The sequence below is a fragment of the Ursus arctos genome, unplaced genomic scaffold, assembly GCF_023065955.2.
Source record: "Ursus arctos isolate Adak ecotype North America unplaced genomic scaffold, UrsArc2.0 scaffold_7, whole genome shotgun sequence".
NCBI classification, from domain to species: Eukaryota; Metazoa; Chordata; class Mammalia; order Carnivora; family Ursidae; genus Ursus; species Ursus arctos.
In genome coordinates, this window is record NW_026623089.1 from 60,755,604 (window position 1) to 60,899,782 (window position 144,179).

The 144,179-nt window shown below is 36.5% G+C and overlaps 1 protein-coding gene across 1 annotated transcript; it reads left to right on the forward strand.

Moving 5' to 3' along the window:
• The first annotated feature begins 38,843 nt into the window (after window positions 1-38,843).
• On the forward strand, window positions 38,844-113,818 carry RTKN2 (rhotekin 2). The gene is made up of 12 exons (XM_026504654.4): window positions 38,844-39,122; window positions 45,253-45,449; window positions 58,287-58,345; window positions 63,412-63,465; window positions 65,015-65,132; window positions 67,808-68,002; window positions 80,124-80,218; window positions 90,170-90,276; window positions 91,206-91,337; window positions 102,568-102,733; window positions 106,739-106,846; window positions 108,097-113,818. Exons 1-12 carry the CDS (start codon window positions 39,063-39,065, stop codon window positions 108,627-108,629), a joined length of 1,824 nt encoding a protein of 607 aa, XP_026360439.3. The 5' UTR covers window positions 38,844-39,062; the 3' UTR covers window positions 108,630-113,818.
• Window positions 113,819-144,179: the final 30,361 nt, after the last annotated feature.

The window sequence follows — 144,179 nt, forward strand, 5'->3', positions numbered from 1 at the left end:
GGTCTGAGCCTGAGTTAGGGTTCAATTGCTAGGACCCGTATTCCAGGCCTGTGTTTCCAAAGAAATTTTGTGTGATGATGGGAGTGTTTATCTGTGGCTGTTGGACACTTGAAATGTGGCTAGTGCATCTGTGGAGCTGAATTTTAAATTTTATGTGATTTTAATGAATTACATTCAGATTTAAATAGCCCCATGTGGGTAGCGACTACCATACTGGGCAGTGTAGCTGCTACATCACACGTCAGACTTCACCGTGGTGAACAGATAAAAATCAGCAACTCGTCCCCAAATTGTGCCCTTTCATCTGCTTGCTTCTCTGAATTCAGACAGGAACCTTATTACTTAGACCTTGATCTGCTCACGTCCCAGACAACTGCTTAGAATGACCATATATAATCTGTCAACATTTCCATTTGGAGAACCAATAATCAGAAGAAGGTTCCCCCTTTGTTAGGGTTTCTGGGTAAGCAGAGGTGAGGCTGGGAATAACAACTTTTACAAATCTGTCTTTGCCTTTTAGTCTATGTCTATAAATAATCTTGAGGTGAAAGCACGTATTATTAATGACATTTCTAAGAACTTTAATTAAGGTGTCAAAATTCAAACCCAAACTTCTATAGATGAGTGCTGTGTTTCCCAAACTTCTTTCTATATAGAAATATTTTGTGTGTGTGACTTCTATTAACCTCTTGCGGCAGCAAGAGGACACATTTTGGGAATGCTTTTTTAGAAAACTGCAGAAGTTTTATTAAACTGGGCTAAATGTCATTATGAAATATTGAACACTTCAACCATGAATACTACATGATAACTTTCCAAAATCAATTCCATTTCCTTAATTAGAAAATTAATCATTTGAGATTATTAAACAAATATGAGGCAAGATTAAAATGATGATTTTCATTTCCTTATGGGTTAATTTTTAAATATTTAACAAAAATCGGATAATAATCCTTTCAGAAAAGGCAAGATTTTAGCTGAGACTTAATTTAATTATATGGTAACTAGGCTCGAAAATTTTAAAACACTGTTTTTAACATTCCTACCTCCTGAAGGCAATATTGACATTCACATGAACAAAATCATCCTTCTTTTATACCCACCACCTGGCAATCAGCCATGATTTTCCAAGGAGCCAAGGACAAACAATTATTTCAAGGACATTTTTTTGCTAGAGAGAAATTCTTGCTTTCTTAAAGAGAGAATAGATTTTGTTCTGCTTCACTGTCTGATTTAAGACCACTGAAACCGAAAACTGTTATTTCTACTTCTGTGAGTCCTCAAAGACTCTCCTACCCTCCAGAGTTCGTTCCAACTGGATCGTCAAATTAAGGTACTCCTCCCCAAATTCCGATTCATGTGAACTTTATTGTTGGTAGCAATCTTCAAAGATTATCTTCCTCAATGGTTCTCATGTTGGCTGTATATTAGAATGGGGTAGGGGTGGGGCTTTTAAAAATACAGATGTCTGGGCCCCACTTCAGACTCATCTCAGCGGGGGGCGAGGGGAGGAGCAAGTATAGATATCCGTAAAGCCACTTGGGAGATTTAATAACGATTACACTATTGAGCTAATTCCTGCTCACTTAAAAGACGTGGGGACCAGCCAGCTAAGTGGGATGTCACCATTTCGCTTCTTACTTATGAGGCCATTAGGACCGAAGCCGCCTGAACAAGTGATGGCTTTCCAGCTTGTGCATGAGTCACTAGGGTTATAAAGTGGTGTCTCCAGGGCCAGCTCAGGGGGTGAAAAGGGACAGTGAGGGAAGGGGAGACTCTGATTTTCTACCAGAACACCGCTCCTAGCTGTTTGCATATTGAGGTCCTTCCTATTTTGTTTGAAGAGAGGGTTCCACTGCTAAAGTCTGCCAAGTCTGAAAAATCGCCCCTCAAAAAATGTGAACATCGTGTCCATTTCTGAGATGTTTATCAAAATATCTTAAACGCCAGACACCAGTTCAACTATTAATGAAATGTAAAAACACTTAAAAGAACAGAGGACTGTTTATTCTTAACTAACATTTTCCCCCAAGTGTTTGATGAGCTCTAAGGGGCTATCTAAGCTCAAATATTTGCACCCATGAAAAATCTGTATACCGGGTAATAGTGTCAGGACACAAGTGCACATTTTTAAAATGTATTTCATTTTTCTGCAACTAACTTAGTTTCTATTTTTATGTCCTATTACCCCTGATATCTAATGCACCCTGCCTCTGCCCATGGTTGTGTCTAAGCCAAGGGATGTAGGGGTACCTTTCTACACACGCATAAAGGGGACATGTGGATCCGATTTTGATCGATTTCTTGACCTCCCTTCAACGCTCATCACTGTTTCATCCTTTTCCCCTGGCTACGTATATTCTCTAGTGTCTAGCAATAGGTATTCATAATATAAATTACAGAAATGCCATATGATAGACAACTATGCAGTCATTTATAATAATATTAAATTGATATTAAAGGACATGAATACAACGTTTTGATTCCAGACATTGGAAATGTTAACGTGCCCTCGTGACACACTGGGGTGTAAGAGAAACAGCCCCACCAGTTCCTCTCGCCGCAGGGGGCGGGGGCTGAGGCTTGTTTGACCACGTGGTCCTCCCTCCACGGTCGCTAATTGGCTCAGGAGTGAGTAACAGATCGAAGAGTAACCAAACAGTAGACTTACCAACAACCGATTCATTATCTGTATGGGCTTGATGGAAAAATGAGCAGAGCAAAATTTGAAATTTGTATGAAAAATCCAGAAATCATGAGACGAGTAAGGTCACAGCTCAGTTAAAAGGTCACAAGGTAAAATTGACACTGGAGGAGCCCCTGTGAGAAGTAGGAAGCTGAAAGTATGGGGCCACAGAAGTTAAGAACAAGTCGAGAGAGCAGTCGAAGGCAGAGCGAAAAGACAGATGGAGGGCAGCCAGTGGAGGGTTGGCAGCTGCCCCGGGGGGCAGACCCACACTCCAGCCAGGTGCACAAGGGGCTTGTCCTAACCCGACCCGGCTCTTAGATTTCCAAGCCAATTTCCTTGCCATTCTTTGTAAATCCTGTCGGTAAGCCCTTTGCAGGGTCTGGCCTCAAGTGGCTCCCTATCTTGCAACTGTTACGAGAGTATATAGACTTGAGCCCAATTTTATATTTTTAACGTGTGCTTGCATGTATGCACGCCTATGAAGTAGAGTTTGTGACTACTAACAATACTCAAGATTATGTGGCTTCTTTATTTCTTCGTTAACTGATCTGATCACCTAAAAGTTACTAATCACTGGGTGCCTGGCACCATTAAACTTGGCAATGTTCCAGTATGTTGTGGCATAATCCAGTTTACATATTCATTTAAAGTTCAACCCTTTAGGTTTTTGTTAAAGATTATATCTCATGTAGATAAAAATAACACATTTATAAAGTCATTTATTGTACTACTGTTTGTAATAGCAAAATGTTATCTATGTCTATCAATAAGGAAAGAGTTGAATAAATCATGAAGCATCCTGACAACGAAATACTCTCCCCAAAAACCGTGATTACCTTATATACTATACAGATATGGAAATCCCAATAATGTATTTTAAATGAGAAAAAAATAGTGATGCCACCTTTGGTTTAAGAAAATGAAAAAAAAGATTAAGATTATATATTCACATTTGCTAGTAATAGCATAAACTCTGGAAAGATAAATCAGAAGCCAACTAAAATAATGTCCTTTTTGGGAAGTGCTCTTGGGGGAGTAGGAGTGGAATGGAAGGGGGCAGGACTTTTTTCTGTAAATTTCTGTACATTGTTTCAGTTTATGGATCATGTGAATATATTGTTATAAAAATGAAGCATATTTTAAGAAGCACTTAGCATTCCAACCTATGAAAATGATTTAAATAGTATCTTTTGTGTGACTCTGAGTGAAAAGACTGGTCTCTCGGACTTACCCTAATTCTCTGGTTAGGGATAGATGGAGTCATCCCATGGTGGTGGAGTGAGGGGAACTGGGATCCCTGCTGGGGATCTCTCTTTTCTTCAGGGTCATACTATCCCTGCTGGCATCTGCAGCTGAAGTTGACAACTGTCTGTATTTCTCAGTGGGTCGGGCTGAGTGGTGCTACCAGGCTGACTTGGTCTCATCTTAGTGCTTGCTGCTGTTCAAGGCCTTCTGGGTCTCTCCCATATTTTTTTTATCTGGCTCTACGCTGAGTCTGATCCCACAGCTTCTGCTATAAGACCATCCTGCTCAGGCCTGCTGATTTCTACCGAGCAATCTTCATATTGGACCCTTACCCTCTACCTCATTTCCCCCCTGGACTTTCAAGAAACCCTGTGACCAATGGGTGACACAGAGGAATTAGAAGAGTTCTGGAAAGCTATACATCTGTTCTCCCTATATCTACCATGGAGAGAACTTCACAGTTCACATTGATGTGGCCAGTTCCTGGGTTGGTACGTGGAAAACTTGCAAAGCTATCTCCCCCAGAGACCCAAATTTGAATCTGAGCAAACACTCCCGCCCTTAGCATTTTTTCCACCTTCTTAAGCACTTGGCTTTGGCCCGGAGAGGGAAATTTTGTTTTATAATTTTTATTTTTTTAAAAAGCAAATGTTTTTTGTTTTTAGGATTTTATTTATTTATTTGATAGAAAGAGAGAGAGAGAATACAAGCAGGGGGAGCAACAGAGGCAGAGGGAGATGAGCCCTGGGGTCATGACCTGAGCAGAAGGCAGATGCTTAACCTACTGAGCCACCCAGGCGCCCTGAGCAAATGTCTTTTAAATGTTAATTTTGTTATGACTGGAGAGAACATGGGAGTTTGATATATTATCCTTTGTACTCTCCTGATTTTGTTTCTTCTTGGTCTTTTTTTTTTAATTTGAAGAAAAAAATTCATTTTTTTCCTAGATTTGATGATGTTTTGGGTCCATTTTTAAAGCTTTTTTGGAGGACAAACTTGGATTTGATTCAGCATCATCATTGGTTTGTGAACTGCACAGGTGAGATGAGGAGGGATTTATAAAATTAGAAATGGAAGATAACCCCCAACACACACACACACACACACACACACACACACACACACCCATCAGTCATTTATTGTTGTTGTTGGTTTTTTCTTCCACTATCCAGATAATTGTTTCAAATCCCTAGTCTATTTGGCTAGTTCAAATCCAGCGTAGGAGACAGATAAGGCAAAATAGTTTACATGGTTCTTCCATAACTATCTTTTCTCAAGTGTCAAAATTTGGATTTTGAAGTCCATCCATTTGATCAAGAGAATGCTGACTTTCTTCCTTAGTAATGGATTTTATTTAAGGTAAAAATGTACTCAGAAAAATACTACCTCTTTGGAAATCTTGGCAAGTCTGCCTTCAGATTTCTTTTATGTAGAAAATAACTCTTGTGTTTTCAAACCGCTGTAGTTGGGTTTCTTCTAATACCAACCTGACTTAATTCCTACCTGAAACAATCATGAGTGGGAATTTGTGCATTCATTTATTCATTTAATTAACAAATTATTACTGGGCTTCCAGATTCCAGGTGCTGCACTAAATACTAAGTATTCTGGGACCAGATATTGGAATAATGAAAATTTTAGAATAATAATAACAGTTAACAATATTATGCTGAGCCCCTTTTCCGCTCGCACCTCTGAATCCACTCTTCATGCATCTTGCTTTGTGCCCCCGGGGACTGACCCATGTGGATGTTATCAGTGAACTCCCCAACTCTTTGGCTCTAGTTGGATTATTTTTCCCCTAGCTCCCTCCCTGTGGGATTTTCATAAACTGATTCATCTCTCTACTGAAAGTCACAAATCCTGTCAGGCAGCGTTCTCCAACTATTCTGTCTTCAGGCTCTGACAACTGTCTCCTTTTCTTATTAGTTCAGACCTCCCCTGGTCATATTGCCCAGTTGTACCAAGCTTGGGATTTCACTACATTCTTCCCAGACCTTTACAAAGAGTTCCTTTCTAAAACTCTTCTCAAATTAACTCAACTGGAATGTGCCACCTGTTTCTTTTTGGGAACCTAATGACACCGCTCTCATTTATCAAGAACTTCTTTTGTGCTATACACTGCTAGGTATGCCATTTCGTTGATTCTTGTCCACACTTTACCAAGTTAGGCTGATGAATAGAAGTTAATTATAACCAAGTTGTTAACTAGATTCTTTCATTTTCCTAACCAGGAATCTTCCAGAGAGAGGCTTGCTCTTATACAAAACAGTATAATCAGCATTTAGCAGGGGTGTACCCCTCCATCATGGTCCCTATCCCAGCTTTTCTTTCTGTGTGTCTTACTCACAGTACCATGTGCTTCCTCTTGGGGTTCCAGGCTCCCTTCTGTAGTGTCTCTCTCTGGCCTGCCATACCAGCAGTGCTCCTTGCCCCAGCCACAGTTACCTTTCCTGTGGAAGGAAGGGCAAGGTATCAAGATAATCATACCATAGCGCTTGCTGCTAAGTATTAATTATTAACCCTCTGGGGGGTAGCAAGAACTCTAGTTGACCCGTTACCTTAATTCAAACAAAGGGCTTAACCGGTACTGGTAGTTTTAGATACTGCTGTGATGATTTAAAGACACATTTTGGTGATTATGTTCTTATTGACTGCAGATCCAGTGGTACAAAGTGGTCTTATGCAAGGCACTCGAAAAACTCTCATATTTGGTGTTATGAAAAAATTCTGTGGCAGTTCTCCACCAAAGTAATTTTATTCCTGAAATCATTTTCTCTTATGTGTCTTTACAAATTCTGAGTTATATATTCCACACGAGGAGAGGAATTCTCCAGGCAACATGCGGAATTAACAGAGGTAAAAAAGAAAATCAATTCTGCTGGTGGAACAATGCTCCCTGTTACCTTTCATTTGAGTAGAAAAAGCCGAGCCAAGTCCATTTATCATTATCAAGGACAATAAGTAATTTCGCTATCTAAACACTTTCACATTCCCTTCCCACATTATAATAACAATTTTTAAAAAGACCTGTGTCCAAAAGTGCATTCAGCATGTATCCCCAGACAACACACATTCTATAGTTTCAACTTATTTGTTTCTAGTATTACTGGGAAGCAGGGGGAAAGAATCCAAGTGGTTTGAATTGTATAACAAAACCTACATGCCGGGAACTTTTTGAGTCACAATTCCAAAAGCGGTCCTCCAAATATGCATGTCCTGTTTCCATTATCCAAACAATTTTGGAGTGGCTTAGTGTATCCTAACTACCGAAGGCTTGTTTATACAGAATGATAGTGATGGCAAAGAATTCTGCCAAATACATTCTGTAGCACAGGTATGAGGCTTGCCTGAAGCATAGACCTCAAGAAACCCGGTCGTCTGGTTTAGCTTGGTACATTTAATCCCAATATAAACTTTTCAAGAAAAAGTGGGATGCCTTGCAATATTCTATTCCTATGATGTTGGAGAGAAGTATATAAATTTTCCTTGACTATTGCAATAATAAGACAGATACTGAAGACTAGAGTAACTCTGGCAGTTTTAAAACATGGCTGCAAATTCTTTGACACTCCTCCCATTAAGAGATAGGGGCTCAGCCCTTCTCTTCGAATTTGAAAAGCTAGTGAAAATTTTGACAAAGAGAGTACGGCAGAAGGAATGCTGTGTGATTTAGAAGTCTGGGTCATAAAAGGTCATGCAGGTAAGCCTGTTTGCTGGAACATTCTTCTTAGAGTCTTGAGCCACCATGTAAGATCCTGACTGTCTTGCATCTGCCATGCTGGGAAGGCCTGGAGTAGGCATCCCAGTTGACAGTCCCAGCTGAGTCCAGGCTCCCAGCCATCTGTCCCTACTAAGGACACATGAATGAAGATGACTTGGACCCTCCAGACCAGTCCAGATTTTCCAGTTGAATACCATTAAGCAAACAGAAAATCCTCTAGGCAACCACTGCCTGAAATACAAACCACAAAATTGTGAGATGTTATTTTAACCACCAAAATTTGGAGAAGTTTGTTTCATAGCAACAGATAGCCAGAACCATTACCTCCTAAGTTATCTAGTCGCTGATGGGCATGCCACTGTTCAGCAACATAGTTCTATCTGATAGACAAGAATCTGAAACACGAAGTCACACAGTAATGCAGGGCTGGAGCTTGATTTCAGTGATTACTGAGAACTGTGTGTTCTTTCTTCACTGTGCCATCTTTTCACATTGTTCATAAAATTTTCAAACTAGAATATTAAAAACAACTAAGTCCATTGGCTCTCAAATTGTGTTCTCTGGAGCCTTAGGCTTCCAAAAAAAAAAAAAGGTGACTCAAGGATAGAATCGCCAAGCAAGAGAGGTTCTGGCTCTGTTTCAAACCATATTTATTCTGCTTTTAGTAGCTGCATTAAACATATTAATATTCCACTTAAGAGATCTTTTAAAAATGTTTCATTACTAAAACAAAACTGTCAAACACGGAAGTTTTCAAAGGAGTGATCTCATCTGAAATTCTCATTTTATAATTAAAAAGCCAAGTCTTGTGACTACACTTATCGTGGTGAGCACTGAGTAATGTATGAAATTGTTGAATCAATATGTCGTACACCTGAAACTAATATAACATTATATGTTAATTATACTTGAATTAAAAGAAGGCCACATCCTGAGAAACAACGCATCTTGTTCAGTATTATATCTAGTTATGGGCCAGTCAAATTCTGATTCCCATCACAGTGATTTTACCATGATTATATAATTAGCCTGTGTCATGAATATTAGCAAGACCAAAGACCAAGATGAGTTAACTTATCCAATCAGTATTTACTGAACACTTGTCAGGTACCAGTTCCCATACCAGGTGGAGATATGGTGTTGACCATGAGATGCGTGGTCATTGTTCCCACTGTTGTTACCACTTGACATGAAACACTTATCAACCAGTAATCCATGAGCTTCCTTCCTGAAAATGGCTTCCTGAAGATGGTGTCTGTCGCCATCTTATTCACAACAAGTACTATCCAAAGGGAAATGTTTAAAGTCATATCGTTTAGTCTCTTGCTGAGGACAAATGTCGTGTTGTAAGAGAAAGAAAAGGAAGGGTGCAGGAACTATAATAATCCATAAACAGTAATGATTAGGTCCCCGTTAAGCAGAGAGGGCCATGGGCATAAGAGTACAAGGCAATCTGGAATTTTTAAGTTGTTATAAAATTACCAAAATGAACTTTCGAGAAGTTTTACCCACTTTGAGTTGTTTATTCAGTTTTGTTTGAGAACATCTCCTTAATTGTTCCAAGAATTTTTTTAAGTACTCCATGATTCAGGTAACATTTATATAACATGCTTTGTAAAGATTAAACTAAACTCAAGTAGGAATGTGAGACAGTTTTGAAAAAGAAATAGGCCACTTGAGAGGGTATAGGGACGTGGGTAATTTCTGAGCATCTACAGGCATAGAGATAACATATCAAAATATCTCATCAATTGAGTCATAAAAATTCCATCTCTTCAGCAAACCAGTTATAGAACTTATGAACCAAGTAACTCTTTATGACCAAGTTAACACCATGGACTCTTCACTTTTAAAGGTGCAAAGACATATTTTAAACTTTTTATTTTAATTTAAATTTAAATAGGCAAAGGCTCTGCTTGAATTCTTGACATAGTCTAGCTGTAAGAACAATCTTTCCAACACATTCTGTTCTTTAAAAGACTCCAGTTTTGGCAAAATCATCTTCGGTTCATCAACAAATCCTTTGCTTTGCATAGTCCACAATTTAAACTGAAGGTATTTTACTTTTTTAATAGAAAAAGCTCATTTATCTGGCATTGTCATCGTGGGATATCATGCAACTGCGAACTAAAATTCCAGAAAGTGATCATATTTAGTTTGTATAAATTATTGGTTTTCACATCTATGAAATAGAAACAAAACTCTCTTACACAAATTTATTTTTTTAATTGCTCTTTTATTTATTTTTGTTGAGGTATAATTGACATATAACATTACATTAGTTTCAGGTGTGCAACATAATGATTCGAAATTTGTATACATTATGAAATGATCACCACAAGAGCTTTAGTTAACATCTGTCTGTCACCATACCTTGTTACAAAAATTTTGTCTTTTTTTTTCTTATGACAAGGACTTTGAAGATCTACTCTCTTGGCAGCTTTCATATATGCAATACAGTATTATTAACTATAGTCACTATATAGTACATTACATCGCCACAAACTCATTTATTTTATAGCTAGAAGTTTGTGTCTCTTGACCACCTTCACCCATTTTGCCCCTCCCCTCCCTCACCCTGGTAACCACCAATCTGTTCTCTGTATCTATGAGCTTGTTTTTTTTTATTTGTTTGTTTTGTTTTTTAGATTCCACATATAAGTGAGATAATACCGTAACTGTTTTTCTTTGTCTGTCTTATTTTACTTAGCACAATGCCCTCAAGTTCTATCGTTGTTAAAAATGGCAACATTTCATTCTTTTTTTATGGCTGAAGAGTATTGTGTTATATATATGTAAAATAGTATTCCTATATATATAAATACCACAACTTCTTTTTCCACTTATCCATTTATGGACACTTAGGTTGTTTTCATATCTTAGCTATTGTAGATAATGCCTCAATGAACACAGGTGTCCATATATCTTTTTGAGTTACTACTTTCTTTTTCTTTGAATAAATATCCAAAAGTGAAATTGCTGGATATGGTAGTTCTATTTTTAATTTTTTAAGGAACTTCCATAGTGTTTTGCATAGTGGCTACACCAATTTACAAACCCAACCAACAGCACACAAGGGTTCACTTTCCTCCATATCCTTGTCAACACTTGCTATCTCTTCTCTTTTTTAATAACAGTCATTGTAACACGTGTAAAGTGATAACTTACTGTGGTTTCGATTTGCATTTCCCTGATTAGGGATGTTGAGCATCTCTTCATCTGTCTGTCTGTTGGCCATCTATATGCTCTCCTTGGAAAAATGTCTATTCAGATACTCTGCCCATTTTTAAATTGAATTGTTTGGGGTTTTTTGTTATTGAGTTGTGTAAGTTCTTTATGTGTTTTGAATATTAACCTTTTATTAGATATATGATTTGCAAATATTTTCTTCTGTTCAGTAGATTGTCTTTTTATTTTGTTGGTGGTTTCCTTTTCTGTGAAGAAGACTTTTAGTTTGATATAGTCCCACTTGTTTAATTTTGCTTTTTGAGTCAGATCCAAAAAATCATCAGCAAGGCTAATGTCAAGGACCTTACGTCTATGTTTTCTTCTAGGAGTTTTATGGCTTCAGGTCTTACGTCCAAGCCTTTAATCCAGTTTGAGTTAATTTTTGTGTACGGTAAAATAATAGTCTAGTTAGATTCTTTGCATGTGCTGTTCAGCTTTCCCAGCACCATTTATTGAAGAAGCTGTCCTTTCCCCATTGCACGTTCTTGACTTCTTGTAAATAAATTGACCATATATGCATGGGTTTCTCACACAAATTTATGCTGATGATTATTTAATTTTTGGTGATTCAAATGGCTCAACAAAGATGGAGTCTCAGCCTCACATTGTAAACACTTATTCTCATTGTTTAGGGCAGTGTAAATGATGACAAATACCGGGTTGGGTCTCTAGTAATGCAGGAGCAAAACTTTGAAAATGCTTTTAAAATCAATCTTCTATGTGAGAGTTTTACTTCCATTTGTTTAAAAAGCATCCTTAAAAATAAAAAAATAAACTTCATGCACATACACAAACACACACACATAGTTACATATATGTATCTATCTCCCTAAGTCAGAGATTTTTGTGACGACAACCTTTTTTCTTGAAGCTTTATATACCCTGCTGTTAGTACAGAGCCCATCCCAAAGACAGCACTCAATAAATGTTTGTTGGCAGAGCAGATAATAAATAGTACTTCATAGCATCTCACCTACGTTGATTAATTTCGTCTTGTTTTTCACAGCAACCTTATGACAAAAGAAGGTCAACTAAAAAAATGAGGCTTAGAATATTTATGACTTTTACAGCCATGGTATTATTCTGTGGTGGAACCAGAACTGGACTTTTTTGACAGAATCCTATCTCCTTTCCATCCCTGGACCTGGTTCCCCTCGTAGAAGGAGAAAATAAAAGCTTTCAGGGTTTTTTTTATTGTTATCGTTGTTATTCCAGCAGAGTAAATCTGTGTTCTATTTATTCTCTAGCACTTTCTCATTTGTTTCACAATATTTACACAATCTGTAATCCCCTATATATGTGTGCATTTGCTTGTTTATTGTCTGTCTCTCCTACTAAACTCTAAGTTCTATAAGAGTAGGGAGCCGGTGGCTTTCATGACTCAGACCCCAGCCCAGTGCCTTTGGCTTAGTAGGCATTCAAAAAACACGTGTTGACTGTTGAAAGCTACAGAAATTGTTTCCATTCCGTCTTCAATCCCCAACTACAGTAAATAGTGATAGGAAGCCTGTGGACCGTGGGTGGCAGGGAACACGAGGAAATGAGGTGGCACAGGCAACACCAGCACCAGGCGCCTCAGATCCTATCTTTGTGATCTGACCACACTCTCAGAGCTGGGTAACTGACATTTATCCTCAAATATTAGCTTTCCGTCTCATTCAGATGTTGCTTCCAACAGAACCTGACATTTTTGTGTGCAATTGATTTCCTACATAGGAAAACAGAACTTGAGAATCCTTATAACTTGGCAAGTATTTTCTTTCGTTGTTGTAAGCTTTTTTTTTATTTTTGAAAATAAAACATGCACCTGATACAATACTCAAACAAATAATGTATTAAAAATAACTCTTCCACAAATCTGCTCCCATTTCCAGAGAAAATCTCTTGTTTAGTTCCTTGTAAATCCTTTCCCAAAGGTTTGATTGATTTACTCCTCTATGTGGATACATGCATGGATGTATGTGTGTGATCTTATAATTTATTATCCTCATCCAGACACTTTTGAGGGTGAAAGAAGGTGCAATTAATAGTTATGTAGGGACAGCAAGCGTAAGCCAAGATTGTCCTTAGCAAACCTTGACACGCGGTCACCCAACCTTGAAGTGTTACCCAAACTCTTGTAGTGTGCATCAAGATCATGACCTTTAAGGGCCTGGTTTGCTGAACTGTCCAGCTGTTCTGTCCTTTTGCTTTAGAGCTTAGTTTGTGATGAAGATTTTACTAGTCCGTAGGGAAAAAAGAATTAAAATTCAATCATGAGATTATAACTCAGCTAAACCGACTGAATTCAAAAATTTATATCATATTCTGAGATTATGCTCTTCCAACTCTTTTTGGTACTTAAATGTCATTTCGAGTGTGTAATGGTTGTCATTTTCTTTCTCTCTCTCTCTCTTTTTTTTTTTTAAAGATTTTATTTATTTATGTGATAGAGAGACAGCCAGCGAGAGAGGGAACACAGCAGGGGGAGTGGGAGAGGAAGAAGCAGGCTCATAGCGGAGGAGCCCGATGTGGGACTCGATCCCGGTACGTCGGGATCACGCCCTGAGCCGAAGGCAGACGCTTTAACGACTGTGCTACCCAGGCGCCCCATCTTTTTTTTTTTTTTTTTTTTTGGTCAGTTCCAGTTTGGATTTCAATTATAAGGAACAATAACCCATTAAAATAGGCCTAACAAAAGTTTGGAAGTAGGTAGTCATGAGCCGCTGTGAAGGTTCAGTGGTGTCAAAAAGACTCAGGCTCCTTCTGTATCTCTGCTCCACCATCCTATACATGAAACCTCCTCAATTCATGGTAGTAAGACCGTCACTGCGATTCTAGGCATCACATTCAAGTTCCAGGCAGAAAAAGTAAGGGGAAGGGCCTTCTATTCATAGTGCTTAGTTTATTAAAAATTTGGCAGTAGAAGCCCTCCCTAGTAGATGTCCTTTTATATTTCATTAGACAGAAGTGGGCCATGTCACAACCTTCAGACCACTCACTGCCCAGGGGACATCAGGACAGCTCGAGAGCTCTTTAAAAAAACAAATCCCAGATCATGTGATGCCTCTGCTCAATCCTCCAATGGATTCCCCATCGTGCTCAGGGTAAAAGCCAAGGTCTACCTGATTCTATACCGTCTGACCTTCACCGCTGTAATCCCTGTCTGATCTTTCCCTTACTCATTTTCTCCCTCACTCATTCTGGTCCAAATGCCCTGGCCTCTGCTGTTCTTTGAACACACTCAGTATGCCTCCTCTTAAAGGCCCCCATGCTTGCGGTATCCTCTGCCTCCAGATGTCAGTATGACTCACTGCCCTTTCACTGAGGCTGTCTCCAACCACCCTATGTAAAGTAACCACCATCCTCCACCTCAGCCTATCACTTCCTACCTCATCTTGCTCAGTTTTTCTCCCTAGCTCACCACCCGGCACACTGTCTTTGCTTATGTAGATAGTAACTGTTTGTCTCCTCCCACTAGAATATAAGCTTCTTGAAGGCAGGGGTTTTGTCTGTTTTGTTCACTGCTCTATCCCTAACGCTTAGGGTGGTGCTGGCTCATAGTAGGTGTTTGATAACACATTGAATCAATGGAAGAATGACCACAGTGGTCTTGAGTCTCATGATTCACCCCTAGGCCTGAAGTAAAGGCCTACCTTTCCCAAGACCAAGAGATCTCCCCTCTCTAACTGAACAGGCCTGACCTGGCAAGGAGGAAAAGTCTGACACGTAGGTAAGAGGCAGCATCATCTACAAGGCTCTTACTCAGGAAACTGAAATATTGAAAACCAAATTTGGTTCCACCCAATTTAAAAACAAACAAACACCAAAACTATAGTATCTAGAAACCTCCCTGGGCCCTGAGACGACTGCCTCCCTACCTCCCCTTTGCCCTGCCCCATCTACGGTGCTGATGACCTTGATCCTCTGACCTGCTGAGTTGGATGTCGCTTCTGGGACCCTTCTTAGCTGTTTGCCTTCAATCCTGACAGTCTCCACTTCCCGGCGCTGCCCTGTGTGTAGCTCCTTCTCTGCCCTCTAATCCCTCCAGCTGTTGAAAATGGGACCCAAACAAATAAACCACTCTTCTTTTTTCTCTTAACCATAAATTCCTAAGAAGCAAACCAACAATAAACCCTAATAACTAAATCAGTCAAAATTGAAGAAAATCTATCAGATACCTCGAAACAAAATGTATTAGAAGGCACATGCAATAAAACATTACGTAGTGAAATAATTTCAAAATTATTTAAGTTGCATTTCTGAAAGATAAATTCTCACCCTGTTACTAATTTGAATCAAGATTTTAGTCTTTGGTCATCGATCGCCATTGGAAATGTAATTAGATTCAGAATAACATGTTCCAAATTGTTGTTTTAACTCTTACAAATTGTTTTCTGCCTCTAAAGTTTACCCCTCCACCTCCACTCCTCCCCCCATCGGGGCTGTCACAAACTTGTGTGAGGAGTTCACCTCTATTATTAGTCTTGTTTTTTAGCAAAATGATGATCAAATGTCAGGAAATTGGTAGCATTCTGCCTAATTCTGTGTTGCACAATTCGGAGAATGGATGTATCTACCATGTGGAGAACAGCCAGTGGGGTTGTGGGTGGGAGACAGGGAAAGGAGGACAGATTTCCCCCCATTCCTGGCGTGCAGAGAACATCTGTTCCTTTATATTAAATGGAAAATCAGGCTCACCACAGCACGATAAACCAATTTCTGGGTATAATTGGGTATTTAATATTCAAAAGAAATAGAATGCTCTGTAAAAACAATTTTCTCTTGGCAAGTGGGACTTTCCTTTTGAAATTTTGTGTAAGATTAAATAATCTTTTATCACCATTTTGACATTGGATTTCAAAACAACCTTAAAGTGTTTTATACTCGTTTGGTCTTAAGATGATAAACAGATTGATGGCCCCATTGAGGAGACATGATGTGTATATTTTCATAGAATAAGTTGATGTCACCACCATTGAATGAAATGTCTCCAACCCTTGCTCTAGTCCCTGTATGTCTGTGTGGACATGTGTGGTGAACATACATTCCATTTGGTTAAATATCCGTATATTTAAACAATGGTGAAAAAACTGATTGGAGCAGTACTATCTGGGGTTTATGGAATGACATTTTTCTTTTTTCTTTTTAAGTAGGCTCCATTGGGTGTGGAGCCCAATGCGGGGCTTGAACTCATGACCCTGAGATCAACACCTGAGCTGAGATCAAGAGTTGGACACTTAACGGACCAAGAAACTCAGGCGCCCCATGGAGTGACAAATCTCAACAGAACTTCCCTTAATGGTGTGGAATTCAAAGGAGGGGAGGTTTTTTTGTTCAGAGTGGTAAGTTAAGGGGAGTTTTTTATCCCAAAATATATTAAATTATAGTATTTTTTCCCCCTCTGTGCTGGGTATTCCACTGCACTGACTGCAGCAAGCTGAATATCCAGTTAGCTCAGTACAACCTAAGAATACTCAGTCTTCCAAAATAATTACTTGGGTTCATCTACAAAAGGTTGAAACTCTCCAATAAAAGCAAATACAAAGACATACTTTAAATAAACTGTGTGTGCTCTCCCATAGTTTCCTTTGTCAGACTCCCAGAGAAAGCCCATTATTCCTCCAAATGAGTTTTCTGATCACTTAAACAAATAGAGCGTTCTGTTCCTCTCATTACTTGTCATAATGAATATTCTCAAATTAATGTACCACACAGTTAATATGTATGACATTGTTGTTTTCTTACAGATTTGCTGTCAAACTTTGAAATAAATAGGTCCATAGTTAGAGAATAGATCTATATGGTTTCAAATATTTTCAAAGCTCATTTCTATTCCTTCCATTCTAATTTCTGAAAGAATAACAGAAGCATAATAAGTGTTTCCTTTCTTGAATATAACTTCCTGAATCTAGTGAGAAATATAGGACACTAAAAATGCTAAACCTCAAAACCGAAATCTTCCAATATCTATCAACAAATAATAGCTTCTCTCTCATGTTCAGAAGTTGGCTTTAACAGACATTAGAATTTTCCATTGCTATTGATGTGGTTTAGAGAAGTGAGAAGAAGATGGAAAAGACATGAGAATCTTCTTCATTTCTATAGGGCAAGATGCTTTCTAGGATGAAATTCAAGATGTGTATAAATATAGGTCCATTCTGAGTTAATATGACCATTAGGACACATTTTAGAATTATGTAAGTTTATAGGAGGAGGATTTGAATAAATCTGTATTTATTAAGCAAAAGATATTAGAGATAAAATGATGCTTTTTTTTTTTTTTCTAAGGAGTATAGGTGTCAGGTTCAGGATGATCAGTAATCTGATGCAGGTTATCCCCTCATCATGGGACCTGTCCCAGGAGAAATTTTCTCTCCTCAACTTTAACCTCCCAGGTAAGTTCTGTTCCCTTACTTTCTCTTTTTAATTTTCTGAACTTTACTGTACTATTCAGTGGGGGCTTAGAAATTCAGATTTTCACAGTAATTACAGTAAATGAATGTGAATGGGTCCTTGAAGCCTCAAAGTAAGGCCAAGAGAACTTTAGCTTTAAAAAGAAATAAGTATTGTCAAAACAAAACTACTCAGGAAAGCACCAAATGAACTTTTAATTTTAAAAAACAGCTTTTTTTTTTTTTTTTTTGGTGAACTCACAGAGTAAAAACAGTTAAATGTATCCCTAGAAAATGGGTTGTTAACTATAAGGCAGTTAATTTTAGGGGAACATTTTCCAAACATGATGACTCTGTTATCTGTTATTCAATATTAAACTGAAGTGTTTTGGGGAATAATTAGAAAACTGGGCCAATTGTCAATTTCATAATGGGTCAAAATTAAAAACTTTGTTTTTAGGCCTTTTTCACATCCATTGGAGATATTTGTAACAAGATAGAAAAATCAGATTCTACATCTGTAAAGAATCTTGGAAAAGTCCTACCGGGTCCACTCCTTCCTGTATCCCAACCCACTTCCTGTTTATTTACGATGAGAAAACAGAGAGGCCAGAAAGCTTGTGGCAGGCCGCCAGTGGAGCTGAAGTAGCTTAGGTTTAAGCACATGCACCAAGAGTTCACCCGCTTCTGATTCTGGCTCAGGAAGTTCTCACCACCTAACTTTCTAGAATGCAGTCATCATCTTACCAACTCTTGGAAAGTTTTATAGAAACTTTCACCCTACCCCATCCTCTGCCATTCCTTTGCAAAACCATGATACACAATGCACATGGCATCTGTCTGCTGTGTCATAATGGCTGATTTCCCTCTATCTCCTTCATTAGACTGGGAGGGCAGGTATTATGTGTCTGACTTTCTGTATCCTCAGCACCTACATAATACCCAGAATATATTAGGAGCTTAATGATCTATGTATTTAAAAGTTTCAATCAATAGAATTATAGTCTCCTTATTTCTTATTTCTTTTTTTTAATAGTCTCCTTATTTCTAAGACTACATTTTTCTCTATGCGTTCTATACTTAGGCAATGCAAACATTTATTATTTTTTTTAAGATTTTATTTTTTAAGTACTCTTTATACCCAACATGGGGCTTGAATTTATAACCCTGAGGTCAAAGTCACATGCTCCACTGACTGAGCTGGCCAGGTGTCCCATGTAAACATTTATTTTTATTATTACACCGAACATTTGGATTTTTTGTTGCATATTTATTTTGTTTGTCTACATAGCATCCATTTCCATTTTCAGTTCGAAATACTGAGAAATAGCTCTACTCTATGTGTGGTTGGGTAGGGTGGAACCCACCTTCAGCTCCAGGGGTCTCAGGAGACCTGATCGCTATATTTCATATCTTTGGCTGGAGAAACTGTTCCATGGAAGAGTACAGAACTCAAGCCAGATGAATCTCACTAAATCCTAGGACACTTTGGGAACTCTTTTGGAGGAAATTCTCCTTAGGCTAAAACTGGTATCAGTAAATTTGATGTTAGTTTATACCTGCCTGGGGCCACTACTTGGAGCCTGATAGTAGTGAAGCCAACAATGAGGGAAAAAGAATTGTGAGAAAAACAGATAAACGTTTGATAATATCCCTGGAGCTTCTGAACCTAACCATGCATGAAATGAGTATATTAATTACAATGCCCTTGGGTACACATAACAAAACATTGCAGTAGAAGTGATCATTGCATTTCATCTAACAAAGAGTTCAGGGGTAGATTGTTCCAGATTTGCCCCACATCTCTTATGTAACCACTGCAGCATCACATCCTCACACAATCATGACTAAAGAAAGGAAGGAAAATTCTTTTCCAAGGGTTCCAAGTTGACTTCTCCTTGTGTCTCATTGGCCAGGATTAGGTCACATGCCCACACCCTAGCTGCAAGGGAAGCTGGGAATCTGGGTAGGTGCAGATGTGTTGCTTTCCACCTGCACAGTGAGAGATAGGCTTTTCTGGCAAGGGAAAGAACGGTATAGGGTGGGGAGGTGGCAAGTGGGGGTGTGTGTGTGGGGACCACTAGTAGGGTTTACCACACTGATTTTCCATGGATTTTTCAAATACCTGAGGAAAAACAGTTCATTTATTTAAGCTATTTTGAAGCAGCTTCTGTCCTTTGCAACCAATTGTGTATCATAAAATATTTCATTTTAAAAATTTATCTTTTTATTATAAATTTTAAGATATTTAAGAGAAATTGCTTATAAATTAGTGTACTATTACCAAAGAAATAGAAAATTATAAAGGTTATTCAGTTTTAGAAGATGGGTTTGCTGTCCATATTTTCAAAGAGGTGACCCAAACATAAATTCCTGGGTATTAAGTAGACCACTCATGCACTTACTGAAAAGATAACTGAGCTGTTATCTCACAAATAGGGCACTGGAACAATTTCAACATAAAATCAGTTAATATTTCATAGGGTTCTTCATCTTTATCTTGTTTTCAATCTTTGAGGTAAAAATATTTTCAGAATTTAAGATTACTGTGCTCTTTTATCCACCACACATTCTGTAAATGCATGTCATTCCATTGCTCACTGCTTAAAATTTTTTTTTTACAGAAAAAGACCAAAGAGCATAAAGACATAAAAGCTGAACTCAGATGACTGGCAGAATTGGGACTCAGAAATTTTCTTCTCTTCACACACACAAAAAAACTAGGCTACTTTCAGTGAAAATTTTATTTCTTTAGTGCGTTTTTTGGTGACTAACTTTTAAAGACTTGAATCATTTGCAAATTAGATATTCTTTCCAATTTTTTCTAAATGATGTTGCTTAATTTTTTTTTCAAAAGCCAGGACAGATGGCTTGTTTATTTTCAAATTTAATTATAGCTGTACATATGAGAAACAAAATTGTTACTGTTTTTTGTATTAATTTTCTCAAAAATTTTCAGACAATTTAGTAAATACTAAATTTCCTCAGCTTTCATAATGGTTCAGAAAATAGATATCAGAAGGGCAGGTGGACTAATTAGGAATGAGTATTGCAAAAAAAATGAGCTTTGTATGTCAACCATAATTGTAGTGAGATATCAAATTCTTCTGAGTGTAACTACAGATTAGTGAATAAAACTATAATTTGATCAGGGAACCAAGATAAAGGCTAATCCTAATGGTAGTTCAGAAGTCACTCTAAAGTCATTCCAATATTCTTTTAATCTATGGTATATTTCAAATTATATGTTAGAAATAATAACTATTTAATGCAAACAATTAGTATCTAAGATATGAAGATGATAAAAATGGACAAATTGGGAAAAGTTGGGGATGAAATAAAAGTTGAATGTGACCATGCCTCTGGAGTTTCTCAACCTTGGTGCTATTGACAATTTAGCTAGATAATTCTTTGTTGGGGAAAGGGATTATCCCAGGTACTATAGAATGTTTAGCGTGTCCCTGGCCTCTTCCCACTAGATGCCAGTAACACTCCCCTTTATTGTGACAACCAAAACTGTTTCCAGTCATTGACAAATGTCCTTTGGGGTCATAATTGCCTGGATTGAGAGCTACCACTCTAGATCTTGCTCCAATTTAAAAGAAATTCAAAGGACAGAGGAACAGGACATGCAATCAACAAAACCTACACTGTGGGAATTTATACATATCAAATGACCTGTTTTTTTCCCTAAAACCAAATCATAAGAAAGAGCAAAAAAGGGATTAAGAGAGACTTAAGAAGCATATCAACCAATTTCAAAGTATGGATCGTATTTTGACCCTGATTCATACAAACGAAGTATAAAAATGTTATGCGATGATAAGAGAACTATGAACACACTGGCTGGTTATTTTATGACAGTAAGGAATTACTTAAATTATGGGACTATGGTCATGTTCCTAAAAAGAGATCTTGTCTTTTAGAGAGCCTACTGAAATACTTGCAGAAGAAGTAATATGCTGTTTGGTATTGCTTCCAATTAATCAGGGCTGGAGCTGGGAGGAAGGGGCAACTTTGATAAAGCAAGACTGATTATGATTTGATAGTGCTGAACCCAGGTGACGGATTTATGAGAACTCATTAAATTATTCTTCTTACTTAGAATAATGTTTAATATATGCCATCATGAAGAATTTAAACATATTTAAACATCTTTTTTAACAGTTTTAGCTTCATATACCATCTTTACACCAGCAGCTTTTAATTTTTTTTACTGCACTCAGTAAAAAACTTTATTAGTTACTAAGTTAATTGCCAAGAGAAAAACACAATGCATTTGCTTTAATCTAAATTTGGCAGCTCTATTGATTAATTTAAGTATTGCTAAGTCACTATCTTACATTAAATAGAGGAAAATCTGACACAATGCCCAGTACATTAGTTTTCAGGTAGTATCCCTCACCAATCCTGGGGTTGCACAGAAGTACTTTCAGAAATACCTGATTCAAATTTCATGGTTTAGACACTTCCAATTATTTTTTAAAACTGCCATTTAAAAGACTCAATATGGAGATCTACCTATCTGTTACCATGTGTGCATGTTAATTTGATTTTCCTAAAACTAAGAGTGAAGTTACTTCTGCCATCATTGTTTTATTGAGTAAAGAGCACCCTAAGAGAGTAAGGTGACTGGTTGAAAAGTAGTATAATTTCCATTACTAGTTTGTGTGAATCCAAATTTTTTTCAGTGTTTTCTAACCTGTTCCCAAAGTATGTAAGTCTGAAGTACTTTATGACTGCAACTTGCAATCATAATATCCAATATTAATATTTTGTTTATTGTTATTTTTTTTAAAGATTTTATTTATTTATATTGAGAGTGGGGGGAAGGGAGGGGAGGGGCAGAGGGAGAGAGAGTAGCAGACTGCTCACTGAGATAACATGAGCCAAAGGCAGAGACACTTACCCAAGACTGAGCCTCCCAGGTGCCTCTGTTTATTGTTATTTTGAATCAATGTAATACTATAGAAATGTTTGTAAATGTAATAAAATAATTTTATGCTAATCAAGTCCTGAGTTGTATACACATTTGAAAAAAGGTAGTGCTACAGCAAGAAGTTTGAATATCAATGTCCATGTGGGAAAAAAAGCCTGGGCATCACCTTTGAACAAACAGACCAGGTACATTGGAGGCAGGACCACATCTTGAGAAATGAGGCCTTCTACATTAGAAATTTAATTCCACCTAAAAGACCTATCAGGTCAAGAATTCTATCTGGTTTAGTCACAACCATATGACCAGACTATTACTAAGGTGCGGCTCATGGAAGCTTTAGTTCCCACCTGAATCTCTATTAACTAAGTTCAAGACATTCTAAATTCAAAATTTTAAAAATACCAGTCAGGAAACCTGGAGGGAAGGGAAGTCCTCAGGAAGACTGAAGAGATTCTAAGGAAGGCCCTCCTCCCTGACAAGTGAGCTGAGAGTGGGGAAACGACGAGGCATGGTGAGGTACCTAGGGTCCAGCAACAGGGGAAGCCATTGGTGTCCCTATGCCTAGAAGAGTAAAGAGAGGGAGTGCTACTACTGAAACCCAAAGGCAGTTGGATCCTTGAAGTAGGGGTACAGCCAGGAAGGCACACAGCCACTACTCAAAGCAAGAGAGAGTGAGGAAGAAACACAGACCCCTGTCTTCCCCTATCCTTCAACTACGGCCAGTGCCTCCCTCTGGCTGAACCAACCGGAAGCAGCAGCAAAGGAGCCTGGGAGATGCGGGTCCCAGGGGCCTCCACAGCACAGCCCAGGAAACAGATGGATGACGGGCGCGGATGAGCAGAGAATAATCAGCAACCTTCTTCCTCTCCACCTCAGAAATATGGCAAAGTGAATACTTAAAATCCTCAGGCTGACGATGTCACGGATTAAATAACAAAAGAATGAAATCAAGTAAATCCTTCAATCAAGGGTGACGCTTGGGTAACTAGTGGGAATTACAAGCAATCCTTGTTTCGGTTTCTATTTAAAGATTCCGTTTATTTGAACAGGGTCTCCATATATCTAATAAGTTTATAATTTTCATTTTGTGGCGATCAGTCAATTCAGCTTTGTTCTGTCCTTGGGGTGGCAGTCTTGGGTAGTGTGACTTGTATAGGGTGTCCTCAGCAACTTCTACTTCCAGTGACATCTGCGGAGATGGCTACTAACTTGCCTGCTTCTTAATTACAGGTCCCCACCAGTTGCCGAGAGTGTCCCTTCACTGCAAGTTCCCTTCTCTGGGGTCCAGTTCTCTCTGCAACGTCAGGCCATTCTCAATGCATGCAGGAATCTGCATGCTTCTCCCGAGCTGCTACGCTGGCTCTGGGAGGGCTGTCAAGGACCTTCCCCCTGGGCTCGGAAGGCGGTGTGGAAATCCTTCTCTGCTCCTACAAAGAGGTAAGGGAAACTGCGGAGCCCTTTCCCAGCACATCTACATACCTAGTCAAGTATCCCTTCTCTGGGGCCTCACTGCTTCTCCAATCTCTATCCAGGAGTAAGGCCCACATCCTCTTGTTCTTGGATCTCCAGCCTGTTTGGGGTTTCCCTTTTCCAGGGACACACAGTCTCTAAGCTCTCTTAGCTTCTCCTCCTACTTTTCACCTCCCCTAACCAGTTGAATTGTATCAAGTTTGAGAGTGGTGTCTGTGGTAGAAACCAGTTTTGGCATTTTTTCTTTATAGCAAAAACCCTTCTGGCTCTAATCCTATCAGAAACAGGCTCTCCTGTTGTAATTCTATTCTATTCTATTCTATTCTATTCTATTCTATTCTATTCTATTCTATTCTACCACTAGTGGAAAGGTAGTGTAGAAGGCTCTAGAGTCAAACAGATCTGGTTTAGGTCCCAGCCAGTGTGACCACTTATTAGTTGTGTGAATGAAGCAAGTTCCTTAATTTGCGAGTCTTCCCCCCTTCCTGTCCTATATTCACCTGCCTCAGATCAGCGAGGATTAAATAAGATAGAATATGTAAAGCGCTAAGTATCATCGCTGTGAAACAAAAATACCAAGTAAATATTAGCTGCTCCTGCTGTTATTACTATATGTAAAGTCTCTACTTCATACTTTATATCCTGGGGCTACTGAAAAGATTCAGTTAGTATCTAAGCAGAGACTTCAATTCCATTTGTAAATGGGGAGAATGTTTAGAAGGCATAGAAAACAGAAAAATGGGGTGCTTTCCTAAGCACATCATTTAGTGAATGTACTAAGGTCCATAGAAATAATTTAAGAGTAGGTATGTAAGCTATGAAATCAAAGCCATTAGGAAAATATATACCACTTTTCCGTAATGCAGGTAAGAAAGGAATTGACCCCAATTAAGTTAAATAATAAACTTAACATTCAGAATAATTGGTTAGTAGAATTTTCATGAATTGTGTTTTCAGAATAATGATTCTGCTTATCTTTATTCTGCAGTTATTTCACATTTTTTCCATTTTAATATTCATCTGTAACTTAGCAATTGCTAAATGAAGTGGTAAATTCTGTAAATGCATAAAGGGAATGACATTTCTCAAATATAGTAACCATAGAAGAGCTTAGCCCTTTGTCAGAAACCCAGCATCTCTTCAACATGCCTACGATTCAAAGATTTAATTCTTACTCAACATTTCAGATCCTAATTCCTCACTATAGCTTGCAGGTAATATGTTTCTTGCTAATATTATATCTTCTGCTAAAAGATAAATCAAAGATTTTGATTCTTAATATCTTGGGTTCTAGCTTAAATTAATAAGAGATTTGTGTAGCAAACATAGAGTCACAAAAATCCAAACCAGGGTACAAAATAATTAAAAAATGAAAGATGTTAATGTACCCTTTTGTACTTTTAGCTAAACATCTTGAAAATAATTTTCCCCTAATCAATAGTGTAATAATGAGAGGAATGTTTATACTATGAAGTCAAATATAATTAATGGTAGAATAAATCTAGTTTTACAAAATGTATTAGAAGTAGAACTAATAAAATTACTGCAGTATTATCACATTAGTATAGAATAATTAAAGAGAAAATAAGCACATCAAATTTAAAGGATAAAAACATGATTTATAATATCCATAAGGATTAACAACTTACAAGAGAATCACTTATTTCTTTAAACAGTTTTGGTTTATTAAAAAATAGAAGTGTGAAATGACTAAGACTTATTGCTAACTGACCTATTTTAGAAAAAAGCAAGTTGATTATTAGGAAAGCAATTGAGAGCCAAGAGAAATAATCTATCCTAATTGATCATTAATTAATTTTGACTGGTTATTCTTGCTAGACATTTGTATGAAATTATTAATATTGAAAGTAATTCAATAATTTAGCCAAGTATTTGACGTAAGTTATTTTAATGATACATGAAAGATATCTTGTTAACATTCTGGAATGAAGAACTTTATTCATACCATCATAAATATGATGATCATAATAACAGATTCACATTTGTAGTCTCATTTTTTAAATTAATTACTATGGCATCAGACTGACATTTTACCTAGTGTTGTATAACCTTTTGATATTAATCTTGTTAATTTGAGGTTTGAAGTGTAGCCACAGAAATAAATAATGATGAGCCTGAGAAATTATTTAATGTTACAAAGTATATGAGAGCATTGAAGCTGAGGGTGGAGGTGGCAAGGCTTTTTGTTGTATTTTTCAACTGAAAAATTAGAGGCTTAATATTCAACAGAAGAAATCCTATGTTTGGTTATACCTCGAACTTTTCTCCAATAAAAACTGCAAACAAATTCCACAGCATTGAGGATGGGTCTTGGCTTTAGACAGAGAAATGTGACTATTGTTTAGGAGCTCTATCTTAGAAGCTAATTTTGCTTTATATAGGAAGAGAAAAATTGCTGCTACTACAGGGAAGAAATAAAATGACTTTCTCAGTGGACGAATGACTATATGTATTCTGCGGCGGAGACAGCTGTAGCACGAGCAATCAAGGAAGCATTTTATTTAAAAGGCATCGCAACTGTCACGACCACTGAGCTCCTGGTTGATTAGTGTCTTGTCTTATCTAAACTATGATGATTGGATCTGGGAGGCAGGAAAACAAGAAGCACGGCAGGATCTTCAGGGCTGGGCATCTTTTCTTTCTCATAATCTTTTTTCTCCATTGAACTGTCTACACGTCCAACAGCATTTGTAAATTTAGTCTCACAGCTGGAAAGACAAACCGGAGGAAGAACCTTTCAAAACTGTCCTAGCAAGATGAACATATGGAGATGGCCCTCGGGGAGATCATGCACTGCTACCTGGGGAAACCCTGGTCAAGACTGTAAGCAGTCGTTTTAAAATGATGGAAAAAATATTGTGGTAGCTCATTGTTAACAACCAATTCAGGTCCTTCAGTAAATGTTGTCATGGGAAAGGCCACATCAGAAAACCACTTTGTGAATTTTTTTTTTTATCATATATTGGAATTTTACCTCATGGCGTATACTGTATATCAGCGTTTATATAAATACATAATAAATAACCGCTGGTAATGTATCATATTACTAAAGATCTTTCAGAAGAGATTGCCAATATGCCCCAGTAGTATATTAAAGGTACTTAATAAGTAGTAAATTCTTTAGTTATTTTTATAATGCTTTATAATGATTACATTGTTTCTACCCTCTTCTACAAAACCGTAGAATAGAACTGGATAGATACTCTCTAAGGCTTCCTTTAATTTCTAAAATCTTATGATTGAATCTTCTTGGCTCTGAAAGTCCTGTAATACATTTTGCCAATAGCCATAAAAATTCTGACCTGATTAAGCCATAAAGAGTTGACATCAACCCAGATCCTTTTTGCTAACATTGTTACACAATAGATTTTATTCTGTACCTTAGAAAAACATAGCATAGCATCTGCCTTGAATACGTGGTGATAATTACTAAATCACTCTCATATTCAAAATACATACAGTAAAATCTATTATTTAACAAATCTAACCTGTCATTCATTAAAATGAATTTTCTGGGACAATCAAAATTTTTCCAGGAGGAAATACTTTGTTTGAGTAATAAAAGGTGGTTAAATGCTTAATCAATAATTTGATTCCTCTAATAATGAATTAAGATATAGAAAAAATCAATAAGATACACAAAGGACTTTTCAGTATTTTTTTATTCAATTCTACAGACGTTTTCAACTTATAAAATTCATTTTTGTTAACACTGCATTATGTTAAAAAGTAATTTATGATAATCCAGATTTCCATAGCCATTCTTTTTATTTTATTAATTTTATGAATTTGAAACACAGCTAATAGAGGCAAATTCCGTTTCAGGAAATAAGTAATGTCCCAAAGTGGAAACTAATTACACCTTAGAGAATAAAATACATATAATTTTGTATGTAATTTCTATCATTAGCCTGAACATAAGAAACTATCAAGCAAAGAAGCAAAGTAGAATTCAATTAAATAAAAACTATGCAGAGAAACAATATATTAGGGGCACCTGGGTGTCTCAGTCAGTTAAACATCTGCCTTTGGCTCAGGTCATGATTCTGGGGTCCTGGGATTAAGCCTTGAGTTGGTCTCCCTGTTCAGTGGGGAGCCTGCTTCTCCTTCTCCTTCTGCCCCTCCCCACTGCTCCTGTGCTCTCTCTTTCTCTGCTCTTTCTCTCTTACATAAATAAATAAATAAATAAATAAATAAATAAATAAATAAATAAATAAAATCTTAAAAAAAAAGTGAAACAAGATTTTGGGCATTGGGAAGAAAATTTTTTCAGCCGGAAGATCACCTGTTTTTTTCTATTTATATGAGTATCTTTTTCTGGACACAACATTTTAAAGGAATATTTTGATTTGACACTTTTCAAGTACGAATCTAGTGTATGATTAGTACATAGAATTCTTCAAAGTATTTAGTGTTACACATTAAGGAAGACACATTAAACCCGCAGGTAAAAATCTCAGATTTTACTTATACTGTGCTAGGGAGAAAGAGTGACATTGCTATAAAAACATCCACCAAACAAAGAAATGAAACTCCAAATGATGAAGATATTGTTAGGACATAAAAAAATAAAGATGTATATCTGATAACTATATTCTCAAGCCTACACAAATGTCCTTTTGAGAAGTCAGAGCCACATTTTTGAGTCACAAGTGACAAAAAGTTTTTTATTGATATTATATACTATCTTACACTCTATTTATTTCAAGTAAAGAATTTAGTGCATGCTTTATAAATGAATGATTTCTGTAAGTAATAAAGAAGTGGTTTGAAGAAATGAAATTATATTCATGGCAGAGTTAACAAATGGAAAAAATTAGAGCAGTGGCCATCAAAAAGTGAGCGTTCATTTAGCATTAGCTCTTATTTAACTCTTAATTTGAGCATAACTAATCAGTAAAGCTTACACAGCTCAAAATGAATGCTAAATTTTTTAGATTTCCCATTGAAAACTAGAAAGGACAGAGATAAGTAACCCATCCCAGGTGTCTTATATATGAGAAGGAACTCAGATTTTCGTATATAATTATTCATCACACATCATCATCATTATTGTGATAGCACCAGTCAACACAGCACTTTACAGAATTAACACGGAGCCCGCCCTACCTGCCTGGCCATTCATAAGACAGCAAATGGCGAGCCAAAAACAACAATTCTGCAAGACCCAGAGTTCCTTGTCATGGATACCTTAGGTGTTCAGTTTATGGTCTTTGTGAACCAGTGCAGAGCTGCTAAACAGGCTCACACATTCTGGAAAATGGTCACAGGATGTTTTCCTGTCTTTAGTTTTCAGAAAATAATAGGAAGGGCATTTTTATAAGACTTCATGATTTATTCTTTCTAGTGTGGTGCTCTCAATGGAAGATAAATGTCAATTGGCAAGAACTCAGAATTTTGTGGTGAAGAAATGGCTGAAGAAGTTTGAAAACAAGGCAGTTTAATAAGCTTGGCTCTGGAATTCATGATAAGCAAGCCAACTCAATTCCTACCTTGATATCACATTAACAAAAAATATAGTTTTCAAGGCCAAAATAAACTTTTTTTCTTCCAAAATTTTCTTCTGTTTTATTTTTCTTAGGTATAACCCCTTAAATTACAATGAACTTTCAAAAACATTAAAGACTCTTTAAAGACGTTTATGTTTACAAAAGAAAGTGTGCGTAGTTATTTAGATATTTTAGACAGACATGTCACTACTTCGTGCTGAAATCATCAAGTCATTCATTACACCATTATCTGATTTAAGTCTCGAGTTTTCATAACTTCCTTAATGTTTTCTTCTTAGGATTGACATTATATAGATGGAAATAAACCAATTCAACGTTGTTAATGATACTACTGGAATATATTTGCAGCTCCTTTACATTTTTCAGACACCTTCACAAAAGCTGGATACCAAAACCAAGCCAGTGCAGCAGACTGGGGAAGAATTATTAGTCCTACTTGACAGGTGAAGGAACTTGGGTTTAGAGGCACCAAGTGACTTGGCACATGGATACTAGGTGGCAGGGCTAAGACCATACTTTAAATCCTGTCCCTCAGCTTTGTACTTGCATCAGTCAGTACGGCCCACGTGAGGCGGTAGCAACAATCCCCAGATGCAGAGGTTCACAACAGCAAAGAATGATTTCTAGCTCTTAATACATGTTCATCACAAGACATCTGGGGCTCTCTTTAGTTCTCTCCCTCTGCAACCCAGGATATTGTACCATCCACTATCTGGAAAGTTGCCTGTCACTGGCACAGAGGGAGAGAAAATTGTAGCAAATCACACACTTGCTCTTAAAGTTGCTGCTCAGACACTTCTGTTCATGGTTCATCAGCCAAAGCTTCCTTACAGCCTTGTCTAGGTGCAAATGGGCAACCTATGAGGGAGTGAACCAAACCAGACATATTTTGTGAATGTCACTGATTACAATAGTCCTTCAAGGCACCGAATATTCGATGTATTCTCCTTCCCATAGGCAATATATACTCTCCCCTCCCTGAAGGAGAAAACCCAAAAATTGCCATTTAGTGAGGACCATAAGCACAAAGAGCAGATCTATGGATGAGACTATAGTGTAGTCCCTACATCAGGGAGAAATGTCTGGGTGTGGCCCCTCTTGAACCAAAACACCTATGAACTAAAAAGGCAAGTCATCTGCTTGCCAAACATCCAGTATACACTGGTGAAACATGTTCAGGGTAACTTCAATAATGATTTCTATGAAGAAAAGAGAAGAATGGGAGACACAGCATTTTTGTTTATAGCAGGTGTGAAATCCCAGGGGGCAGATATTTAAGGATCCTCTAACGCAAAGGGAGAGAAAAGGTTTTTTTTTGTTTGTTTTGTTTTTGTTTTTCTTTTCCAGACCTACAAGGAGCTCTCCAATGCATTTATTCTCCATGACTCTCTGATCCATCCTCTGAAAAATTCCATCTTTGTCCAAAGATGAACAATGGAGATCTTACTGGGACACTGAAAAATTTTTTCAGGTGGCAGGAGAAAAACAAAGATAACATGGCAAGTTTCCCTTAAAACCAAAAGTGTGCAGTGTAAGACTGCTCTTTATTCTGCAGTGCAGAATATTATATACTTGTCACATTTTTGGTGTTAAAAGTACCCTTTCCTGTGGGTTATATCAGCAGTACGGTGGACTTCATGAACAGTGGTTCCTCTCATTATTGAACAAGTTTGCATGAATGATAAATTTTGCAACAAGTATAACTTTTGTAGCATAGCTGAAATCTCAGGAAAGAAGAAATAACTTTTAAGGGACTAAAACTCGAATAACAACCCCACAAAAACCCAAACAAACAAAACAACCGTGAGTGGAAACCTGAGCTGTAAGCTATGCCTGCCCTCATGCTATGCACGTACACAAATGGTCTTGCTCTGCCAGTGCCACATAGAAGGATCTGCACCTGAGATCCTGATATTAAACCTAGGAATCTGGGGGTGCCTGGGTGGCACAGCGGTTAAGCGTCTGCCTTCGGCTCAGGGCGTGATCCCGGCGTTATGGGATCAAGCCCCACATCAGGCTCCTCCGCTATGAGCCTGCTTCTTCCTCTCCCACTCCCCCTGCTTGTGTTCCCTCTCTCGCTGGCTATCTCTATCTCTGTCAAATAAATAAATAAAATCTTAAAAAAAAATAAACCTAGGAATCTGGGCTAACTGGTCTCACGTGTCTAGAGCCACATGGCTCCCAGCAGAAGCATGTGCAAATCCTCCCTGGAAGAAAGTTGAGATTAGCTACATATGAACACTCAATTAAAAGCTACAACACACAAGGAAACAAGTCACCATGAGCAAATGTCAGTGGAAACATGAAATTAATATCCTCAAAAACTACAAATATTAGAATGGCTAGATAGAGAATTTAAGTATGAAAAAGATTGAAAGAAATTAAAAATAGAATCACCTGAACGCACGGGCAACAAACGATTACCCCAAATGACAAGGAAGATACAAAAAAGTAACTAAAGTGGAACTCCTACAAATGAAAAATGTAATCATAGAAATAAAGAAACTCAGTGGTTGGATTTAAGAGAAAATTAGACATAGATAAAGAGACAGCAAGATGGAAAAACACTCAGAATTCAGCCACAAAGATTCAAGAAAATGGAGAATATAAGGTAAAGGTTAGGAGATAAAGACAGAGTAAGAATTCACCTAGGTCTAATTGTAGTCCTTAAATGACAGAACAGAGAGAACAGAGGAGAGGCAATTTTTAAAGGGTTAATGCCTAAAAATGAAGGGCATAAATCCAAAGTAACAAGATATATAATGCAGGGAGGTAAAGAAATGATTAAACATTAGAAACATTTCCTTTCAAATCAGGAAGAAGACATGCGTGCCCACTTTCCCAGCTTCTGTTTAACACTGTATTAGCTGCCTGTCCTCGCCACAGCAGTAGGTCAAGGAAGAAGAATGATAAGAATTAGAAAAGAAAGAAACAAAACTGTTATAATTCACACTTAGTTGTCTACATAGAATACTGCGCCCTGCCCTCTGCAAACCTACCATTTATTAGAGGTAATAAGAGAATTTAAGTTATCAAGGATAAATTGGTATTTGGATGTAATACCAACAAATGGAAATCAGGGGTATTTTTATACACTAGCCACAGACAGGAGACATATTTTTAAAGCCATTATTTATGGCAGCAAGAAGAGATATAAGGAATCCAAAAACACATGGAACAAAAGATATGTAAAGCCTCTATGGAAAAAAGTACAAACCTTTTATTGAAAGACATTAAGGAAGATCTAAATTTGCATCACATGTGATGCACATGGACAGGAACGTACCCTAAATATGTAAATTTCTTCTAAAGTCAATACAATTCCAATAAAAATTCCAACAGGCTTCTTTGTTATTGCTACAGAGCTTGAGAAGAGGATTCAGATTTTTACGTGAGAGAGCAAAGGCCCTGTAATAGCCAAGATGGAGAAAGGGGAAAACAATGGTGAATATCTATAGAGAGAACATCTCCAGAACGTGAGCAAGAGGAGAAGAACATGTCCTTAGCCTAACTGACAGTATTAATGCATCTGAAGAAAAAAAAAAAATTCCTGGAGAAGGAGCTGAGTCTGTCTGGGAAACCAGAAGTGGCCGCAGGGACAGTGAGGGGTGGTGGGAAGTGGAGGAGCAGAATCAGAGAAAAATTGGGGGAAGTGAGTCTGCAAGCATTCCTCTCTGTCAGTCAGACACATCCAGGTCTTGCAGTGTGATATTATTAGATATCTAAATCAGCACTTTTCCAAAATATTTGTGCAAAACTCCTAAAAGAATTTTTAAAAACTTTTTATCCTTTAATTTATTTTTAAGGTGGCATCTGTTATGTCTTACCATATATTTAAATAGTTACAAAGGACATAATTGCTGGTGTATTGAAAATAATTACAATTATACAATTTAAATCATTATATTTACTAAGTGTATCTAATGGAAATCCCAAATGTTAAAGATTTAATACTCAGCCACCATCATCCCTTTAGAAAAGACCTGAACCACTTTATCTCTAAATTGGAAATTTTACGTTGTTCCTTTTTCTACTTGAACTTCTATTTTTATTCCACTTTCTTCACAGACTTTTCTGCTTACATAAAATATTTTTATGCTTGAGGTCTTCACCGCTCATCCTATCATGTTTCTCTTCAGCAAGCATATAAATGTAAATTGGAATTTTATACATTTTTGCATTTCATGTGACTATAAGATTTAATGGTCAATAGTTTTCTTTTGGATTGCATTATTAAAATTGTTAGCGGTATACAATTGATAACAAAATAAGCATATGACGATTACAACAGATCAGTATTAAACACTGAAAGTAAAACTTTCCTAGAAATGAATCTCCGAAGGAGATAGATGAGCCCTTTTTTCCTCCAATTAGTTTATGTATCCATGAGCAGATATTAATGCTAGGATGAAACAGTTCTCAACATCAAGTCTACGTCTGCTATGTAAGCAATGAGCCCCTGGTTCATTGATTGTAGCAGCATCAACACCAATGAATTTAATTGTCCCTTTGGCCCCCAGATGGTTTTTATACCGAGGAGCAATGCTGTAGTGGGAATGGCTAACAGTGATGCCTTTCTTTGTCCAGTGGGAAAACGTGACTGTGAAAGGGGGATCAATGGGAGGCCTAGACAACAGGCTCTTTAGCTAGATCAATTTTAGGATGGAGAATGTCAACTGAAGATCTTAACAATGATTCCTTTTAACACTGCCCAAACCTATGACACTTTGGTAAGTTGTGGGATGCCACTGTTTGAGGACCACTGATTCAAGACATGTAACGAATTCCTCTGGCTGATTCGCTTGCTCAGTAAGGAGCCCTCTGATTCTAATGTCATTTGAATGTCCTTAGGCCTATGTGTAATATACAGGTCACATTAACAGGAACTACTCAAATTGCACTTCACTTTGTCCCCACCTGCTGACAAACCTCTCATCCTTTGCAAAATCTACCTACCTCAGCTGCCATCCAAGCTTCCAAGCAATGGCTCTTAAGTGTTCATAGATAAACCCACACGGCCAGTTTTCATCTCTCACTGGGCGTAGGCACCAATGTATTACAGCTGTACTTTCACACTTTCACATACTAAAATGCACTGGAAACGAATCAAATGTAAGTCAAATTTTGGAAGCCAAAAAATGTATTGTTATTTTGCCAAGAAAGGATCTTTTAAAAGACCATCCATTATCACCACTGTTTAACTTGTACAAGAATATCTCAAATGTCTTAGAATGATTTCTATTATGATATGTGGGAAGCACACAAAAGAACATATGCAATATATATGTATGTTACTAGATAAACAGTAAAATAAATACCTGGGAACCCATTACCCAGCTTCAGAACTAAAACATTACTAGTAGCTTTGTACTAATGCTCTGTCTCCCTCCCATCCCCCGGCCTTTTTCCCAGAGAGAGTCACTATTCTGAGTTTTGTTCTTAGCACTCTCTTCCTTTTAAAATGTAAGCTTTTTATTGCATGTATGTGTTCCTAAACAAAATATTGTTTAGATTCTCTTATTCAGCTTTGTAAAATTTACATTTTCTAAGTACTTCTCTGCAACTTGATTCCTTCATTCAATAGTTTCAAGATTCAGCCATGATGTTACATATATCTATGATTTACTCATTTTTACCAACATATGTCATTGGGTACACCACCACAATTTTTTTATCCATTGTCTTGAAATGAACATTTGGATTGTTTTGTATTTTTGCTATTACAAACATGCTGCTGGTATACATTTGTAAGAAGTTCCCTAAGGGTGTATGTACCTAAGAGTGGAATGGCTTGGTATATACATTTTTTTTTTTAAAGATTTTATTTATTTATTCGACAGAGATAGAGACAGCCAGCGAGAGAGGGAACACAAGCAGGGGGAGTGGGAGAGGAAGAAGCAGGCTCATAGCGGAGGAGCCTGATGTGGGGCTCGATCCCAGAACTCCAGGATCACGCCCTGAGCCGAAGGCAGACGCTTAACCACTGTGCCACCCAGGCGCCCCTGGTATATACATTTTTTAACTTTACAAGATAGTTCTGAATTTTTTCCAAAGTAATTGCACGAATTTACATTTCCTCTATCAGTGTATAATATCCTTTTGACCTGTAAAGTTCCCAGTCCTTAGTATTATCAAACTTCTTAATATTTACCAATCTAGTAGCTATAAAATATTATCTCATTGGGGTCTTAATCTGTAAATTGCAAATTTGCAAATCTACAGATTAAAACTGATAATAAAGTTGAGCAACTTTTCACATTTTATTTGCTACTTGGGTTTAATCTCCTACAAGATGCCTACCATAACATTTGACCATTTTCCTGTTGGATTTTTATTGATTTGTAGTTCTTTATAATATAATCATGGTATTAATTATTTTTCAGTGGTAGGTGGTATTCACATAAGCTATTCTCATTCAGTTCTCAGTGCTCTGTGGGTCCTGTACCTCGGCCCATAGGTGCTGATGCTTCCTTCCTACAGTAGCAGTGTCTCATGTTCGTGTGGATAACCAGTTAACAAAGCACTCTCGCAAATCTTATCTCTGTTGAGTCTCCCAGTGACTTTTAAAAAACTAGCCGGGTATTATTATACTTGTTTTATAGATAAGGACACTGAGTGGCTTGCCTAAGGTCATAGAGCTAATAAGTCTTCAGATTCTGTATTCCATATCCTCCTTATGATTATATGATGCTTCTGCTGTTTGTAGATTATGGCCTATTCATTTAAGCAAATGCTGAACCTCTGCTTAGCATCTTTGCTTCAGTTTCTTCTTCTTTTTTTCTTTATTTTACTTTTTTTGGTATATAATTCAAAATACAGCTCTAGTCTATGAAGTTCGTTTTAAATGTATTACCTACAAGATAACAGATGAATAGAGGAAGCACTGAGAGAATTTTTTAATAGGAGTTTTCTAAGAAAGTCTAGGAGGATATTAAAAACCACAACAGTTATCCGTTCCAGGGAAGATCACATTTTTAAACATAATGGGTCTATTATGTAAGAGAGCTGATTTCCAGTTCAGTATTTTCCTTTCTTCTGGCCTTTTAGAGATTTAAAAATAGGGATGCAGGGATTAAGAGAAGAAAAATGTGCTTTAACATTTATTAGTATTATCTAAATTGGCTATTCTATGTCAAATACTGATTTTATATTTATTAATTATTAAATATGATCAATTTTTATATTAGAGATAACAAATAATTAGTCTTACATGTTGAACTTATCATGGGAAGTAATATCGGTAGAACAGTAATCCCATCATTCACCTTTCATCTGAAGTTTTTATACTTGGGCAATTGGGTGGGCATCCATTGACTGTGGGAGCCCAAGGAGGGTGGGATGTTAACTCTCAAATGAGAGATGCCCAAATACTATTTTTCAAACAGTTGAGCTGGTAAAAGATCATACTTCTTATTTTCTGGGAATTGTTAAATTCATTCATTCATTCATCCATTCATTCATTCATTCTCAAGCTAACCAAAGTACTCATGTGAAATCTTTAACCTTTTGGTAGTTTCCTTCTCTTTTTAGGTACATCATATACATCAGAGAAACCTATGTTTGATGAAACTACCAGAAGGACCCGGGGATAAATAAGGAAACAGCATTCCTGCTCGGAGGTATTTTAATCTCCATTTAATAGTTATATCTTAAGCCCTTCCTGGACACGTCCCTTGATGAATAATAAAGAGATAGGACTACATCATATCTTCTCCAAAGAGAAAGGTCTTTAATAGCAACTGTCAATTCCACAGATAATTACTAAATATGGCTTTTCCTAGATCTCATTCTTCAAGTATTATAAATAAATGCATCTCCATTAGTATTTACTCATCAAATATTCCTACACCCATGCCCAATTTAAAATTGGTTGGCTTGCCTCTGTTTTCATAAAGTGATGGCTTCTATAAGTATTTTGGTTTGAATCTGAGAGCTGTGTGTGTTATATGAGAAATAATGTATGTCTGATGATGAGCTCCCTTTGTGTATTTCCTTTATGAGTCAGGCACTCTACTAGGCTCATGCAGCTCACTTTGGGTAGGGGCTAATTATACCACAAAGTGGTAAGCATAAGAGAGGGGTGTGCATTGGGGGAAGGGTACCTAATGACTTTGGAATTCAGATCTGTGTTTGGAGAGAACGAGGTAAACTCATTGTGTTGGTAATTTTGAGCTGTACACATTTTATAGTTGTGTGTAAGGATATGGGTCATTACTAATGACCCATACATTCCTAATGTAAGGGAAGGGTCATTCCTAGCTGGGAAGCTTCTAGTATCATCTATTCCACAGGGCCTCAAAGAGGCAAAGTACCTATTTGAGAGGACGGGCACTCTTCGTATTTTCAGAAGTAAATCTTCAAACCAACTGCTTAAAAAAGAGCCTTGTGGATAATGTGACCATACAATTTAATATTCACTTTGTCTGGACAAATGAAAGATTGGTGGGACATTGGGACAACAAACCCAAACAGGGAATGTCTCAGGCAAATAAAAAATATTTTCGTCCGATTTATGGAAGGAAAAGTGCCCAAGGCCTTCTATGAGGTGATGGTGGGAGAGTTCATTTGGTTGATTTTGCACTGAGGAGAAAAAATATCAGAAATCAAAGAGGAGTCCTGTTGCCTTTTCAAGGGTAAGTCCGGATAGGCCAGGACAATGGATTATAAGGATCTTAAAAGGGCCAGAAATCTTTAGCACTTCAATTTTTATTTTTAAAGATTCCATACTTTCCCATTATGATTAATAATAAAACTCTTTAAAGAGTCTTTGTATTGGGGGTACCTGGGTGGCCCAGTCCGTAAAGCCTCTGCCTCCAGCTCAGGCCATGATCCCAGAGTCCCCAGATAGAGCCCCATGTAGGGCTCCCTGCTCAGTGGGGAGTCTGCTTCCCTCTCACCCTCTGCTCGGGCTCTCTCTCTGGCTCTCCCTCTCTAATAAATAAATAAATAAATAAATAAATAAATAAATAAATAAAATCTTTTAGAAAAAAGAGTTTTTGTATTGGTCTTTAGGGACAGCAAAAAATGGGGCTCTGGGAAAATAATATGTCATTCGGCTATCACCTTGGGTATCACCCCCCACCTTGGATGATGGTGGGGGAAGGAGCAATGGAAGAAGTATTTTCCAAGAAGAGAATAAAACTGCTTTCAAGAAAGAAGTCTTTGCGAGAACAGACTACTTGGGTGTGTGTGGGGGGGGGGTATCTGGAACTATAAAGAAACACTGGGGACAGAAGAGACGTTGTGAAATACCATGGTACCTCTGCAGCCGGGTTAATAGGACCGTGGTCCCCGAGCGACCCTGTGCTGTGTGAGACCGCTGGGAGCAGTGTCCCTCGGGTCTCTGGGAATGAGACCATAGGCTCCTAGTGACACCGTGTGTCCCTGAGTCGTCCGTGAGAACGCAAGGGCTGCAGCCAGCCTCATGGCTGTGGAGGGAGAACCTGCACTGGGATGCAGGCAAAACGCTCTCAGCGCCAAGGGCGTGCCTCGAACACCACTGGCAGAAACCCTGCGCCGGGCCAGGTGCGCTCCGTGGCCAACGCTCTCCCCACCGCCCTGCCCACTCCCGTCCCAGGCCCGCCCACACCCCAGTCACTGCCTTAAGTCGGCCCTCCGCTCCACTTCTCCGCGGGCACTGAGAGCTAGGGTCTCCGCCCGCTTCCCGCTCCCGAGGCCCGGGCGCGGGGCGCTCCCACTGCGCGTGCGCCCTCCGGCTGGAAGCCCCCCGCGCCCCTCCCCCTGCGGCCGGACTTGGTACTGCCGGGACGGCGGTTGGCGTCCTCCGCGGCTCCAGCGAGCGGCGGGCTTTTCAAATCTTACCTTTGAAGGAGTGGCGGAGGCTCTGGCTGTGGCGCTGGAGATGGAGGGGCACACCGTGAGGGGTCCCGAGCTCCGCCTGGCGGGCCTTCCCGCCCAGCAGGTGAGTGAGGAAGGGCCCCGCTTCAAGTCCTCAAGCCACCGTTGTGCCTGGTCGTCGAGAAACCCCCACCCCGCGTCTCCTATTCAGTGGAGGCCGGAAACAAAGGGAAGGACTAGGAGGCCGCACTTTTGAGGCTCCAGGGGAGCTTAGAAATCTCCTCATCCCCCACGGCCCCCGATTTCTTATGGAGGAGACAAACGCGAATGGGGAAGCGATGCCAGAGTTCCGCCGTGCGCTTCCGGGCGCACCTGCCCGCTGCTTCCCGCCACCCTCCAGGGTTTGGACGCCCCCAGTGTAGGCGCTGCAGGGGGAATGGAAGCTGCGGGATTTCCAAGAAGCCCATCCGAGGCCAAGGGAGGACAGTTCGCTTAATACTCGATTTGACGGCAACACAAGTACTGGAGCGCTGTCTACGCAGGACAGAAACTTGAGGAGGCAGGGTGCAGGAGCAAACTTCAGCCTTGGACCTTTAGAAGAAGTTGGTTTGATAGTGGATTCTTTTTGAATTGGATAAGAAAGAAGTTTGATAGCTTACTATTTCGCCATGTAAAATGTGTGTTAGAAACCTTTTTACTTAATAGAGACCAACATTTTTTCTTGGGAAATCAGTTATTAAAATGTTATATTTTCCTCTTAACCGTAATTTGAGTCTTAAAAGAAAACGGATGTCTTTAAGCTGGATCTTCACTATTTTAATATCCACCTTCTTTTACCTACTTCTGAGATAGATTAAACCATCTGAAAATACCAGTTTCGTAGGTCAAAATTGGTAGTCTATTAGCAATTTTACATGGTCCAACCGATAATCTTTGTTTAGAAACCTGGCAGAGCTTTTCCTTAGAAACTTATTGTTAGAAACCTTAGTAGATACAACGTTGTTAGTAAATCTTCAATAATACTGAGAAAAATAAAGCAAGACATTAAGAATCATTATGCAAAGTCCAACTCTTTTATTAGTAATGCTGTTTTATGCCAGCATTTCAAAAATTTCAAACATTTTAATGTAAAATACTTCTTTTTGTCCTATCCCTTATGCACTTTAGGCGTCCCGATTGCTAACAAAATCTTGATTTCTAGTGAATTGGCAATCTGTTGAGGTTTTTGTATTACATAGGTGTTTGTATAGTGTTCGAGTATATTTGTTAAGCTGTGTGCAGCAGTAATATTTAGGAATTATACAGAAGAGAGAGGAGGATAAGGTCATGAAAGAAGTTTAGCTACATGGAATGAAAATAAATATTTAAATATACACAAGGGCTGGGTTATTTTCATGTGAGAAGGTACAGTATTTAATGATTTCTTAGACAGCAAGAAAAGCAAATACTTGAGTTGTGGAATTCCTTCTGTTTGGATCTTGGATAAAAATTGCAAAATAGTAATAGGTTTCAACCTAATATTGAAGGTAAGAGAATTTTGTACTTGACTAAGTGAATTTTTATTTTCTGTTTTTCCTTTGATACTAATGAAACTGCCATCTAATAGGGATAGGACCAAAAATTCTGGGGTGGTCATAGCACTAGGGAAACACTTTTACTCAAACCTTGGAGTCATCTGTGAGCACACACAACGTAGAGTATTGGCTTTGGAGTCAGATTAAGCTCAAATCCAACTCTGCTTGTTGTATAGTCTTGAATAAATTATCTGTCTTTTCTAAGTCCTTAGTTTCCACAGTTGTAAAATGGGCAAGATGCTTATCCCAGAAAGTTGCTGGGAGTTGAGAACCTCTTTAAAATATTTAGCATAGTGCCTAACACTCAGAATGTGCTTGAGAGAAAACTGTTTCTCTTACCATCTTTTGTCCCATTCATCTGAGATGTTGGGGAAGCCACTTACCTTTTCTTACAAATATTTAAGTTTTTGAAATCTTAATAAAGATGAAATTCAAGAAGTAATGCTATTGATGCCAGTGGGCCGGTTTGGAGGACCCAGAGGGGGTCCCACAGGACCAGCCAAGAGGGTCCTTAGCTTCCTGCACATGCAAATCTCACGTGAGCCCGCAGGAGGTGAAAGAGTTTATTGAAGATAGAGAGAGAGCAGATACAGATGAATGCCCAGGAGACTCAGAAAGAAAAGGAACACGAGTCTTGTCTTAGTTTGGGGTCTGAGGGTTTTTATTAAGGATGATGGTCTGGTGTATGTGTCCTCTCAGGCGTCCAGGAACCGGTTAGAACAAAGATGAGGACCCAGGTGTTATTGCTTGGAGCGTGGGTTGGGGGGTGCCTTGGTGTCTAGGTGTTTAGCACTGGTGGTCTGGAATACACATATGGTAGATCCCTCCAGTCATTCTCATCTGGTTCTTCCTTAGAGGTTATCTGTTCGAAAGAAATTATGAACTCCTTGTCCCTTACAAGGAAGACATACTCTATTTGCATTACAAGGCATGTGTAAAGTGGGGTGTGGGTGCAAGCCCTAGCAAGAATAGAAGCAGGAAAAGGAGCAAAAAGCAGATTTTTATGGAGTTCTTCAGTTTCCCTGTCTCATTATCTCATTTCAGTAAAGTAAATGTATACAGAAACACGAATTGAAGAACTCTTTCTCTAATGACATTCCCCAAAATGACCACTGTTAATGATTTCCAGACTTTTTCTGTACATAAACAATTCTTAAAATAACATGCAATTTCTTTTAGAAGAAGGATGTATGCTGTATATACTCTTTTGCAATCTTTTTCATCACGGGCTCTTAGCTAACATGGTTTAACTATATCCATTAAGTGAGTGATAGTTTCTATCTGGATTACTACAGTTGTCTTACTAGCAGCCCAGCTTCGTTTTTTTTTTAAGTCTGTGCTTAGTTTCAAAACTAAGGCCATTTTCTTTGCACTTCCTTTGTCCCATTCTAGCTCTTCACACCTAGTATCTTTATGTTTTCTACATAATCTAGATTTTCACTTTTAAGTCCTTTTCCTATTTCATTTTTAGCCTTGCCTTGTCCATTTATTTATATCAGCCTGACTTTAGATACCTACATGATCAGGACAGTGCCATAAGCTTCATTTGACTTGATTACAAGGTAGCTCTCATTTAGAAAACCGAAGAAAAAATGGCAAGAGGAAGGTTTCCCCCCCATTCTTTGCTCTTTCTGGAGACTTGTTTTCAGACACTTCTAAGAGGGATGTATATAAGCTTTTGTCTTGGGTCCTACTCAGTCTTGACTCTGCCATTACGGTTGAGGCAGCAGCAGTAGGGATTTTAGCTCCCTCCTATTCCACTTTGAGGTGAGTTAGCATCATCCTTGAGTGCTCAGTCTGTGCCCTCGTTACAGGGTCATTGTTCTCACTGTGGATAGCACATCAGCTCTGACTCCAGGAGAACTTTGCACCCCTTACTAACTAAAACTAAGTTCTTTGACTCCATAAAGACTTTTCTGGCTGTAGTAATATCACTTGACCGGAGAGATTTTCTCTGTGAGTGAAGTATAGATGTGTACTAAAGTTGCATGGAGAACACAAAAGTAGCATTCATTCGAAAGCATATATACACTTAACAATTCATCCTACTCATGTCAGCCCTTCCAGATCCACATCCGCTCACTGTAGAACAGGGGAGGTAAGCTAGTTTACTATGAATGTAAATTTGGCTCGGTTAGGGATCAGCGGACTCTTTCTATAAAAGAACAGATAGGTAAATATTTTCAGGTTTGTGGGCCTCATGGTCTTAGTTGAAATTACTCAACTCTGCCACGTAGTTTGAAAGTAGCCTTAGATAATACAAATGGGCATGACTGTGCCCCAGTACAAGTTTATTTACAAAAAGGCAAGCATTGACTAGGCTATATTTTGCTGATCCCTGCTCTAAAGGATAGAACTCTAATGTTAATATGTTGGATATATCTCATTTCCTTAATGAATATTTAACCTTACAAATAAGGTAATTTAAAAAAGAAGCCCTAACTTTGCATTTCATTTCTGCACTATTTCCCAAGCCTCTATAATTTTATAGTCTTTATTAATAAGTGATGAAGAGCAGACCATCTTCATTTATAAGATGGGAACCTTAGAATCCCAAACCGATTCTTTAATGTGTTTGTGGCCACCTACTGGTTCCTTAAGGTTGTTGCAACTTTCCCTATTGCTACGGAATTTCAAGTCCTACAGCGGTGGATCTCTACCCTGGTGTACGTGAATCACCAGAGGAACTTTAAAAAAACAGCAACAACAAAAACTCAGACTCCACCTCCAGAGAGTCTAATTGTTTTGGGGTGAGTCTTAACTTAGGTACTTTTATAAGGCCCTTCCTCTCCCAGAGATGATTCTAATATGCAGCTAGCTTTAAGAACTGCTGCACTGGTTCAACAGGCTGCTTCACAGTAATATTTAAAAAGCAAAATTGAATTTAATGGAAGCAGATGGTATTTGTTTATATTTGAGTTGTGCGGTAAAGCTATTCATCCTGGCTTGACATTGTTCCCTGTGTGCACTCTCCAAAGCTAACCGGCCTGCCAGAGCTTATTTCTATAGACATATGGGTCACATAGATAATTATTATAATTAATTATTAATTACATTAAAGAAGAATTTACTTTGGGACTGACAAAGTCATAAAAAGATGAAATGGAATTGTTGAAATTGAGCTATGTGTAAAGAAGGAAAACCAGTAAATGACTACATTTATATAGTATATCAGTTTTGAGTTCTACTACTAAAGAAGGTTTTTATGTGGTAATTACATGATGTAAGTACAGAAAGTAATTAAACAGATCTGTTTTTCTGCATGTGAACAGTGCATTTGATTGATTTGGATAGTCAAGTTAAATCATCTATTGCAACTTCTCTTTTAGGGTAATTTTCATAGACTTGCTCTCCTAACTTTTAGGTTTTCCTTAGAAAAGATTGTCTTTTTAATATCTGGAACTTCTGTAATTAGATTCCATTTACATTTTTTTGTACAGATTTTGATCCAGTTAAAAGGTAAATTATAAGGATGGTCACCTTACTTTTTAGAAATAGATATACTGGAGCATTATTATGTTTGTAATATAGTAAAGAGTATGCAATGATTTATAATTTTTTAAAAAGCCACTGTGAATTAAATCAGAATAGTACGTTGCAGTTTATAGAATTTTAATGTTACATGTGTAACTTGTATATAGAACCAGGCCATTACAAAATCATTGTGTGGAATAAAAGACTTTCAGAACTAAAGTGATTTAGTAGTTTCATGATGACTCTTAAAACTAAAGTAAACATATCTAAAAATGTATTGTAAATCTCTGTTCCATCCAATAGCTAAAGCTTCTGACATTTTCTGGGCACAGTGCTTTCACTCTTGCTTCTGAGATTTTATTTACATTGGCTTATCATGGTCGCTAAATCTTAGTCCCTTTTCCAGCATCTTCTCCTTTAGAAATTTTTTCCTTGGTTAATTCAGTGTAATTAACCACATTTTGCCATTCCACAAAACAACTTATATAATATGTGCATGTGCTATATTGCTTACATTAGTTACTATGTTATTGTATTAGATTCCTGAGGTTGTCCTACAACAAATTACCAAAACTGGGTGGCATTATATATATATATATGGCAGGCCCATATTCCTGCTAAGGGCTGTGGGAAGAATTCTTCCCTTGCCTTTTCCAGCTTCCGGTGGTTGCTTGGTGGTCCTTGGCTTGTAGACTCATTACTCCTATCTCTACTTTAGTCTTTGCATGTAGTTTTCTCTGTGTGTGTCTCTTTCTTCATTTGGCTTTCCTATAAGGACACCAGTCATTGGGTTTGGGCCCATACTACTCCAGTATGACCTCATCTTAACTAATTACATCTGCAAAACCCTATATCTGAATAAGGTCACATTCTGCAGTTCTGGGAGGACAGGAATATTTGGGGGACATTATTCAACCTTGTGAAATTATGCTAAGGATATGTAATGTTTCTCACCCTTGTTTCTGTTCTTTTTCTCCACTAGGTTGTAAAGACTTCCTAAAATAAGAAATTAAGGTTTTGCAAAGAGCATTTTCACACAGCTATATCTTTTGTGCTATTATACATTAAAACTTTGTTACTTTACCAATATGTTATAACATTAAAATGATGTCTAGTACATTTTCCATCTATTGGGGTAAAAAGAAATGTTATAATTTTGAATTTTTGCTATCTTTTAAGAATTCTTTTCTCTCTTTTTTTTTTTAGGATTGCAGCATTCAAGAAAAAATAGATTTAGAAATTCGAATGCGAGAAGGAATATGGAAAATCCTTTCTCTGAGCACTCAGAAAGACCAGATCTTGCACGCAGTTAAGAATCTCATGGTATGCAATGCTCGAATAATGGCTTACACATCGGAGCTACAGAAATTAGAAGAACAGGTTGCAAATCAAACTGGAAGATGGTTAGTAACATAGTTTTCCTATGGCTTTTAATGTACTCAAATATTTGAATAAGAAAGCAATATAATTTTAATGTCAAATATCAAATCACCAAACTTTAAAAAAAAAATACACCAAAGTAGTCTCTGATATTATAAACATTTTGGCAGTAGAATTCAGAGTAAACATAATATTATAGTAGCAGTTTTCACTAGGAAGTTTTGTTGTGTTCCAGATTATAAAATGAAGTGGTTAAGAAGCAAGAACTGAGGGAATATTTTAAAAAGGACCAAGACTGGGGCCCCTGGGTGGTTTAGTCAGTTAAGCCTCTGACTCTTGATTTTTAGTTCAGGTCAGGATCTCAAGTTTGTGAGAATGAGCATCGCCTAGGGCTCCACACTCAGTGGGAGCCTGCTTGAAATTCTCTCCCTCTCCATCTGCCCCTTTCCCCCCATGCTCTCTCTCTCTCTCAAATGATAAATAAATAAATCTTAAAAAAAAAAAAAACGACCGAGACTGATAGTTGAGTATATAGAATTGTGAATTAAAAAAAAAAACAAATTGCTTTAAAAAATGCTAATAAAGAGGTACTAGTTGAGAGTAATGGAAACTTAGGTGTAGACATTGAAATGCACACTCCTTTCATATGGTGAACATAAGTCCTAGAGAGACAAGCAACCTACTCAAGGACATGTCACTGGCTAGCGACAGAAGCTAATGAGGGGTTGCTTACGATTTGCTAAGTATCTTCTGGTCCTTGTTCTCTCTGTTACTCTGTGCCGCCATTTTATATCAGGTCTAGGATTTGTATATGAAATTTACATCCTATCCCATTTACAATGCCAAGTGTTCTTGAACCTAAAAATTGACTCAACTTTATTGGTTTCTTTTCTCATATAAATGGTCCTACATCAGCCATTGTTGATCAGTGCTAAAGCTCTAGCCCTAGTGAAGAATTTCTTGTTATACCTTAGTGGCCATTGTATTGTTCACAGTGCACTTCTATTAAATTCTTGAAACATAAAAACACAGGTTACAGAAGGAGATTTTTGTAAAAATAAAATGTTGATGAGATTGTGATATAATAAAGACTTGTGTACAAAGTAACTATCTTTATTTGCTGTTCTGCTTTCGGATAGCTACTTAATCTTTTTGTGCCTCAGTTCCTTCATTACGGTTGGCAAGATAATATTTACATTTTGAAAATTAAGATTACATTAAAAACCTAATCTAATACTTTTTACATAATTATTATTCAGCAACTATCAAATAATTTTCATTATTATTTATCCCTGACATTATAAAATGAAATTATTCTTGTGTCATAATTTAGGAAAATATTTTTTTAGATGGGCACACCTTGGTTTAAGTCAGTGCCTCTCAAACTGGGTCACATATATCACTGAGAGTACCTGATTATGTGTCAGGAGGTATACAAAGCCATAGGGTAAATATGGCATATCTTCTTTATAACCATGAGATTTTAAGATAAAACATGAGAAATTTGAAACTGTGGTATAATTTGGGTTATTCTACTCACAGAGATATATGTTCTCCCCCCCAGCCTTTTAAGGACATTTTGTCAGAAGGGGGTTGTTTCAGTGGAAGAGTTGGAGAAGCACTGGTTTAAGTACAGGGTGGGACTAAACACTTGCTATTACATCATCTCTCACAGTTACATGAAATACTCCTCTGGGAATCATATCTGTCCTCCACATTTATGTTCTTTACGTATTTTTAGTGAATTGTGAATTAATCATTTTCTTAATTTGGTAGTATGACTTTTCTAAAATTACTGATTTAGAAAAATGTTAAATAAACTTAATCCTCATTGGATTGATAGAAAAAAAGATAGGAAAAAATATTTGGGACTCTCAACTGGAAATGTGTGTGATTTTCAGTTTCTTTTTCTTTCTTTTTTTTTTTTTTTAAAGATTTTATTTATTTATTTGACAGAGAGAGAGAGACAGCCAGCGAGAGAGGGCACACAAGCAGGGGGAGTGGGAGAGGAAGAAGCAGGCTCCCAGCGAAGGAGCCCGATGGCGGGGCTTAATCCCAGGACTCTGGGATCATGCCCGGAGCCGAAGGCAGATGCTTAACAACTGAGACACCCAGGCTCCCCTGATTTTCAGTTTCTTTAGGGATTATCTTCATTAGATGAAAATAGCTTTGCTGCTATACATACATTTATATTTGTTTATAATTCCTATACAAAATTTTCTCCCTTAATTATAAAATTATTTCTTTAAAGAAATCTGAATATTCTCTATGAATTCTTTTGTTTACAATTCCATTTTATCATGTGTAGATATAACCTGATGTCACTGGTCAAATATAACTAGAAATTATAATACTTCTTATTACATAAAAATGATCTAAATATTAAGGAGAGTCTTATGATAGTTTTTCAGTTTCTGGAAGAAAGTTATGTAAATTATGCCATTTGATTAGTCAGTCAAATATTTACTGAATACTACCTGTAGAACAATTATTAAGTACTGTGTTGGTATATACAAACTCAACAGAATTTGTCAAAATATGAGAATATTTGTATGTTGAGCAGTCAAATATTTTACCTTTAGAGACTCAGTGTTCTATTCCTTAGCTTGGTTTTGATAGTCTTTAAGGTAGAAAAATGCTTTGTTTTTACACTGCTACCAGAGTTAAAATGGCATTTTAATGAGTCTACTGCCTACCTCTAGTCTATCTTCTCTAGAATTTTAATATAAAATATCAAGAAATGAATATATCTAGGCTTTGTCAAAGAAGAACCAAGTCAGTATGAAATGGTAGGCTTGAGGAAGATCTGATGAAAGAATTGTATCCGAATCTTCTAGATTGTGAAGGATGGATAGAGTTTGGTTGGGCGAGTAGGAGGAAAGCAGCATTCCAAGGAAGAAAAATGGCAAAATAAAAGGTCTGGGTGAAAGATGACCATGAATTATTTAAGAGCAGTGATGAGATGTGTATGAGTTGAGGCTCAAGATGAAGCCAAAGTTGAAAAGCAAGGGGGAAGCAAGATTCAGGAACGTTTAGAAGGCTGGTTAACAGTTGTTAACTGACAGATTTCCAGGTGCCGGATATTATCTTAAGGTGTGCACAGATATCATGTTACAAACTGAGAGAGGTATAAACCTCTATTAAAGACTTGGCAACTGGGACTTTGCAGTATTAGATAACTGTTTCAAAGGACATACAGTGACTATGTGGCTAGGACGTGAACCCAGATGACCCAAAAGCCTAAGGATTGCTCACCCCTACAGGAAGTTAATGGGTGTTAACAGACAGCCTTCTAGGTGTCAAATAATTGTGCTAAGGTGTTCACAAATGTCACATTATAATCTGAGAGTTTAAACCTCTTCTGAAACTTTCCAGCATTCTTTTTGTCACCTTCATGCCTATTCTTAAGTTCTAACTTTTGTTGGCTTCTATGCTTTCAAGTATTGTCAAGTAGTATTCCTTACTTTGTTCAGTTTTTTTAGCCAACTTTTTATTAGGAAATTTCATATGTAAAAAAAAGAGTAAGAATAGTATGATAAAAATTGTAAGAATAATATATTCTCTACCTTGATGGACCAGTTAGTAGTTACCATAGAGGTTCATCTATTCTCCCTTCTGTCTTTGTATTATATGTAGACACATACACATGCACACACATTTTTTTTTGTATTGATCCATTTGAAAATAATTTGCAGACAACATGGCATGTACATCTCAATGGTTCTAAAAACAAACATTCTGCTACATAGCCAAAATATGATTATCATATGTAAAATATTAACAGTAATTCCGTAGTAATCATCTAATATTCAGTCTGAATTCATTTTCAGCTAGTTCTTAAAAGAAAATCCTTTAGAGTTGTTTTCCCAAACCAGAACTCAGTCAACGTTCATGTAGTACATTTGGTTATGACTCTTTATTTTCTTTTAATCATTTAACTTTTTTATAAAGACTTCTTGCCATTAATGCTTTGTAGAGTCTACACTTTAAAAAGATATCTTTTAAAAATATCCTGCATTTTCTATTTATTTAATTATCTCTTTATAGTATCATTGACCCTTTTCTCCTAATTTCTGTTTTTGCTGTATCTGGAATTTCGGTCTAAAGGCTTATTCATAAGACTCAGGTTAAATATTTTTTTGGCAAGAATCTTTTGAGGGGAGGTTGGGTAAGATCTGTGCTGCCAATGTGAGTGTGGTGGTACGATAGCTGGTGTTACCACTCTGTGTGCTACAGTTCTATCCCTTGGTTTGGATGGTAGTTGCCTGATTTTTCCTTTGTAATATAATGGTTTTTCCTTTGCAATTCATAAGTAATCTTTGGGACATTATATTGGGACTAGGAGAATATCCTGTTATCTAACTAGCTTTCACTTAGGGGTTATATCCATTTATAATCCTTGCCTACCTTATTATAATGGGGTTTTTAGTGATTATCTAACCCTATTATTTTTTCTACACTTTGTAGCTAATCTTCTGTAAGGAATGGCATTGCTCTCCTTTCTGTCTCCATAGATTCATGGATTGTTATTTATTCAGTGTGTTATCATTTATAGTCCTTTATCTTTTGATAGATAGATAGTCTCAAATTTGTTTGATGGAAGTTCCTTCAGACTCACATCTTTATTCTTTTGACTTGCCTCTATTAGTCCTTACGAACTTCTTTACTTTCTAGCACAAAAAGATTACCCAGGCTTATCTTGTATCTTCTGTGCCTCACACCTAGAATCACCCATTTGTCTAATGTGTCTGGTTCCCTTTGATGGTGAATGGTATTTTGAAATCAAGATCTGGGCACTGGGTGTGCCTATTGTTACTGGGGATCACTACTTTTAGACCTTTTTAGAAGACATAGCTATGGGAGTGACTTTTTAAAAAATTACGAGTTTATATTGATATTTGTAGGTTTTTGTTTTCTTGAATTATTTTATATTTATCTTTTTTCTTATTCTGAAAATCTTAATTCCTAATAACAGTAATCTATCCCCTTATTTGTTTAATAATATGGTAATGTAAAGTAGTTTCATAATTTTAGTATCAAAATTATTACTGACAGTAAACCCAGCTAGGCAAGTTCAGGATTTCTTTGCAGTTCTTTTCCAACATACAGAAGTTACGAAATTTTCCAACATACAAAAAAGGTTGAAAGAATTGTACAATGAAGACTCATATACCCACCACCTAGATTCTACAAATAATATTTTAACTACATTTGCTTTATTCTAAATTCATCCTTCTGTTCATCCACTAATTCATCTTTTTTGTGATGTAATTCAAAGAAAGTTCTTGTGCGTGTGTGTCTATGTACATGCAAACATGTATACATTCCTGTGGATAGACAGGAGACCATGATTAAAAGTTATTGAAAATGATCTTTTTCTTTCTGAACGGTTATGTTATCAGTTTCATAAACAGAGTCATCAATTTTTTCAATTTGAATTTGCATTTTTTTTTAACCCTTGGAATAAATTCTACTTCTTGGATACGTCCTGTTTCTTTTTCTCCAACTCTCAATTAGTAGTAACTACCTCAGCCTCCCACTCTAAGGGGCAAGGATTGTTAACTGATTTTTTTTCCACCATAGGTTTTGCCTGTTCTAGAACTTAATATAAATGGAGTTGTCTAGTATGTACTCCGTTTTCTCCTTCAGCATAATACTTTCAGGAGTCATTATGTAACCAGTGATTTGTTCCTCTTTATTGATAAGTAGTATTCCATTGTATGAATATACTATGGTGCCACTCCCTTATAGTGTTGACTCTTCTCTAATTTCATTTTACTTTTGGTTGCTTGCCAGTCCTTTCATGTAGTTGTTTAAGTAGTTTTTCCGGTTTTTATATTGTTTTCTGTGGGAAATGGAAGAGGAAGAGGTAGAGTTTTTCTAATATGAGGTACTAGGACATTACCAAAAGAGGAATTCGTTTTGTATATTGATCAAACAGATTTTTATTTTTTCTACTTTAAGGAATATTTTGTAATTTTCTTTCTGGCTTAATATAGCCAATTTTCATAACTTTCATGGGCTTTTAAAGTTATGTTTCTTTTTACCATGATGCAAAGTTTAATATACATGTTCAAAAGATCTATGTTGTTGATTGTTCTTGAAGTTTTCTATAGGGCTACCTCGGTGGCTCAGTTGGTTAAGTGTCTGCCTTTGGCCCAGGTGATGATCCCAAGGGTCCTGGGATGGAGTCCTGGATCAGGCTCCCTGCTCTCAGGGAGCCTGCTTCTCTCTCTCCCACTGCCTCTCCCCAGCTGTGTGCATTCTCTCTCTCACTCTCTTTTTTCAAATAAATAAATATAATCTTAAAAAAGAATAAAGTCTTCTATAACCTTGCTTATTTTTTGACCACTTGAACTGTCTTGGACTGAAAGATAGGTTGAGATTTTTTAATTAAGGTTTTTCTGTCTTATCCCTTGTATAGCTGGTACTTTCTGTTTTATGAAACATTTGGTATCTTTGCACTTGTTACATACATATGGTCAACTTTAGTATTGTTTAGTGTTCTTTTGTTGCTGTTGTCTCAGTGCTTTTTTAGACTTGAATTCTGCTGTTGGCTGTTAACAACAAGATCATAAACCCACGCATTCTTAGTGTTTGCATTTGTTTGGTTTATCTTTGCCCATCTCTTTATTTTAGCTTTTATGAATCACTTTGTTGGAGGTGTGTTTCTTGTGTTCATCTCAGAGCTGGGTTTTACATTATGAGCACATCTGAAAATCCTTTCTATTTACATTTATATTACTGATATATTTGATTTTAGCTTTGTCATGTTCTTTTAAGAATATAACATATAATATATATGTTATATATGTTATATATATATTACATATATAATATAACATATAATATAACATAACATAAGTTATGTTAACTTATGTGTATTGTAATTGTTGTTTGTCTTTTAGTATTTGGTCTTATCTTCTCTGCTCTTTTTTTTTTTTTTCTTATTTAAGAAGTGTTTTATTGGTTATAGTAGTTACTGGAACTTTATATTTAAAAAAAACTTTATACTGGTAACTTTAGAATGACTTTAGCTTTTTTTCCCCCCTGACTTAGGCTTTTACTATTTTGTTTTTCTACTTTAAATGATATCATTTTGTTTTCACTTATCATCTGTGGGGAGATCAACGAACGTATTTTCCCATTTTTCTTCTCTATTTTTCTATTTTATTTTGTTTTATTATTATTTTCTAGGCTGTATTCTCTTTCCGCTGAGTAGATGATATTCACATGCTAATCTTGTACTTGTGTCTCACCTTTGTTTTAGTCTTCGCCCTATTGAATATGTATAATGTTCACTACTTGTCCTTTTGTTTTACTTTCCAAAATCATCTCTTGTTTGGAGAAAGGTTATGACCTAGTAGATTTCTCAGTGTGAGTATAGCTTTCTTCATATTCTCTTATGTTTAAAGTGCTTTTCTTTAGTGTATGAACTTAAAAAACACAGCTTGGCTGTGTACAAAATCCTTGGCCAATGCTTTCTTTCTTGGAGTTTCTTAAAAACCTCACTCCCCTGTTATCAAAAAATCTAATGTCTCATTTTCTTTCCTTTGTAAATGACTTGGTCTTTCTGTCTAGAGGCTGAAAATACTTTTCACTATCTTAAAGTCTGATAATTTTATTGGAGTATGTTTAAGGCTGAGCATTTTGGCTTGATTAGTACTCTTTCAATGTGTAGATTCATTTCTTTCATTTTCAGACAGTTTTCCTGGAGTTACAGCCTCTAGAATAAAGCATTAAGTGTCTCATTATTTTGTTTTTCTTTTTTAAAGGACTCCAATTACACATAAGTTGGATCTTCTTTGGCTGTCTTCTATGTCTATCTCTTTCTCTTTGATGTTTTAAAAAAATCTTCATCTCATTTTTGTCTTTTGGCTCTTTTCAGTCTCATCTACTATGTCCCTTAATGATTATCAGTTTTATGTCTTCATCCTTGGGGCACTTTGTATTTTGCTCTTCATTTCAGAAATGATTTTATTTTCCTTTTCCCAATTTCTTTCTTCTTCTTACCTCTCTCTCTCTCACTCTCTCTCTCTTTTTTTTTTGGCATATTTACCTATTGTTTGTCCTTTACTAGTCTGAGATCTAAAAATTTCAGATTCCTCACATCTTTCTTATTTATAATAGCTTATTTAACTGCACTTAATTCATTTTGGAATATCGTGTTTTTGTTACTTTATGTTTTTTGGAGAGTGGGTGATGGAGTATTTTTATCAGCTGAAGCATTTTGACTCCTCCTACTTTCATTTTATAGTAGCTTTCTATGGATGTTTGGGTCCTTTTTTTTGGTCCCTAGTTAAATATGCAGGATGTAGAGTTTTCCTGAGCCAAGTGATGATGGGTGGGTAGAGAGGCTTACTTGTTTTTTGTTTGTTTATCCAAGAGTGTTTTCAATTATTGGAACAATGAAAAGCAGTTTCTTTAATAAATGATGCCTTTGGGATGTTGGTTAGTTGGAGTCCTCATTTTTTTTTTTTTTAAGATTTCCTGAATTTTTGATACTGTTTTGTTTTTAAGGCTTTTAACTTCAATTGCCCTCCCTCCTCCCCCTCCTCTTCCCCCTCCTCCTCCTCCTCCTACTACTACTACTTCTTCTTCTCCTTCTTCTTCTTCTTCTTCTTCTTCTTCTTCTTCTTCTTCTAGTTCTTCTTCTAGTTCTTCTTCTAGTTCTTCTTCTCCTTCTCCTTCTTCTTCCACAGCCAAACGTTTAAAGCATACCTCTTTCATTGTGTGTCTTTCTTCTCCATAAGATTAATAACTTCTGAACCAGAATTCTTTTGGAATCCCTTTCAACTCTCTAGGAACCAGTGCTATGGTATCCATCAGGTCTTATATCCATTGTCTTTTCTTCTAGGAGAGATCACAAATTGCTATTGTGTTTTGCAGTGGGTACTTGACCTCCAGGAGCTGGCTTTGATGGATTCAGTTGTCAATTTCCCCACTTATATGTAAATTGAAGTTTGTTGTAGTCTTCGTTTTCTAGTTATGCTGTAAAGTATGGGCTATAAGTATTTTTATTTGGTTTCCTTGTTGATCTGAAAGCTTTTGTAAGATACTTGAAGAAATTCAGATTTTGCTACTATTATCTTACAAAAACTGGAAAGTCATACTCTGACCACTTTAACAAATGTTTTAGTGCCTCTTCCACATAAGCTCCAAGTTAAATACTGAGGCCAAAAATATAAATACAAAGTAATCCTTGTACTTCTTTAACATTTCTAAGAATGACATAGAATACATTTAAAATACTATTTCATTCAGTACCTATGAGGTATGTAGATATTTCTCCTATTTTACAGATGATGATGCTGAGGCTAAGAGGTTAACAGCAACTCTTTAGCATAAGTAGTTATTGATAGTAAGAATCAGACCTAAGATTCAGACTGAATCTACTAAATACTCCCTGCTCCATCAAAATGGCCACATATATTTCACTTCATTCAGTATTCACTAAACATTTATTGAGTGTCTTAGAAGGTACTGAGCTGTATACCAGGTGCTGGTGATTCAGCAGTGAACAAAATAGATGACAAAAGTCCCTGTGCTTACAGAGTTTACATTCTAGCAATAATTTTCTCTCCTATCCCAACCTGTGAATGTATCTCTTGTCTTCACTTCTGAAATGCTTTATTTGGTTTTGTAAAAATACTATTAGTCAAAGTCATTTGTAGCACCTAATTATGTATATCATTCAACATAATTGTGATTTTAATAATGCCACATTAACCAGTTTCTTATAATCCAGTTGCTTAATATTTTGCTTAAATACTAATAAACTAAAAAAAGGAAAAGTATAGAGGGCGAGTGAAAATTGTGTACTCCTGGTATTTCTACAATAAAACATGGTGTATTAAAGAGATTGCTGATTTTATTTTTTAACTGTATATTATTTGGTGTCTGTTGAGTTTGTTATGTCAAGGTTTGAAGTAGAGATCTCATCTTCCCAATTTAAGATACTTAGGAAATTATTAATTTTATACCACATAATTTAAGATGTTTTAAATTCCACATTAAGCACTTCTTAATGTCTTAGTTTTCACGTATTTGCATAAGAGGTGAAGGATTTTATAACCTGCTTCCAAATAATAGAATCCCAATTAGAATTCTCTTAGTACTTCATTAAGAAAATATACAGTACTTTTGTAATTGTTCAATTTCTCATTATACCTTGTTAATTTTGGCAAATAAATGCTATTTTAAATTCCCATATTGAATAATATAAAATAGGATAATCTGTACTTAGTCAATTTTAATACAGATTTTTGAGCAACAAAGTGGTTGATTGGCACCCTCTGTTGGTCATTTTATTTACCTACAGGCAGAAATTAAGTAATAAAGCAAAATTAAAAGTTTGTCTTTAATATTTTTATCTCTGTCTTTTAAATTAGCATTTACAAGTCTCACCAAAATAAGACTCTAAACTGGGTTCATAAGAATAAGGTACACTATTATTTAGCTGTGCCTCTGTTTGGATAATTTTGTGGTTATTTGCTTTTTCCTCAGGCTGGCTCTCTAATTGTAGCATTTAGAATTGGCATTAACATTGCAGATTTTCAAACAAGTATTTATTTAACTGTAGCAAACTATTAGCTACAGTAGCACATTATTAAACAGAGAATGTTTAACAATTTTATTGTCAATTTGGATTAATTAGAAAAACATCACATTTTAGCACCCTAAATAACAGTTTGAAGAGTTATTTGAATTGAAAATAATTCAGGCTTCAGCAAAATGAGGCTGAATTAGTTCAGTGTGTCTCTCATTTTTTAAACAGACTTAATTATTCTGTAAGATTATATGATTAAATGGATTTATATTATAGTTTGATAATATTTGTGTATAATAACTTCATTGGCCGGCCCTGGAAGTGCCTATGCAAGTAAATTATAATTACAGGGAAGAAAGCTGTACTCTGCCATGTGGTTGAATCGTTTGGGGGAATTTTTTTTTTTTTTGTACTAAATTTTCAGCAAGTTTGCTTTTGGTTGTTCTTATATTTCAGAATTTCACTTACCTGCCAAAGCCTCTCGTTTAATCCAATTTAGTAATACCTAATGGATCTCAAATTTAGCATAATCTATGACCTATTCCATAATACTCGAGTTACTCACCATATTAGAGTTTTCTTGTATTTCTTCACTGAAATAAGTGTTTTAGGAATTTATATTATGCATTGATCATATAGGAGGTGTTTTTAGAAATATTACTTACAAATGCCAGCCAACTATCTATCTATCTATCTATCTATCTATCTATATATATATATACTGTATTTCTTATACCAAATCGAGGAAATTGAGATTTGTGTTTGATTTCTAGTGTGCCTTATAGTAGGCTATTCAATTGAAGTTTTCACTCTGTGATGAACTAATAAGCAAGCTAATATTCTCCAACATGACAAACTAGAGTAAAAAATATTGAACTTGACTCTTTTAAAATTTATGATTCATTGAAACATTAAATAATCAATGAGTACTTTTATTTTTTACTTAGTGAATTCCCTGTTTTAACTTAAATACTAATGTGACCACAAAGTAATTAGATAGGTCCTGAGAAATTTATGGCTTTAAGTCTACTACATTACTTTAGTTATACATCACATGTAGTTCTATAAATACTATATACATGTCTTATGTAAGTTTATCAACTTAAGTACATCAGTATATTATTTCAGCTCATATGGAATATATTTTACATAAAATGTTTATGTGCTTAATCCAGTAAGAGAGTAAGAGAAGTAGACTCATATATTGTCTTCAAATTCTAATATATATTAAAGAATATCTATGCAATCTTTTTAACATGCCTATTGAAATGCAATGAGATGGTGTCATACTCTTCTGAAAATTAGTTACACTTCAGAATCCCACCCAATCTTTCTCCAAAAGCTCTCTTAGAATCAAAGGGTATTCAGATGAAAAGTTTTTATCTTATCACATTATTTGAAGTACCTAATTAAATTAACCAGTAGTTAATTAGCTAACGAAATTAAGTGGAGACCCCCCTCCCCCAAAAAGTACAAAGCAGAATACTCTGGGAAATAGTGTTCCAGAAACGCAATGTTAATTTCTAAATGTGGGATATTAAGAAATAAGATATTGGAAAAATATTCAAGGGTGGTATTGATTTGATTTACCAGGAGCTAACTATTTTGAATTTCTTTTTATGGTAATAGTATATTCCAAAGTCAGATCTGGGAGTGTCTTATATACCAAGAATTTTATTAATCTATCATCATGACAGTTTTACTCCATATTTTATTCTCTCTGCAGAGCCACTCCCTTTCTTTAGTGCCTGAGTTCATTTATTGTTTTAGTATATAGTTTTTTTGAGTTTCAAAGAATGATATATGATATTACTGCATATAAATATATAGCAGAGAATACATTTTTTGATATTTGTCAGGCTTTTCTAAGGATGAAATACTCCTGAGCCGCAAGTTCATGGTTGAGAAGCTCTTTAGATTTTTCAGGTAACTATAATCTGGTAAGCTAGAAATGTAGTTTATGAAGTGGTGATCCAAGGTATTCCTGGGACCTGGACAAATATGGCACATCTTGCTTATAAATAAGTGTTAATAGAAGGTTTTCATTGTAGGGTAAGCCAGTATATAATCATCAGGGAATGTAAAGCTTATATGAAAAATGGAAGAGAGTACCTCTATATATTTCTCTTAAAGGCAGCTAGCTGTTGACTAAACATTGTGAAGTTTGAGTGAAGTAGTTTATGTTAACTGGAGGTCATTATTATGCATGGATATGTGTCTGTTTTTAATATTTAGGCATTTGTGAAAGGTTGTTAAAACATTGCTTATTAGAAGAGATCTTTTTTTCATTAGGTTTTTTTCCTTTTGACAGTGATGTCAATTTTGAAAGTAAAGAACGAGCAGCCTGTAAAGGAAAGATCGCCATGTCAGGTACGCTATAGATGGATTATTTTTTATATTGCTGAATAAATTCTATTAAGTACCTTCTTAGAATTGGTGGCGCTTTAATTCCCCGTGTCCATTCTTTCCCTTCATTTTATTTTGCATATCTCTATATTTGTTCTAAAACACTGTTTTCATCATTATGCTGTACATTAATGTGAGATTTTACAGTTTGAGAAAGCTGTTTCGTATGTATTATATATATTATGTAGCTTTCTCTTCAGTGCAGTTTTGTGAAAAGGTAAGATAGTTCTCTTTTTCTAGACTCAGAGGTTAAATGACTTCTTGTAAGTGGTTGAGCTGGGCTACAAACGCAAATCTTTGACTTTCCATTCGTTTTCTGCTCAGAAGTTTCAATAACATTTCTAATGTTTGTCCAGGCTAGCAGTTCCATGAGGGTTGGAAATATGTTTGTTTTGTTCATCATTGTATACCCTGAAGCCAACACAGTGCTGACACATAGTAATTGCTCATTGGATATTGATTGAATAGATGACTGCTTCTTGTTTTCCATAGGATAAAAACCAAACTTTCCCCCCCAAGAGTTTTCCATTCTGACCTAACTATTTTTCTAGCCATATCTTCTACTCCTGTTCATAAACTGTCTGCTTAGCCAGACATTTCTTTCCCTGTTTTGTCAATACACTGCCTGCTTCTGACACCCAATTAGCTCTTGAAATAACTATATTATCTTCAGGATCTGTTTGCTCATCTATAAAGCCTTCCCTGTTATCATTCCAGCTGGAAAGGATGTTTTCTTTCTTTGAATTCCTAATGCAGATAGGAGACCCTTTACCACTAGATGGCACTTATGCTGTGCTGTCTCAGTTTCTCCAAAGTGTTAAGGAAACTAGACAGTGGCTTGGAGATGCCACAGATTGAAGTGAACACAGGCTGACTCGTGTACACTAGTTAGATAATGTACCTTTTACAAATATTATCTCATCAGTACATTTGGGGAACAACAGCCCTTAAGTCATAACTAGCTTGTTTCATTGGCCTTGTTCTCTCAGCTCCGGGGAACATGCTGCTGCATTTCAGGCTCTCTTGCCCAAGGAACTGTTTTTAGAAATGTCTTTATGGATAAACAAAATCTCACGCAGGAAGGATAGATCTGAATTTTACAGGATATAATTGTCCTAAATCATAGGAATTGCCCTCAGCAAAAAATTCTTCAGAAAAGTAACTGAACTATACAAAATCTGTTGCTTGTTTTATAGTTATTTATATTCATGTTTTCATCTTTCCAATTATAAGACTGGGATAAAACATGTCTTATTCGTCCTTATATGCTTTTGATGCCAAACACAGTACTTTTACGTAGTAGTTGTACACTATGTTCAATACATTTCAATGTGAATAAATAAAATATTTGAAATCTTTAAGGGAGATTTTCTAAAAATACTTAAACATAATCCTCCATTTGTTTCTGATTTAGTGCCACTAAGTACACAAGTGAGATGTGTTAAATTGTTGTTGAAGACTAAAATGACATGATAGAATTAACATCTATTGACATAATAGTTTATTTGCTACAGCAATTCATGATATTAACATTTACTGCACATTTAGAAGAGTACTAAAGTAAAAGCAATTAAAAAAAGAGAAAAAAACTCTTTTCCTGACCACAAATACTCAAGTGTAGAAATTAAACTTGTTTCTGCATGTTTTCCTTCTTTCCAAAAGATAATTTTAAATTAACTTAAGGCGAACCTCAGAAAATGGGATGTATATGTAATTTCTCTTCATCTTTCTTCTACTTAATTATATCTTGTCTGTGTATTTGTAAAAAATAAAAACAAAGAAGATTAAAAACTAATTCACCATTATAAATCCATTTTCTTTTGAAATTGGGAAGGCTTTTGTTTTGATCAAATGAGTATTTGCAACAAATCTTCCTAATGTTCTGAGATTACATTGATTACCAGGTGATACCTGGGTTTTCCATTTCCAGCTTCACCACTCATGGCCAGATCCTTATAAAAATAAAAAGATAATTCAGGTATATCCTGATCATTCTTACTAAATATCAAATAATTGCATTGTGGCAATTGTCTCAGCTTATTCATTGATTACTAATTCAATATCTAAAGCCAAATCAGTTCATAAAGTGCCTCAGTTTTTACTTTTGAAAATGATAGACTTTCAGGAGTTGACAGCATCAAGTTAGCCATTGTATTATGTATGTCCCTTTCTGTTTATCATAAAAGTGTCAGTAAAGACATAAAAAGAGACAAAGGTAAGAGCACTGTCAGCTAAAACTGAGTCAACCATTTGCAAGAATCTGGAAGGAATTTCTACTATTTGATGCTGAATTAAAAATCATAGTTGGTGGGTTACACATCCTTTGTCATCTGAACAGTACCTGACCACCTGGGAAATAGATAAGAAATGTGTGCTTTCTCTTGAGGATTTGACGTAGCTAGGCATGGGAAAAGGCAAGACTGACCCATAGGGTATTGGTGTTTAGCAGAGGAAGTTAGGGTTCATGTGCCTCCCAAGATAGTATAAATAGTTAATACCACCCTAATAGGACAAGAACAGCTGTGAACAAGAACAGTTGTGAAATGAAATGAGTCAGCAACTGTGGTCATGCAAGAAGCAGGCTCTTTGACAGTGTATCAGCCAAGTCATAATTATAAAACAATAAAGGCAATCCCATTAAAATCAAGGACAAAGTAAAAATGTCTCTTATATCGATATAATTTTGACACAATTTAAGCAATTGTAAGTAAAATAGCAAGAATAAAGATGAAACTACTGAAAAGAAATAGAGAAACTGAATACTATTTTAAAATAATAGATTGCAGACCTAGAAATTCTAAGAAAATTTACCGAAACACTATTTGAACTAATAAAAGAAGTCAGTAGAAGTGGCTAGATTCAAGGTAAATATACAAAAAGTCGTAAGCTGCTCTCAAAACCAACAATATCTAGGTAGAAAATATGGCAAAAAGATCTCTTTTAGAAAACAAAAAACAAAAAACAAAAATATTAAATAGCCCAAGAATAACCTTAATAACAATGTGAGGGTAACTGTATTGTGCTACTGTATATATTGACAGAATATTATAAGGTTATCAGTTCTCAAATTAATTTGGATAATAGAATTCTAATAAAAACATTTTAGAGGGGGACTTTGGACAATATATTTCTAAAATTCACATAAATTAGCAATTGAGAATAAGACATTTTGGAAGGATATATTTCTAGCAAATGGTAACATATACTGTAAAGATTCAGTAGTTATAATAGTATGGTATTGCTATTAGGATAGACAGTAACTGTTAAATGATTCAATTAGTTCTGTAAAGCATATAGCCAAAGGACAAATACTTGCTCAGAATGGCATATATAATAAAGATCCGTTGAATCATTAAATCAGTGAGGAAGGGAAGGCCTATTAGATAAATAAATGGAACTGAAACAGTTATTTTTATAAGAAGAAGATTTATGTTTTTACCTCATATACATAGATTAAATAATTCTCACATAGATTAAATAATTAACTTTCAAAAGTACAAAGCATAAACAGTATGTTAAAAAAAAGAAAAGTGGGTCATGAACCGGCTGATAAATGTATTAACATTTTTCTTGTTAATTAAGAAAATGCAAATCTAAACAAATCTTGTCAATTGGCTATTAAATTAGTAAATATTTTTTTAAATTATGGTTAGATGAGATGTATATAAAGTGTTTAGCTGGGCACATGGAGAGAGCCCAATAAGTAATTTTTTTTTTATCAAAACTGCTAAGGCAGCTGTGGCAAGAGCACTCATACAGACATACCTGGTTGGATAGGGTAAGGATGAAGGAGTATTATAAAGCTTTTCTAGAAAGGAAATTGGAAATAGGCATTAAGAACCTTAAAAAGGATTCTAAACAAATGAAACTGTAGACAAAGGATCATAGGACTTAAAGTGAAACACAACATATATGTAGCCAAGCAGTTTATGTTTATAAAGATTTGTAAAACATACATCTTTTTTTTTAAAGATTTTATTTATTTATTTGACAGAGAGAGAGACAGCCAGCGAGAGAGGGAACACAAGCAGGGGGAGTGGGAGAGGAAGAAGCAGGCTCCCAGCAGAGGAACCTGATGTGGGGCCCGATCCCAGAACGCTGGGATCACGCCCTGAGCCGAAGGCAGACGCTTAACGACTGAGCCACCCAGGCGCCCCTAATTCATACATCTTAATCTACTTGGTAGAACTTTGATTCTCTTTGAAAATATATAGATACCATTAGAATGTCAGAGGAAAATTGTTAATCTAGTATTAAAAGTAAAGGGAAGAATGGAGGAAACTAGGCAGGAAATATTTTGACTGTGTCAAAGGTCTAGATTAACATCTGGAATAAGGATCATTAACACAAATTTAAGGTTTGAAGAATGTGTGAATGAGAGAAAATACATTTTGATCACTTTTAGAACATATGTCCTTTTCTTGGTCTTGAAGAAGGAATGCATAACTCTTTTTAGTTTTATTTAAGGAACATGCCATAGTTTGTAACATGAATATACAAAGATCTGCAAATTCTTTCATAGACAAGTTAAATCTCCTTAATGGAAAGAGTTTGGATCTGTTTGTCACGAACGATGATCTTTCGCTTAATTTTTTTCATCTTTAAAGTTTGCATAGTGGAAGTCCTGACATCCTTTCTACCTACTATTTTATGATTTTGAAATGTATTTAACTACGTTTGTTGCTACTGCTTACCCAAAATAGAAATTCAACTATTTCATCTATTTCAAAAACATAAATCACAAAATGAAAATGTTATGGCATAAGCTTATTACAGACCTTACTTAATAATTTCTTGAGTAATAGTTGGTAGGCTTTTTAGTAAATTATTTAAATAACTATAACAGATTTTATATTCCTAGTCTAAGCTATTTTTGAGAAAATATTGCCTGTGTTAAAATATTTAAATAATAAATTTTATGTTGGCTTTAATGGTCAGACTCCATTATGGAATTCAGAGGTTCATTTCACTCTAAGAAATTAAATTTATTAAGATTATTACTTGTCATGTCTTTTTCCCCTCCTTCATAGATATTCGAATACCACTTATGTGGAAAGACTCCGATCACTTCAGCAATAAGGAACGTATGTACAATTTTCATTTATATTTGAAATGTTTTCTTTAGGGTATAGTAATTTGTGATTATTGGGAGAAAAAGCTTCTTCCACACTGAAATAAATTGATGTCATTTGGCAGAATAAGTAGTATCTTGCTGAACTGTGTTTTTCCTATTTTTAGTACAAATATGTTGTAATTGATTGATACTAATTAAGATAATGCCTATCTAATGTACTTTTAGTTGTTGATTGGAAACTATGAAAAGACTGTAACAGGTTGTGGGGAAGGGAAGTGTACAACAAAAGAAAATGTTTAAGGAATAAAGGTAAAGGCAGGATTTTTTTTTTTTTTTTAAGATTTTATTTATTTATTGGACAGAGAGAGACACAGCGAAAGAGGGAACACCAGCAGGGGGAGTGGAAGAGGGAGAAGCAGGCTTCCCGCTGAGCAGGGAGCCCAATGCGATGCGGGGCTCGATCCCAGCACCCTGGGATCATGACCTGAGCCAAAGGTAGATGCTTAACAACTGAGCCACCCAGGCGCCCAAGGCAGGATTTCTTTTTGACCAGAATCTGGGAGATCTTTTCTCTCTTGTTTTGTTACTTCAGATTATTTAACAGGATGTAAGAGGGAAAATTTTTTTAGCTTGATCTGATTTTTTTTCCCCTTCAGCATTTTATGGCTTTATATAGTGTTCACAAATCCATGTATTGCTAGGTCATAGAAATTAACCTCAAATGATTTCTAGCTGTTAGAGGCAAAGCGGAAAAGATATGATAATCCTTTATCTTTCTTGTCTATTGTGATAGCTTTGTTCCTCTTAGTTTAAAAACTGAATCATATTGAGCATAATTAGTTTTATATGAAGAATCCAAAATCAAGTTAGTATATTTGTTATTCAATTAGGAAATATAATTTACTTTACAAAGGAATGCATGTGAGGATTAAGCATATCTTTCTGATTACTATAGAGAATAAGTTTTTCTGAAGAGGTACATTTTCTCAATAATGAGGTTTTAGCCCTTTAATCACCCAATACTTTTAAAAGACATCACCAAATTAAAAGGCTCAGCAGCTATGTTTTTTGTGTTTGCATGTCTACTGTTTATTGTTTTTGTGATTTCCTTGCTTGCTGTCAGTTTGGTGGAAAATGTTTTTCTGTTGTTAACATGCCTGTCCCTAACCTCTTACAATAGAAAACTTCTTCTTATATAGACTTCGAAACCAAAATGACAGAGGTAATAGTATATATACAGTAATAAATTGGCTATTAATGAAAGACTAAAGAGTTTTCTAGGAATAAAATTTATGAATGTGGTGCTTACTTTAGGGTGCTGAGAGGCCTGTATTTTCAGCTTTATTTTTTGATAATCCTTGGTTTAATTACTTTGTTCTGGTTGGGAAAGGTGTTAACATATGCTGACAGAGCAGTCCCTATAAAAAGCTAACAATTACAGTGTAACATATATGAAAGTAAGAATCTGTTAACAAATATTTGAACTAATTTGTCATTTTCAAGTAGATTTTAACATGATACAGGCATGATTCATCTCATGGAGCACTTTTTTCCCCTAGGATCACAACAGTATGCCATTTTCTGTTTATTCAAAATGGGAGCTGAAGTTTTTGATACTGACATGGTGATTGTGGATAAAACAATCACAGATCTATGTTTTGAAAATGTAACTATATTGTAAGTATGTTTAAATCTTCAAAGACTGAGAACAATTTAAAATTCTACCTTTAAAGGAAGGCAAAATTATTGGGTTTTGGATTATTTTTGAAGCATTAAGATTTTTAAATGTTTAAATTGATTTTCAAAATTACTTTATTCAGAAGAAGCCCATTTTTGCATTTGAAATTTTTCTATGTAAAATAAAGTAGAGATCATGTAATGTTAGTAGTAAATATTTGATTCATTTGATATGATAAATTTTTATTAATTTTTATAAACATGTATAATTTCATTATTAACCAAACTATGAATACAATGGAATCTCATTATAACATTATTTTATATAGAGTGAGTTTGGGCATAAAACAGGTTGTTACATCTCATATAGGATATTTAGTTACAGAAATGCTATAATAGTTACAACAACTTTATTTATAAGATAGTCCTGAAATATGTACCATAGGGAAAGCTCTTTGGTAAAATTTCGAGATATTCTTTTTCTTATAGTGTACTTCTTTCATGTACTCCAAAACAATAAAAAATTGGGTGATCCTTAGGGCTGTTTTTATTGCCCCTGCTCTTTTATAGGCTCATTTTATTGTAGTCATAATACAGAACCAGAAGGAACTCCTCAGGTAGCCATAGAAATCATTTTTAACTAACATAAGTTTTTCCTGGCCTCTTTCAGAGGTTCTATTGGCCTATATCAGTGTGTGATTTGTATTTCTTTCAGGGTTTCAAAAACACTGTCTTTGTATCTAAATATTAATAGCTACTTAACTATTAAAATAAAATTGAGTGTACATGGTTTTTGCCATCTTCAGCTATGGAACTAAAGAGTTGAGATTGGAGAGTAGTTTTGCCACTCACATAACATTAGAAAAACTATTGCAAACCATGTTTTGTGGCTTCTGTCCAGTATCCCATAAATAATTGTGTAGCACGGAAAAATAAAATGCATTGTTCTGAGTTATTAGCTGTTGTGCAGGCCTTCTTACAAACTACTGAACCAAAGGAATTTATTTAGGGTCCTCAAAATATCACCAAATGCTTACAAAATTAAGACTACAAGAATAATTTTCCTGGGTTATCTAACTACCTTTATTTCAGTAATCAACTTTTGCTAGTGCATTTTTTTCTACCAAAACTGTCCTGTTAATGGGCTCTTTTCTTCCATCACTTTGCTATTGTTTGTTTTTACCACAAAGACAAAATAGTAATTTTTTTCATTGAGAGAACAATGCAAGCTACTTGGGAAGACACCACATGATTTATAATTTTTTAAAAATTCTGTAAATATTTTAAATTGTTCCCCAAGTAACTGCTGACAAATGTTCTAAATGTTGTTTAAAAATGTGCTTTTGTTATGATTGTTTTTAATAAGTATCCAATATTTATGAATCTCTGGTTTTTCTCTAAATATTGACATTTGTTAGTCATTACCAAGAATACTGTATGTTTAAAGGTTGCCAAGTAAACTATAAAAATATCTGGGAGTTATTCGTTGGATGTATCCAAAGTATAGATTGCCCATTTAAAATCTCTGAGACTGATGGATCTTCCATCTAAGGCAACATCTGCTGATGGACCTCTCTTGTGGTTTTAAGTAAATTTTATTGTTAGTAACACCACCACAATCTTTTACGGTGAAGGTAGTTTGTTGTGTCCGAAAAGGGGCAAAGCCAAACTTAGCATTTGCTAAAAGTGCAGAACTTTTGCATATGGGTGGTATCGAGTACCTTTTAGAAGATCGAAGATTGGTAGGATATGGAAGGGAAGAATGAAGGGGGGGGTAAACAGAAGGGGGAATGAACCATGAGAGACTGTGGACTCTGGGAAACAAACTGAGGGCTTCAGAGGGGAGAAGGGTGGGGGATTGGGATAGGCTGGTGATGGGTATTAAGGAGGGCACATATGGCATGGTGCACTGGGTGTTACATGCAAATAATGAATCATGGAACATTGCATCAAAAACTGGGATGTACTGTATGGTGACTAATATAACAAAATAAAAATTATTAAAAAAAAAAAAAAAAGAATATAGAGGTTACCAAGCCATCACTCTCCCTCAAGGAGTTCCTGCCTTGCAGTATATAGCTCTTTTGTATTGTTTCTTGCTTGTGGGTTTGTTTTCCCCTAGATAACCAAACAGTGCAATGTTATTTTAGAGCTATTAGGTACAAAGATGGGGTGGGGAGGATATAGTGGTGATTGGACTGTGACTCTTTATGAAAAAGAAATGAACACTAAAGTTTTCAGCAGAAGAAAACTGCTGTTTTCTTTCCTTCTTTGGTTTTTAAGTCTTTTCCTTTTGGAGGAATAGTTATTTCAGGAAATCACACATATTATGTAAATACCTTACAAATAAGTATAACTGAAGACGTGACAACAGGAAAATGGCATTGGCAACAAGATGACCAGGGCATATTATCCGAGTTCTTTAGGACTGTGCCTACGTGTATTGATCGCATTGTGTTCACACGGCTCTACTTTAGAAGCTGGTAGCCCTGGAAGTTGCAGTGACTGTCTCAGGTCATTTAGATACTAAAACACAGGGAGATTCTGTCTCATTAACATATATTAACATAACATATATTAACATAAACCTGTTTCAAATTGAAACATCAAAGGATGTTCCAGTTTTATTTTCTACTGAGTTAAGTTTCTAACATTATGAATGCTCTCGATTTTAGTAATGAAGCCGGGCCAGACTTTCAGATAAAGGTGGAGGTATATAGCTGCTGTACAGAAGAATCTTCTATAACCAACACACCAAAAAAACTAGCTAAGAAACTGAAGACATCTATAAGTAAAGCTACAGGGAAGAAAATAAATTTGGTGCTCCAAGAAGATCATGAAACATGCTCGTCCTACAGTTCTGCTATTTTGTAAGTTTTTTAATACAACATTTATAGTGACATAGTATTACTATATATTTGTGACATTTTAAAGTATTGTATTTGGAGTATAAGTTTACATTTTAAATGGGAAAAACATCCTGAAGCAGAAACAAAACTGACATTTACCCAGTCGAGGTATCCTTAATACCTTCCTTTGAAAGTAGGAAGTTGGAGGACAGTGCGTTTTAGTGATTTGGAATTCCAGGACCTACCACAAAGCTGCAATATTTTTCTTGAAAAGGGGCTATCTGTCAAAGTGTTTGCTGCCTGTCAGTCTACTAACTGGATTTCTATATATGTCATGCACTATTCTTACAGATTTTAAAAAATATTTTATCTCTATAACCAAACCTCACTATTGTTATCATGTCTAACAAAATAAAAAATAAGTCCCTAATATCATCTGATATCCAGTCGGTATTCAAATTGCCCCAATTATGAAAATGTCCTCTTGTAATTTGTGCAAATCAGGATCCAAATAAGGTCTACAATGTTGCATTTAAGTGAGTCTTTTAAGTTTCTTTTAATCTTTAATGATTTCCTGTCTACCTTTTTCTTGCCATTGTTGAAGAAATCAGATCTTGTAGAATTTCCCATATTTTAAATTCAGCTAATTGCATCTTTGTCTTTTCAAACATCTTTTTCTATTCCTTGTGTTTCCTACGGTAGTTAGATCTAGAAGACTGATTTGATTCAGGTTCTTTTTTAGGCAGTAATACTTCACATTGATTATGGGTACTTCCTACTGTCTCCCATTAGAGGGCCTTGTCCCACTTACAGTTAGGTTAAAATTGATCAGTGGGTTCAGGTGTTGCCAGCCTAATTCATCCATTATAAAGTTCCCTGTCAATGTTTTATCTCATGGTTTTAGCAGCTATTGCTGAAAATTATTTCATTTGGAATTATAATTTGGCAACTTTCTAAATTTGTCATGCATTTTTTTTTAAACTTTCTCAGAGAAGAACTTTCCTTCATGAACTGTGGAGAGAAATAGGAAAAAAAAATTGATGGAGGAAAGGGAGAAAAAAATGTTAGATTCTTTTATTTACCCAATTGTAGACTAATGAGTTGATATCCTAGCAACCATGGAGGTAATCAATGTTTTCTTTTATTGGAACTCTTGAATCTTTGTATATGTTTGTGTTTCATTCTATTACAGTTACTATTCTCTTTGAAGCCAAGGTGTCCCATCTTTGATCAGGGGGAAACTTTGCAGCTGATTCCTGCAGTTTTTGACATAACCTAATCTCTTGATAGCGTCTTTGCTCTTGACACAAGATGTTCCACGTTCATCTTGTATTTTTCTGCCCAGACTTGGAGTCACTATTTCTTCAAGGAGCCCTGGTTTCTTTCAGACACTTTCTTTAAACATTGTATTTGTTACTTCACAAATAGTTTTATGTTTATGTTTCTTGGGAAAACTGTTGATCAGTCTACATTCTCAGAATTTCTTTGCATGTCCTGGTAGAGTTGGCTCTTCAGCATGTCGATAACTTTACTATGATGACCAAAAGCAAAATATTTCAGGTATATAGACCCTGGAAATGTCAATCATCAAAACATAATTATATAACTCTTTTCATGTCAGATACATTACATATGGACAATATCTTGGCATTGCAGCTTTCAGTCTCTTTTGATTGAGGCCTATGCTAAGAAGTACATTTTACATCATGGCTAAATGTACAACAGCATAAACAGATAGATTTCATGAAGCAATACTTAGCCCTAGCTATTTATAATACAGTGATCAGACTTTTTTATTCTATTTTTAGTTTTTAAAAATGCAGTTTATGAGTCATAAGTTGATGTCATGATCCATTGGATAGGGTTTTTCCCCCCCATTTTCCACTGAAAAATAATCACAGAAGATGTTAAGTATTTCCTCATATAAATATCATTGAAAAATAGGTAAGGGACCATTTTAATTTATTCTTTAGAATTAAGGCCTTCTTAAAACTTTTCTAGATTAAGATATGTCAAGAATTTTCCATTGAGTTCAGTAGTTTTTAAAACTTTTTTAAGCAGCAAAATTTATTTTGCTGTATTCAAACAATGATAGGACCAGTAATGTCCTGGAGAAGTTACATTATTTCCTGGGTCTCAGTTTTCTCATATGAGAGGTAAGGATGCTTAGACACAATCATTTATTTGAAGTCTCCTTAGAGACATTTCTAGGGTTTCATACACCTTAAAGCTCGTAAAAAAAGGGGGAGTGGAGTGGGTCTCAAGCCTCATTTTAAACCTCATTGTTTGGCAGTGAATACTTAATTTTTTATTCTGTCATGTATTATTTGTGTGACCCAGGGCAGGTTAATTTGCATATAACATATTAGCTTCAGGTGTACAACATAATGATTCAATTTTGTTTACACTGAGAAATGATCACTACAATAAGTCTAGTAACTAGTTCATCGTACTAAGTTAAAGATTTTTTTTCTTGTAATGAGAACTTTTAAGACTTACATTCTTAGCAGCTTTCAAATATTTAATACAGTATGATTGGCTATAGTCACCATGTTATAAATTACATCCTCATGACTTATTTTATAACTGGAAGTTTGTACCTCTTGGTTCCCTTCACCTATTTTGCCAGCCCCCCAATATACCTCCCCTCTGACAGGCACCGATCTGTTCTCTATATTTATTAATTTTATTTGTTTGTTTTGTTTTTTAATTCCACTTATAAGGGTAATCATATGGTATTTATCTTTTTCTGTCTGACCTATTTCACTTAGCATAATCTCCTCAAGGTCCATCCATGTTGTTGCAAAAGGCAAAATTTCATTCTTTTTTATGGCTGGCTGGCCATCCATTATATAAATATACCACATCTTCTTTATTCATCCACTGGTGGGTACTTAGATTGTTTCCATATCTTATTATAAATAATGCTACAGTGAACATAGGGATGCATACACCTTTTTGAATTAGTGTTTTCATTTTCTTTGGATAAATTCCAGTAGTGGAATTGTTATATCAAACTAAAAAGCTTTTGCACAGTGAAGGAAATCATCAACAAAATGAACAGGCAGCCTACTGAATGAGACGAGATAGTTTCAAATCATTTATCTGTTAAGGGGTTAATATCCATATACATAAAGAACTCTTAGAACTTAATAGCAAAAAAAAAGAAATCCAATTAGAATATAGGTAGAGGATCTGAATAGACATTATTCCAAAGAAGACATACAGATGGCCAACAGAAACATGAAAAGATGGTCAGCATCAAAAATCATCAGGGAAATGCAAATCAAAACCACAGTAAGATATCACCTCCTACCTGTTAAAATGACTGTTATCAAAAAAATAAGAAATGTTGGTGAGCATGTGGAGAAAGGAGGAACCCTTGTGCACTCTTGGTGGAAATGTAAATTGGTTCAACCACTATGGAAAACAGTATGGAGTTTCCTCAAAAATTAATAATTGAAAAATAATTAAAATATAGTGGGTATTTAATAATTGTAGCTCTTTCCATTATTGTTACTATTTTTACTGTTTGAGACTAGTGCTTTTCCTTAACTTTTTTTCAAACTTATGTAAAGCATTGCAATTTAAAAACAACAAAGGATTATAAAATATAGACAGTTATTTTAAAATTTAAAACCATTGTTTATAATTTCCTAAAAGATAATCTAAGCGATGTTAGAACTTACATTTAACCAATATTCCTCTTTTGAAGCCTGGAGGAATTTTTGAGCATAATATTATTGGTATTAAGTTCTTTTTTTTAGATTTTATTTATTTATTTGAGAGTGAGAGAGAGCACACAAGCAGGGGGTGAGGGAGAGGGCCAGAGGGAGAAGCAGACTCTCCTTTGAGCAGGGAGGCAGACGCAGGGCTCCATCCTAGGACCCTGGGATCATGGCTTGAGCCAAAGGCAGATGCTTCATCGACTGAGCCACCCAGACTCGCTGGTATTAAGTTCTTTTCAATAATGACTAACATATTTGTCTTCAGGTGTTCACTCTATTTAGATTTGTTATTCTTCTTGGTTTACACCTGAATCCAAACACTAATTTTCTTTACGAACATTCCCCATGCAATTTGCATGCCATTTGCTTATTATATACCAATTAAAGTTGGTCAAAGGAAGAGTAAAATCTCTTACATTTTCACTGAATCATGTTCTGCTAATACCTGTATTCTGCTGAGCTTCAGGTATGAATCCAGCATATACTAGGTTAAATTAATAGCCCAGGACGACTCTATTGACCGCTTTAGTACCATGATAGGGGTTTGAGAATAGCACTAGTGATCAGAATGCATAAGGGGACCAGTTTTGTTTCTTTAATAGTGATCTAGTTCAGTGAGAAGATTCCCAATACAGCTTTTAATTTTTAACCAAAATGGGCATAAAAGATCAAATTTGGGCTGTATATATCTTCTCTAGTAATATGGCATGTGACCAAATATAGCTATTCTTTCTGACAAAAGTTCTTTAGACTACCATTTAAAGTAGTCATTTATTTTTTCATAACATTTTTGGACCAGTCTCCCCCCCCCAAAGTTATAACAATTGGTCTATTTGATAAAAAAAAAAATGTAGCTGATTAAACTGTTGGGAACTCAATATTAGGGTTGGCTAAAAGGAATGAGGGTAATGTTTTAGTAAGAAAATGTTATCCTGACAAGAATGTTTTAAAAGTGAGATCATTGTTGGTTTTGGAACCATTGGCATTGTAATTAGTCATGGTTTAAAAATGAAATAACTTGAAATATCATCATAAAGTATTGTTTGATCCAAAAGAAGACAGTGAACATTTTTGGTAATTTTTAGCATGCTCCCTGATGTGATTCATTTATTCATTTTATTTGTGGAATTTCACTTACTGAAATTCCTTTAGCCAGATTTTCCCAGTGTCTCTAATAGCTGAATTCACTATTTTATGCTTCTTGAGAACTATTTATTTAGTACATTATTCATCACTGTGTAAATATACATCATTTTAGACAATCATTTCAAGAAAACTGGTAAAATTGAAAGTGATTATTTGACAAAAAGGTATACTATTTTTAAAAAAATAAGCCACTATACTACATTTTAAATTAGATTGAAGTTTTAAAACAAGTATCTTAACACTTCTCCAGAATAAATGGATTATTTATGTTTTGAGGAACAGTGAAGTTACGGTTTTGGTTGTGTGAAAGATGATGCAGAGTTCAAACGGAACTAAGGAGTTCCTCAGCCATTGGGTGTAATTTCTTTATTCATTTAATCATCTTAGAAAGGATTATTCAGTTATATCATATGGCACACTGGATTCCAAGGTTAATAAGTCATGCTCCCTGAACTCAAAATTCTTGCAGTGGTAAAATACGGTCACTTGTATCTGTTTTAACAGAAAAAGTACCATAATTTTAAACTATTTCTTAATGAAGTATAAAGGTAGTAAATAGAATGGGTTCTCTTTCCAGTACACTACTTGCCTAGTAGAGGCAAGTCAATTATATTCGCTGAACTTCAGTTTCTTCATCTGAAAACAGGGACCAAACTACGTGCCCTGCCTACCTCACATAGTTATTGTGAATCTTTAAAAAGGTATTGCTTGTCAAAATGCCTTAAACTGTATGTATGTGGTATTATAATGCTTTGCCTGTCTCTGATTTTTATGGGAGATTTCCACCGTACTACCGCTTCACCACATTTATTATTTGATTACAAAAATAATCAAATAGAATCTAGAAGAGAAAAAAAACCAGTTATTCGTACTTCATTCTAAGTCAAATACTTTTTATATATTGAACTGATATTTTTTTCAGGTTTTTAAATACCTAGCTTTGGGGGATAGTTTGGTATTTGTAATTATCTACACATTCAGCTTTTTTCTGGAGTTATTACAGAGTCTTCACATAATCATTTTAATGACCATATTATCTCTCAGTTGGCTCTGTCATAGTTTATTTAGCCATTCTTAGGAGTTATCAGTAACTTTCTTCAGGTGTTATTTTCAGATGTGTCATTTATTGGAAATAAAGGCAAATATGCTCTGTGTTTATCTGAAAGTAGCTGAGGAAAAGATGTCTTAGTCACAATTATTTCTTAAGGCCAGAGAAACAATTTGAACATATACCTCGCTCGTCACATAATTTTAGCCTGCCACACAAGTTGCTTTCGGAACATGCCACCTGCCCAGTGCACTTGGTGCGAACACACAGCCTATAACCAGCTGCCTCTTGTGCACACTAATAGCAGTATTTTATATCATACTATGTATTGAAATGATGCTATTCCTGAAGTAGAGAATACTCAAATGTTTTTAGTGGTTAGTAAGAATAAATTACAATGCCACTCTGAAAAATGAAAAGTATCTTCATTCTCTTTCTCTCCCTCTCCTAGCCTCCCACCATTTCAGATGTTTGTTGTTGGTTTTTTTTTTTTTTTTTTGATGGACTTAAAAAACACATGAATTCTATCCATCTAATACCTGACCTCTCAGTTTTGTGACACCGTCTCCTGTGATCTTGTTCTTTTGCCTATTTCAGTCCTGCACCTTATTATTGTGCCCTAGACCTTATTGTTATGAATAATTGCACACCCTCTACCATCTTTTTTTTTATAATAATATTTTTTATTATATTATGTTAGTCACCATACAGTACATCCCTGGTTTTTGATGTAAAGTTCCATGATTCATTACTTGCGTATAACACCCAGTGCACTATGCAATACATGCCCTCCTTAATACCCATCACTAGCCTATCCCATTCCCCCACCCCCCTCCCCTCTGAAGCCCTCAGTTTGTTTCCCAGAGTCCATAGTCTGTCATGGTTCATTCCCCCTTCTCTTTACCCCCCTCTTTCTTCTTCCCTTTCTTCTCCTACCGATCTTCCTACTTCTTATGTTCCATAAATGAGTGAAACCATATGATAATTGTCTTTCTCTGCTTGACTTATTTCACTTAGCATTATCTCCTCCAGTCCCATCCATGTTGCAGCAAATGTTGAGAAATCATTCTTTTTGATGGCTGAGTAATGTTCCATTGTATATATGGACCACATCTTCTTAAGCCAATCACCCTCTACCATCTTTATAGCGGATATCTCACTCTATCCATCACCTCCCACATTTCCAGCTTGCTCCCTTCAGTACTCTGACTCGAACTTAGCTTAGACTTCATGATTTACCACTTTATTCTTTCCTAACCTTTTTCTCCTTATGTCCTACTTCCCTTGGAAAAACTCCAACCTTGGTTAAATCCTCCTTTGAGCTCCTCTGCATCTGCGCTCATGATGAGGAAGATAGATGGGGAAGCTGGAGAAAAACAGTCATAGTGACTGGTCTCCCTTTAGACACATGATCACTAACCTTAAATGAGTTCTCAGCATGACAGCATTCCAACTAAGTTTCCACAGCCTTCCACTTTACTTCTTTTCAGGGAAAGTATTTCACATCATATTGCTGTCTCTTCTGAAGACTCTGATTCCGCCTCCTCTCTCCTCCTTAGTCAAAGCTGAGGACTTTGTTTCACCTATCACTGATATTACTGAAGCAATCAGGAGAGAACTTGCGTATCTTCCATCTGCCAAATCTATCAGCCTGTCTGCATATGTAGCTGTATTTGCTGCTTTCCTTCCTTGGGAACTCTGCCCATCTAAGGCCACCTTCCTGTATGCTGGATCCCATCTTCTCAACTACTCAGAAGTAAGCTCCTGCGCATGTCCCCCACTCCCCCACATCATCAGTTTTTCTTTTTACTGCATCATTGCTACAAACACAGAAGCATACTGAAATATCTCCCATTTCTACTGCCCCATTTGATAGCTATGCTTTACAGAAAAATTTTCTATATTTCTTACCACCACTTCCTCTCCTCTTACTCTCTCTTGGACCATTTCTGTTAACTTGCCCCATAGGATCCACTTCCCTGGTTTTTCTTCTACCTCTGACAGTTCCTCACCTGCCTCCTTTGTCCGTTGCTCTTCAGCTTGATCTGAAATGATGAACTGTGTCTCATTTTCTCAGTCCTTGGACTTCACTGGACTTTCTAACTTTAATTAAATTTCATGTATATACTGGTAACTCCCAAATTTAATTCTTCCATACTTTTTTTTCCTCCTAACTCCAGATTGATACATCCAGCTGCCTACCCTACAACCCATCTGGATATCTAAAACAATTTTAAACTTGACTCGTCCACAACTAAATTCATACTTCTCATATCTATTCTTCTCTCAGTCAGCCCCACAGCAGTTGAATAACAATCCCATTTTTCTGGTTGCTCAGGCCAAAAGCCTTGGAGTTGTTTTCAGTTTTTTGTTTTTTTTTTCACCATCCATGTCCACATTGGGTCAACTTTAACAGCATATCAAGAATCTTGCCACTTCTCACCAGCTCACCAGCTACCACCCTATTCCAGGCTTGCATCAGCTCTTTTGACCAGCAGTCAAGTCAACTGCAGAAGCTTTCTAGTTGGTGTCATTTTCACTCTTGGCCCCTGTGGTCTGTTCTGTACATGGAAGCCAGAGGGATCATTTAAAAATACAAGTCATAAACTAGCACATGCCTCTGCTCAAAACCTACCATTTGTTCCCATCTTACAAGAAAATCCAGTGTCCTTAGTATGGCCCACAATGCACTGCCATGTACAGTGTCTGCCCCCTACTAACCTTTGGACGTCTGTCCTTCTCCTTCATCATACTCCAGCCACACTGGGCTTGTTTGTCACACACACCTAGCATTTCTCCTCTCTCTCTCTCGCATCACTTCCCTGCTTATTGATAATCAGTGGTTCCTGAAGCTAACACACTGCACTAAAATGCCAGTAGGAAGTCTGATACCCTTTATTCTGAGTGGTAGAAGTTATAATGTGTTTTGTAAAACTGATATGTGAGGGACAAAAGATCATGTTGAGATAATGCTTAACATATTGGCCCTGATCACCAGACAGTTAGTGACTGTTAGTAGGTGCTTTGTATGTAATCATGTTTTCTCTTCCATTGTAACTGCTGTTCTCAATTGCTTTGACTTTTTTCTCCACAGTTTTCTTTAATACTTTCTCAGCTTTTGGGGGGGACTCATTGTGTAACACTAGGGAAAAGTAAGAGCTTACTATGGAAGGTACTATAGAAACCCAGGATAAGTAAGTAATAGCAGAGAATGGCCCACACTGAGTACGAGGCTTTTAGCTCTTGCAACAGTGGAGATTTGTTGGTGCTTATTGAACTTTTCCAGAAGTCGGTATATGAGTCTGACATTATACCAATTGTATTCAGAATGTAGCTTGAAATTTTAGTCATGCATCACTTTGTTAAAAAAAATTTTGTTGAGTTTTAGAGAAACATAAATTTTCCTATATAAATACTGACAAAAGACATTCGGTATTGAGAGATGTCTCTAGTCTATGGTGGTTGCATATTAAAAACCAAGATAGATCAGACCATCATGCTGTATTTATACAGTAAAGTACTATTTCTTAATAAAACTGGAGAAGAAAACAAACCAACAGGTATTCTCCAAGGGAGTAACGTTCCGTGGAGTAGGCACTGCACACCTACTGCATGTATATATACCTTTTCTTTGTAGTAGAGATTCTTCTACAGATTTAGTACAAGACAAAGAAGGCTTATGAAACATAACACTTGGCACAATTAATAAAAATTCCCATCAGACTTCTCTCTTCTTCTCCAAAGTTTGTCTATATTACTGTCTGCCTGTCTCATTTTAACATGCTTTCTGATGTTTTGAACGTTGAGGTTTTACTAATTTGGAAAATAAATAATAAAATCAAGAAAAAGTCTTGAAATAAAGATTACTAGCACAGAAAATAGAATTATTATTGAATGAAAATTCACTTTTTATCACCACAAAGTACCAGGGTATGAAATTTAGCATCAGAATTTTTAGACATTTTGTCAAGAGTGCTATTTTAACACAAGTAGCCTAAAGGGGATTATGATGAAAAAAATGGAATTAGTAATAAAGAACTTCATTTTCCCATATGATGGGTGAAAACCCCAGATATTTGAAGTTGGTAAACCAGAAGAAGATTCATTCTTACTCCCAGGAAGTAAATATGAATAGGATCCCATCATTACCGTCTTAATAACTTTCTCCAGTGACTTCCTATTACACTTGGAATCAAATCTACTCTTCTTCCAAGGCTCCCAGCAAAGTCCGAGGGATCTAATCCCTGTCTTTTTCTCTGACCTTGTGTCCTAAGGTGGTGTTTCCCGTTTGCCCCCTATACTGCAGCCACACTGCTCTTCTTTCAGCCGGCTCTGCTTGGAATGTTTTCTTGCGTTCTTTTCTTGGTTCCATCCTTTTACGAGATCATCACTGTTACCCCTTAGAGAGTCATTTCCTGTTTCTCCTGCTTAACAGGTCCTCAGTTTTCTTATCCCTTTGTTTGATAGAAAAGGTTGCAGTATAACTTACAAATGCCATTTTTTAATTTATCCCTCCGTCTACTTTAATTCCCTTCTCCCTTGCATCAGAATATAATACCAAGTCTTGTTTACCATTAGTGCCCATCACCTTGCATAGGACTTGGTACATTTTAGGTATTCAGTTAATATTTTTGAATATATGGAGATCTTTCAGAGAAACATTTGTGAGTTAAACCGAATAACTTGCAGATATTCTTAAGATAAAATAGCATAAAGACATAAACATTCTAAGTTGATAATTCATTTATGTTTATCATCAGTCATCTATAACCTCTAAATGTGTTTTTTTTTCATTTTTTATTATGGTTAAATATATATAATATAAAATTAACATTTTAACCATTTTTAAGTGCATAGTTCAGTGGCATTAGTACATTCACAGTTTCACAGTGTTGTGCAGCCATCTCCATTATCCATCCCCAGAACTTTTTTATCTTTCCAAACTGAAATTGTATACCCAGTGAACAAAAACACCCTGTTCTCCCCTCCACCCAACCACTGAACCTCCAATTCTACTTTTTGTTTCTATGAATTAGACCACTCCAGGGACTTTACATGTGGAACCAAGCAGTATTGTCCTTTTGTGATTGGCTTATTTCACTTAGTGTAATGTCTTTAAGATTAATCCATATTGTAGCCTGTGTCAGAATTTCCTTCTCTTTTAAGGCTGAGTAATATTCCATTGTATGTATGTACCACATTTTATTTATCCTTTCATCCTTTGAATAGACAGTTGACCTTCTTCTACTGTTTGGCTGTTGGAGAGTAATGCTGCTATTTATACAGGTGTAGGCATATTCATTTGAGTCACTACTTTACATTCTTTTGGATATATACCCAGAAATGGAATTGCTGAATCATATGGTGATTCTATTTCTAATTTTTTTGAGGAACCACCTTACCATTTTCCATAGTGGCTGCAGCATTTTACTTTCTCATCAGCAATGCACAAAGGTTCCAATTTGTCCACATCTTAGCCAACACTTATTTCCTGTTGTTGTTGTTTTTTTTAAATAAAGGCCATCCTAATGGATATGAAGTGGTGTCTTGTTGTGGATTTTTTTTAATTTTTTTTTTTTAAAGATTTTATTTATTTATTTAACACAGATAGAGACAGCCAGCGAGAGAGGAGACACAAGCAGGGGGAGTGGGAGAGGAAGAAGCAGGCTCACAGCGGAGGAGCCTGATGTGGGGCTCAATCCCACAACGCTGGGATCACGCCCTCAGCCGAAGGCAGACGCTTAACCGCTGTGCCACGCAGGCGCCCCTTTTTTATTTTAATTTTAAAATATTTATTTATTTTAGAGAGAGAGAGTGTGTGTCCACACGTACACGAAGTGGGGAGGGGCAGAGGGAGAGCCAGAGAGTGAATCCCAAGCAGACTTTATGCTGAACACAGAGCTGGATGCAGGCCTGAATCTGACAACCCCGAAATAGAGACCTGAACTGAAATCAAGAGTCAGATGTTCAACCGACTGAGCCACCCAGGCGCCCCACTCGTGGTTTTGACTTGCATTTTCCTAGTGATTTGTGATCTTGGGGGCATTCTTCATGTTTTTATTGGCCATTTGTGTATCTTCTTTGGAGAAATGTCTATTCAAGACCTTAGCCTATTTTTTAATCAGGTTGTTTATTTTCTGTTGTTGAACATCTAAATATTTTATGTAGTAGAAAATATACTAAAATACTTAAAGTATGTCTTATTTCTCCCTATTGCTAGTGGTGCAAAGTATAATTTGTTAGCTCATACGACACTGACCTTGGAAAGTGCTGAGGATAGCTTCAAGACCCATAATCTGTCTATTAATGGAAATGGTGAGTACAGTCTATGTTTTACTTATTACATATGTTATGTTGATAGATAACGTGGTGACAGTAATAATTTCTAATTTTAATATGCTCCTCTGAAGCGGATGTTGGCTTAAATAATGGAGGCATGCATGAATCTGTGGGTTCTTTCTAATATGTCCATCCTTTCTCCCTAAAAGAGAAAAAAAAATGTTTTCCTTTTTCCATGTCATTTGCCAGAGATTTGTTTGTGAGGCTTAATGAGGTCAGAGAGGTTTTGTATGTTCTGCGTCTTTGTCTTTGACTTGAAATTGATTACTTTACCACCCCTCTAGTTGGCAATCTAAGACCAGTCTTATTTTTAAAGTTGAACCTCCTGTTGGTAGAAACAGAGGATATAGGAGAAAGTGGGCTGAATTAATCTCTCTGGATGATACTGGTAGTTGTAGTTTAGCCAAAAAATAATATAACAAGGTAAAGAAGGGAGCTAAGTGATAAGAAAAGTTTGTAAAATTTAACATGAGCATTCTCCATTCTCCCAGATTATTTTACCTATGAGGAAAAATACAGAGTGGTGGTGGCAAAGAAATTTAGAAAAATAATTTGGGTTATTTATTCTTGTCCATTTTCTGAGGCAGAATATATAAAATGATGTACGACCTTACTTATACTTGTTGTTTTAAAGACGGGTGGCTCCATACTGATGAAACATGATTTTACAACAATATTTTTCAAGTTTTGCACTAAAAATTATATTAAAAGTACAGAGAAGTTCTTAAAATGTAAATGTACGGTGTAACAAGTAATTATGAGATGAATGTATGCCTAACATGTCAAAAAGGAGCATTGCCAACATTACTTCTTAATTATTCTTGGTGTAAATGTGTCCCAGTTTTTACTGTATTCACTTCCTTGCATTTATTTTTGGTTTTACCACCTATGTGTACTTCTCTAAATAATGCAATTTAGTTTTCTCTGGTTTGAACTTCATATGGATAAAATCACATTATGTCTTTCTGGCAACTTGGTTTTTGTTTATTTTGTGTGTGTGTGTGTGTGTGTGTGTGTGTGTACTGTATTGCTTATAGCATTTCATTGCGTGGTTATTTCACTATTATTTATCTTTTATTCAATTATTTTTAATAGTTATAGAGTTCGTTAGGTTTACTGTTTCTTGAGTCATTTTTTGGAAGTTATATTTTTATACATATGTGTCTGTCTATTTTATCTAAAATTTGCGGTTCATTGGGGCACCTGGTTGGCTCAGTTGGTTAAGCGTCCAACTCTTGATTTTGGCTCAGGCTGTGATCTCAGAGTTATGAGATCCAGCCCCGTGTTGGACTCCATGCTGAGTGTGGAGCCTACTTAAGATTTTCTCTCTCCTTCTCCTCGTCCTCCCCCCACCCACTGCTTGCACACACGCACAAGTGCATGTTCTCTCTCTCTAAAAATAAAATTAAAGCATAAAATAAAATAAAACTTAAGGTTCATAAGCATTAACTTCTTCATGAAAGCTTTGTTGAATTTCCCCAGGCTCTGTAGTGATGTTCCTCCTTTCTACCTGATACTGGCTTTTTGTACATTGTCTTGTCTTTTTATTATCATTCTTGAAGTAGGCTTGTCAGTGTTTTTATTCAGTTGTCTGTTCTATATATTCTAATTATTTATTAGAAATAATTATTGTAGGGGCGCCTGGGTGGCTCAGCCATTAAGCATCTGCCTTCGGCTCAGGTCATGATCCCAGGGTTCTGGGATCGAGCCCCGCATCAGGCTCCCTGCTCAGCGGGAAGCCTGCTTCTCCCTCTCACACTCCCCTTGGTTGTGTTCCCTCTCTCGCTGTCTCTCTCTGTCAAATAAATAATAAATAAAATCTTTTAAAAAAAAGAGAAATGATTATCGTAGTCTGTATACTCTATATTACTATGAGATGTGTGATAAAATCTGCTGTGATTGTAGATTTTTCTAGTTCTCACAATTACATCTGTTTTTGCTTTATATTATTTGAGCCTTTGCTATTTGATGCACACAATAGTTTTTTAAGGGGGCGCCACACTGGAGCTCAAGCGGGGCTTGAACTCACAACTCTGAGATCAAGACCTGAGCTGAGATCAAGAGTTGGACACTTAACCGACTGAGCCACCTATGTTTTAAATTGTGCATTTCCTTCCACTCTTTTATCTTAAACTGTACTTATCTTTATATTGTAGATACGCTTCTTCAAACAGGATTATATACTGGATTTTAATTTCTATCCAGTTTGACCGTTTTTGTGCTTTTTAATGGAGCATTTAGTCATTTTGTATTTAATAGCAAATAGTTTTTAAGCCATATTATATGATATTAAATATTTGGGCTTAAATCTACCATTATATACTATGTTTGCTATTCATCTTACACATTTCATGGTGGTTTTTCTGTTCTTTCTTGCCTTTTTAAGGATTGATAGTTTTATCGTTTCACTTTTTACTTGTTCAAAATAAAGTTAAAATTCTTTTTCTCGTCTTTCAGAAATTACCTCTAGAAATGTCATTAATCATGCTTATTGAAGTCGAAAATTAAAAGATAGTTTTACCGTTCTGTTAGACAATGCAAGGAATTTTGAACAGTTAAACTCCATTTCTCTGACCTGTGTGCTATTGTTAGATATTATAATTCTATTTGATTTTTAAACTTCATGAGGTGTTTTATACATTTTATATTTGTTTAGATTTACCTATAGTTTCTGTGTACTACTTGGACCTTATGCCTTACATCTGGAATCACTTCCCTTATGTTCGAAGTATAATCCTTAGAATTTCTTTTAGTGTGTTCCACCAGTATCATAATTCTTTGTTCTTGTGTTTGTCTGAAGATGACTCTATTTTGCTTCATTCTTGAAAGGTATCTTTTATAGGATATCGCAGTTTCAATTTTTTTAAATTTTTGAATATTTAAGATATAATTCCACTCTTCTGACTTCTTTTACTAGCTATTGAAAATCATTTGTCAGTATGTCACTTCTGGGAAGGTAACTTTATTTTCTCTTTGTCTTTGGTTTTTGAAGTTTCATTATGATGTAGATGTAGAATTTTATTTCATTTGTGCTGCTTTTGGAACTCCTTTAACTTTTTAAAATTACTGATTGGTGTCTTTCATTAGTTCTGGACAAAAATCTCACTTTTCTCTTCAGAGAGCCTCCATTCCATTCTCTTGCTTTTCTCCTAGCATTCCTGTTAAAACTGTGTCCATCTTTCTGGCTTTATCCTCTATGTTTCTTACCCTTTATGATGTATTTTTCATCTTTTTGTCTGTCTTTAATGCTTTTCTGGATTGTTTTATGAGCTATCTTCTATTTCCTTTATTCTCTCTGCAGCTCCATCTGATCTGCTGTTAAACCTATATACCAAGAGTTCTTCATTTCTCTTCTTGTATTTCTCACCTCTAGAAGTTCTATTTGACTTTTTCAGATTTGCTCTGGAACTTTGTATTTCCTGCATGTATTGTCAATGTTATCTTTTAGGTTTTTAGTAAAAGAGCATGCATGGCTGTTTTGTAGTCTATGACTAATAATTCAGACATACAATGTCTTTCTAGATCTATTTCTTTTTTTTTTTTTTTAGTTTTATTTATTCATTTGAGAGAGAGAGACAGAGAGAGCACAAGCAAGGGGAGAGGCAGAGGGAGAAGTAGACTCCCTGCTGAGCTGGGAGCTAGACATGGGGCTCAGTCTCAGGACCTAGAGATCATGACCTGAGCTGAAGGCAGATGCTTAACTATCTGAGCCACCCAGGCACCCCTCTAGATCTATTTCTGTTGTCTTTTTCTAGTGGTTCTCATGATGTCTCAATTCTTTGAATGTCTTCATATACTTGTCATTATAATCGAAAGTTTACATACAGGAATAAATTGATGCTTAATGTTTCAGATTGCTTCTGGCAGGCACCTGGGGTGACTATCAGTCTAGGCCCACTTTACCCAAAGATCATGCCTGAGTTTCTCTGAACCCCTCCTATCCCCCACCTCTAGGCATCGAGAATCCTGGGCTTGGGTTATTTCTGGCTCACTACTGCCGTGTTGGCGATTCCTTTGGGATATCAGCCTAGCATGAGGAGAATCTCCCATTAAACTAGTTACATCGTTCAGGCCCTAGACTTTGATTTCTGCTCTGCTTCCTCATCTTGCAGGATCATTAAATCATAAATTCAGACTTGCTGGGATTCGCAAATGCTCTCAGGACAAACACAGCTTCTGTGCTCACTTAACTCACTCGTTCTCATTTATCAAATTTGTACTGGTAATTTCTTATGGTCTTCTTGACCTCTTTGTTGCTCTGGGAAATTTTTAAAAATATATTTGATTCAGCATTTTCAGTAGTTTTCAGTGGGAAGATTGATCTGAACAGTCTAGCTTTCCATCACCCAAAACTTGAAGTCTGTAATAGTATTAGCATTACCAATTTTATCAGAAAATCTGGCAGATAGAGTTTATTGTCATTTCATTTGTGTCAATTTTCTAGAATTATCAATATTGCCATCATATATTGAGTGTCTATTATGCATCAGACACTGTTCTGTGAAATATTATTCAGCTTTAAAAAGGAAGAAAATTCTGGAGTATGTGGCAACATGAATGCACCTTGAGGACATCATGCTAACTGAAATAGCCAGGCACAGAAGGACAAATACTACCCGATTCCACTTATATGAGGTATCTAAAATAGTCAGATTCAAAGAAGCAGGAGTAGAATGGCAGTTACCAGGGGAAAGAAGGAGCTGCTAATTAATAGGTATAAAATTTCAGATATGCAAGATAGATACAATGCACTGCCTATTGTTCACAGTACTGTATTGTGCACTTAAAAATCTGGTAAGGGGATAGATCTCCTGTTAGGTGTTCTTACCACAATAAAATGTAAGTAAACAAACATTTGCAGCAGTTTTCATTCCTGGTATCTGTGAGATGTATCTATAAAGAAACATTACAATGAAGTGATTAATGGTCTAGACTGTGGAGCCATCAGCCTTGGACTCCTATTCTAGTTCTACCACTGGCTAGCTCTGTGACCTTCACAAGTTCCTCATTTTATTACCATTTACATTTTACAGATGGGTGAATTGCAGCCTAGAGAACATAACATGCTAGCTCATGTAGCTAGCAAGTAGGTGAGCCAGACTTTAAATAATCCAGGACAGGCTGTGCTCTTTCTGCTATGCTTTCTGGTCAGGGATGATGACTGCGAAAGCACCTAAAGACTCAAAATACTATCGATGTGTGAATAATGGAATTGATGATGAAAGGCTCCATTCTTTCAACCAAATCATCTGAAAAGTTGTAGAAAGGAATACAATTCATAAAGGAGGCATTAATTTAGCAGTGATTCCTCAGTTGTCTTCAGTGTTCTGTAAGATATTACTTGATTCTTATTTAATAAAAATGTTCATGGGCAGATCAGCATGGGAACTATGTGGTATGGCTCTGTTTTAGAGAAACACAATCCAGACTAACATATTAAAGACTGTGAGAAGACCTATGCCTAAAATAATAACACCCTTAAACTGTTGGCTTTGGAACTTGAAGACCCCACAGAAAAAATTTTAAGAAATAGTAGCCTATGTGCCTAACTCTTTATGTAATATGTATGTATATTCCTAGGAGTGTGTGTAAATTAAAATCTTGGAAATCAGTCATATTTTGAAAAAGAAGAAATGTTGTAGTTTAAAGAAAATAATTTTATACAAAAAAATGCCATCCTCAAATTTATTCATTAATATAAATCTATGTTAATACAGTGAGTTTTCCTAAATAAAATTATATCAATGTTTATAAAATCAAGAGGAAATACTAGATTTTTAAAAATTTATAACTCAGTATTATTCTTGATAATTGAAAGGAAAAACTAAAATGATATCTTTATCATCAAGAAATTTTTATGCTTTTTATAAAACAATGAAACCACATTGTGAAGATTGACTCACACGGAACTGAGATGTTATCTGGATTCTTTCCCTTGCCTGTGTTTTGTTTTTGTTGTTGCTGTCATTTTTAAACACCATTTTGTTCCCCATTTGAAACTACAAATGAATTAGATAAAATCTTTAAGTAGTGAAAAGTCAAATTGCTTTTTCACTTCCTGTTTCATTTCATCTTGTACCAATGCTGCCCTTGGTTAGAAAAGAAGAATTAAGTATTTTGATTAGATATGTTGCACAAAGATGGAGACAGCTCTGCAAATGGAAAGGGTGTGGTTTTGAGAGTGAGACTGCCCTGGATGTGAAATTATGAGAAGCAGCTACTATGTGACAGACACAATGATAGATGCCATTTACACTTTATCTTACTTGATTTTCACAACAACTCTCCTACTAAGAAGGTAGTTTTTTTAAAAATGAAGACTTGATACTCAAATAGGTGAAGTGACCAGCCTAGAGGCCATATTTCTTGTCAGAAGTCAAGAGAAGCAGCTGTGACTTTATGCTTCATTCCACAGGGGTCCTGAGCTAAAGAAACCTGGGTTAGAAGGGACAGGTGATTGCAGAGTATGTGGCGAGGGGTCTGTAGAAAAAGGACTTCTACATCCAGTATCCCTTCTTAAGGACTACAATCAGGAAGAAATTATTTTTCTCTGCATGCTATGAAATCTAAACTTATTTTACAAGAGAAGCACATTGTTACATGTGGTATTTAGGTTCCAGGTACATCATTGATTGGATAAACTTTATGAACTCATCTGAAAAACTAATCATCATTTATGATACTATTTTTTTAGAAAGTGCATCCTAACTTAAATACAACTAGCTTACAGATATTTAGAACATAAGCCATTCATAAATCTGGGATTGCTATATAAAGAAATTTGCTTTCAAACTTTAAATTCATAAATCACAAAGTTGATTTCAGATGTATTACTCAGATGCCTGCTTTTATACAATTTTTATTTCATTTCCTGCCTATTTTAGGAAAGGAGATTTTCATATATTTATTTATTTATGCCTGTGTTTTAGAATCATTGCCTGTATTGTATTTATGCTTTTATTTCTCCCTGGTCAAACCCTTTATTTCTGAAAGATAGCAGCTTTACCAAGATATTAATAAAAACGATTTGAATACTCCCAGGCAGTTTGTTGTGCTCTATTCTATTGTAGAATGATGAGCAAGCAGGCTGTTAAAAACTTTTTGTTTTACTTTCTACTTCATTTTGGCTGGTCTTTTTCATATAACTGATGTACCAAACCTTGGCATGGCATCTATTTATTATGTAATTGTATTTTTACCTAAAAATGTTTTGTTTTCCAGAGTTATTAAGACTTTTGGGTCAATAATAATAAGAGCCAATGGCTAGTCATTTTATAGTCATTACCAACAGGGATGCACTAAAAACTTTGAAAATCATTTTTGTGTGGGCAAGTGTGGGCAAAGGGCCATATATTGGGTTTTTATTCACACCCTAATACACAGAATTATGCAAATATGAAGGCTCTGTGCCTACCTACACACTACATTAAAGGAATGTTTTAATGGCTTTTGAAAGAACTTTTTAAAACAATTTCAAACTTACAGAAAAGTTACAAGTTTAATGTCAAGATCTTCCCCCCCCCCCCCCCCCGGAATACATGAGAGCAAGTTGTTTACATGATTCTCCATTACCACCAAATATGTTAATATGTATTTCCTACTAATAGGACATCGGCTACTTCACTACCAATATCCAAGTCAGGAAATGAATATTAATACATTACCACCTTTTTATCATCAGACTCTAATAACATGTTGCTTATTGTCTCAATAATGTCTTTCATGACCAAAGGATCCAGTGCAGAATCACGCATTGCATTTAATTATCATGCTTCTTTCGGTTTCTTTCAAACTGGACCAGTTCTTCTTTTTCTTTTCTTTTTTGTTTTTTTCTTTTCTTCTTCTTCTTCTTTTTTTTTTTTGGCATTTATAACCTTGACATTTTTAAACATCATAGTCAGTTATTTTGTAGAAGGTCCCTAAATATGGGTTTGCTGATGTTTTCTTGGGTTAAGATTTAGGATATGCATCTTTGGCAGAAATATCACAGAAGTGATGCTAGTGTCATTGCATTCTGTCAAATGGCATATAATTTCAATTCATCCCAATACTGATGATTTTCACTTTGACCACTTGATTAGTGTGGTGTCTGCTCACCTTCTATACTGTAAATTTACTCTTGTTTCCCCTTTGCAATTAATATATATTTTGTGTCTTGAAACTATGGAAGTGTATTTCTTATTGGTTTCCAATTTACTCATTTATATCAATATGGACTCATGTTTTCCTATTTTATTTAGTGCATCAAAATCTGTTAATACTGTTTAAGGTTTGGGTTGTCTCCAATATGGCCAATGGGAGCACATTCAAGACGGGTTCTGTTGTCTTTTTGACAGTGTTCTCATTATTCCTTGAGTAGTTCCTTGCTTTGTGGCATAACAAGATATTTCAAGCTCGTCAGGTACTTTCTGTGCCCCAGCCTTGGAACCAGTCATTTCTCCAAGGAATGCCAGTTCTTTTTAATGGAAATAATATTTAGAAGACATGTTCTGGGCTCTAGGTACATTCACTGCTATCAGAACACTACTATTAGGGTGTTGCTTTCCTCAGGCCCTCTGAGTGAACACAGCTGCACATACGCACAATGTTGCCTTATATTTCTTAATCTCTATATGTTGGAAATCATGAGTCCACGCCAGTGCATCCAGTTCTAATCCCAACAGTGCAGAATTCATTCTACACGTTTATAACTCCTTTTTCTGACACAGAGGAAACTGTCTTCTATTACCTTTAACATATTTACTTTGATCAGTCTTCCTGAAAGCAACCATTCTTCTATCTTCCCATACGGATGCTCTCTTCTCCTTGCTAGAGCTCTGACTCCTCATTCTAGGTTGTCCCTTCCTCCAAGTGGACACTCCTTACTTTCCTGAGGCTCACACAGCCCAGATAGCCCTACTCTCCTCAGGCTTGAAGTTCCCAGGCCTGGCTGCCTTTTCCCTTACCTCATGTGGACACCCCCTTCAGCCTGCCTGTGCTCTGAACCCCATGCCCAGTGACTGTTCTCAGATGTCCTTCTCACCGGGCTCTGACACACTGTTCTGGGTCACTGAATGTATGGATTGTGTCCTCACTGCTCTCAGATTCTGACTTCCATGGCTGAATCACCTGCCAAATGTGTACACTCTCCTTACTCTTTGGGTTCTGATACCTCACGGTGAGCAGCCACACCATGGAGGCACTCTCTTCACTCTGCTTGGACCTTGACCCCCACACCAGGCCTCTCCCTGAGGAGAGATTCCCCCGTGGGCTATGCCCCATGTCCTCCATTTTCCTCAGCCCATTCAGGCTCTGACACCTCCTGCCTGGCAGCTCTCCTACTCACCCTCCCCATCCTGCCTGGCTCTAGCACCTTGCTCGGCACACCACAGCTCCTCCCACAACTCCCGGTGCAGGTGCCCAGGTTGATGGGCTCCACCTACCTATGTTCAGTAAGAGAAGGGGAAGAAGAAGAGCCAAAGGGCTTATTAAAGTATTATCATGAAATTGTGCTCTGAAATGTTTTATTTAGAGGATCACTTTGCTATTATTATAGTGAAAATTAGAACAAAAAGTAGAATTTGATGTACAAAAATCATTTTATTAGATTTTTTTTATATTAGATGAGTTTACTTTAATGCCCTGAACTATCTCCGTTGATTAAATACTTTAAGATCAAGTAAGAGATCAAGAAACTAAAAGTTCTGTGTCTATTCTAGGTGAAGGCATTTGATGAGCTATCAGTTTAATAACATCTTATCCTGTCTACTTTCTCATAATTTGATTTTGTCATTAACTATGGCACTCATATTTGAGTAGGATGAACCTTTACATATGTTCTTACATAAAGAAAAAAAGTTGCAAAAAGAAAAAAAAAACATAAAAATGTTTAATGACCTTAAACATGTTTGTAACTTGATTTTTTTTTTTTCTATCTTGTTTAAATAGAGGAGTCTTCATTTTGGCTTCCCTTATATGGCAACATGTGCTGCCGCCTCGTCGCCCAGCCAGCCTGTATGGCTGAGGATGCATTTGCAGGATTTCTTAATCAGCAGGTTGGAGGACTTTAAATATCCTACAGTTATAGCTGTAATCTAGATCTTAATATACTGGCAGTTGTTTTGCCTTCTGATAATAAGAAGTATTTTTTAAAGCCGCCTTTTAAATGATAGTGTTCCCACGTTAGACATAGAATGGGGGTGAGGGGGTTGGGGGTGAGAAGGAGGGAAGGGGAGGGGTCTAATGCAGTTTTGATGGCCAAGGAGCTGCCTCTGCTGGTTCCCCTGCTTCATAATAGCAGGCACAGGATAATCAGCAGCAGAGGGCTCCTTGTGGAAGCAGATGAGGACTGTTCCACACCTTTCGTAGAAAGTCCGTTCTGGCAGACAGCTTTTGGCACAGTTTAGGCCTCTGGGCTTCCAAAGCTGCCTCTGTGCCACCTACTCCTGATTTATTTATAACCAGAGTTATTTATATTCAGTAAATAATTAATTATGGGCTTCAATGAATCAATAACTTTTTTTTTAAAGATTCCATTAAGAGGAAAGAAAATTTGCATTCTTACAGGGTAGTCAACATTTTCCAGTGTTCTGAGAAAAGTAAGGGAAAATTATATTTTGAGTATTGAGTTATTTTTATAATTTTTTGAGTCATTAGATGGATTGCTATGGAATTTTAAGAACTAATTTTGGTTAAACTAGCTTTTCTAAAACTGCATTGATTTATGATTTTATGTGTGTAAAAGTTTTGTGGTAATCGTTACCTCCATTTTGCTTAATGCTTTTGAGAATTTAAAACCTTTCTTCTGTGATATTAACTTACTCCAATTTTGGACTATTGACTTATTGCACACTAAGTTAATGGGTAACTCTATCACATTTAAAATTTTTTTAAACTAATATAACTTTGATAATTGAAGTATTTTGTTGAATTTAACAATGATAAATAATAATTAAGGTTGATGGTTTCTTGAATTTTTTTTCAGCAAATGGCAGAAAGCCTGATTAGTTGGAGAAGGTTGTATTGTGTTTTAAGAGGGGGTAAACTCTATTGTTTTTACACTCCAGAAGAAATTGAAGCTAAAGTGGAACCAGCTTTGGTAGTGTCCATTAACAAGGTAAATAAAATGCTATTTTGAAAATAAAGATATAACATTTTATAAGGTTTGTTCTTTTCTATACAATTCACATTGTTACCATTTTATGGACAAAAGGGAAGGACTGCTAAAAATAGGTTAGTTCAGGGGCACCTGGGTGGCTCAGTCAGTTAAGCATCTACCTTTAGCTCAGGTCATGATCTCCTGGGGTCCTGGGATGGAGCCGGGCTCCCTGCTCAGTGGGGAAACTGCTTCTCTCTCTCCTCCCTGCTCGTGCTCTCTCTCTCGCTATCCCTGTCTCTCTCTTCCAAATAAATAAGTAAAATCTTTAAAAAAATAAAAATAAAAAGTTAAAAAAATAGGTTAGTTCATAAAGATAAATTAATCTTATTTTTCCTCCATTACAGAGCTTATCTGGTAAAGGAAATACTGTATATTTCCTGAGAAAAACATAGTAACTGGAAATCTATACCAGTAAATCGGTTTTAAAGCAGAGAATGTAACTCCATATTAACATGATATTTAAATTTTTCATGAATTTATTAAGAGATTATATAAACATAAATCATTAGCTCATGTTACAGTGATGCTTTCTGTAGTTAATATTCAAATGAACCCATAAAAAGACAGTTGTGAGCCTGAGAATACCTCCTGATTTCTTGTGGGATTGATCGGCAGTTGTCCAGCCTTGTGTCAGAACAGGAGGGCCTGATCCCTTCCAATCCCGCCACACACACATGTGCGCTCACAAGCACACATATACCTGCATACATGCATGCACACGCACACACTTACCCGTCATCTTAAATTTATCTTCATCTGTCATCCAAGCCTATTACTCCCCCTCTTTTTGGCATTCCTACTCTGGAGCACTTTAATGGCATTTCTAGAGCAGAATATCATGTTTTCTGTTCATAGACTGTACTTAATTGTTTCTAGTTATTTTACTTTGCTTGCTTTTGGAGTGGTTTAATTGACGGCTATGTATAAAGTATGAGCCATCACATCTGTTAACTGTACATGTTCTACTTGACTTTAAATTATCTTTTGAAAAAATATAAATTTGTATGTCCTGAGAAACATATGGATATGAGTTTGCTAGTCTATAAGGATTTGAGTTAATTTCTCTGATCTTTTCCAATAACATTTGGTCTGTTTCTATCCTGCTTTTAGAAATTATACTCCTTTTTCTTAAAGGAAATTCTTCAGTGAGACCTTTTAAATTAAGTCCACTTAATTTATCTGTTTTGTGTATCAGAAAGATTAGTGTTACTCTTAAATAATAAACCTCAGTGTTATAACATGGTGAATTTATTTTGATTTAGATAATTAGGTTTATGAAACCATGTTTTTATTCTTGGGAAATTGATATAATTTATTCATTACTTGCCTGTGTTTTGTATGTAGTGCCCGCTTTTCCCCACCTTAGCCCTTTGAAAATTTCAGATGTGCAGAAAAGTTGAAAGAATAGAATAATGAACAGTTGTATACTCTTCATCTGGATTTTTCAGCTGTTGTTAATATTTTCCCATATTTGCTTTCTGTTTATGTAGTTTGAGATTTTTTTCAGAACCGTTTGAAAGTAAGTAACAAGCAGCATAACGTTTCTTCCCTAAAACATTTCAGCATGTTTCTCCTAAAAACAAGGACATTTCCTTCATAACCATAATATTATTACCACACTCAAGAAATTTATTGTTGAAAAAATAATAATATCTAATATAGAGCAAATTATCCCAATTGTCCCCACGGTTCTTTCTAATGTTTGTTTAATGTTAGATCCAAGACCCCCATCAGGGATCACAAATTGCAGCTGGCCACCATGTCTTTTGATTGTTTCCTTTTTATCTAAATTGGACCTATCATACACTGCCTCTTTTTCTTGTTTTGTCTTTTATTATATTGACATTTTGGAAAAGTCCATGCCAGTCCCCACATCTGTTTTTGACTAATTGTTCACTAGATTCAGGTAGATGTTTTTGACAAGAGCTCTGCATAGATGATTTTGTCTAAACTGTTTTTCACTAGGTACCTAGGTAGTAAAAATAGAATTCTACCAATTTTTCTCTTACATGTTGTACAATAGAATATGGATAGTCCTAAAGCAAATTAAAATGTAATCTAGATAAAGGATATTTTAAACTTCATTTATTTTATTTGAAAACAGTTTTCAAGGTGTTCATTTTACCATATCAGTCCTTTATGGCAGACAGAGCAGGTAAGTCAGCCCTGTTTATAGGTATGTTATTTCTGTTTTATAAGTGAAGAAACAGACTCACAGATCAGATAGAACTTGTCTAGCTAGTAAGTAAAATTATGTGGCTCACTGTTTTTCTATTTCCTCACAGACATACTGCTAGACTAGATTTGGAAGACAAAATTAGACTTTTTCCTATCTCCATACCCACTCTGAATAAGTTTTGAAAGTAAGAAGTATCTCTGAAATGAGGTTGTGAGCCTGAAGCCACAGTTTCTACCTCTAGGCAATGGTGTAGACATGTGTTGAATCTTTAGCATTTAAATGTAAGAGGGCAGTTATAGTGGAACCCCTCTGTTACTGTAACCAGGGTATCTGTATTTTCTTGTCTGATGACAAGGGTGTAATTCCAGAAAAGCAGTTAACAGTGTTTACGTGGCCCAGCTGAATTGACCTTTTTTCAATTGACTCATTTTTCCTTGTGGTAATAAAAGCTGATGGCCTGGTGACTGATGGGATTCTGTAGTCAATCAGCTCCATTATTAAGATGACTGAAATCACCATACTTAGAAATCCCAGTGGTGGTTTCATAATTGACCATTACAAATTCACAGGAAAATGATTAATCTAGTATTTTGTATAGACTCGTCCTTAGACGTGGAGACAACGTGGGCTATATTTGACCCTGAGAACTGATGACATAAATTGTCATTGTGCATGACTTTTGTCTCAAGTACAAAAGGGGATTTTAAGATTAAACCATGAGGTAAGGGTTAGGTTGAGAAGATTAATAGAATTCAGTTGTTGATCTCAGAGATTGAACTGATACCAAGGTGTTCCGTTCTCTAGCTTTGTGATGTTGCTATCTTCCTTTTCTCCAGGGCTGATTCCTGCCCTCTCTCTGCAGCAGCTCTCCTGTTGGCAGTTCCTACTCCTGCCTTGGGTTTCCCTTGAACCCTTCCATTCACCTGAAAACTGCTCTTTAGCAGTAAACACCCTGGTTTCCTTATTTAAATATGACTATCTCAGTCAAGAAGTCTATTTGTTACTTCTGTAAGCCTGGCTGTTGTGCAGTTATATCTTCTATTAAAGTCATTTTTACTTATTTTTTCTCAACTTAGACACTGATTGAGATTTATGGAGATGCTGAAGCAATGCTGGAGTGACACTCATGCCACCGAGATTCGGCAGTTACTATTGCCGTCCAGTTTGCTTTCTCTCTAGGTGTTCTTCTTAGGGGGAGTTGAAGCTCTTTGTATTTCATTTTTAATTTATTTTATGACAGTATAGCTTACATAAAATAAAATTCACCAATTGTAAGTGTACGGTATGATAATTTTAACAGATAATATACAGTTGTGTAATCATTACTACAATCATTATTGGATTATAGGTTTTTTAAGCTTTTCTGTGAGAATGTTTATGTTCTGCTCTCTTCACAAATTTCAATTATACAGTAGTGTCATCAACTATAGTCACCTTCAGACCATATTTGTCTTATAGCTGTGAGTCTGTAAAGCCTCTTATCTATATTTTTGGCTGACCCATTTGAACATAAGTCTCCAACACCCCGGAATACTTCAACATGCAACTCTTAAAAATAGGAAACTCTAAAACAGTGTGTGTGTGTGTGTGTGTGTGTGTGTGTGTATGTAAATGAAATTACAATACCATTATCACAGCCAACCAAATGAACAATAATACTCTTATATCATCTAATAATCCGGTCCATATTCACATTTCCCCATTTTCCCTAAGACATCCTTTCAGCTTTTGCTTTCAATCTAGGAATGTTCAAGGATTATGCATTCTTCTAAACTGTAAATTAGGTCTAGAGGCTTGATTGGATTCATTTTAAACATTATTTACAAGCATGTTTTATGACATAATGACAAATACTTTATAGGGCATTCTGTTCAGAGACACATGCAGTCAGGTGGTCTCATTATTGGCAATGTCACGTTTAATGACTTGGTTAAGGTGGTGACCACTAGCTCTCTCCAGCATAAAGGTAAGTTTTCCTCCTTACTATTAGCAAGTAGTCAGTGAGGTGATAGTTTGGCACTGTGTGAATATCTTTGTCATCCAGTAGTCTCTCACGTAATGGTTTTAGTGACCTGATTGCCCTTGTCTGAATTGGTTGTTACACTGGAGATTGCATATGTTATTCTCATAATATCCCTCATTCTACGTGTATTAGCTGGCATTCTTTATAAAGAAGGACTTTTCTCATCAAGTAAGAATGAATCCCAGGCCCTCCTGAAAAGGCAGGATGAAAGTTTTAATTACCAGTTTTCAGAGTAAGGAGTTGGTATTACCTGCTGGTCTTGTACAGATATTGGCAGTATGTATTAGAGCAATATTCCTCCCTCCAGAAGAAGCAAATGAGTGTCGTGTCTGTTGTGTTCTCCCTGTATTAATGATAAACTCATAGATTCTTACTTATTCAGTGTTTTAAATTACTTGATTTTTGAATATAAGGTAGATGGTTTCATTGTTTGGTTTACTTTGGAAATTTCTAAGGGTTACATGCTATTAGTATATTCTCAAATAAACAAGATCTTTGATAAATGCCAACTTGGTATTTTCTGATCTGTAGAGCAGGTGAGCTCCAAATAAAACTTTTAAAGAATAGTGCTTTTGTTTCAGTTTTTAGTATATTTTCAATGCAGGGTCTCTAAGATCTTTTTATGTTTAATAATGTTAAATATCAAATACAAATCAGAGTTCTTTTCTTTTGGTTGTCTTCTCTCATGATTTAGAAAACAATGATTTTGTTTAATGCCTCTTTAAAAATTATGTAAAAACATAAATTTTGCAGTTGCTAAGGTATATAAATAATAGTTCTGTTATTTTGATCACAGGATCTGTTCTCTAACTATAATTTTTGTTCTTCTAAATGGCATTTCCTATAAAGCTAAGTCAGTTTATTAATTTTCATAGGGAGCCATGTGTGGAAAGTGTCACATTAAAGAAAGAAAAGCCTAAGCTATTCCCCTCCTCTTTTCAATTCAAATTTGAAAGGGTGGTTTACTTCAAAGTGATTGCTTCAACTTCAAAAAACTTCCCTATTAATGTTGTTGAGCAAGACATTCCCAATCAGGGGTACTTAACTGAGCCACTGAATCCTCTATACATTGTAGAAAACATTTTATTAGCCAAAGTTTTATCCATTGCCAGTGGGGTAGGGAGTGGGATGGAAAAGTGGTGTGTCTTTGTGATCGAAAGTCTTTTCTTGATTTAAATACTATATATCGCTTCAATTTAATGAATAAAAGTTGTACTAAACAAATCAATATCACTACTTGGTGTGATAGACCTTTGTTAAATTGTCTTGAAATTGCTTTTAACCATTATGTTTGTCATGGACCCTAGCAAGCAAGATTGTTATACAGCACATGGGATTTTTTTTCTGATTATGTTAGCCCTTTAATGTCTCTATCCTACCAACGATTTAGATTGTCCTTCATTAAATATAGCAAAAATAATTATTTAAACAAGCCTTTTCCTTTAGGAGTTTACATCTGATTTAATTGACATAAATTGAAAATAATTATATCGCACTAATACTAATCTTTCCTAATGTTTCATGTAATTTATGGTTGTGGTTTCAAACATTCCTTGCCATGTATTGTGAAGGTATACTTTCTTTGTCATTAGAGCATATATAAGATCTAAAGCTTGTTTTTGGCCAGCAACATTTTGTTTTCATTCCTGATTAACAAGACTTTACACCAAACACCTTTCAAAGAAGTCATTTATTCTTACAACATGTTTATGAGGAAGCTGTGAGTGAAATAATATTATCTCTGCGTTATAGGTAGGAAAGCAGGCACTTAGTTTTTGTACTTGTATTTTGTTTCCAATTTTAAGGGGAAAAATTTAAAGAGAATCTATAAAGAGAAGGGTAGAAATAAACCTATCTCTGCCCTCACACGTTGCCCCCACCGTAGAATTATTTTGAAGCAAATCATGGAGACTATATGATTTTACTTGTAAATATTAACAATTATCATACTTTAGAAAAATATATAGTCATATATATAGTCAATATATCATCAAAAATTCAGTGTTCAAATTTCCCAGTCCTGTAATTTTTAAATTAGTTTTTGAATCAGGATTTTGAAATAAAGGTTATATATTGCAGTTAATTGATTTGGTCTCTTAAACTCTAAATCTGTTGGAGGGCTCTAGCACTCTCGTGTGCTTTCTCTCTCTCACACACACACACACACTCTCTCTCACACACACAATTTACTGAAGAAATTGGGTCATTTATCCTACAGAGTTTTCCATAGTCTGGTTTTGTTGCTTGCATGTTTGAGTTGTCTTTTTCCTTTTCCCTTCTATTTTTGGCTCCGATTTAGGTTGGTTGGTTGGTTAGTAACAATATATCTTAGGAGATATTGTGTACTTTTATTGGGAGGTATTTAAAGATTTTTTTTTTTTAAAGAGAGAGAGAGGGCTTGAGTTGGAGGAGAGAGCGAGCAAGGGAGAGAAAGTCTGAAGTAGACTCGCGCTGAGTGTGGAGGCTGATGTGGGGTTTGATCTCACGACCACGAGATGAGCTGACACCAAGTGAACCACCCAGGCACCCCATATTGCGAGCCATTTAATATGTCTGAGTCTTCTATTCATATTAACATCCACAGTTGAGCATCATTCAGATCCTTTATTTCGTTAGGGATTGCAAACTGGTGATATTTTAATAGTCTTCATTTATTAGCTGGGAAACTTCTACTTTATCAGCTATTTGGTTGAGGTACAATTCTTGTAGGAAAGACTTTAACTAGTTACCAAAATAGTGAGGTGGTTCCCTTAGCATCCTCCAAAAGTGACAAAGGAGTTCATTTTTAAATATCATTATGAATTTATAGATTCAAAGACATTTCATGCATCAATCCATTACCATTGTTATTGACATTCAGGTGGTCCCATCTTTGGCTACTGAAAGCCTCTTCAGTTTGGTTCTTGAGTCCTTTTGATACAACCCTAGTAATCTTTGATTTCTGGAGGAGAACATGTTCTGGGATTATCCTGTACATTTCCTGGCCCAGGCTGAGAATCAGCCATCTCTGTAAAGAGCTCTGATTCCTTTTCACAGGAAAGAGTATTTAGAGACCATAATCTGGGTACATAGTAGACTTTTTAAAGGTCATATAGTCAAAAAGTAAGGTAAGAAACAGTTCATAAATCTAGTCCTGACTTAGTAATTTTCCATTATCACAGAAATCGAGTGGTTGAAGCACAGTTTTAATTCAAAATAATGAACAACCTAAAAAGAAACTTTCCTTTGATTACAGTTAACAGAGTTAACTGTATTTTGTTACAGCATTGACTTCTCAGATTATATTTTTATTGACTTCCCTTGGCTGCCTCTGAGTACCCGCCGTCTCATGCAGTGGACAAGGTTGCAGTTCACTGTGTGCTGACTGACGAAGCAGATGCAGCCAAGGATTAAAATTTCACAGTGAATAGTCTCAAACCTGTCCACAAAGCAATAAAAGTTGGCTGTAAAGCCTCCCAAATCAACTAAATGGTTTGGGCAGAAAACTCTGACTTTGGATAGAAAACTGATTTCAGAACATCGGTGTCCTCATCTATAAAGAGTGGGATTAGGATCATCTCTGGGGTCTGAGTCTGTCAACCTAAAATCCTCATTATCTGAGTTGTACTTCTCTCTCGTTCGTTTATTCTTCAAATATATTTCAAATACAGTGAGTGACAGACAATATTTTAGGCGGTAGAAATAGTGGGAGCAAAAAGCTTCTTGCTTTCATACCCTAAAACACACCTTGTGTTTTCTAATCCATTCCTCGTTTGAGAAGTGCAGTTTTAAGCACTCTTCTTGATACTTTGTCCACAATGAAAAACAACTTGCATAGACTTTCTGACATTATCAGAAACTTTATTTGTTGAATGACTTTTTCTTTGACATGCAGTTTTTTAGTTGAAAAAATTCCCATTGGTTAAATTATTTTGGGTGATAAAATATAGTAAGTTAATTCAAATGATCTATTTTGTGTTTCATTTGCACCTTTTAAAAGCTGCTCATGTTTTAAAAATTTAGTGGTATTTATGGTTCTCAGAGTTAATGGAGTGTATAATGTATAGTATTTTTATATTATTGCATTATATTCTCTTAGAAAGATATAAATGATCCAGTTCATCAGAGTATCTACATAGCTATTTTCATTTGAAATGATATCTTGGTGTTATTAAAAATGTACATATTCATCTGTAAAAATCACACTTTATTTAAAAGCTGAATCCATTTTAATCCTACATACAAAAGGTAGTCAGAAATTTGTATTAAGATAGATTTGGATGGAGGGAAGCACAATTTCAACAAGAATAGTTCATATTTCATTTTTGTTTTTTTTTTAAATACTAATAGCAATAGAGGGTTCTCTTGCCCTCCTCTCCCACTGAGTCAGCCTTCAATAAATCTTATTGAGAGCATATTAAAGATTCTTCCTAGAGCTTAAGTCATTCTCTGCTGGTGATAATAAGCTTTCTATTTAAAGAGATGGATTATATGCATTTTCAGCCTCCAAGGATGCCATTTAGGACACCATTTTGTTTTTATATTGTATAAATAATTACTTAAAAGAGTTAATTCACAAAGTTTATTACCACGGCATAGGAATGTAAAAAGACCCTGTTCTTTTAAATTACAATGCTGACCGTAAGTCCATTATAACCCTCTGAACCCTCACGTTCTTACATTTTAAAATTGACAGGATAGACTGTCTCTAAGATGGTTACCAAATCCTTCCCTTTTGTGAGGCTCCACACCTTCAAAGTTACGTTGCTACTTCATGCAGCATACATTTTTTTTCCTCATGTTATTCTTGAATAAAAATTCCTTCCTTCAGGAAAGAACTTCTGTAGTACACAGTAGTCCCTTCCTATCTGCAGGGGATACGTTCCAAGACTCCTAGTGGATGCCCGATACTCTGAATAGTACTGAACCCTGTCTAGACTTTTTTTTCCTAAACATACATAGCTCTGATAAATTTTAACTTATAAATTAGGCACAGTAAGAGATTAACTACAGTAACTAATAGAATAGAATGATTCTAACAATATATATAATAAAGGTTATGTGAATGTGGTCTTTCTGTCTCTCAGAATACGTCCTCGTACTGTATGCACCCTTCTTGTGATGATGTGAGATGATAAAATGCCTGTGTGATGAAATGAAGTGGGGTGAATGACGTAGGCACTGAGACATGGCATTAGGCTACTACTGACCTTGGGACCATATGTCAGGAGGATGGTCATCTGCTTCTGGACTGCGGTTGACTGGGGGCAAATGAAACCGCAGAGAGCTACAAACTGAGGATGAGGGGGAGCTGGTGTGTAAGGTGTTCACCTGCCCGTTCTTCAGGGAATGTATAGCATTTCTTTGTAACTCTTTGCTACTTCTGTGATGTCCGCATAGACATCATTATACGCGTATGTTGGTTTTGAGGTGTGACTATACATACAATCTTTCTTCACTCAATACTGAAAGAAGTGAGGAATTTCTTCTCACTCCTAATTAGCTTTTGTAACTGCCAGCTAAATATTCTTCTACACACACTACAGTAGGTTTAAACATATTAGTCTAGAACTGTTCTACCCATACAGGAGCTACTATGCACCAGTGGCTGTTAAGCACTTAAAATGTGACACGTCCAAATGGAGATGTGCTGAAAGCATAAAATAGAGACTGGATTTTGGAGACTTAGTATGAAAAAGAATGTAAAAGATCTCAAAAAATGTTTTTTGCTCACGTTAAAATGATATTTTGGATGTGTTGGGTTACATAAAAACATGATTTTAAAATACTGTGATAATTAATTAATACATAATGATTTTCACCAGTTTCATTTTACCTTCTTAATGTGGTTACTAGAAATTCTTAATTTACATATGTGGCTCACATATTTCTAATGGACAGCACCGCTCTAGAATAATATCAGTCATTATCTGGGGCGCCTGGGTGGCACAGCGGTTAAGCGTCTGCCTTCGGCTCAGGGCGTGATCCCGGCGTTATGGGATCGAGCCCCACATCAGGCTCCTCCGCTATGAGCCTGCTTCTTCCTCTCCCACTCCCCTGCTTGTGTTCCCTCTCTTGCTGGCTGTCTCTATCTCTGTCAAATAAATAAATAAAATCTTAAAAAAAGTATATCAGTCATTATCCAAGCAGCCAAATCCCTATTGTTGCATAAATAGATTGTTGTATTCCAGACTTCTTTTCCCAAAACTCCTTGGAAACTGCATGTAGACGCTAGCTTGTCATGTGCCATGGTGGTGCCTGAATGACTTGGGAAAAAGACTTTTCTACATGTAGACACAATAAGCACCACAGTGTCATACCTAGTACCACGCAGAAAAAGTTTAAACTACCAACATGAATGAAACCATTGCCTTTGTTGTAGATCGTTGCATTCAGTGTTTTAAAAAAATAATTGTTATCACAAAGGTTATAATACTTCACGGATCTTTAACTAGAGCTTTGTAAATGAATGTTACATATGAAATAAATGTTAATGGAGAAAACCTCACTGCTTTGCTGCAGTAAACACTAAGTTATGGTTTTACTGCTTTAAGTGATAACACTGTATATAATGCCTGAATATTAGAATAACAAACATACTTTACTGATTCTTTTATTTCATTACTGTTGGAAATGTAGTTAACATAATTCACATTACAGTTATGACATGCTGTACTTGTTTTATTGCAAATTTTAAGATGTATATAAAAGATAGCAAACTCCTACTTAAACAGATCAAAGCAGGTTATGTTTTAATCTCATGTAATTTAAAGTAAGTTCTCTATGTAGCATACTTTGAAACATCATTCGGTACTTTTCATACAAAGCATTTTTTTTTATTGATTTGAGTCTGAATATTGAAAATTCTCAAAATTACATATTTTAAATGACCAGCCATAAGATTTATAATTGCATCTGGTATAAGTATGGTAACTAAGCATAAAACATATATATGATCGTTACAAAAGTATTCTCTCGTAAAACACCAATTTTGTCTTAATTTTTAGGAAACCAGAATTCGGGCAATGGATAAGGATGCCAAGAAAAAAATTCATAATTTCTCTGTCATCAACCCTGTTGCTGGACAGGCTGTAACTCATGTTTTTGCAGTGGACAGTAGAGAAGATCTTCAGAAATGGATGGAAGCCTTCTGGCAGCATTTCTTTGATCTTAGTAAGTTGATGTTTGGATTTGCTAATAATGTATTCATGAAGCATGAAAAGATGCACAAAGCAATCTAAATATTAAAATTATAATCTTATGCTTTGTACCAAGGTTTTTTTTTTATGCTCTTGAATAAAATGATAGTATACCATCAATGCATTGATACCTTTTTCTCTCAAACTTTCCCCAGTGCCTGACTTCCTGTAGTTTATTATACCTTTGAATTCCTCATATCCCTACTTGTTATTTTGAAGTTTCTCTGGTCCTTAAAACAATTGGACAACATTTTTTCAAAATGTTGGGTTTTAACTGGTTAAGGAAGTGTGTTTGATCAAAGGGATAAGAAGCCATTTGAGTAGTAAAAAACTTCTCTAGGTTAGTGATTTGAAATGTTCAGGAGGCTCATGTAACCTTCTGTTAACTCCAGATTCATTATATCATCTTGGACATCATCCAAAGATTTTTTTTAAGCCATACATATGATTTTTCAGTTTCAATAATATAGCCCATGATTATAAAAACAATGTGATAGTAATATAATTGAGTTCTACTATGTAAAATATGGGAAGTTCTAATATTCTCAATTTAAGGAGGAATTTTATCAACAAGAAAATACTGAAGTCATATACTGAAAATGTAGACTATTGATAACGGCTATTTCTAGTCAAACTAAGCCTACCATTAGATTCAACTAGTATTTTATGCCTTTAGAATGCTTTTTTATAGAATTACAAAAGATAGCCATTTCCAAATGATAGAAAGTTGTTTCTGCAACTCCTAGAAATAATCCTACAGAAATTTTAGGACTTCTTAAGATCTGTTTTTGGGAACTTTATAAAAGAGTTAATACCTGCTGTCCCCTTCAGATTAATTTTTATAAGCCTACTGTGATGCATGACCTGGTCAAGTGTTTATAGTGATGGTTGGGGTGGGGGCAAAGAAGGGAACTAAATGTATTGATTACCTTCCACATACCATATGGCTTCATTTATTTCTCACAATAGCCCGGCAAGGCAGAAATGATTTCCCTCTGCTCTAAAGTTGAGAAAATTGAGGCCTGAAGAGATTACTGGTTTACTGCAGGAAGCCAGAGAACTCCCTCTATAGCCTTCTGGAATTCTTTAGGACTTGTTTTACTTAAGTACTATCTCTAGGCACTGAATAGATGTTTAAATATTTGTTCCATGCTTATCAGCATGTACTACATTTTTTTTTTAATTTCAGCTGATCTTAGATGTGTAACTTAAAAGACAACAACTTCCTTTCGTTTGCTGATCACATCTGAAATTTTAACTGCTTTCCTAAATGCTCTGCTCTAGAGAGTTTGTCTTACAAAGACTGTATTATTTTTAGAAGTGATTCTGCTATTTTACATTTTTTTATGTGTATAAAAACAGGAACAAGGGGTGAAAGGAGGTAAAAATGCAGAATATTATGGTCTGGATATCAACTACTACTAGATGGTCTCATGTTTTTATTCGCCAGATTAGATAAAATAATTTATCATGCAAAAATGGGGGAGTTGAAGGATACGAATCTCATGATATTACTGTCAAAATAAGAAAGCAATGACAGCTAGGTTCTCACGTCTGGCTACTTCTTTAGTATTTAATGACTTGTGGATAAAATCTGCCAAACTATGTAATCTTTTCAGTATAAATTCTATTAGATTTGTACTTTAGAATTCATTGTGTATGAAGATATGAAGCAAAGATGGAAATGTTTATACTATCCTAAAGATTGACTCGTAAATGGTAAGCGTAAGTGTACCTCTTGCGATCTTAGGTCAAATCTGATGTGTAGAACAAAGTTGAGGATAGATATTTAGGGCAGAACAAACTAAGAGTAATTTAATATTTAGAGCAAATTTCAGTTACTTGACTCTGATTAAGAGGAGAAAATCAGGATAATGAGAAAATTAAAAACCATGAGAAAACATTAATGGCACTAGGTCTGTTTAGCTTGCCGAGAACAACCTGAAGAGTGGAGTTTGGAGGCAAGGGGGATGTCATAGCTAATTTTTAATATTTGAGAGTTAACAAACATGTAAAAGAGGAATGACACTTGTTTTGGATGATCAAAAGGGGTAGTGCTAGGAGTGGGGGGTCAAAGATAAAAATTTTTTCAAGTGTTTAACAATGTAAATATTGAATTACATAAGCAGCTTAGAATAACAGATCATTTTGACTGGGAACATTACAGCAAATATTATTGTGGTAAACATCTTCAATATACAGATTTTATGTGAACACAACATAACTTTAATATTTCATACTGAGCCTTTATTTTTGTGTTAACATGTTGGTATCAGGTTTAACTGTGCATACTAATTTATTCACTGATAAAATAAATGTTTCCATTGTAAAATTGGCCAGTGAACATATCACACTTGTACCTCTGACTTCAGTAACACATGGGATAACATGGCTTTATGTTCCAGTCTTCAACATGATTAGTATTCTGCTACCAGTTTAACAATGAAAAGCTTTCATCTATCAATGTAGAGAAAATACTACACTTTATAATTTGCCTAACATTTGATGGAGAAATGTTTGCTAGTTCAAAGTATTTCATTATTTTTCTATTAGATAAGACCTTTTTTTTTCTGCCCCCAAGAAGAAAAAGCTGGCTTTTATATATTTATCTAAAAAAGGAAGTGGAGGGGAGGAATAAGTTATCAGATCTCAGATCCTTCTAGATTTAAATTCTGCAGAGCAACCTTTGAAGCCTCAAACTCAAGATTTCATTCCTTTTATGAGATGCTATGTGGGCTATTTTGAAATTTTTACCATATTCTATACTTAGCATTGTAGTAAAACATACTAAAAGGTTTTTTATGTTTCTTAGCTATTTAAGGTGATGGATTTAAAATTTATGCATATTACCATATAACCATGGCTGTATATTAGATTTAAAACAACAAAAATGAATAGATAATTTGACCAAACATGAAATGTCTTTTATTTTTAAGCTATGGAAAATAACTAAATTGGATATTGAGTATGGAGACTGAGAATATAATAAAAGGAAGAGAAATATACATCATAAATCATTCCAAAAAGGCACATGTGTACTACATTTACTTTTCTACAGATGTAAGATAGAGTATAAGAATAGTGGAGCTCAATAACCTATTTTAATAACACGAATATAGAGACACACAGTCTCTAGCACAGTTGTTTTCCAGCATGCAGGCACACAATAAACACAAAAAGGTTACAGTTTTTATATACACTCAGAAGAAATAAGCCTGAGCATTTTAAGATGAAAGTAGTAAAACATAATTAAAAGAAAAATTAATGTTGTCCACACTCTTGAATTTTAACTTAAAAATCAAAACAACTGATTGGAGGGTTTTTTTTATTCCAAATGACTAATGGCTTTATTTAAAAAGTGTCTTTCCTAAAATAAATTAGATTCAGTTAGAATTTTGACTGATGTGTCTTTATTGTAATAAGCTCTTATACACTTTTTACTTGAATGAAAATGCAGCGTTTTTCTAGAGTTATACAAATTTTGAAAAGCATAATCCTTTGAAGAAATAAATGTTAAATAAGCAATTCTTATTTCTTAATTAGAATTCTCAAAGTTAACACCATTTTTGAAAAGCACTCTTTCCTTCTAGATAACTCTATTTCAATTGATTTTTACCTTTCAACTGTCTTAAGTACTGGATATTTTTATTTAATATTTAAAAGAGGTGAACTTGTACAAATTTTGCCGTGAATAGACATTTCAGACCATTTAGTGAAATGCATAGTATTTAATAGCCTAGAGATCTTAGCTTCTTATATCTGTGCACAGAACTTTATTTTTCAAATAGATTACTCTTACGCTTAGACTTGGACTTTAAAATTATGGGTAGTACTAGGTTTTCGTGGCTTCCTTAAGGCAATGCTTTATAAATTCACTCTTATTTTTCATAGCAAAAAATATGTTGATATCTATTGAAAATGAAGTATACATCTTCACATTTATGTTTTAAACTAGCCTGCCTTTTTCCGTCTTTCTTAGGCCAATGGAAGCATTGTTGTGAAGAATTTATGAAAATTGAGATTATGTCACCACGGAAACCACCTTTGTTCTTGACAAAAGAGGCGACCTCAGTCTACCATGATATGAGTAAGTGGGGTTTGTCTTTTCTAAGCTGCAGGGTAACAAAAACAACATTGTCCATACTCAAGCAGCTTATTCTATTGACATTAAAATGCTCAAATTTTCAGGGCACAGTTAAAATGAATGAAAAAAGACTATGATTATAGACTAAGGAACTCATGTTTAATAGATGAATTAATACAAAATTAATGAATACACATTTTTCATAGTTTGAATGCTTAAGATCAAACAAAAATGTTAAGGCTTCAAAATGAATAAGGGTGCACTGAAAATAAATATTAGCTGAGTAGCTGATGAAAATTCTGAAAATGTAAACTTGCAGATTCTAAAATATAATCATGTTCTGTAATTTTTTCTGTATTTTATTGAATTTGTTTTAAAGTGATGTTGATATATGATGGAAGCTTTCATCTCAGGTCAAAAAATTGGTTAAGTTTAATACTTTGGAAAATTTTGGATTTCTAGACTCATTAATATTCCATTTTCCCACACTTTGAAAGGGTATTTATTTCTCTGTGGGACTGCCTGAGTGAACATGCTGTGAACAAACACAGGTCAACATTAAATTCTATTTTGCCACCAATATATACTTTACACACACTTTAAAATGTTAGATTAAAAATGATACAACCAGTGATTCATTTAATACCAGTGATTCATTTAATAGACATTTGTTTCTGTTCTCTTATTTTTTCCCAAGGAAAAATTCATCCAGTATCCTTATCACCAAACTGGTATCAGGGCTTCACTCTGTTTCCTTGGGTTTCTGGTTTTGGAATTTTTCCCTATTAACAGAGACTTTGCTAGTCTACAGGAAAGGATGCTAATCCAGTTACACTTGTCCAAGTTTACATATCAGGCTTTTATGAAAAGGGAATCCACTCTTACCTAGAAGTCAGAATAGATTTTAAATCCAAGAAAAGTTATTTAATAAATATTTAATCTATAGAATTGAAAAAAAAATCCTGATGTAACGCCACTCCTTTGAAAACTGGCTTTTACTCATTTATTTAGGAATATATATATTTGTGTGCGTGCATGCGTGTGTGTGTGTGTGTGTGTGTGTGTGTGGTGCACAGTGAATGATCTCATTTTTTGGTTCTGTCCGTAGGGTTATATTTAAACCAAAACCACTTGCTTATCCAATGTGTTTTTGATTAACATTATAGATACTGGTTTAGAAAACAGTAACTCACTCAAAGTGTACACAGCTTTTGAATTTTTCCCCCGTGTATTTTTCCTCAAAATTATTACAGGCATTGATTCTCCTGTAAAACTTGAAAGTTTAACTGATACAATACAAAAAAAACTTGAAGAGACAAATGGACAGTTTCTTATTAGTCAGCATGAAGAATCCTCACAACATCTTTGGGCCAGCCTCTTTGATGGTAATCATCAAGTGGTTATCCAGAAAAAGGTATTGTCTCCTGCAAGCAAGCAGTTACATGATGGGAAAGGGAAAAAAAGACGTGCTCCCCTTCCTCCTCCTGATAAAGCTCCATTCAGCTTAAAAACACAGAGCAGCACTGATCAATTGGTGAAGGACAACTGGGAAAAAACAAGTGTATCTTGGACCTTGCCTTTGGATACCAAATTATCAACCCTAATGCATCACTTACAGAAACCAATGGCTGCTCCTCGAAAACTTCCTGCCAGGAAAAATAATTTAAGTGATGGTGAACACATAGACACTAAAACCAATTCTGAAGCCAAGCCAGTGCCAGCTCCAAGGCAGAAATCTATCAAAGACATTTTGGACCCTAGATCATGGTTGCAGGCACAAGTATAGAAAATCCTTAATGTATAAAACATTTAACAAAATCTGTAACTGTTAGGCTTAATTCAGAAGCACTAGAGATATAGTAATATGTAATTATGTTGGTAAATATGATAGTGATTCACATCAATAATTAATAAGTTATTAGTTATAAAAAATGCTTTATAATGAAGAAATGGATTTCTCTTTTACTTCTGATCTTCTGACTATGAGTGATTTCCCCCGTAGAGTGCAAGAAGCAGTTTCTAGACAATATCCTAATTGTTGGCAGGGTTAATTTATTCCTAAATTAGAGCCAGCAGTGAGCAAGCACTAGGCAGAAGAAGGCATTAAAATTTCTTTGGGGAGAGACTGTCTAGTAATTTAAAATGTGTTAAATATGAGCCATATTCTCATTGTGAGAATTTTAATACTAATGGAATGTTTCAAAAGTTTTATTCAAACCACAAATTATAGAATCCACCCAAGAAAATTTCTTCTTAACATTCTGGAATTCTCATCTAATGGTTCACTGGCTCTCATCTATTGTTTAACTCACTAGTTAACTCACTGACCTTTCAAATTCCTGGGATAAATTTTGGAATATTAAATTCTTCATCTTTAAAGGGAATTTATAATGTGCTATTCAAAGTTGTTTCCTTGATGAGCCCTGAAATCCTGTTGACATTAACTCTCATAAGTGAAGCATAACATTTATTAGTTTAGAGAAAAGGTAAATGAAATGTTCTTTATTTCCACTTTTCTATGCATAGGGCTAATTTCCATTGTGACATTGGAATTTGGGGAAGTGAGTAGCTGATTAACACCTTAAAATTCATTTAATACTTATTTAAAAAGCAGATGGCCGATTCAAAAATATCAGAAAAGTTGGCCATGATAATAATTTTCAGAATTAATCCTTTTAAAACATTTTAATTAAATTTCCTTTTTCTAGTAAGGGTTGATGTCTGCTATTGATATTATTCATTAAAAGTCATATTCTTACAACAATGACTTCGGAATCATTTCCATAGGAGGTAATTTCCATAGCAACTAATCATAGTGACCCAAACAGGATTATGAAATCAAGTGAGGGATAAATAGCAAGAGATGAATACCTTAAAGGAACAAAAAATCCATTTTTAAAATAATAATGCTTCTTGTAAATAAGAGCTGAACAGTTTTAAAAATCAAATCAGAATTTCCAAATAAACCAGTTTCCATAAGGTGTCAGCAACAGCACAAAAAAATCTGAAATCACACTGAACCCTAAATGTCATTGCAAGAAATAAAAATATAAGAATTAAATTACTCCTCTCTGTATAATCTCTAGAGATCTTTCTAAAGCTCATGAGAACTCTATTTGGATCAGAACTACATTATTACAAAGTAAAATGAACACTTGACAAAAAAGTAACATTAATTTAAATGGAGCTTTTCATTATTTTTAGATAGCAGTCTTTCTTCATCTATATAGAATGATGTAACTGCCAGGTTACTTTTGTGTTTGCTGGGGACTCCTAGTAAGAATTGAGACTCGGGGGAGTAATGATACAAAAGGTCTCTTGTGACCCATGACACCAGGATAGACATAGTATTTGATGAGAAGGAAGCCTCATGTGCCTGCCTTAGAGGATTGTAGAGACAATCACATGCATGAAAACCTGCAAAGGTAGGATTAATTTGTTTTTTCTAACGAGAAGGCTCTCATAAATTCTGTTGTGATTGCCAATTCAGTAAATGACATATTAAAAATCTACAGGATATTATTGTTTGAATTTTTGTTTATTTTTTAAACCTTGCTTCTGTTTTTGACAGCATTTGTGACTGTCATTGCCACTAAATTATTGAGCTAGAAGATGCTGCAGGCAAAATTGTTTCTGAAACTGGCATCTAAGCATCTTTTTTTTTTTTTTAGCCAAAGCCTTCCTTATAACAACCAGTGTTAAAACTTCCAAATTATATTCTTGTCATTTCCTCATGCATATTATATCAAGAAGGATTTAAGGTGTACTGGAAAGAGAATTTATTCATAGAGAAACTACCTAGCAGTTGTGCCCTCAGTGGGACACTTTGAAACCAGGCTGAGGCCCTTCCTCCTAGAAATATTTATGTGAAGCCTGACCAAGGACCACAGTTATTGAGGCTGTTTCTGGGGACGTATCTCACTGTATGCTACAGAGCCTTTGGGATCGGGCTGAAGGCTTCAGCTTCACTTCCTTTAGCGTGGTGATCATTAAATGTTAGTTCACTTCCCCCAAAAGGTGTAATACACAGTGGGGGCTCCCTCCCTTCCCCCTTCCTTCCTTCCTTCCTTCCTTCCTTCCTTCCTTCCACAGTTAAAAAAATCTAAAAATACTTAGTTAAACACTTTGTCAAGGAGTTCGTCAAAAGAAGTATTTGTTTTCTCATTTCCTAAACCGGAAGTTTATGACAGATAAAAATATGTCATGTAATAAAAGACGTTTCAGCTTTTTATGAGCTGCCTTTTCACATTCCTTGTTTCTCCTTTTAATTTGTTTCTTGATATATGAAGACTATAAACTTGAAAACAAAGAGTTAGCTGTCAGATCTTGATAATAATATTATAATTAGAGAAACAAAGAATAGATATTTTATGATATTATGATAATTCTGATGATCTGAAGATAATGTCTTAGAAAATTACATTTACATTTCAAGCTCTGGGACATAAATTACTCACCACAGCATTAAGATAGGATTATTTTTACTTGCTACAAAGTGGTGAGCTTTTTATTTAAACATCTTGCCAAGGACAAAGAAGGCATTTTACTATTATAAACACACACGTCTTAAGGTAAACAGCCTTTCAGAATATCAGGCGTGCCCATTCTTGGTGAGTTTGGCTAAATCCTCCTTAATGTCTGCGGTGCCCCCTGACTTCTTTTAAATAGATGTGCATGTATATGGAAAACTAATTTCATTTATTATAAATGCCTTATCTTTACCCTTTAAGATCCTACTAAGTAAATTTTTCTGGTCCTGTTTATTAAAAATGGAAGCTGCCTTGCATTAGAGACGATTCATATAAGGTAGGTTAAGCAGTCAAGTATTTCCTTAGGCTTGTGTTCAGCACCTCGGTCACCTACTGAGGAGTTAATTAATTCAGTCCAAAATGAAATTATAGGGCAGTTTGGCACAATTTATGTTAAATGCCATTTGAATGTAATCACCTGTGTTACCATGAATGAGGAACAACTGTACTAGATACAGACAGAACGCTGTACCAGGAACAAGAAGAGCAGTGCTTTGGCAGGGAAAATATCTGTCCTATGGTCAGAGTCTATCAAAAACCTTGTCTTTTTAAAGAGTGAATTATTGAACAGTAATTAAATTTTAACTGATGACTATACAGTGCTCTGTTAGTCTTAACTACTGTGAAGTAGACAGTTGACTTTGTGCCCTTACATTTCAAAGACATCACTATTTTTTAATGTTTACATGTTTAATGTAACTGCTTCACTGCTAATAATAGTTCTATGAAAAAACGGTTTATTTTGGATCATGCATATTTTTAGTTAACACTAGAAATGTGGTTACCTTTGAATTTTTAAAAGACAAAATTTCATTTGAAAATACTCTAGGCGGTATTATTTTTTATAACATGCTTGTATAAGTGGCATTGTTTATAATTTTTATTTTTTAATTAAATGTAGGTTAAGCATCTGGATTAAAACATATTCAGGGGCCGCCTGGATAGCTCAGATGGTTAAGCATCCAACTCCTGATTTCGGCTCAGGTCATGATTGCAAAGGACCTGAGATAGAGCCCCCTGTTGGCCTCCGAGCTGGGCATGGCACCTGCTTGGGATTCTCCCTCTCCCTCTGCCCCATCCCCCAACACCACTGGTGCTCTCTCTAAAAAAAAAAAGAAAAGAAAAAAAGATTCTATTATGGGTATGTATTTTTTAAAGTGCCAAAGATTGGTAAGGAAGCCAATATCATGTGAGTAAAATTTCTATACGTTAAAGGAACTGATTCATGAAGACATTTGCTAGCTTTTTCTTTAGGTACCCTCTTCTGTGCTAGACTGATAGACGTAAACTGTAGTGAAATCAGCTTAATCAGAGAAAGACATACCCAAAGCTGGTGCTAATTATTGTAAGACTAATATTTGATAACCTTGCTTTAACTAATAATCATTAAGATGTTTACATATAATCCTTCTTACCGTATATTCTTTTAAAAATTCACTGATATAACCTTAGTTTGAGATTATTGATGCAGAATTTGCCCAGAGCTTAAGTCACTCTGATAATAAATTAGGGACCTAGGATACTCAGCTGCTGTTAGCCACAAGGAGACTTCTTATTCTAATGTACCTCCCTCGGTGCTTGATTTATTCCCATGGAGCTCCTCAGGGGAGGGGGAGAGGAATGAACAATCCCGGCTCAATTATATTGTTTCAACATTTTACTTCTGAATCTGAAACATGACCAGAAATATTTAACATTTCTTTTTCTAAAAAGCTTCCCTTTCTCTAAGGAGATTTATTACATAAGTATTTTTGTTTATCTGAATATAGGAAAAATACCGATCCTGGCATGTTTGATAATTGGAAAACTAGGCAAAATCATTCCAAATCTTACTGAAAATTGTGTTTTAAATGGCAGCAGTTTGCTTTCAGAGATATGGTAATCTCTTAATGTGCTACTGAAGGAGAGAGAGATTGAAAAGATCTTGTATATACATAATTATGCCACGTCATAAACAGGTTTCAAGATATTAAAATAGAATGTTTCAAACAGAAAGCAGAATCAGACCTATAAAGACAGAAGACAAACTGATGGTTGCCAGTGGGGAGAGAGGGCGGGGGTGAAGGACGAAATGGGTGAAGGGGGGAGTGGGAGGTACCGACTTGCAGTTGTGGAATGAGTAAGGCATGGGAATGAAGGGCACAGCACAGGGAATCTAGTAATGGTACTGTCACAGGAGTATATGGGGACAGATGGTGGCTACACTTGCAGTGAGCACAGCACAACCTATAGACTTGTCAAATCACTATGTCGTACACCCGAAACTAATTAACATTGTGTGTCAACTGTACTCCAAAAAAATGTTTTTAGATGGTTTTGTTGAAAATGGGTACTTTTCTGAGTGTTGTATTTTTATGTTTGTTCACTCAAAAAGCATTTTCTTTCTGTTTTTGTGAGTAGATACGTTTTTGTTGAATTTAGCCATCTTAATAAACATATCTTAATTTACTTAGTTGTGGCAATTTTCGTTTTATATTAAAGAGGAGAGAAAGTGTTAAGAAGAGCTATCTATCCACTTACCTCAAGTACTAAAACATGTGTTTATGTATATAAAATATAAATTATAGATACATATACTCCGTCAAGTCTTCGATCCAGATATTTTCAATTAGTTTTAAAAGATTCTTTTGTAAGTGCTGCCAGTGCTGGCAGAATAAAAGCGCAAACCTCCACAGCTGACAGAAAGCCTCACAGCCCCCTTCCAACCTGCCACACCCTGCTGGGCGCGTTCCTCTTGCTGCTCTCAGCATTTGGACATTGCCTCAGCAGGTTTCTGCTTGCTCATCATTTTCCTATGCTGCCCTCCCTGCCTAGAATCTCTCTCCTCCCTCTCTTCTTCATGCACTCTTCCCTCAGCCCGCAGCCAGCAAATTTTATTCATTCTTCAAAATGGTAGCACCTCTAACTTCCTCAAGACTCCATGCCCTCTTCAACCTCTCCACCAGGGTACTCACACTCCTTTCTTTGTGCTTTATTTATACCTCTACAGCCCAAGCCCTTGTTCAGTTTTGTGTTCCCTTACATATTAGTTTTGTGAATTTGTCCCCTGCATAACAAATTACCGTAAACTTATCAACTTAAAACAACATACATTCATTATCTCACATTTCTTTAGATCAGAATTCTGGGTGGGCTCCAGTGGGTTCTCTGCTTGGGATCCCACAAGACCGACATGAAGGTGTCTGCCAGCCTGGGCTCTCTAATCCGGAGACTCTGGAGGAAAATCCAATTCTAGGCTTATCTGTTATTCGGGTGTTGGCAGAATTCAGTTCCTAGTGCTTGTGGATTGACCAGGGGTCACTCTGCAGTTTTTGCACATGGCCCCCTTTTCAAAGATAGCAACAACTCATTAGGTCTGGTGAATTAAATCCTCCTCATGGAGGAGTTGAATCTCTCTGATTCAAATCTGTCTGACTTTTCCATCCACATCCAAGGAGTTATGTGAGTAGATGAAGCCCACCAGGATAATTTCCCTTTTCATTAATTCAAGATCCACTGATTAGTAACCTTAATTACATCTGAAAAAAATCTCTTTTGCATATAATATAATCATGGACATGATATATTCATAGGGCAGGACATCTTGGGGTGCCATTTTAGGATTCTCCCTATCACAAATTAGGTTTTTCAGGGACAGGGAGCATGTCTTATTTGACCTTTTAATCCTGTCACAGTGAAATGCTGATGGAGGAATAGCATTGGGTAAATATGTGTAGGGCATTGTGCTAAGCACACGATTTAACTCAGTGGCCCACTAAACAAATGTGGAAGACTTGCCCGGGGTCACATTGCATGTTAGTTAGGAGTGGGGATTCTACAATTAGACCTGGATTAACTTCTAGCTCTGCATGACCTCGATGTATGATTTAGGATTTTCTTTTTAACATAAAAAAATGTTTTTTTTGGGGGGGGTTTGGGTTTTTCTAATCTTTAAGGTAAAAATAGTATTTACCCCATAGGATACCCATGATTATTAAATAAGATAACACAGGTAACAAACATAAAGCTCAGGGCCTGGCATATAAATTCTTACCTGGTTTCTATAGTGTGACATACAACATTGTAGCAAATGTATATAAAGAAAGGAATGAGAAGATCCAGCTAATATATACACACGCATACATATACTCTTAAAAGAGTTTTAACCCAGCCCTGTTTTTCTTTTTAACTTGTGAAAATATTGGATTTTAAGAGATATCTAAAAATGTGTCCTATGTTAGGCACTATTGGGGTTTGCAAAATCAAAAAGAATACTTATTCTTCAAAAGATCCCGTAAGAGTTTGTAGAATCAACCATATTAGAGAATATGGTTGAATTTGCATTCTGCATATCTAACAGTAATGTATCTGTACACAGACATTTAAAACAATCCCTATCTACCTGAGAAATTAGTTGAAAAGATAATACATAAAACAACAATATGCGATATAGACTAGTATTCAGTATAACACAAATATCTAATTTTAAGTGTTATGAGAGATCAGAGAAGGGTATGAGAACTTTTACAAAACAATTTTTCAACAAGTGCAAAATGCCTTGTATCTTTTTACTACTAAAATGAGTTAAGCAATGCAAAATTATATGACTATCTTGGGACAATGTGATAGCAAGTTGTAACAGAAGATTTTTCAAATCTAGGAGAAATAAGTAAAGTAGAAGTCAGTTTATCCAGTAGGTTCCCGGAGGAGTTTAATTTTACAGCATTCAAATTTAAAGGGGAATGTAGTCATGAATGTTGTGGAAAAGAATGGATTAGATGAGACAGTGAGCCTATTTTTAGGGTAAGATTCCATGGAACATGGTAAAGATTGGCATGGCTAAAGTAAAATTGGCAATAGGGGAAAGGTAAGATATGTTGGACCACGTGTAGGACCTTGAACCAGTTCAAGAAAATAAGACAAACTGAAGTAGGAAATGACATCAGCAGTAGAGCTGGCAGAGTTAGTGGAAAGAGTGTTCAGTTTATGAGTTGGTTGAAGGAGTTGGATTCTAGTCCTTGGTTTACCATTAACTAGCCATGTTGCCTGGGCAAGCAGTTTACTCCTCTGTCCAACTTTCCTATCAGTAAAACCGCTGAAATGGCTGTTGGTATTTGTCTCAAACTAATCTAGAGAGCCCGAGGCTCCTGAGTTGATACCCTTTGAGGTAGCAACCGGAGAGAGGGATGCCAAGAGAGTGAGCCTCTGATTCTCCCTCTCCCAGTTCAGCTGGAGCAGCTCCAAGTTGATCCGCCTTGTTTTATGCCCTCAGGGTAGTATCATAACAATCACCATTTTACAAATGAGTGATTTAAGGCACAGAACAATTAAGTAACTTGTCTAAGGTCTCACAGTGAGTGAGACAGGATTTAAATGTCATCATTCATGATCCAACGTGAGTGCTCAACTTCCTCATTGTACTCCCAGCCTCTAATAAATGTGAAATAGCAAAAAAGCATTAAGGACAATTTTTGCCAGACTAGCTTTCAAACTTTTCCCCTAGTGATGTGGTCCCTTGGTATATCCCTTTGTATTAGAGCCCCGCATGAAAACCCATTTCATTCTCAATAAGATCCAACGTATACTATTCTGGGCATGATGCTTGGCCCTAGGGAGGCATTCAGGAGGGATCTGCTTTGGGTATATGTAAACTTGAATCTACCACTAAGCTGTGGAAAACATTATAATAGACATATGATGGGGAAGAAAAGATAAATTCCATCTAAGGAAATCAGAGAGAACTGGAAGAAGTGGTATTTGAGCCAAACCTTGGAAAAAAAAAAAAGGGTGGGTGCATGGGGGAATTTATTGAAAGGCTACTGAGTCAGGAGTGAAGGAAGCCTGGGAAAGTTCGGACAGGACAAGTCAAGGTCCTCAGCAGCATAAAGTTGAAGGAATAAAGTCACTTTCTAGATCGTTAGAATAGTCTTTTAGAGGAGTGACTACATCGGCGTATTAAAACTGTTTAGTATTGGGGTTACAAAAATAAATCACAGAACTTTTGACATCTAGGCTGTGGTTCTAAGCCAAGGGTGATTCGTGTTCACCATGGAACATTTGACAATATCTGGAGACCATTCTGATCGCCATGCCTGGGCGTTTGGGGTGCCGCTCAGATCTGTTGGGTCAGAGACCAGGGAGGCAGCTAACTATGAAGTCCTGTAGTTTGGGGCCATGCCTGGAGAGGAAAGGGCATTCTGAGCAGAGGGAACAGAACAAACAGTAGGGCAGAAGCATTATGGTGGTTTACCGTGCGTCTACAAATTCTTTGACACTTCTCTCCAAGGTGGAGCCTGGCTGCCCTCCCCTTGCGTTTAGACTGAGTGATTCGCTCCCAGCGAACGGACCACGGCCGAGCTGACGCTGGGCAGCAGCTTGTGACGCCAGGTCGTTATAAGGACAACTTGCCCCTAAGCGCTCTCTCTTGGATCGCTCACTTTGACGGAAGCCCGCAGCTACCCTCAGACGGTCCTGGAAGAGACCCAGCTGAAGGGCAACTGAGCCCTCCTCCCGGCGACGAGCACCACCTTGTGAATGAGCCACCTCGGGAGCAGAGCCCAGGCGTGACCAGCCTCTGGAGAAATTCCAAGCCAGAGCTCTCCAGCTAAGTGCTTGCTGAATTCTCGACCCACAAAAACTTACAGTAAGATAATCAATGCTGATGGTTTAACCAGTAGCTTTTGGGGGGTCATTTGTTTCCGCAGCAATAGGTGGCCTCAAAAAGCATGAAAACAGGGTATGCCGAGGGCCTGAAATGGTTTCGTTGCATGTGGCTGGGGATTAGTGAGAAATATGGTGGAGGAGGCAGTGGCGTCAGATGAACTGCCTTGAATGTCGGGTGGCAGTGTTTGCCTTTTGTTGAGGTTCTCCTGAAATGGGCCCTTGAGCTTAGCGCACCCAGATCACCTGTGACCCACTCCGTTAGAGCAGGGAGGGCCAGAGTGGTGACCGTCCGCACTGGGGGAGCACGCTCGCCGTGTCTCTCCAAGAAGTAAACCAGTGGCCTGTACTTGCCAGCGCTCCCTGTGAAGTCCCCACCGATGGCAGGGGCTGGTTCTGAGTCAGGCTTTGTCACTACAAGGGTGCTGAGAGGACCAAGCCTCCCCTGGCTTGATTTAAAAAAAAAAAAAATTAAGAGAAATAACTTCTCCTATGTATCCAGGTCACTAACATGACACCATTGACTTGATTCTTCTTACCTCCCAGCCTCTTTGCAAGGAGAAGGTAACTCATTAAATTGCTTCCACCTGCGACATCTGAGCATGACTGAGTTTATCAAATTCTCTTTCCAGTAGGCAAGAGGGAAGGAGAGGCCTGAAGGGTTGTGAAGAGTGACCCAGAGCCGCGAACAGATTGAAGGGAGGAAACATGCACAGGCCCAGGGCAAACCTCATGCGTCCACACCAAGCCCTTTGAACGGAGTTCATGATTCCTGCTCCCCTCTGTGGGGAAATTCAACTGTAGGGGTTTTTTTTTGTTTTTTGTTTTTTGGGTTTTTTTTGGTGACTTGTGATTCTTGTGCTTTTTAAATAGTCAATTATGAGAGCAATGCTGACATCATCCCCAAATGAGTCATTCAAAGTTTCTTCAGGAAATTAGAATAGTGTGCCCAGGATACTTCCACACCTTTGCTATTTCGTGCAGCAAAGCATCCCAAGAAATGAAACTCAATAAAAATGCAGAGATAGGATTCCACTTTAGATTGATTTCAACCCAAATCAATTACTAAAATAAAATGCTTAGAATGGAGAGCCCGGAATATGTTGGACTAAATGTACCACAAGCCTGATCAACACCAGTGAAAATACTCTGTTGTTTAACTTTCTGCCGTGAACTTCCTGGGACGTAGTGGACGACTTGTATTATTGATGTAATTGGGAAAACACGACAGGCATGCAGCCAATACTTTACTAGTCCCCATCATACATGGGGCTCTGCTGGCTGCCCGGGCAGGGGAAGATGAGGATGAAGGCTAGTCTCTGTCTTCATGGAGACTAGAGATTAGTTGGATTGATTCATGGGATTTAGTTCCAGTGCCAGAAAAAAAACCACAAGTACTCTTCTGATCAGTAACCAGCATTAAAATGACAAGCGTACAATACCATGCTTTTGTTTCAGCCGCAGGACCCCATTTCCAAGCAAAATCTTAGGTAGGCCTTTTAATAATAAAACAGATCACCGTGCAATTACTCTGGAGTGGGAAGGGAGTAAGGAGCGCATGGCCTCCGCATCCTGCTCCCTACCTATCCCACTCGCACAGCCCCAGAAGCTGCTCTGTAGGACCTTGGGGTTTCCCACAGCAATTTGAAAACTGTTAGTCTAATGCATTCCTTGAGTCTTAGTGATGTGCTGCTAGACATTCAATTTAGAAGCTGATGAGCTTTAGACTAACTCCTCTTTTTCCTTTTTGCAATTAGTTGGGACCTTCTAGAAACTTACATTTGGACTGCTCAGCGCTGGGTTGCTCAGTTTACAAAACTAAGCAAATCTGAATCCAACAACACACACACACACGAGGGGGGGCAGATTTTTCAATAAGAAAGAAAGAAGCTATACTAATTCCAGCACATATAAGATTTAAATTTGATGGGTTGTGTTGTACTCCTGTTTTTGAATTCTGTGGTGGAGGGAAGAGGGCACCCAAATCTCTCTGTCTCCCAAGGGCTTAAATGAGCCCTCAACGGATTCCTGGGACTATGAATTAAGGAGAGAAACTGTCTCATTAAACGACACGTCCTTTCCTCACAGGCTGATAGCCACATTCCCTGTTGTGTCAATTCGCATTCCAGTGAAGAGACCGAAGGATGCCAACAGGTTTACTCCATGACCACAAAGTCTCCGTATTTGTCCCCTTCAAATCAAGAGAATGTTCCTTCGTCAATCCTGTTTCTAAAAATCGCTCACTTAACTTGTCCTTCTTTAGCAAAACTTTATTGAGATACGAAGAGGGGAACTCTTTTTGGAACTTCACAATATCTAAATACATTAAGTAGAAGCTTCAGCTGAATTATAGACGGTTTACCAAGTGAAACAAAACAAGGACAAGATACACACGTACATGTCAAGAAGAGGCAAGCATGGGCTCCCCTAGAAGGGGAGGCAGGCACAGAGAAGAGAAAGCGAAGACGTGATGGCCCAGCTCCCTCCCACAGGGGGTCCCACGTCACAGTCTCTGGCCAGCGCAGTGCTGAAGGCATCCAGTAAAGGGCTGAGTCCTGGGGGTGGGGGTGCTGCCTTCACCCACTGACCTTAGGCCGGTCGGCGTAAGTCCGCTAAGCCCCAGACCCTGTAAAAGGGTAATGATAGGACCTTCTTCAGAGGGTCATTGCAAGGATTCAATGAGAAACTACATATAAAGCTATCTGCAAAGTTCCAAGGAAATAGTGTGGGTCCAATCAATGTTAGCTGCTAAGGCTATTCTCACCGTCCCAACGCCTGAAGTTGTTCAAAGCACAGAAAACGTCTGATACAGCACTTAGGAGACAACCCAACTCGGGGTGGCTGCAAGGTGAGGAGCCAGGGGTCACGTGTAACGGTATTAACATGGATTGTGAGGTTCTGTTAACCCTGGCTCTTCCTAAAGGAACTCCTGCTTGGATGTCCCAACACCATTTGAAAGCGAGACAATGGTTTTGCCAGAAGCCTTTTTTAAATCAGAGCCAGAGGAACTGTTGCAATCAACTGCTCATCAGCTCCGGATGTGCGCCTCAGTGCCAGTCAACTTGGAGAAGCTGCCAATCAAAAACGTGAGTTTTTATTTTTACTATGGAGGTCTTTTTTTTAAGAATAATTATAGAAGCGAGGAATGGCAAGGTAAATTATAAGATGAAGCAAGAGTCATCTGAAGTTGGCACTGAAATCAGAAATGTGGGTAGAAAACTAATGAGAACAGGGAGGCAAAAGCAAGGGGAAAGACGTTAGCAAGATTTCTGGGGAGTTGGGGATGCTGGTGGTGGCGGGGGACTCTTGACTGACCGCTGACCAGTTAATGGTTTACCAATTAAATTTGACAGACGTTTGGACTGCGAATGGTAAGATTTCTAATGAACTTAAGGCAAAAGAATATGTGGTAAAAATCTATACTTTTGTTTAACTCTCTTCAGTAAACTAACAACGCCTGTTTTCTTTAACTCTATCTCTGGTTTGAGATCATTGTTAAATAATTATGAAATATAAATAGAACCTTAGCATCTTGGGTGTATTGGTTGTTGAGAAATCTTTCTCTAGAGAAAATATAACTTCACAATTGTACTTATTTAGGTCCCTTCAGGCTGGGAAGGAATCTCGAAGGCAATCTACTTCAACCACCTTCCAGAGGCAGAAGCCACTCCCAGGAGTCCATCGTATCTGTGAATCTCTAGCCTGTATTTGACAGTTTTGTTTGGGTGTTTTTTTAAAAAAAATCTTACATTGTTTTTAGAACATTCAGCCTAATTTCTTGTAAGTTCTAGTTCTAAGAAAGGTCGAACATACAAAGACGGCTCATCTTTCCTGAGACTTGCAACTTTTTCCACTGACTACTTTGTGATTCTGCTTGGGGGTGATTTTCTGGGTTTCTCCTTACCTTTGTGGGACTAAAGGTGTTTTTTTTTTTTCAACATAATAGTAATCAAGTAATTTCCAGAAACGGATACAGCCAGCAACCTCCAAATTCCTCTTCACGTAGCATCTCAAATACTTCATTAAAATGATGACGCCAAACTTAAACCACAATGTGGCGTTTCTCTGGCAGAATATAAGCTTCATGAGGGAAAAGACGCGTGTTTTCTTCTTGTATTCCTAGCACCTAATACAGTACCTGACACATAAGACGCATTGAATGAACACATGTCAGAGCTGGCACTGTTTATTATTTTTCATTCACCGTGTACCAGTAACTTCTTTTAACAATGTCTACTATTTAGACAGTCACTTCATTGTTCATTAGTACATGACTTTGGTAAGTATGTCTCCTGTGAAGAGAAATAATTTAACAAACTCTTATGGCATTCAATACTGATATTTCAGTTACTCAACTAATCCACCCACTGATAGAGTGAACTTTGAATTAAATGCTTTGAAGAATAAAGTCAAGTAAATCTTGATAAAAATCAAAGGCTGCGGAAATCTTGTTTGACAGAAGGCATGAACAAAAATGCTAAAATGAATACTGTTTGAGGAGAAACACTCATTCTACGGCAGACTATGAAGAGTAATAGTTCAAGAGTATGAAAACGCCTGTGTGATCAAAAGGCAGAAACAGCTTCTTTTTACTATGCTTAATATTCCAGGACTCATGATATCCTGCCTACACGAGCACCTGTCTTTGTGGTAACTCAAAGTATTTGAACACCTTATCTCATCCAACCTCAAATTTCCTGTGAGGTAGGTAAGTGCTGAGAGCTCTTGGTGCTGTTTTCAAGATGAGGCAAGTGAATTTGAGAGGCTGTTTACACACTCCAAATTTCACAGAGCTCTGAGGAGGAAGTGAAGGTAAGAATTAGCAGTTAATTCCCAGTCATAGAAATCAGTGTCAGAGCTTGAAAGGACATTGCCAAGACCCTGGTCCAATGTGGGCTTTTCTGATAAGATTTATTTGTGATAACTTGATTCACTTCACCAGCCACACAAATTTTATGTGATTTTCTAGTTATAAAAGTAATACAGGACATAGTAACACGTACATACATCTATGTAATACATGGTACCGATGGGTATGAAATTTAAAAACAAACAAAAGACATGTATTAGTCTCTCCTTTTATATCCCAGCGCCATTTTTGAAGAATCCCATTACCCAGAGGTAACCCTGTTAACTGCTTTTAATGTATATTTCCAAAAATGTCCTATGTATCTAAAAGTGTGTGCATCTATCAATTACATCTTCCACCTCTTATTAAATAGCTACACTTGGAAGTTCAATAATCATTCCAAACTTAACATGACCTTCTACTCTTCTCTCCCCATCCTGATCTTGTCAGTTCATCTGGAGAATACCAACCCCATCCCCCTAGTTTCAAGGGTCAAGAATCTCAAGATCATCCTTGGCTTCTCTAGTCCCTCCCTACTCCTTGTCCAATTCATCAGTAAATCTTGTTGGATGTACGTCCAAAATACGCCCAGAATCCAACCACTTATCACGTCTCCGTTACTTCCACCCTCACTCAAGCCACAATCATCTCTCGTCTGAATTATTACAATTGTCTTCCAACTGGTCTCCCTACTTCTATTTAGCTTCCTATTGTGTATGCTTAGTCTAGCAGACAGAGTGATCCTGTGAAAAGACAATTTAACATACAATTGTGTATTTCTTCCCTACTCAGAAACCACCCAAAGGCTCTCCATTTAATTCAGAGTAAGTGACAAATTTCTTACAATGACCTACAAGACTCTACATGATCTGCTGACCCCTTACCTCTCTGATTTTATCTCCTCCCACTCTTGAGACCCCTCACTCCCTCTGTTTTAGACAAATGGGCCTTTTTGCTCTCTTGAACATGCAAAGCATAGTCCTGCCTTGGGGCCTTTGCACTTGCTGTTTCCTCTGCCTGGAATGTTCTTGCCCCCGTTTTCTCTATTTCCTTCAAATTTTAATGTAAAGGTAACTTTCTCAAAGAGTCCTGATCGCAACTCATATAACACCCTTCCCTGCTTTAGCTCTCTCCTACAATTCATTTTCATTGATTTATCTTAGTTATCACTCTCTCAGAGGTAGATTGTTTCCAAAGATGACTACAACATTAGCTGCCATCCCACATGCTCTTTTCTGAGGTGACATTGCCACTCCCCCATCGAGAAATGGAGTCTGTTTCCCCACACTCAGGTCTGGTCTTCTGCCTTTGAAGTCTGGAGTGCTTCCTCTTGGAAGCCTACAGACAAATAAGAAGATCAACTACCCTCAGACCAGCAAGCCCGAAGGAAGCTCAAGCTAGCCAAGTGATGAGAGGCCACATATGGGTAAGTACGAGGGCTCTAGACATGTAAATAAAGCCTTCTTGACCTTCCTAGCCTATCATAGCCATCAGCTGAATGGAGTCAAGTGAATGACCTGGCCAACACTATATGGAACAGAGCTGCCAAGCTGGGCCCGTGAATTCCTGACTCAGCATTCCTGACTCAGAAAATAAAAAGTTGTATTTGAAGACATCATGTTTTGGGATAGTTTATTAAACAGTGGTAGGTATACAAAACATTTCCAAAGTGGAATGTTAAGTTCTGTAAGAATGAGGATTTTTATTCGTTTTTGTTGACCATTGTATCCCTGCTCCCTACAATAATGCTTGGAACAAGGTAGCAAGTCTCAGTTTCATCCCTCTCCTAACAGTTCCCTAGATAGTTGGTCTAGAAAATAATGCTTAGGCACAAGTGAGCCCTTAAGATACCCCCTATTTTGTTCCTTGCTTTCCTACACAGTATATTAAAGAGGGTTCCCAGAATGTCTAAAACAACATTTAGCTTCCATGTACTGGAAGTCTAGCCACTTCCCCTTAATTATGTGTAACCTCCCACACAAATAGTGACAAACCTATTATAGCCATGGCCCATTTAATCCTCACAACAACCCGATGAGGGAGGTATCATCATTATTCACATTTTATACATGAGGAGACTGAGGCTTGAATAGGCAGCATAACTGGTCCAAAGTCAACACTTTGGACATGACAAATTTGAATCCTTCCTCTACTGCCTCTGTCACTGATACCAAACTCATTACCTTTAAGGGCTACATTCTTATATTCCACTGCAATATGGGGCCAGCAATCTTGAAACTATCTTCTATGCATTCTAGGCTTGAACAAATGATACCTATGCTGAGGATAATGGGATCCAGGTTTCTACAGTTGGGTTGCAAGTCTGAGAAGGGGAAGAGTAGAATATACCCTGTATTGTTGGATTGAAATTGGAAGTGGCACGATTAACTCCTTTTTCTTACATATGGATATCTATATCCTAGCTCTATCCACTGTGAAGGCCTGGGTATAATGACCTCCCAGTATCAGTGAGTGTACCTGGTGCCCAGATCTTGGTTCTAATTACTCTCCTCCACTGAAAGAAACCGGAGTTCCTTGTAGAAATGGCTGACACTGTCGCTAGGATAGGGACAGCACAAGATGAGTCCGGAATACCTTGTTGCACCAGAAAATGTGGAAGTGTCCCAACAGCCACAGCTGGAACCATGTGAGCAACAAAATCAAGTAGTATTAGATTATAACACAAAGTATAAAACAAATATTCATGAATCCATACTGTCATAAATCAATGAATAAATAAATAACAAGAGAAGAATTCCAATGTATCTTCATTTATGTGATACACACACACACACACACACACACATATATATATACACAATTTATGTAGACACTCCGTTCTCCAGGAGATGGAGTATAACTCTCCACTCCTTAGGCGGAGGCTACACGGAGTGACTTTCTTCCAGAGAGAACAGTATGGAGAGGAGAAAGAGCAACTTCACCATGCTGAGACTTGACAAACTCTACCTCAGCCATGTGAGCTCTTTTCCTTGGCCCCTGTTTCTTTGACATACCCCAATGACTGTGTTTTTTTGTATGAGTGCTTTCTTACTTTCTGGTACCACAGAATTCTGCAGGCTATCTGTGTATTTCCTGCCCTAGTCCTAGAATCAGCATTTCTTCAAAGAACTCTAGTTTCTTTTACTCATTGTTACTGAGTATTCTTGCTTGCTTCTAGATCTCTCTGCTGACAGAGCAAGAAAATGGGAACACATGAATGTATCCATATCTATAAATATTTCTATCTATAATCATGTATTTATAGTAAGCTCAACAGGAGTTTACACTTACGTATCCAGCTCGAAACCATTACCACAGAGATCAGTCTAGCCACTTCCCCTTAATTATTTGTAACGTCCCACTCAAATAGTGACAAACCTGGCTCCCACGTCCACCACCAATTTACCTAATTGTTCAATTCCAGTGTGCATGTATCGTGGCAGCCAGTCTTTTCAATTTTAATCATTGTAATGAGTAGGTACTAGTATCTTCCTGAGGTTTCCATTTCCATCTTCCTAATGATTAAAGATGTTGAGCATCTTTTCATGTGCTCATTTGCCATTAGTGTGTCTTTTTTGGTGATGTATCTGCTCAAGTTTCTTGCTCCTTCAAAAAACTGAATTGTTTGTTTTCTTCTTCTTATGTTTTGAAAGTTCTTCACGTACTCTGGATACAGCCCTTTCCTAGATATTTGGCTTGCAAGTATTTTCTCCCAGTGTGTGCAAATACCTCCCAGTGCATGCTTTGTCTCTTCGTTCTCTGAACAGTGTTGATGCAGTTGATTTATGTTTTTTTTTTAATTTTAAGAATCATATTTTTGGTGTCGTATTTACAAACTCTGCCTAACTCAAGATCGCTGAGGCTTTCTCCTATGTTTTCTTCTAAAAGCTTAATAGTTTTTATGTTTCACATTTGGTCTCCGATCCATTTTTAGTTTATTTTGTATACGGTGTGACGTATCAGGCAAAGTTCATTATTTCTTTTTTTTTGAACTAATATGAATACTTTTATTTTATTATTTTATTTTATTTTAATTATGTCCAATTAGCCAACGTATAGTACATCATTAGTTGTTGTTGTTTTTTTTAAGGTTTTTTAAATTTACTTGAGAAAGAGAAAGAGAGAACACGAGCGGGGGGAGGGGCAGAGAGAGAAGCAGGCTCCTCCCTGAGCAGGGAGCTGGACGGACATGTGGCTCAATCCCAGGACCCCGGGATCATGATCTGAGCCGAAAGCAGACGCTTAACCGACGAGCCACCCAGGCGCTCCAACATCATCAGTTTTTGATGTAGTGTTCAACGATTCATTAGTTGCATATAACACCCAGTGCTCGTCACCACCCATGCCCTCCTTAATACCCATCACCCGGTTCCCCACCCCCCACCTCCTCCCTTCTGTAACCCATGGTTTGGTTCCCAGTGTCCAGAGTCTATCATGGTTTGTCTCCATTTCTACATGTATATCCCGTTATTCCAGTCCATTTATTGAAATGACTACTCTCTCTCCACGGAACTGCCTTTGCACATTTGTAGAGAATCAGTAGCATTTGTAATCATTCATAAATCATTTTGACTTGGACACTCTCTATTTTGTTCCACTGATCTGTTGTTCTGTCTTTACAACAACACCATACTCCAGCTTTGTAATAAGTCTTGAAATCAGATTGTTAGTCCTACAGCTTTATTCTTTTTCCAAGTTGTTTTGACTGTGTAAGTTCCTTTTCATTTCCATATGAATTTTAGAATCAGGTTGCTAGTTTCTACAAAATTTCCTGCTGGCATTTTGATTGAGAGTCCATTTAATCTATAGATTAATTTGAGGCCTTAAACAATGTGTTGGGAAGTATTACATCCTCTTCAGTTTTCTGGAAGAACTTGTATAAAATTTGCATTATTTCTTCCTTACATGTTTCATAAAATTCACTAATAAAACCATCTGGGCCTGGATATTTTTCCTTTGAAAGTTTCTTTGAAAAATTTAATTCCTTTAATAGATGCAGGGCTACTCAGGTTATATATTTCTTCTTGAGAGAGCTTTCACAGTTTGCGTCCTTCAAAAAAATTATGCATGTAATCTCTGTTGTTAAATCTATTGATACGACATTGTTTGTAATATTCTTTAATTCTCTTTTTAATATCTGCAGACACTATTGGTGTGACTTTCCTCAATCCTGATATTGATTATTTGTTTCATCTTTTATTTTTTCCTGATCAGTCTGGCTAGAGATTTATTAATTTTATTGATCTCAAAAAACCAGCTTTTATTTTACCGATTTTCTTTATTGATTTTTGTTTTCAAGACCATTGATTTCCATTTAATTCTCTATTATTTCCCTTCTGCTTGCTTTGAGTTTCATTTGTCCTTGATTTTCTAGTCTCCTGGTGTGGGAGCCAAGTTCACTAATTTGAGACTACTTTTCTTTTCTATTATAGGCATTTAGTGCATGAATTTCCCTCTAAGCCTGGCTTTAGCAGCATCTTACAAATTTTGACATGCTGTGTTTTCATTTCATTCAGTTCAAAATACTTTTAAATTTCCTGTTTCATTCCTTCATTGATCATAAGGTATTTAGAAAAGTGTTATTTAATTTCCTAAACATTTGGAGATTTTTCTATAGATCTTTCTGATATTGATTTCTAATTAATACCACTGTGTCAAGAAACATACATTGTATAGTTTGAATACTTTTAAATGTATTGAGATTTACTTTGTGGCCCAGAATTGTCACTCTTGTTAAGTGTTTCATGTGTGTGCACTTGAAAAGAACATCTGTCTTCTGTCATTGGATGGAATATTCTATACATGTCAGTTAAGTCCAGTTGATTGTGTTGTCCGAGTCTTCCATATACTTGTTATCTACCTTTTATTTACCTGTTTAGTCAATTAGGGAGAGATAGATATTGAAATCCCTAACTGTAGTTCAGATTTATTTATTTCTCCTTGTAGTTTTATCAATTTTACTCATAATATTTTGAAATTCTGTTAATAGATTCATAAGAGTTTAGTATTTTCATATCCTTCTGATGAACTGATCCCTTTATCTTTGTGAAATGAACTCCTTTCTCCCTGTCACTGTTTTTGCTCTGAAATCTACTTCATTTGATATTAACATAGCCACTCTGGCTTTTTTTCAATTAATGTTATCATGATACATCTCTTTTTAGCCTTTTACATCCTTGTACATTTAACCCCATTTGTTCTTTATATTTAAAATGTGCTTTCTGTAGACATTATATAGTTAAGGTTTTGCTTTTTAATCCAGTCTGACAATCTCTGCTTTTTAATTGGGCTGTTTACTTAGACAACTTATGTTTAATGTGGTTTTGATATGATAAAGTTTAAGTCTGTCATCTTGCTGTTTGTTTTCTCTTTGTTCCATCAGTTCATTGTTCCCCTCTTCCTTCTTTCTTGCCCTGTTTTAGATTAACTGAGTATTATAATAACAATTATTATTACATTTTATTATGCTTTTTGATTTATGAGCTGTAACTCTTGTTTTAGCGGTTCTTTTAGACTGTGTAGTAAAGACCATCTTTTTAGATAAGCAATGGGATTTCTCTGATATATAATGCCTGTCTCTTAAAACTTGTACGGAAATAGCATTTTTGGGTATCTACTATGTGCTACATAGCATTCAGCACTTCAAATACATATACTCATATAATACAACAAAACCGTGAAAACAGTCCCAAGAGTTTCACAGACATTTGCTTAAGGTTACACAGCTAGTAAATTAAACTACTCTTTCCTTAGCCCTGGATCTCTGAGTCTTAGTAAATTCAAAGTAGTGATCTCAAATCAATACTATATATGGTAACTTTTATCTGAAATTTATTTTGTGTTGTTTTTATTGTTATTATTTTAACTCACAAACCTGTTTATGGTAGCTTCAGCATTAAAGATTTCCTTGGATTTTTTTAACGTTTATTATAATTAAATTGTTATAATGCTTTTTCATTATTTATAGTTATTTTTATTATTTCTATTTTTATTTTATTTTAATTCCAGTGTAGTTAACATACAGTGTTATATTTGTTTCAGGCGTATAATATGCCGATTCAACAACTCCATATATTATCCAGTGCTTATCAAGATAAGTGTACCCTTAATCCCCTTTACTTATTTCACCACCACCCCCAACCACCTCCCCTTTGGTAACTATCTGTTTGTTCTCTATAGTTAAAAGTGTGTTTTTTGGTTTGTCTCTTTTTTTCCCTTTGTTCATTTCCTTTGTTTCTTAAATTCCACGTATAAGTGAAATCATATGGTATTTGTCTTTCTCTGACTAACTTATTTTGCTTAGCATTATACTGTCTAGAGCTATCCATGTGGTTGCAAATGGCAAGATTTCATTCTTTTTTATGGCTGAGTAATATTCCATTTTATATATGTCACATCTTCTTTACCCATTCATCTATCGGCAGACACTTGGGCTGCTTCCATAATTTAGCTATTGCAAATAATGCTGCGATAAACACAGGGGTGCATATATCCTTTTGAATTAGTGTTTTTGTATTCTTTGGGTAAATACTCAGTAGTGTGATTGCTGGATCATAGAGTAGTCCTATTTTTAATTTTTTGAGGAATCTCCGTACTGTGGTTGCAGCAGTTTGCACTCCCACCAACAGTGCATGAGGGTTCCTTTTTCTCTATATCCTCACCAACACTTGTTTCTTGTGTTTTTTATTTTAGCCTTTCTGACAGATGTGAAGTTATAGCTCATTGTGGTTTTGATTTGCATTTCCCTGATGATGAGTGATATTAAGCATCTTTTCCTGTGTCTGTTAGCCATCTGTATGTCTTCTTTGGAGAAATGTCTGTTCATGTCTTCTGCCCATTTTTTAACTGAATTATTTGGGTTTTTTTGGGTAGTGAGTTGAGAAGTTCTTTATATATTTTGGATACTAGCCTTTATCTGATATGTCATTTCCGAATATCTGCTCCATTTTGCTGATTGTTTCCTTCCCTGTGCAGAGGCTTTTTATTTTGACGAAATCCTAATAGTTTATTTTTGCTTTTGTTTCCCCTGCCTCAGGAGACAGAGCTAGAAAAATGTTTGTATGGCTGACGTTAGAGAAATTATTGCCTGTGCTCTATTCTAGGTGTTACAGTTAGGTCCTTAATCCATTTTGAGTTTACTTTTGTGTATGGCGTAAGGAAGTGGTTCTTTGCATGTAGCTGTCTAGTTTTCCCAACACCATTTGTTGAAGAGACTTTTCTCATTGGATATTCTTGCTTTCTTTGTCAAAGATTAATTGACCATATAATCATGGGTATATTTCTGGGTTCTCTATTATGTTCCCTTGATCTGTGTGTCTGTTTTTGTGCCAGTACCATACTGTTTTGGCTACTACAGTTTTGTAGTATAACTTGAAATCAGGAACTGTGATATCTCCAGCTTTGTTTTTCTTTTTCAAGTTTGCTTTGGCTATTTGGGGTCTTTTGTGGTTCCATACAAATTTTAGGATTGTTTGTTCTAGTTCTGTGAAAAATGCTGTTGGGATTTTGATAGGGATTGCATTAAATCTATAGATTGCAGGGCACCTGGGTGGCTTAGTCGGTTAAGTGTCCAACTCTTGATTTTGGCTCAGGTCATGATCTCAGGGTCATGGGATTGAGGCCTGCATCAGGCTCCATGTGCACATGGAGTCTGCTAGATTCTCTGCTTCTCCCTCTCTCTCTATCCAACCCTCCCGCCACTTGTGCATATGTGCGTGCTCTCTCTCTCTAAAATAAATAAATAAAAATCTTTAAAAAATCTATAGATTGCTTTGGGTGGTATGGACATTTTAACAATATTTGTTCTTCCAATCTGTGAGCATAGAATATTTTTCCCTTTGTTTGTGTTGTCTGCAATTTCTTTCATCAATGTTTTGTAGTTTTCAGAGTACAGTTTTTTTGCTTCCTTGATTAAATTTATTTCTAGGCATTTTATTATTTTTGGTGCAATTATAAGTGGGAAGGCTTCTTAATTTCTCTTTCTGCTGCTCATTATCAGTGTATGGAAGTACAATGGATCCCTCTGCATTGATTTTATATCATGTGACCTTACTGAATCCATTTACTAGTTCTAGTAGTTTTTTGGTGAAGTCTTTAGGGTTTTGTTTATATAGTATCATGTCATCTGTAAATAGTGGAAGTTTGACTTCTTCCTTACCAATTTGGATGCCTTTTATTCCTTTGTCTTGTGTGATTGCTGTGGCTAGGACTTCCAGCACTTCCTTGAATTTTTAATTTTATATGATTTGTCATATCACATGGCTCCATGCATGAACTTCTCAGTTCCTGGAAAGTAATCCTTCAAACCAAAATCATGGTATTTATTGTTTTAAATATTCTTCCACTGGGTGTTATGTTGAACTCCATCATTTCTGCGGTTTTTATCAACCAACTTTATCAGTCTTTTAAAATTCTCCCCAAAATTGATTACTGAAAAGTTATAATTTGCTTATAATTTTTAAATGTGGTGTTGTCCCATGTAATACGGATGTACATTTTCTTGTTGCCAAGAAAATACCATGCTAGAAGAGTAAGATTCCCTTGCTCAATGATTTCAGCTAATATGAATGTATGTTTAGCAGGTTGGTGTATAACACTGATTATCTGCCTGTGATCCACAGATCCCTGGCTATGAAGGTAGTGGGGGTATCTCTGAGACCCTTTCAGCAATATGAGAAAGCACAACAATTTTCACAATAACACTAAAAAGATAATATGCCTTCTTCACTATATTGACATTTGCACTGATGGTAAAAAAAATAAGTAAATAATAATGGATAAAAATGGCATCTTAGCAGAAACACCAGCTAGTGGTCATTATGGTTTTAACCACCATGTGGAGGGAGAAAGAAGACAGTTTTGTTTAATACCTTTGATGGATCTGTTAAAAATTATTACTTTTATTAAATATTGACCCTTGATTACATGTATTCTTTAATATTCTATCTGATGAAATAGAAAGTATGTATAAAGCACTTTACCAGAGCGTGATGGCTGCCTTCAGGAGTGTGGCTGCTTGAGTTGTGAGCCCAACTAGCCCCTCTCTCTCTCTCTCTCTGTCTTTTTTAAATGGAACATTTTTACTTAAAAGAATAACTGACAGACAAATTATGGTTATTTAGACTTGGTTATTTGGCAGACATTTTCTCAAAAATGAATGAAGTCAGCTTGTCACCACAGTCGTGCAATTGACAGTACTTTTTGCCAATGCTAAAATTTAAGCTTTCAAGGGAAAATTAGAATTTTAGAAAACTTGTATCTGTCACCATGAATGTGACAGTTTCTCGACACTTAAAAGTCTTCCGTTGAGATTGGTAGTGATATCTCCTAGCTCACACTGAGCCTGCCCCTCTGACAACTGCCCCTTCCTCTGTCCACAGGGTTTGATCATTTACTTAGGCTGTGAGCCTTCCCCTTCTCCCCATCCGTGTACTGGGGGAGAGAAGGGTTGGGAAGTGGAGTACTGAGTGGATACCCATCTTATTCTCTTACGATTCAACTGCTGGTGTCTCTCCAATGCCTGATCCCATAATACATGATGTCTGTTACCATATAGGGCCCAATTTCCCATCGAGTGTAGGAAATAGAGCAGGTATTGGTTTGCAGACTAAGAAGAGAATGAAACAGATAAATAAAGAGAATAGAGATGGGAGGCCGAGAGAAAATACAAATCCCCAGGGTTTCCCACAGACCTCCAGCCCTGGTTCGTTTGTGCCTGAGCACAGGCCTGGGTTCCATGGAAGAGCCCAGTATCAAAGTGATAAAGGATATCTTTTCCTTTAGCTAGCTTGAGTGAGTGGGTGTCTCTTACCTTGAAGTCGCGTGAATCATTTATAGCTAATAAAGTAGGACATATGTGATCTGTTATCAAACTTTGTAAAGTTTATGATGTGCTCTATATCTTAGAGCATCATTAGACTAGAAATACAAAGCCAAGGTTTCCTGGAAATGCAAAGATACTATTTCTATATTGAAGTTAAGAAGAAGAATTACCATAGGCTACATGTGGATTAATTACTATCTTCAAAGAATTAGAACTCGATCAAACATCTTACCACAAAATTATGCTGAACAAAATTTAATCTTTCTATGGCTGTTCAGAAGAATTTAGAACCCTTTAATGCTCCAGGGACATTACCATTTTATAAATTGCACAAAAAAATTCTCATTATTTCAGCTTTCTGGTAGTTTGGATTCAGAATAAATGGGAATTTACTGTAATACTTTGAATTATTAAGTTCTGGGGAGCTCAAAGTACTTCAAATATACATGAATTATATCACTTATCTTTCTCAACGGTAGAATGAAATTTACAAATGGAAACAGCAATGGGTGGATTCAGGATACAAAGTCATGTTTCTCGATGTTCTAGTGAATAATCCTTCTATTTGGCTATTCTGAACTGATACTGGCTTCCTTTTCTACTTAAAAATATGATTTTTTTTTCAGCTAAAGATCAAATAGGACTAAGGCCAACAGCAAAGAATGTGGGCTATAATTTTATTTTATTATTAAGTACATAGTGATTTGATTATAGGTTTCAGCTCATAAATTTTCAGATGAACCCGGGTCCTGCAGTTTACTTTCACAAAAGAGAAAAACTCAAACATAGTGGGAAAAAAACCAAATACATTTTCATTTAATCCAGGCATTTGTCAGAACTAAAATAACGCTTTAAAATGTATGGGAAATAAATAAAATATTTAATTAAATTTTTTTTTACTCTCATATTTAGACTTGAGCTCAGTATCTTTTCGTTTGGCTTTCTATTTATGGATTTTTCTGTGACCAAATATATTTAAAACAAAAACCACCCTCTTGCCATCAAACTCCCTTCTGAACATCTCTCTCCCTTAAAATGTAATTAGTTTTTTCTGCTACTAAAAAATTTACTGCTCTCTGAAGCCAAAGCTTATTTCTGTATCACCTGCTGTTTTGAAGTATCTGTACCTTTCCTCCTGCCAGTTAGCATGGATAATCAAAAGTGAACTGTAAGGAGAAATCTTCCATTTAGGAAACATCAATTTGTACTAAGTCTAATCTAAAAGATTAATATGGAGCATGTGGTACGTTCAATAGGAAGATGGCATTTAAATATTAATACTAGATAAATACACTCTTGCTGCTATCTTTGATAATTTATAAGTCATACACTTCTAGAAGGAAGTAAATCACTTTTTTCTTTTATGCTGTTGCTCGGTAACATTATACAGCAACATGTCAAACAAGGCATCATTTGCCTAGTCAGATCTGACAAGGGGAAGTGAAATATTGGGGTCCAATTTCAACCTCATTTCCTTACAGCCTAGATTTGTGTCACGTGCCTGATCCTAACTGGTGCTTTCCAAATTAAATGTATATTTCTCAAACCAATATCTTAAGTGGTAATGTTCCAACAGTCCAAATGTCGATTACCAAAACAAACATTTGTTTCTCTAGCAAGTGTTTTCACACAAAAGCATTTGATTCACGTACTGCAGCAAACAAACATTTGCTTTAGGCAGCTAAGGCAGCCAAAAGTTCCTGCAGAAATATTTCACAGGCTGGCTGGCATCCCTCCCTGGAGCAGGGCTCGCTGAGGTCCGAGAACTGCTTGCGAAGCCAGTTGCTGACCAAGAGACTCCTTCGCAAGACATTGAGGCCATGAGGAGGCGCAAGCATCTTCCAAACACGTCTATTGAGAAAATGTGCTTCTAATTATGATGTTTCCATTAGAAAATGTCTTCATGTCTTCACAAAGCTTCATTTGTTAATATGAATTCAGCCTTTGATGTAATCACAGACCAAATTTTTATGAAAGTTCACAAAGGCACTTTTCACATAAAAACATTCATGTAGTTCAGGAATCATTATTTATGCAACAGCCCATGAGAGTTCATTACATAAAAAGTCCTATTACTACATTAAAGCCTATTTTCTCTCTGAACGACATGTAGATTATATGTGTAAATATGTTTTTCTTAAGCGCATGTCTACATTGCTGTCAAGATGCAGCTTTCACATAAAAATCTTCTTGTTTTGTATATTATTTAAATGCTTTTGGAATGAATCAATATTTCTGAGAAAGTCATTTACTTAAATATAAGTTCTTTAAAGCATGGGAAAATTGATTCTTAACTTCTGCTCCAAAGACAGAGTTTCCTAGCAACCAGGTCAAGATTGATTCTTGGCTAGCTCTAAACTGAGAATAGTTACTAGCTCACATACAAGCAAACTAAGAGGAGTTCTTCTTAGATAATGGAAGGAAGGAAGGAAGGAAGGAAGGAAGGAAGGAAGGAAGGAAGGAAAGAAAGAAGGAAAGAAGGAAGGCAGGCAAGCACATATACACACACACACAAAGTGTCACTTACAATGTGTTTGATCGAACACACGACAATTTGCACCTCTAGCTAAACAACTTGCAAGAAGAGTTTGCTGACCACTTTCCATGGCTTTGATTCTATTTTGACATTGATGGGATGGGGCAAGTACGATGCAGAGAGAAGGTAAGCAACCATAATCCTTATAGTAACAATTGATTTAGCATGTATTATGGGCTGGTGCGTACAGGTGAAATAACTTGACACATGGGCAGAAAATGGCAGATCAAGGTCGAACCCAGGGCTGTCTTATATTAAAACACTGTAAACTATACTGCCTTTACATGGGAAGCCCAAAGCATTTCTGGTCTTCCAGAAAATTCCAACCTCACTGTAAAGAAAACATACCCCAAAGGATGAGAGTGTCACCTGAGAGAGTAGATGTTTAAGGATTAATCATACGAAAGTAACAAAAGCTCGCCTTCATTGAGCCCTTAGCTGGTGAAGGAGAGGGAGCTCCGGCTTGGCCTTGAAATGGGTCAGGAGAGGGGGAAGCAAAGAAGGAGGGGCCTTCGAGATGGAGTAGCATAAGCAAAGGCATAGGGGAGGTGGTGTTATTTGGTCAGGCTTGGGGTGGCAGGTTGGTGTGCGGGAGTGGCACTGAGTGAGTAGGTGGGCCCGGATTATGGAGGGCCTCGCAAACCAGGCTGAGATGCAGACACTTGACCCAGGACGGAAACATGGATTCGTTCTATGTTCTTGAACACTGGAGACCTGATAATTATTCCCTAGAATTACTAGAACAAAAGGGATATGCATTTTCTGTTGAAATAGCTACTGCCAATATTCTCTCCAGAAAGTTGCCATTTACACTGTTGCCAAAATGCCAACAGGATCTTAGAGTTTTCCATCTGCCAGATTTTCAAACGTTTTAATATTTGCTAATATTTTTCTTTAAAAATGATATCCCTTTTAAAAAATTTTGTACATCTTTGGCTTTTCATATGATTGTACATCTATTTATAGCTTTACTGGCTATTTGCATTTACTTTTCTGTGAATTCATGTTCGAATTTTTCTCTTTTCTCATCTTTATGTGTAGTTTGGGGTTTTTTCCTTGTTGGTTTATAGAAGCTCTTTATATATTATGGTTTCCATCTCTTTGTTTATCATATAGTTGCAATATTTTCTCAGAGTATTGTTTTTCTTTCAACTTAGATTATAGTGTGTTGTTTTCCATATAGAAGTTTTTACCATATATTTAGCTAAAAGTGCAAATCTTTTTAAAAATAGATACTGTGTTTCATATGCCTAGAAGAAAATGCCAACATTATAAAACTATTCCAATATTTTCTCCTAGAACTTAAATTTTTTGATATATTTACATTTCTATACATTTGATACATTTGCTCCATCTGGAATATAATTTGATTTAGGTGTGAATTGGAAATTTATTTTTATTTTTGCTACTGATTTGAAATACCTAATTATCGTATGCTAATTTTCTATACATGGGTCTGTTTCTGATCTTTATTCTATTTCCTTATTCTATGATGAAATGGTACCCTATTGGCTTAATCACTATTGTTTTATTTTAAAAATGTCCTGATATAGCATAGTACAGTGGTTAAGAGCATAAACACAGTATAGTAGATAAAAGCATAAACTCTAGACCAGTTGACACTATTGCTAACTAGTATTGAGACAAGTTGCTTAATCTCGCTTCCTCAGTTTCCCCATTTTAGAAATGAGGATAATAACAGGATGATGATGAGGATTTCATGATTTTTTTTTTTTTGAGAAAGAGAGTTAACATGTGCACCCATGTGCAAGGGTGCTGGTGGAGGGGCACAGGGAGGGGAAGAGAGAGAATTTTAAGCAGGATCCATGCTCAGCCCAGAGCCCCGGGGCTCGATCTCACGACCCTGAAATCATGACCTGAGCCAAGATGTAGAGTCAGGCGTTTAACTGACTGAGCCACCCAGGTGCCTTGGATTTCATGAATTTCTATACATAAAATATGTTGAGCAGTATCTTGCCTATGGTTAGCATTTATAAAGGTGCTATTATTATTTGTCCTAACTTTTTCCCCCAAATTTTCTTGCTTTCCTATGCATCCTCTGGATGGCTTTTATAATCAGTTCCTAAGAGGGCTGATGAAGAGATTCTCACATGCAGTGAGTGTGACGTCAGCTGTCCAGATAAACCATTTTCCCACCTGACGCATAGTAAGCACTCAATAAATGGCAGTCATTATTACAGTTGTGGTTATTATTTGGGGAGGAATAGCCATGGTGCAAAGTGAATCCCTTTCCCTCTGATGTCTCATTCTCCTCTGCCTGCAATCTATGTAGAGAAGGGAAAGAAAGGAAGCTCAGGGTGAGGAGCTTGGGGAGAGAGATGGAAGGAGCAGCTTGTCTTACATTTCTTTGGGGGAAATTTAAATCAGTCTCTGTTGCCCATCAGAGCATTTTCCTTGGTAGCCCCCGCCTTTAAAGAGTTTTTGAGAGAATTAGGAAAAGCTAGCCCTCCTCTGTATCTCAGCCCCTTCCTCCCTGGAGGATCTGTCGGTTCACCCAAGATCTGGGCAGGGGAGGGGAGATAATGCTCCCAGAAACTGCACCTGGGGATTAACACAGGCCTTAGTATACAGTTGTTCTGCTCTTCAGCGAAGGCCGGAGTCACAGACCAAAATGCCTACAGGTGCCGGCAGGCAGAGCAAATCAGGGGTAGTCATGAACATCCCCTCAGTTTTTGGAAAACCACTTATCTGATTGTTAGGTTAACATATTCTTAATAGTTCTTTCTTAAAAGGTAACTAGTAGTGTACTGTAAAGGGTAACACTTTAAAATAAATAATTTACATCACTCCAATAGAATCTAGACCCCATACCAATTTGAAAACCACCATCAACCATAAGAAGAATACAGAAACAAGTTCTCATTTGACAAACAGAAATTTTACTTCCTTTTTCTCCCTGAACTCTCATGTTAATTACTCTTCCTCCACAACATTTTATTCAACTATAATGTTTGACTTAAAGTGTTTTATTCATCACACTTCCATACTTCTCTGCAACATAAATAAAAACACAAATTAAAAGTTAATTTCCTGTGACCACAAGGCCATAGGTGTTCAAATATTTTTCTTCTGGAAAAATTGATTAAAATTACCTAAATATACTTGTAAATTTTTTTGAATCATTATTAAACATAAAATTCAAATTTTATATATATGAGATTTTAGAGATTAATTAATTTAATTAATTTAAACAAATTTTATCTATATGAGATAGATGGGGTTTTATTTCTTCCAATTAGTTCATGTATGCGTGGATGGGTATTACCTAGGATGAGACAGGGTTCCGCACCAAACCTGTTCCTATGTTTGAAGTTTATAGATATAAATGCTGAGAAAACTGGTTTGTATGAATAAGTGGGAATAGAAACTTCTTTGGTACAGCAACAGCAACATCAATACTCCGCATTGTCTGACTGTCATCCAGAGAGTTGTAACACCCTGAGGCAATGCACGGTGGGAAGACCTGAGACAGGACAAAGGGGTGCATTTCTTTCGCACAGCAGGCTGAGTTCTCTGGAAGCAGATGCTGAGACAGAATGTGGGGAGCGGGATGTTTTCTCGGAATCGATACACGTGCAAAGAAGGAAGAGGAAGCAAGTCTGGATGAGAGGAAATTGGTGCGGGCGCCCCTGCAGGCAGCTCTGACGTGAACACTGCCTGTCAGAGTTGTCTAGGCGACAGGTACCGCACATGCTCCGTCGCCAGATGTGGGGCTGTCCTGGGAAGGCTGTGACTGCAGTCAGGGTGGCCCCCTGCAGCTGAGGCCAGCCCTGAAGGAGCTCCCCACAGAGAGAGGTAGATGAGTTTTCTAGGTCCGCCATAACCCAATACTGTAAACTTGGTGGCTTAAAGTCACAGAAATTCATTCTCTCACAGTTCTGCAGGCCAGAATCCGAAATCCAGCTGTTGGCAGGGGCAGGGGTGGGTCCTTCTGGAGGCTCTGGGGGAGAATTTGTTCCACACCTGTCTGGTAGCTCCTGCTGGGACCCCGCACACCTTGGTGTCCCTTGGCTTGTAGACGCATCACTCCACTCTCTGCCTCTGTCTTGACATGGCCTCCTGCTCTGTGTCTCCGTGGCTGTTTTCTGCCTTTCAGCTTCTTATAAGGACATTTACCATTGGATTGAGGTTCTACTGTAATCCAGGAAGATCTTACCTCAAGATCCCTACCTTAGTTATATCTACAAAAACCTTTATTCCATATAAGGTAACATTCTGAGGTTCCGGATGGACATATCTTTTGGGGGTCATCTTTCAACCGCTATGAGCTGCAAGTCCTTTGTGGAAGGTATAGCTCGTCAGCATTATTTCCATGTCTACTGCGATTGGTGAGGTGGGACAAGGGTGAGCATAAAAGGGACCTGAGAGGGAGAGAGAGGACAAATGTGAGGGCTCGGAAGGCAAGCAGGGGGCCAAGCAGATCAGCCTTGGAAATGAGACCATACGGGCGTCGAGTGTCTGGAAATGATACTCCTTGGAAAATCTTTGTGTGTCCCTAGAGTGACAAGTAATCCAGTTTGAGGATTTAGTTCAAGCTGATTATTCCCTCACAGGAATACCGGCCTCAAGTTGCCCGATCTCCAATTATTGAAGAGAAAGAAAAAGTCACACTTGAGGTGGTATCTCCTTCTGTTGAAACGTTGTCAATTAATTCAAAAGAAAGAAACTGTGTAGGCCCATGAAAAAATGTTTGTGGGCTGAATAGAGCCACTGAGGAAACCTGTGCTCTGTGTTTCTGTCCCTCCTCCTACCACAGCAAGGAGAAGAGATATCAGAGCATCTTCCTTTGATGGCCCCACATTTATCTTCTCACCCGGAGAGCTGTATCAGTCAGGGTTCCCCAGAGAAACAGAACCAATTAAATAAACCTGTATTTATATGTGTGCATACTAAGAAATTTATTTTTAAGAAATTGGCTCATACAATTATGGCGGCTGGCAAGTCCAAAATCCATAGGGCAATCTGGAAAGATCAAAACTCAGGCAGGAGTTCAAGCTGCAGTCTTGAGGCAGAACTCTTTCTGCTCCAGGAAACCTCTGTTTTTGCTTTTAAGAACTTCCAGTGGACTGGACAAGGCCTGCCCACATGACTGAGCATAATGTCCTTTACTTCAAGTCACCTGAGTTGGATGTCAAGCACATTCACAGTGACACCCGGATTCGTGTTTAATTAAATAACTGGGTACTAGAGGCTCGCCAAGTCTGCACATAGAAGTAACCATAGCAGGAGCCACTGTTTACCATGTTGAACTGAAGAACGTGAAAAGGGGAAGGGATCGTTCAGGCCACTGCTCCGTAGCGCCTCATGGTTTAGAGGAGGAAAGTGGGACCAGGAAGGTGAAGTGACTTCTCCAAGAGCACACAGCTGCCTGGGGAAATGACAACCAAAGCAATGTTCTGGCCTTCCAGTGCAATACTCTTTGCGTTATCTTACCTTCACACAACTCACTGTCTCAAGACCAAAATTGTAGCATTTAAGAGCACAGAGAGCCCCTCAGGGGTTATACGGGCCTAACCTCTCATTTTATAATGAAGTCCAGAGGCATGAAGCCGTAAGAATTCTGATTGCTAGTGTGAAGGGCATTTTCCACTGTACTCCATAGCCTTCCATACAAGGCAAAGATGATTGCACTCAAAGTAAACTCATCTCTGTTAATTTTTCTCTTTCAAAACATCCTCTCTAATAGGAGTTGGTGTTCTTATCACTGACTTCTCATCAGTGTGTAATGGTCAACAAAACAAAACAAAAACAGCACCTGTCCAATTAATTGAAAGTTGAATTTGTTGGATGCCAATCAATATTTTTCCTGAAATTTCTGTGGGTATTCACTAGTTATAATTCTAGAACAGTCACGACAAGAACTCAGCAGCTCCTTTATGGACAAACCTTTTTGCTGCCCTACTTATTCTCCCAGAAAACTATAGGAATGTCTGCATTAATTAGCTCATAGCAAAGTAAATTCCAACTCTAATCAATTTATGTCACATTAAACCATTGCTCCGGCTCAGTCAAATATCAGAAGTCACATTTCTGAATCACCTTTGGAAGGAATCAGGATTTCCCTCTACCACGTCCTCCCCCCCACCCCCGCCCCGATATGCCACTTTGGAATAAGGATTATTTTGAGCTGAAGGCAATTGAGAGTTGGCAGACACAAGGGGAGGTCTCTGCATTCCACTGCTTTGCCTAAGAACAGAGCATAAATTTTCCTTCGTGATGACACAGAGATGGGTCTGCATAAATTACCCTTGTCTGCCATTAGTGTCCCTCATCAATTTACCTTCCCTCCATTTACCTCCCCTAGAAACTCAAACTCCTCTTTCCTAAACCCACAAAATCTCTTCTACCTCGCTGCCTCTTCCCCACTCCTAATTTTTAAAAAAAGAAAAAAAGGGAGAAACAAGAGTGAATATAATTTCATATGGAGTTCACTGTTTCTCTAGGCAGCAAGGGGTAGAATAAAGTCTATGGGTACCACATTCTCTGAAACAACAGCGAAGGAAAAATAATGTACCAAATTCTATTTATTTTCACAGCCAATTCTCTTCCCACAGAATCGAGGTCTAGAATCCTGATATCAAATTTAACAATACCAAATTCTTTATTTTCCAGGATAAAGAGGTTTGGGAAATGGCCAGTGGAATTTTCCAGTTCAGTTAGCCACAGTGGGGAGTGTACATCGTTACACAATTGCAATGAAGTTTAGTAATGAGCATCACCATGGAAAATTAATAAAAGCTCAGTATAGCCCAGCCCATTCAAGTAATTGTCAATTAAAGCTACAATCAATACCGAGGTAATAGCTCACGAACAAGGATGGTTGGGTACTTACTTCATTAATGTCGCAAATCGATGTCGACCATTTGGGAGTAAGTGCAGAGAAATGAGCTCATATACTGGAGGTAATCATATTTGGAGAATTTGCTAGCTAGAAGTTGACTCGGGGATCAGAGTCTGCAAACAGACAAATGTCAAGGAATGGCCCAATCTGGTTAGTAAAGTGTTCTGGTTCCTAGAAGGCGAAAACTTCTTTGTTCCAACCCTTGAGGCTGAAATCTTGTGAAAGGACCTTAGTCTCTTTTCTGATACTTGGAGCCCTGATCAATTTCCTGTTCACCTTGAGACCACTGCAGGTTATCCGTGTCCTTCTTCTGCTGTTAAAAAATGACTATAAAAATATTTCTTCCATAGTCCTTTGTAGCACCAGGCAACCCTCCCTGAGCTAGGTCGGTTTATTCAACAGGTAGACCTTTAAGAGTCATATGCCTGGAGAATAATCTCTTTAGGGTCTGCATTTGTCGGCACTGTGTCTTTGCCCTACCCGAACCCTCCAGCCCCTCCTTCCCCTGCACAACAATAGCGCTTAAAACAAATATGTACATAATATGAAGTTAGAATGTATTCCAAGCCTGAAACAATTATTAAATTATATGCCTAACAGAAGCAGCCTGATGACATACAGAGTATCCCAAACGGTGCATGGTTGTTGACTTTCCAATCTAAGCTGAACACAGTACAGATCTAGCATAATAATCATGCTGATAAATTCCACCATCCCCTTATTGTCATCCAAAGAATTTATTTTCTTGACCTTCTTGTCTGAGAATTTGCGGGTATCTGTCTTGACTCGTATTTGTCACCAGAATGTGCAGTCCATGGCATCGAGAGTTCAGATGTGAGCATTTCAAAAAACTCTTGTAATGTTGTATGAAAAAAAGAGAGACACAGTGACAGGGCTGGGAGCACAGAGTTAGCGACAGGGCTGCGCCAGGGGGCTCGGAGGGGATTTTCATGCCAACCTTGTAGCTTGGAGGCTCCACACCCTTCCACAGTCCCCATGGGCTTCTGGAGCATTTCATGAAGCTCATGTGTTTTGACCACCTCCACTTGGGACTCACAGAAAAGCAAATACACGGGCCAAGTGGCAATCCTATGGAAGA

Coding starts and splice junctions, on each gene's coding strand:
- RTKN2 (XM_026504654.4), top strand. CDS start 39,063: ATGGAGGGGCACACCGTGAGGGGTCCCGAGCTCCGCCTGGCGGGCCTT. Junction 63,466..65,014: donor TCACTTCAGCAATAAGGAAC/GTATGTACAATT, acceptor TTTTTCCCCTAG/GATCACAACAGTATGCCATT. Junction 68,003..80,123: donor TCCTACAGTTCTGCTATTTT/GTAAGTTTTTTA, acceptor CCCTATTGCTAG/TGGTGCAAAGTATAATTTGT.